Source organism: Sciurus carolinensis, chromosome 4 (assembly GCF_902686445.1).
Source record: "Sciurus carolinensis chromosome 4, mSciCar1.2, whole genome shotgun sequence".
Classification (NCBI taxonomy): Eukaryota; Metazoa; Chordata; class Mammalia; order Rodentia; family Sciuridae; genus Sciurus; species Sciurus carolinensis.
The window spans coordinates 17,112-142,965 of NC_062216.1; the positions used below are offsets into that span (position 1 = coordinate 17,112).

The following is a 125,854-nucleotide window of genomic DNA, read 5'->3' on the forward strand; positions in this document are numbered from 1 at the left end:
GGCATGGCCAACAGGGCACCCCTTTTAGCCTCCTCATCTGCCTTGTTCCCTGAAGAGATGAATGATTGGTCTGTCTGATGGGCCCGGCAATGTACAAGGCCTATGATTGCTGGGAGGCGAACAGACTCAAGGAGGTTTAGGATGTAGCTACAGTTGGTACTGGAGTTCCCTTTTGTAGTAAGAAGGCTCCTCTCTTTCCAAATAGTGGCATGGGAAAGGATAATGTGAAAAGCATATTTGGAGTCAGTGTAGATTGTGAGAGATTCTCCCTTTGCAAGGGCGAATGTGCAGGTGAGGGTGATTAGTTCAGGCTGTTGGTTGGTGGTGTTGTTAGATAGTTGTCCCAACTCTATGATCTTTTCCAGAGAGACAATGGCATATCCAGCCCTTCAGATCCCTTCATGGAAAAAAGAGCTCCCATCAGTGAACCATAAAAGTAGAGTTGTATAAGGCCCCCTCCTGAACACTGGAGGGGCAGGGAAGTAACTCTTCCAGAATCTTAAGGCAGCTATGTGTTGCTGAAGCATGTATGTCAGAAAGTGGGTGGATTTAAAAGAGGGTGGCTGGATTTAAAGGAGGGCATGTCTTAAAGGAAATGGAAGAGTCCTCAATAAGAGAAGTTTGCAAGGCTAACATCAGACAGGGTGGTAGAGTTTGCAGACCCTTATAAGTAATAAGCTCAGACAGATGATGAAGTGAGAGTACTTTGGTGGAAGTCTCAAAGGAAAGTATTTTTGATTCCTGGGTTAAGACAAATGATGCAGCCAATACCCTAAGACATGTTGCCCAGCTTCTGATGGTGGGGTCTAGCCTTTTTGATAGGTATGTCACTGGGCCAAGGGTGGGATCAAACATGTGCCCTAAGACCTCCAGAGCAAAACTACTTTTCTCAGAGACAAACAGGTAGAAGGGTGTGGTGATGGCAGGGAGGTGTAGGACTGGGGCTTGAAGAAGGGCTTTTGCTGAAGGGATTTCCACCAAGTTGAGGAAAGGTTCAACGGGAATACCCTTTGAAGCCTCATACAAGGGAGTTGCCAGGATGGAAAAATTTGGGATCCAGGATTGTAGATATCCTGCTAGTCCTAGAAATGAAAGGATTTCTTCCTTTGTAGATGGAGTGGGCATGTTCTGCAATAATGCTTTTCTCTCTACAGTGATGGCCTTAAATCCAGGTGAGAGGCTGGCTCCTAAGTAAATAACCTGAGGTTGGGAAAATAGTACCTTTGCTGGAGAGACCCTATATCCTCTGTCAGAAAACTTAGAAGCTTAAAAGTATCTCCTTGGGAGTCTTTGAAAGAGGGACTACATAAAAGAAGATCATTAACATACTGTTAGAGAGAGGAGGAAACAAAACTAAGAGAGGCAAGATCATGAGACAGTGTTTGGCCAAACAGGTGAGGGCTGTCTAAAAATCCCTGTGGGAAAACTGTCCAGGTCAACTGAGAAAAAATTTGAGTGAGAGGGTCAGTCCAGATGAAGGCAAAGAGATCCTGTGAGTCAGGCTGAAGAGGGACAGTGAAAAAGGCGTCCTTCAACTCCAACACAGAGAAGTCTGTGGTGGAGGAGGGGATGGAGGAAAGCAAGGTGTAGGGACCGAGCACAATGGGGAAGATGGGGACCACTGCTGAGTTGATGATGTGGAGGTCTTGCACCAAACGGTAAGATCCATTAGGCTTCCTAACAGCCAGGATGGGAGTGTTATAAGGTGAGTTGGTGGGGCGCAGGAAGCCTTTCTGCCTTAAATCCTGGATGACTTATTGAAGTCCTAAGAGGCTCTTTTTGGGGAAGGGGACATTGGGCCTGGGCTGGGTAGGATGTTGTGTCCTTCAGGCAAATGAGTACAGGTGAGCAGGTGCCTACAGAGGGTGTGGGGTGTCCCAGACCTTGGGGTCAACAAGGGAGGGAGAAAGGAGATATGAAGACTCAGGTTGAGCCGTATATTCCTGCAGAGTCTCAGTGTAGGCACATGTGGATGAGAAGGAAATAGAGACACCCAATTTGGTTAGGATGTCCCTTTCCAGGAGGGAAATGATACACAAAGGAATTATCAAAAAGGAAAGAGTGAAGCAGATTTGTTCAATACGGCAACTTATTGAAGGGGTTTGTAGGGGGTGGTATGGTTTTCCCTCTACCCTGACAATAGAGGATTTGGTAGAGAAAGTGGGTGCCTAAAACTCCTGCAGCACTGAGAAGGTGATTCCAGTGTCTATAAGGAAGGGACCTGCCTGCCTGCCACCGTAAGGGTCACCCAGGGCTCCTGAGCAATGATGGTCGTCGGGTGTAGAAGTCCTAGGTTCCTTCAGTCATCCATTGCCAATCCCAGTAAGTCATTGGGGGAAGGGGGTGGGGTGACCTGGCACTTCTCTGAGCACCAAGGCAATCCACTGCCCAATGTCCCAGTTGGCATTTTGGACAAGGACCTGGGGGATGCCAGTGGTTTGGGCAGGCTTGTGCGCAGTGGCCCTCTTTTCTGCATTTTAGGCATGGGCCTGGAGATCTTCTGGGAGCTAGGGTGCCCCTAGTGGTGGTTGGCTGGGCGGATCTAGGCTGGGCTGAAAGGCTTTGGCCAGCATTAGGTATTTTAGTTTTTGGTTTTTTTCTTCCCTTCCATTATACACCCTGAATGCCACCACTAGAACCTCTGGCTGCAGGGTAAGGGGTCTCCTGTCCAATCACCTCAATTTAGCCTTTATGTCTGGGTACTTTGGTAAAAATAATAAGTCATGAATAACTGTCATTCCTCCAGAGTTTCAGGGTCTTGATGAGTACACTTGAGCATGGCCTCTGTGAGGCAACTCAAAAAGGCAGGTGGGTTTTCAGTTTTGTCTCATATTACTTCCTGAAGTTTATTTTAATGGGTTTAATGGCAGCCTTTTGGAGCCCTGCAAGGATGCAGGTTTGGAATGCATCCCACCACAGATGCCCAGTCCCTGTGTTATAGTCCCATTGGGGTTCCCTATTTGGTACTGCTCAGCCCCAACCGGGTGGGTCAGAGTCTATTGGTGAACCTCATCTGCATAATTGTGCTCCTGTTCCCAGACTCTCCTGCACTCCTCAGGGGTCAAGGTGTTGGACATGATCATATAAATGTCATGCCAGGTAAGGTCATAAGACTGGGTAAGATACTGAAATTCCTTAATGAAGTTTGCAGAATTGGAGATGAAGGAGACTAGCAGCTTCTCTATCTGGGAAAGATCAGACAGTGAGAAAGGAACATGGACTCTGTTCACTCCCTCCACATTGGTCACCTCCTGTAAAGGGGCTAGAACATGTGCGCAGGACTGTGTGGCAGGAGGATTGGGTGGGCTGAGGGGGGCAGCAGAAGCAGAAAGGGGCAAAGGAGATGAAGGAGCAGGGGCTGGAGTGACCTCTGCCACAGGGGACCAGTATGAGGATGGTTCATCAGCCAGGTCAAAGTTGGACAAGGAGGAGGGATTAAGAGGGGGAGGAGAAGCCAAAAGGAGGTATTCAGGTTTGTAGGAAGAGCAAAGATCAAGTTTAGCATGCAAGAAAGAAAAGGCTTGAAGATAAAAAAAAAATCTCTTTCCACTTGCCTGCATGCTCACAATTGTATAAGTCCCATAAAATATTGGGGTCCAGGGTGCCATTAATTGGTCATTCTGATTAATTATCTAAAAGATACTCTGGTCAAATGTCATTACACAAGTAAATAAGTTTTGATGGCTCTATGTCAGGGATCAGGTGAAGGGATTTGAGATTTTCTAGTAAATGTACCAAGGGTGAATCTGGAAGACCTAGATCCCATGGTGGAGACTGAGAAGCAGTCAAGTCAGTGTCCAAGGTATCCCAAGGTCACAGACCAGTTGACTGGAGATGAGAAGGCAGCACAGTGATGGGGGTCATCGCCTGACCATCAGTGTGTGCCAGGTAAATGCTGAGAGAGTTGAAGAACTGACATCGGGATTTTTGAGAGAGAAAGTGAAGAGGTGCCTCAACCCTGGGAGAGAATCTCCACCATAAAGATCGGGGACCCACCCATCAGATAAGGTCAACTAAGGGGGCCAGCCATAACTGTAAAAGTCGTGGCTGGGGGAATCCGCACTTCCCAACTGCCTTGAGGGTGCTGGACAATCAACAGTTACATCTCAGGTCAGCAGAGGAGTGTTTAAGTCGACCTAAGGGAAAACTCACCAGTCTGAAGGCCAGTGGTGGATGTGGAACCGAACATCCAGGTGAATGGAAGGTGAGACCAGCGTCAGGGGCAGGGATCTGGGGCATCAGATGGGATTCCACTCACCTAAGTGGTGGTAGAAGAACCCACCCGAGTCACAGCACCAATGAAAAGTTAAAAGTGCCCACAAAAACCACCCCAGATGCAGGAACTCATGCAAGAGATTTTATTAGGCAGATGAACAGTGTCTGCCCGAGAGAGAGAGGGAGAGAGAGAGAGAGATGGCTAGGATTGCATACTGACAGCTGGGGGTGCTGTCATCCCCCCCTTGTCTTCCCCCGCAGGCATGTCCTGCACCCGACCACCCAGGAGGGAGCCCCACAAGGTTGTATGATGCACTGGTCAAAGGCAACCAGAGGCCCTACGGGAGGGCCAGACTGCAGAGCAAACCCAGCACCAGCCTGCTGCCTGCCATGGTGAGCCAACACCCGGCGAGTTCACGTGCATAAAGCACTGCACTGGCAGCTGCAGAATTGTCGCAAGTGTCCACCCACCAGGCAAACCACTGAGTATTATAAGGAGGCTCCTAGAATACAGGAAAGTGAGTGAGCAAATGTGGGGACTACATTATCCATAATTCTAAGGACAGGAAGTTCCCAGGGTCCTTTGCATGTAGATGCCCACTCATGAGACTACATTATCCACAATTCTAACAGGGAGGAAGCGCCCACAATTCCTCACAGCTAGGACCACATACCTACAATTCCACCAGAGCAAGTTCCCAGAATTTTCCAAAGTGAGTAGTAAGTCCATGACAACTTAACCCACCATGCTTAGGGGCAGATGCTCACAGAATACCCAGTAGCAAGCAGGCAAATATTGGGACTACATTACCAATAAGCCTAAGGGGGAGGAAGTTCCCAGGATCCTTTGCACACAGACCATAAATCACAGAACTACATTACCCACAATTCTAACAGGGAGGAATTGCCCTCCGTTATTACAAAATGTGGGACTACAGGACCCAAAATTCTGTGGGGGAGGAAGTTGCTGGAATCCCCAAAGTGAGGGTAAGCCCATGAGTACTTCACCCACAATACTTAGGGGAGAAGTTTCCAAGACTCCTCAGCACTGAGTGGGCAAATATTTGAACTACATTACCCATAATCCTAAGGGGGAAGAGGGAGGAAGTTCCCCTAACCCTTTGCATGGGGGAGAGCAAACAGTGGGACTACATTACCCATAATCCTTATGGAGGAACCGCTCAGAATACCCAGCAGTGAGCAGGCAAATGTTGGTACTACATTATCTTAAGGTGGGGACAAAGTGCCAAGGATCATTTGCATGAAGCGAACAAATCATGGCATTACATTATCCAAAATTCCAATAGAGAAGGAAGCTCCCACAAATCCCCACAGTTAGTGTAAAACGTGGGAATACATTACCCGTTATTCTATGGGGGACAAAGTTCCCCCAAGTCCCCAAAGTGAGCAGTAAGCCCAGGACTACTTCACCTACAATCCTTAGGCGAGGGGCTCCCAGAATACCAAGTGGCGAGTGGGATAGGTTGGGACTACATTACCCATAAAACTAAGGGGGAGGAAGTTCCCAGGATATCCAGGTGTCAGTGGTAAAAGTGGGACTATACTACCCATGGTCCTTAGTGGCAGAATTCAAGTATACCCTTGGTTTTGTCAATCTCACAAACCATAGACCTGCAGCTAATCTTTGCCTAATCTTATCCCTAATCCTAAAGTTATTCAGAATCCTCAGGGTATCAGAGTAAGAATGTGGCAGTTTCCTCAGATCTCTTGACAGAGGTGTGTGGGTAAAATCAAGTACTACATCACCCATAATCCCTAGGGTGAGGAAGCTCCCAGAATCCCCAAGGAGCAACAGCCAAACCCTAAACCTAACTAATCCTGAGAGTTGTAATATAGTTCACCATTTTGCTGGCTCTTCATGGAAATCCTGGGAGCTTCAACCCCCTTAGGATTGTAGGTCACTGAGTTAAGAATTTTGCCCACTAACCAGAAGTGGTGCAAGCTTCTGCCCCCTGAGGACTCTGGGTAATGTAGTCCAGCATTTTGCCAGTTTATGGCGGGGGAGTGCTTCTGTAAATTGCCCACCCACCCCACCCCCTATGGATTGTGTGTAATGTAGTCCAGTGTTTTGCTGGGTCTCTATGCAGAGCCCAGGGAACTTCTGCCCCAATAAGATTGTGGGTGTTTAAGTCCCATGTATTTTCTGGCTCAGAGGGGTTAATTCCGTGCACTTCCATCACCCCCTCCCAGGATTGTGGATAATGTAGTCCAGTATTTTTGCCCACTCAGTGGGAAAGAAAGGGACTCCTGAAAGCTTCTGCCCCTAAGGACTGAGGGTATTGTATTCCACTGTTTTGCTGGCTCTCTGTAAGGGAATCTGGGGGCTTTTGCCACCTCAGGATTGTGAATAATTTAGTCCCATGTTTTGCCAGCTCACAGGAGGCCCGGAACCCCTGTGATTTCCGTCCCCTCCCCCCAAGGATTGTGGGTAATGTAGTCCAGTGTTTTGCGGGTTTTCTGTGGGGGAGCTTCTTCCTCCTTGGGATTGAGGGTGATGTAGTATCACATTTTGCCAACTCACAGTGGGGAGTACTCAAGTGAGCTTCCACTGCACCTGAGGATTATTGGTGATGTAGTCAAGTGTTTTGCCCACATACACCTCTGCCACATGTTCATATAAGCTGCTTGGCTGCATGCTTGCCCAGGCACCCTGAAGATTCCTCGTACTATGGTCCAGTGACCTACTCATGCAGCTCTAGCCACAGAGGACTATTGGAGCTGCAATCTGCACATTTTCTCCCAGGCATCCCCAGGTATTCTGAGCAATTTCGTGACGTATTCTACCTATTCAACCCACAACATGGAGGGCCATGGGTGCTCCAGGCTGCACATTCCCATAGGGTAAGCTCAGTAACTCTAGGCAGTGAAGTCCAGTCCTCATTGCAGAGACCTCTTGGAGCTGTAGGCACCAAGGTTCATTGTTAGGGTAGTCTATTATTTTGCCCATTCATCCATCAGCCCAGAGGCTGGGAGCTGCATGTCACATAGATACCCAGGGACCCTGAGGATTGTGCTAGTGCAGTTGCATTCTGCTGCTCAGCCTTTGCCATGCATGCCTTGGAAGCTTCATGCCATGTTCTTGCCCTGGTATCCCAAGGATTCTGGGTAGTGTAACTCAGTGACTGCCTGTCCAACCCTCTCCACAAAGGACTGTGGGAGCTGTAGCAGTGTGTTTTCCCAGGCACCCCAAGGATTCTGGGCAGTGTATTCTGGCACAGTTATCACCACAGTGGCGTCTGGGAATTGTCAGTGACTTCTGGCACACTCCACTGCACAGATTTACCCAGAAATCCCTGATTTATTGTCTATAAAACTCATAGTCACATAGTAGAAAGATCTCTTCAATACAGCCACAATATTATTATCAGTTGATACATCAACTTCTCAATATTTTAAAAGTATTTTAACACTGAAAAATTCCACCATAAAAATAAATAAAAACAATGAGGTGGCATTAGCCCTTCCCCTCAGGCACTAGTGAGACTCCAGGTGCTTGGACCCCATGCCTCTCCTGCACTATCCTGAGTTTGTGTCTCAGTGTTTCTCCTTTCAGTGTCCTGGGATTTCTCCTCACAAAATGTACTTTAGCATACTGTGATAATGAGCATCCAAAGCCTCAACAATGGATATATTATAAAATTAAGTTCCACTAAAATATTACCTATAAAAGTAAGGAACATAGCTTCTTCCTCAGCACATGGGCTAGTGAACAAGAGGATTTTCCTCATGCTTCCCCACCTTTTCCTCAGATGGACTTCATTTATCCAAAAACCACAGTGGAATTTCCACACATAGATGCCAAGAGGAAAAAAATCTCATGTTATATATGACCCCTAGGTATAATGTTAGTCATGGCCTCAAGGTGTGTGCAGGCATGGTCTCTTCCTGGGTGGATCCCAAGATTAGGGTTAGAGTTACCTCACTGTGGACATGGCCCCCAGGTGTCCCCAGCCACAGCATCTACCTGTGTGGGTCTCAAGGAGAAGGAAGTTTTTGTCACCACAGTCATAGCCCCAAGGTGTCCACATCCATGGTCTCCCCTGGTGGACCACAAGGGTGAAGGTTAGGGCAGGGCTTGAAGTTTAGGGTTACCTCACTGTGGACGTAGACCCCAGGTGTCCCCCATCATGGCATTTCCCCAGGTGAGTCCTGAGAAGGAAGCTTGCTGTGGGCACAAGACATCCATCTCTTGCAGGCAGATAATTCAAGGGGATCAGAAAACCTCACTCAGAGCACACCCCCACCCCCCCCTCACCCCCCCACCCCCGCCTCTGTGGGCAGTTGAGGATGTTCAGCACTCACTGTTCAACAGTGGCCCTGCGCCCCCTTGTGGCATGTACAGCATCTAAAACTAATACAATAGCTGCCTGTGACCTTCATTACTAACATGATATCCAGACTATAGCATTTAAAACTAACAGAAGAGCTTCCATGTGTCCTTTAATACTAATATAATATCTATACTATAGTATCTAAAACTATTACAATGGCCAATTTCTGGACAGCATCTTAAACTGATACATTATTTTCCCTGTGGCCTTTAATACTAATATGATATACATACTACAACATGTAAAAATAATATAATAGCTGCACTGTGGACTGCAATACTAATATCCATCATATATAATCTAAAATTAATTAAATAGGTACATGTGGCCTTTATCACTAATATAATATCCATACAACAGTATCTAAAGTCAATACATTAGCTACCCTGTGGTCTTTGATATTAATGATATTCTATTATAGCTTCTATTATAACAGGTGTTCTTTGACCTTTAATACTAATATGATATTCATACTGTGGCATCTAAAACTAATTTAATAGCTACCATTTGTTCTTTTTTTGTTTTTATATACTTTCATTTCTCCAAATTTGTTATCAGGAGTGACTGAAATAAAAAATATAATTGAGTTCCATCATCATCATCATGAAAATGGTTTTAAGAGAAACTGGTCAGATGAATATTATTGCTTCCAATTTTCAACCAGTACATAGTTGCCATTGATAAACAGCCAAGGGCATCCAAAATGCCCAAAATTTGCCCGTTCACAAAAGGACAAAAGCCTAGGAAATAACTCATGTGAACTTCTTGATTTCATCACAGGAGACAAGTACAAAAGTAACACCCATGCCTCTGAGAACACTGGACCATGTGCCCTTGAAGAAAGCTTTCCCTCCTTCATCACAAGTACTCTTCCTCCAGCAGTCAGGCATGCCTGTGGACATGATGTCTGTTCCTTTGCACTCTGACTGCATCATCATGCAGTGGTGAACAGTATCAAATGGATAGCAGGTCAACCCAGCAATGGCAGTGATGGACTGTGATCACCCATCTGATAAAGATGTGAGTATTCTTGGGCTCTGGAAGCATTCCTTTTTTAGGGTCACAGGTACCAAAGTAGACAGCTCAGTAGATGATAGTGCCCTGCTTAGACACATCAAAGCCTTGGTACAGACCCTCCATCCAATCAGATTTGTAGATGTTAACCAGGCAATCACCCAGGTCTTTGAATTCCCTTTCAGCTCTGGCTTTCCCCACATCAGTTGCTAGATAGGTTTGGGCAAAATCAACAAGATACACAAAACACAAGAATGTGGCCCTTGTAGCACCACCTGATGCCAGGTTCCCTGCAAAGTATCACCAAACTGGATCCTCTTGTCCACACCACCCAGGGAGATCTGCTTTTGTTTATCTTTTAAGGAAATTTGAGAGCCTAGGTGGATAAGTATCTGATGACATTGGCCAGGTTACCATGCCAGAAGGACAGGACTCCCTGCCCCTTGGGGATATGAACCACACAGTCCATAATGGCCTTGTATTGCTTATCTTCAGTGATTTGCTTGACCAGCTTCATGAGCACTATCATGGCCTTGGAGATGGCTGTGGCCACTCCACCAGCCAGGAAGTCCTTGGTGAAGGACACAGTGGATCTGTCATATTGGAAGAAAAGGAGGTGGGCAACTCCCACTTGGTCTTTAATATTAACATAAGATACATACTGTGACCTACAACTAATAATAGTAGCTGCCCTGTGGCCTACAAAAGTAATGTGATTTCCATATCATAGCATCTAAAACCATTAAAAAAGCTCCACTATGGCATTTAATATTGTTACATCCATACTGTAACATCTTAAAGTAATATTTAGCTGCCCTTAAAACCAGTATTATATGCATTATTCTAGCATCTTAAACTAAAATAATATGTGCCTTGTAGCCTTTAATACTAATGTAATATCCATAGTATAGTATCTAAAACTACTATAATGGTTGCTGTGTAGACTTTAATATTAATGTGATATTCATAGTATAGCTTCTAAAACTAATAAAATAACTGCCCTATGACCTTTAATACAATTATGATATCCAAATTACAGCATCTAAAACTAACTTATTGACTGCCAATTGACCTTTAATTTTAATATAATATCCATGCTGTTCCCTCTAAAACTTATATTGTAGTTTCTTTGTGGTCTTTAATACAAATATGATATTATAATACAGTATCAAAATATATATAATAGCAGTCTTGTGACTTTTAATATTTTATGATATCTATATATATAGCATCTAAAACTAATATAATAGCTTCCCCAAAACCTTTATTATTAATATGATATTTATACTGCACCACCTAAAACTGACAAAGAGCTGCCCTGTGGTCTTTAGTACATCCATAATATGGTCTGCAAAACTCATATAATGTCCTCCCTGCTGCCCGAATACTAGCATGATATCCATATCATGTAAAACTCTGTGATGTCTGCCCTGTGGCATCTTACACTCATGTGAAGCCTGTACCAGAGCACAAAATATGTACCCTGTGATTTTTAATAGCATTGTAACTTCTATACTGTAGCACCTAAAGCTAATTTAATAGCTGCCCTGTGGTCTTTAGTAAAGCAGCCTAAAGTAGTATTATAGCTGCCTTGTGTCCTTCCATAATAGCATAATATCCAAACTATAGCACCCAAAACTAATGTAACAGCTGAACTGTGACATTTAATACTAACAGCACATCTATATTATAATTTCAAAAACTACTATAATAGCTGCCCTGTGGCCTTTGGTATTAATGTAACATCCTTATTATAGCTTCCCTGTGACCTTAACTTTAATACAAATACTATAGCATGTTACACTAACATAATACCTGCCCTGGGTCATTTAATACTACTATAATATCCATCGTATATCATCTAAAGCTAATACAAAAGCTGCCCCGTGGGCTTTAATAGTAATTTAACACCCATACTAGAGCATCTTAAACTAATATAATAGTTGTACTGTGGCACTTAATACTAATGTAATATTCATGTGATAGCTTATAGTCCTAATATAATAGCTGAACTTTGGCCTTTAGCACCAATGTGCTACCCATATTGTGGCATCTAAAATAGCATAAGAGCTGCTGTTGAACTTTGACATTTGATATTTGCACTATAGCATCTGAAATCATGTAAGAACTGTCTTATGGCCTTCAGTATTAATATGATATCCATTCTATAGCATCTAAAACTAATATAATACATGCCCTGTGACTTTCAATATTAATATAATTTCAGTACTTTTGCCTATAAAACTAATATAACACTGTCCTGATCTTTAATAGTAGTATGATATCCATAATGTAGCATATAAAACTGATGTAATGGGTGCCATGTGGCCTTTTATATTAATATATCTGTATTATAGATTATAAAACTAATATAATAGCTGACATTTAATATAAATATAATACTAATATCATAACTGCCATGTGGCCATTAATATTAATATGATATCCTACTATAGCATGTAAAACTCCTGTAAGAGCTTCCCTGTGACCTTTAATACTAATATGATATGCATAGTATAGCATCCAAAATAAATATAATACCTGCCTTGTGGCCTTTACTACTAATTTATACAGTATAGCACCTAAAAATAATATGATAGTTGCTCTGTGGTCTTTGATAATAATATCCATAATATAGTATCTGAAATATGTATAATAGCTGTGTTGTGGCCTTTATAGCTGCTCTGTGGGCTTTCAGGTTAATATGATAATCATAATATTGCATTGAAAACTGATATCAAAGTTGCTCTGTGGCCTTATTTTTAATATAAGATCCATACTGAAGCACCTAATACTAATATAATAGTGGTCCTGTTGCCTTAATACTAATATATTATCCATACTGTAGCATGTGAAACTAATAAAATAGCTACATTGTGGTGCTAAATACTAATTGAATATCCATAGCATAGAATGTGTTACATATATATTAGCTGCCCTGTAGCCTTTAACCTATAATATCCATGCTATACTTTCTAAAATGATATAATAGCTGCCCTGTCACTTTTCATGTTATTGTAATATACATAGTATTACATCTAAAATGAATAACTTCCCTTATTAGTATTATTTAATAATAATAATAATAATATTATATTAATAACTTCCCTTATTAGTATTATTTAATACTAATATCCACATTGTAGCATTCAATATTAATACAAAAGCTGTATTGTGGCCTTCAATATTAATATAAAATCCATTCCTTGACCTCAAAAACTAACATAATAACTGTCCTGGGGCCTTTATTATTAGCTTGATATCCAACTGTGGCCTATAAATTAATAAAATGACTGCCCTGAAGCCTTTAATACTAATGTGATGTCCATAATACAAAATAAAAAACAAATGTAATAGCTGTCAGGTGGCACTTAATACTAATAATATATAAAACTGTGGCATATAAACTAATATAATGAGTGCCCTGGGGTCTTTAATACTAATATGATATACATACTATAGCATCCAAAACTAATAAAATAGCTGCCCTGTGATTATAATTAGCACATTATCCATATTATAGATTCCAAAACTAATACAATTAACACTAATATGATCTCCATACTATAGTCTAATAATAAGTGCCTGTGGCATTTACTACTCACATATTTTATATATATTATATATATATATTTATATGTAAATACATATATACACACACACACACATATATTATATACATGATAGCATCTAAAACTAATAAGATAGTAGTCCTGTGGCCTTTGATACTAATATAATGTCCATAATATAGTATCTGAAGTAAACATAATAGCTGTGCTGAGACCTTTAATATTGATGTACTGTTTGTACTATAGCATCTAAAATTAATATAATAGCCACCCTGAGTATTTAATACTATCATGATATCCATAAGTAGCATCTAATACTGATATAATAGTTGCCCTGTAGCTGTTAATAGTAATGTAATAGCCATTATCCAAAAAATGCAATAATTGCCCTGCAGTCTTTTGTAGTAAAAGGATATCCATACTCTAGCATCTCAAGCTAATAAAATAGCTTCCCTGTGGTCATTAATAGTAATATAATAGCCATATTATAGCATTTAAAAATAATATAATAGATGATCTGGTTCTTTAATATTAATGTAATATCCATGCTTGTATCTAAAACTATACGAAATGTGACCTCTGGTATTTAACATAATACCCATATGAAAGCATCTTAAACTAATGTAATATATGTCCTAGGACCTTTATGATATTCACATTACAGTATCTAATACTAATATAATATCTGTCATTTGACCTTTAATATTAATAAATTCATATTATACCATCTAAAAGTCATATACTATCTGCCCTGTGACCTTTATTGTTAATGTAAATCTATACTATAACACCTTAATCTAATACAATAACTGCTCTGTGGCCTTAACAATAATGTAATATCTATGCTGTAGTATTGAGAACTAATAAAATAGATTCCTCGTGGTCTTTAAAAGTAATGTAATATCCATACTGTGGTCTCTAATACTAGCATAACAGGGGACCTTGGAATGCAGTATTAACATAATATTCATAGTATAGCATCTAAAACTAATATAATTGCTCCTTGTGGCCTTAGAAACATATGGTATTCATATAATCCCATCTAAAGCTAATATAATATCTCCCCTGTGGAGAGGCCATGCTTGTTACATTCTGGTTAAGTAACTGTCTACATTTTGTTTATGTTCTGAGACTTTCTGTGAGGCTGAATTTAAAGATGATGGAGTAATTAATCTAGCAGAAGAAAACTCAAGGCAGTATAGTCTCCCACACGTCCCAAGGGCTTCTTAGTCCACTTCTATGCTTCACTAGTGTGATTGTCAGCTCCCTGTGTTAGAGGGAGCATCTGATAAGTGTTTAGGACTTGAAGGTGGGTCTTCAGCTTGGCAGCCACACATCTATGCAGTGAAGTCCTCCCTAGAGAGGAGTGTCCCACTGCTGGCCACTTTCTCACCACCTGTGCACAAGGTCACACCTGTTAGCCTTCTGAGTGTGTGTGGGCTGGATTCCGAGATCTTTGTGTCCATAGGGCATCTTCCTTGAGTACTGAGAGGCAAACCTGGCTGGGAAGGTTGAGGGAGGGTAGACAAGGGCAGATTTCCCATCAAATTGTAATTCATTGTGTTTGAGAAGAGGGTTGTGGCCCTCCATCTGTTCTACCCTCACTCCCTTAAAGGGTCAGCTTGGTCCAGTGGACACAGCTGAGACACCTTGACCAGGTGGAGCATCCTCTTCTGTGCATTCCTGAGGCAACTTCCCTGCTGAGATTAAAAAGGACATTTTGGCTGTTCCAAACTGTGGATGGCCAGTGGGTACCTGGAGGAGGTGTGAAAGGTGGCTTGTCCAGCCCTAGGTTTTCTGGACTCCAGGACTTTGGGATTGAGTTTCTAACACGTGAAATGTGGAGGGCAAGCATTCAAACCATAGCACCATCTTTCAGATCAAAGCATGGGATGGTGGGCTCCATTTCAGCCTAAATGTGCAAACTCATGTTGTGGAGCAACCGGAACACTGAGTCCTGAGGTTTTACATCAGCACTAGGCAGTGGCATCGCTCTCTCTGCAGCACCAAACAGGTTGATTACAACAATCTAAGCTCAGAATGCAGTTGAGTTGCAACCTGTGGAAAGGGATGGAATTAAAAGTTGGGATGGAGGTTTGAAGCTGTACCATAAAGTACTCCATGATAATCAGAGTGGGCCACAGGGGCTCTCCATGGCAATTGTGGTCCTGTAGGGCTCCTGGAATTGCCCAATATCGGTCTGTGCTTCCCCAGGAGGTTTCTATGGGCAAAGATGCAGACTTGGGTTGTGCCTGCGTTTTCCTGAGATTAATGACTGCATCTACAACTGTAAAAAGTCTCTTTCCATAGGCAGCAACTGCATCCTCAGCCTGAGTTTATCAACTGCATCTACAGGTGTTTCCATACAGAACCCATGTTGCCCCAAGGTGGGGCACAAGGGAAAGGGCAGGTCATGTGAACCAGAGCAGAGGCCTGGGGACGCCCAGAGGTCCCAGGACCGCTGTGACACAAATGCACTGCAGGTCTGTCATTTGTTCACCCATTGAGGCACATCCTGGCTCCTTACTGCATTTGGCCACTCTGAAGAGAACTTCTGTGTGTCATTGCATGCTGTATTTAGACATGTTTACAAGGCATATTTTCTAGACAGATGCCTGAATTCTTAGGTTCATATTGGATCATATGGTGTGCTCATTGTAACTCTGGAAAAAACTTAAACCTTTAAAAAGTGATGAATTATTATGCATTCCACCAGCAATGAATGAGAGTTCCGGTTCTACTCTTCCGATCAGTGCTGTGTTGGAGAAGGTCGTAGCCACCTAATACACATGTGGGGCCATCACAGCAGTGTGGGTGAACATGTGGGGCCATCACAGCAGTGTGGGTGAACATGTGGGGCCATCACAGCAGTGTGGGTGAACATGTGGGGCCATCACAGCAGTGGGGTGAACATGTGGGGCCATCACAGCAGTGTGGGTGAACATGTGGGGCCATCACAGCAGTGGGGTGAACATGTGGGGCCATCACAGCAGTGTGGGTGAACATGTGGGGCCATCACAGCAGTGTGGGTGAACATGTGAGGCCATCACAGCAGTGTGGGTTATTTTCCCTCTTTGTCAGGTGATGCTGAGCAGCATGTCTGTGCTTTTCAATTTTTGTATCTTCTTTGGTGAGTTGTCTGTTCAATTTTTACCCATTTTTAATTGGGTTGTTTCTTACCATAGTTAGGATACAAGTTCACTTTAGATACACATTTTCCAAATATTTTCACCAGTCTGTGGCTTATCTTTTTGTTCCATTAATATGAATTTTTCAGAGTAGACATTTTCATTTAAAAAAAATTTGGAACTGAACATTGAACCCAGGGGCATTATAGCTCTGAGTTACACTTCCAGACCTTTTTAATTTTTATACTTTGATAAGTTGACTCAGGTTCCCTAGTAGCTGGGACTATAGGTGTGCACCACCATGCCCAGTGACAATTTCAATTTTAATAAAGCCCACGTTATCGATTATTTCTTTCATGCATTTGTTCTGGAGCTGTATTTTAAGCCTATCATGAAACATGGTCATAAGTATTCTACTACAAATTTTATAGTTTCACATTTTCAGTGTAAGCCATGGACTACTTAGAGTGAGTTTTGTGAACCTCGTAAAGGTTTTCTATGTCCATTCTCCCTTATGTTTTTCAAACACTCCATCACTAGCTGTGCAGCAGATGCTCCTTTCTTCATTGAAGGTCTTTTTTCACTTTGGCGAAATCAGCTGCCTGTACATAGTGGGTGTGTTCTGGGTTCTCCACTCATCTCCATTTACCTATCTGTGTATTCCTTCACTGCATCATGTTTTCCTCACTACTTCAGTTTTCTGACAGGTGTTGGGATACAGATGTATGTCCTTCTGTAGTCTCTGTCATCTATTCTAGGTTCAGAAACAGATTGCTGGAAACTTGAGTGTGATTGCAATGAATCTGCAGATCAAGTTTGAGAGAATTTCATCCTGACTATGTGGAGACCTCAATGAGGAATATCTCTGTATTTATTTATATATATTTTTTATTTCTTTCAATTGTATTTCAAGGTTTTCTGACAGTGGAATTGTAATTTAAAACACATTTTAAATTTTAAATTTTGTTGGTGCTATTGTAATTGGAATTGTTTAATTTTTTTCTTATTCCAGTTTTTAAATTCCCAATTTTTCATATACATTGCTAAATATAAGAAATCAATTGACTTCTGTCTATTGACCATGTACTTTGCTTTTTGCTCTCTTTATACTTTATGATCAAACATAGGATGATGGATTCTATTGGTATTTGATTTCCAAAATCATGGCCTGGAAAAATCAGAACCATGAGTCTCAGCGTTTCACTAGGACTGCCACGACTCTGGCCCTCACCTGACCTTGTAGGAATGAGACTTCATCTCAGTGATCTGATTCTCCCTCAGTGCATGAGTCCATGCCAGTCCTTCCGGGTTCCTGGACAGAGGAACCAGGCGTGTCCTCCACACTCAGTCAGTGACCTCTAGAGCTTATCTTGCTCAGTTCTTACCTATCTGCAGACCTTCCCTGGTTCCTCTCCAGGTCCTGTCCCCCACCCTCAGGCTATTGCACCCCAGAGCCTGTCCTGGCCAGTCATTTCCTGTCCTCAGGCCATCCCTGGATCCTCTCCATATCCTGTCCTCCACCCTCAGGCAGTGACCACCAGAGCCTGTCCTGCCCAGTCCTTTCCTGTCCTCAGATCCTCTCTTCCATCTCTGCAGCAGCCCACTCAGCACACTTCCCTCCCTACACCAGGGATGCTCCCATCCCTGCTTGGGCCGAAGTCCCTGTTGTTTTCCCTCCCTACAACTGGCTCCCTGTTGCTGTACCTTGGGTCACTGTGTCCATCCCTCACTTAGGTTCCCTATAGGCCCCACCCACCTAGGGGTGGCCACTGAACCTCTCTCAATTCAGGAGAGCGGCATACCGGTTGCCCTGAGAGAGAATTTAAAATGCTGCAGAGGTGCCGTCATGGAACTGCCTCGGAGAAGGGGATGAGGCAGGAGACCCCAGCTGCCTAGCTCAATCTGACCCACCATGGAGGATATCTGAAGACCCCTTGTTACTGAAGTTGGGCCAAGATCCAGACTTGTGTGAAATGAACCCTGGACTCAGGGCCTCTGCTAGAGTCGGAGGGAGCCATGCCCTGCAGAGGGAGTCAGGCTGACTCCACAGGCTCCGCTTGCTCCTGAAGTGGCAGGAACTCAGGCTCTGGATATTGCCACATGTAGAGGTGGCTCATGGCACTGAGCTCTCCCATGTCATGCTTCCTCAGCTCCACACAGCCCGTTCCATCTCAAGTCTCCAGCCTGGGAGATGTTTTACTAGGACAATGAAGTGAAGGTAACTGTGGGCTGCTTCAGGGATTGTTCTTTCTGGGCTGGGCCTTTGACCTACCTCATCACCTGGGAAGTCTCTGATATTTTCATTTTTAGGACAGCACAGACCCTGCTCCATCTGACTTTAGCTGTCAGTTCTGCTGACCACCTAATCCCAGAAGACTGTACCAACTTTCCCAGTCTCCCATCAGCTGGTGTATTGTCTCATCCTGTGGCCTGGAGGACTAACCCACCTTCCCACTCCTAGTTTTATGCTCTGTTCTTATCCCATAAGTCTGAGAGCTACCCTGGCTGTCATTCCCTTCTGAGCAATGTTTGTCCCTTAACCCTAAAGAGGGTCCTATTTCTCATGGAGTCCCTGACTCTCATTCCCCTCTGAGTTTTCATTCCCTCAATCTTCTGAGATGCTGAGAGCAAAGGTCCATCTTCTAGAGATGCTTCAGACTGGGAAGTGATGTAGGCTCTACCCCTGAAGGTAGTAGAAATCCCTGGGGACCTGATCTGGGGTCCCTTCCATCTCGCTCGAATGTCATGAAGATAGTAAGTAACCCAGTGAAAGCCTTTTCCTTCTTATCACAGTTCTCACCTGGCATCTGGCATGTGTTAGACATGCCAGGTGACCAGCACCAAACAGTGCACTATGTCACCCTTGTCAGAGAAAGCAATTGTCACCTCTGGTTTGCTGAAATGAAACCCAGGCCCCTGGACGTCATCTGGGCAACTGTAATTCCCATCTCTCCCTGGGTGGTCCTCTTCATCTGGGCTCCAATAAGTTCTTCATTCTCACATTCACTCGGATGCATCTCACCTTTTGGGGTGACACCCCTCCCCAGCATCAGTGCTCCCTTATCCTTATCTGCTTCCATTTGCCCTGTTTTTCTTCCCCCTTTTTTTCCTCATCCCACCCAACCCTCAAGCCAGGACAGGGAAACTGGAAAGAAATGGACCCCAAATTCGGCAGCTCATTCTACTTCTGAGGAACCACCAAGGGGGAAGGGCCCAGACACACCATGGAGCTTTGCACGTGGCAGACAGAAAGCAGCAGCCTAGATTGAAGTCCATAATGCAGAAATCAGAAGGTTGCCTAGAGCAGAGGGGAGATCTGAGGAAAGGGAAAAGAATCTCAGAACAGTTCACAGGGTTTCACTACCTTCCCACACCAAAACTAGCCGGGACTGTGTCCCAGGAAGGACAGAAGCTGGACGCTGGCAGCCAGGAAGACGTAGGGTTGGGGAGAGGCGCGCTGCTTAGAGTACTGTGAGACCTACCCCTCTCCAGGTTTCCTAGGCTTGCTCTGTGCTTCCTTCATTCATATACCAGGCTCACTGCTGGTCAGGATCTGGACTGCCTGGTGCCTCTGGGAACAGAAGGTGCTCTCCTCACCTAACCACACACCTGGACCTCAGGCGAAGGGCCAGAGCTGCAGAAGCTCTGGAACTGTTTGGAGGCCTTGCTTCACCCTCCTGTCATTTAAAAACCCTTCCTGTGGGGAATACACACGTATGTATACCTATACACAAATATGAAAGACATCTTTATTCACATTTGAAAGATGGAATTTACACTCCCGATAGATTGCTTTTATTTTAAATAACATGCAGAGCTTAAACAAAGAACACCTCACTGACTTTCTTGGTATGTTGAGCATGTGGTTCCAGCTCCAATGCACAGGAGGCTGGCTTCAGTCAGGAGCCACATCAAGTCCACTCTACCCTGCAATGGAAGCTCTGCTGTGTTGCTTTATAAATGATACCAAGACCATCTGAATGTTTGTCAGGAGATGTGGATGTGAAAGAGGTGATCCTCCTAGTGGGACCTCAGACCCAACCAAGAGCATTTTACTGTTCACCTGAAGATCCTCCAGCTGACATATTCCTGCTGCCCTTGTAAGGTCATGCCTCTCATACATGGGGAATATGTAAGCAATTCTTCATTTCCCAGCTCCAAATTCATGTCCTGCTTCCCTTTGCATTTCCTAAAACTGACCTGGTGAGGTCAACCCTGACGTTCCCCCTGGGGACCTGTGCAAACTAACATCAGGAGAGTGGTCACCACATCACTCCTGATCTTGGATCGCCCCATGGCAGATCCTCCCACTGGACCAGCATGACCACAGGACAGACACCTGTTGCTGAAGCCATGTTCCCTATCATTTTTGACATTCTAACGACACCCCTTCACAACAGGTGGTCACATCAGATGGCAAGGTGGTAGTCTATTGCCTGGTAGCTGCTTAGCATAAAACTACATGTCCTTGACCTATTTTCTTAGTGAGGATAAACTAAGAATATGGATGAATTTTGGACATGCCCAAAATAAAAGTCTTCATCTGTAGCAGAGCAGTGATTAGAGGCCAAGAAAACCTTCAACAAGGACTGGATCTCACTTGCCTTGGAGTACTCCTCTGCACCTCAGTCCTCAGCCTCCGTGGTCCATGGCAGGATGAGAAGACCCCAGAGAGGTGGGCAGGGTCCCAAGCCCAGCACCACGTGGGTCTGAAGGCAGACCTGCAAACACATTTTTCAGGATGCTCTGAGTGTATCAATGCAGAGTTCATTTTATCACAACCATCAATAGTAGATACTTTATTCTGATGAAACCAAAAATAATCAGGGTTGCAGGAGTATTTAAGGAGCCAGAAGTTGGATTCCATACTTTCTCTGCCAGGATGGACTTGGCTTTCCCTCCTGCCTGGTTTAGCTAGGGAGAGCCTACTCTTCAGCCAGTCAGTCTGGAATACAAAAAATTTTCTGTTACGGAAGAAAACTGACTTTCCATCTTGAATTGCCACCCATCCTACTTGACAAAGGAAATAAAGTCATTTAACAACTGGAAGAGACTGGTGTGAGAAAAATCAAGTCTGTGCCTGGTGCATCCACAGCTGCCTCTGAAATTGGAGGCATCACTGATTAAACACCCAGAAACAGTAGTGTAGAGATGTAGCCTTCTGTTTAGACCCTGGGGAAAGTGCCTAGGAGGACTTTCTCTGACCTATGCTGCCCAGAGGCCGGCTGCAGGGTAAGTCTAGGCCTGAAGAGGCAGGCACCCCTGCTGAGGGAACTCACCTGGCCTCCTCCCCACCTCAGAAGCCCCAGGCAGGTGTGGTTTCCATGGTGACAGCACTCTGTGTCCTGCAGTCCCCATACACACGTATGGTGATCAAGGAGGACAGCAGAGGTGCAGATAGAATGAACTTCAGCAGGAGGGTCACCCAGGGACTGGGCCCTGGGCCTGAAGTGGAGGGAATGGGTCTGGGAAGACTGAGGGTGGAGCACAGGTAGCCTCACACCGCCAAGCTGGGGCAGACTGAGGAATGGAGGGCTCCCAGTGATACCTTGACAGTTTCCTAGAAGGGGCAGGCAGTATCCAGGCATGCTCCCCACAGGAGACTCCAGTCCAGCCTGCTGCAAGGGGCCTGGGCATGGGGGCTCAGCCTGGTGACTGTACTGGGTACTGCTCACATTGAAATCTAACTACATGTTCCCATGTCACAAAGTGTGGCTCCCCAAGACAGCCCCACCTGGAGCTATAGCTTTCAGCTTGTCCACACAGAGATTCCTGCAGCTCATCAGCTGCATCTCAGGGATCCCCACCTCAGTCCTACATCAACAGCCCCCAGGCCTTGCCCAGCAAGTTGTGACTCTCTACCTGCCTGCTGCACCAATCTTGGGGACAGAAATTAAAATTGCCCAGAGACCTTTCTGCTCTGATAAGGCTAAGAAGAGTCCGACTTTTCAGTCTGTTCAGTCTTTTTCTTGTGAGTTACACCATCTTGTAAGCCTTTAGACATTGCTGCTTCACGTGTTTGAGAGTCTCCCAAGAGCTGGTCAGGGAAGAACCTCAGGGTCCTGGAGGAGCACTCCTAGGCTGCTCCTCCCACCCAACCCCCTCTGTACACACATGGGCTGGATGGGCTTGTTGAAGGGCCCTTCTCCCTCGATGGCTTGGAGGGCCACTCCTGCATCTCAGCAACACAGCATGTTCAGCGATCTGGCCGATCCCAGGTCTGCATGGTGCTGATACCACAATGTGCTGTGGGAAACTTTGTGGTGGTGTTCGTTCCTGCTTCTCATGAATAGAGACTGGTGCTTCGAGAAGACTGGTCAGGGCTGAAGAAGGTGTGTCTGAGTGGAAAGTCTTCGGGATAAGACAGGTGGCAAAGGTTGAATAATGCACTAGGGACACTGGGCTTGATCCCCAGAACATGTACTTTTTATGGGAAAAGGATTTTTTGCAGATGTGAGGAGATTAAGGATCTTGAGATGAAGAGGTGATCCTGGATTATCTGGGTGAACCCTAAATGAAGTCACAAGTGTCCTCATAAGAGGGAGGCAGAGGGAGAGTTGAAAGAGGAGGGGAGCTGGGAGGCACAGACTAAAGAGATATGACCACAGCCACGGGATGCCGGCAGTCACCAGAGGCTGCGAAGTTTAGGAAGGATGCTCCCTCAGAGCCCCAGGAGGGACTCTTGGTTTGGTTTCTGGCCTCCAGAGCTCTGAGGGCACAATTCTCTGCTGTTTATGTTGTGGGGATGTGTCACTGCAGCCATAGAAAGCAAATGCAACATAACCAAGTCCCAGATTCATCTCATCCTGTTGGGGACTGGCTCATCACTCATTCTCACCGAGTTTCAGCATTCCCATCTGCAAACTGGGAGGGATAATAGTGGCTTCACAGAGTTTTCTGAGAATTAATCAACTAAGCCAGAACAGTTCTGAGAACATGGGTACTGATGAGAGCTCAGGAAGGTAGCCAGTGCTCTAGAATGATCCTGAGGTTCCTGTGAGGGCCCAGGAAGGTAGCTAGTGTTCTGGAATGATCATGAGTTTTGTCAGCCAAGCGTCAGGGAAATGCTTTGTTCCACAGCAGGTCCAACGGAACACTTTTGCTAGTGAAACACCCAGAGCAGGTGGTGGGTAACTTACTACACTCTACCAGGCACAGTAATCACCATCCGTCCAGGTTGGGGTGCAAAGTCACCAAAGGACCCTGAGACCCAGCCACTCTCAGGAGAAGAAACAACTTTCCCCTCTTTGTCTTCTTGTGTTTCAGGGTGCCAGAGGTGAGGTGGGTAGATGGTGTAGACAAAGAAGACTCGATTAGATCTGGATACTCCACATGTGTGGAAATACACTGAACCCCCTCAACATGTGCAATGAAAACACGTTGATCAAAAACAACAGAATGGAAAACTAAAACAAGGCTCAGGAGGAACTTGCGGTTCCTTCTCCAGGCCACCAGGGGTCAGCGCGCAACCGTCAGCAGGGCTGTGGGGGTGGAGGGCCAGGAGCTGAGGAGGGGCGGGCGGGAGGGAGGAAGGACAGGGCTGTGCAGGGCAGGGAGGGATGCAGAGCCTCCTGATGTGCGCCCTGCCTGTGGAGGTGCAGAAGCTAGAGTCTGGGGCTGGACGGAGCCAGCGCGGCTGCCCAGGGACACAGGAGATTTTCTGAAGAGGTGGGAGTGGAGCTAGAGGGGAGTGGGAGGGAAACCTCACCTTCCATTTCATGCCCTTAGGAACTCTTTTTTTCTATGTGTGCTTCACCTTATAGGAAGATTTAGTTTTGAAACTGTGTAGTAAGAGAAGGCCCGAGTGACCAAATAATAATGCTGGAGTAAACCTCAGGTGCCTGAGGCAGGAGAGCCTCAGACTTGGATGGAAAGGAAAGGCTGATGCAAGAACAGGAGTGTTGGTTTCTAAGTCAAAACCTCTTGCTCTGGGCCAGGGTACTGTGGCGCAGGCCTGTAATCCCAGTGGCTCTGGAGGCTGAGGCAGAAAGATTGCAAGTATAAGGCCAGACTTGTCAACTTAGCAAGGCTCTAGGTAACAGTGACACACTGTTTCAAAATTAAAAAAAAAAAAAAAAAAGTAACAGGGCCTGGGGATCTGGGGATGAAACTCAGTGGTTAAGCACCCCTGGGTTCAATCCCTGGTACCAAAAAAAAAAAAAAAAAAAAAAAAAAAAAAAAATACACCTCATGATCTGGTGGGAGAGGTGTGTTACATCTGAAATCAAACCGAATGTCATCACGTGATGCACTTAGGCTTTGATAAACTGTCTACCAAAGGAGTCTTTTCAGGGAAAGAGGGTGAGAAATTAAGGCTAACAGTACAATTACAGAACCCCACTTAAGAAAAATACTTGAGAAAAGTCTAAGAATTCACTATTCTGGAAGTGCAGTCAAATCTTTATCCAGGCAAGTAACGCAGACATGTAGTGTACAGAGGGGCAGCAAACCTTAACCATCCTTCCAAGGACCCCCTCAAGAATAAGTGGCCCATTCAGCTATTTGTCCTTTTGCAATTTCTCAGAAACCTCGAGGCTAACATATAGGCCACCCTTCCTATAAACTGTTGCATCGACAAGTTGGAGCTTGCTGTTCAGGCCCCTCTGCTCAGGCAAGTGGAGTCCACTGATCTAAACAGCTTGGGGGAGTGCTTGTAGCAGGTGTAGAACCAGCTTGTCTTCTCCCACCTCTGCTGTCGTGTTCCCTCTGCTCTGGGCAGTTTTTCATTCTCACGTGTAGTTGGAAGGCTGTGTTTCTGAAGGAGCTAATGGGGAGAGCACTAAAGTTGTTCAAGGCACTGAATTACCTTCAAAGGCAAAACCAGAAACTTTTCACCTTCAGAAGCAAGCATCAGAATGTTTCATGGAGCAGTTTTTCCTTCCAGCCTTGCTGACATCCAGGGGGGTCTGTCTTTATTAATCTCAGCTGGCAGCAGACTCCACATGAACCTGAATCAGATGATTCTCCAGCTCATCTCCTTTAAATAGGTCAGAAACCAGATTCACAAGATGAGTGTTGTTTTCCACTTGCTTGGTTACAATCAGCATCATGCAGAGCCTGCTGCAGGTTCTAACCACAAGGTACATGGGCATAGGACTTGCTGGGCAGCAGCCAGCATTCTGGGTTTGTGGCAAGCATCCCATACTGACTCATTGATCAGGCAAGTGCAGGAACCATAGAGTGGGAGAAATTAATACAACAAGGAGGCTGGGAACCTGGTGATTTTCAGGCCTCATGAGGCCTAAAGAGTGTGAGAAAGAGCTGAAGTAAGAAGTGACATCCCTTCCTGGAAGCTCAGATTACCCACAACTATGACCGGAGGACAGCTGTGGACGTTCCTGAATGGACAGGGAGCCCTAGTGCAAGAGCAAATTTGTTAGGGACTTTGGCATCAGCAGCTTTGTGGGGCTGATTCCTGAGTTTGAGGCCGCCTGATGCTGGTGGGATCCCCACCTCCAGCTTGTGGGAGTTCTGGAGACACTTTCCTCGAGGCTTGCAGACAGACTCTCCTGTGAGGCTCGTCTCTCCTGTTCATCACCATGGTCAAGGACCATGCCCAGGAGAGGGGGTTGGGGAGGAGGGAGCCAGGCCTCATCTGACTTGGTCTTCTGCAAACCTCATGGCCTGGAGTGGGTGAGAGGAAGGAGCTACGGGTCAGGGGGGGATGTCCTCACCCTGGAGTCTCTCTTCTCAGGCCTGTAGTGGGGGTGCATAAGCAGTGGGATCTACAGACAGCTCCAGGGTTAGGATCACAGAGACGGTCTGGCCTGAAGATGTAGGCAACAGCCATCAGAGGTCTTCACAAGACTCACAGCTGAAGGCCAAAGCATCCCAAAAAACTGGTGCAGGAATTGTGAATTTCTTCATGAAAGCTGAAATTTGAGAGAAATGAAACTGACAATTACATAGCTTCACTAATGAGGCTATCTGCAGGTTTGGGGGAAAGGCCTCATTAAAAAACTGGTGGACAGAGTGTCTTGCTCAAGGTCACTGCTGGTGCATCTTTCCTGGGGAAACGCTGTTCACATGTGGAAGACCAGCCCACTCTACCCCTGTCAAATCAAAGGACAAGGTGTATCTCTTTTTCACATACAGAGTTACTTGGCAATAATTACCCACTTTTGGAAACTTCAGATGCCCTTGGCCACTTACAGGATCTTTCTGGGTAACTTACACCATCGCAGCACTGACTGGGGCTTTCCACACAAAATCCAAGGACACACACACACACACACACAGGCTGTGCTCCAAGACTTACATGAATGAACAAAAATCCTTGGATCACCTCAGTTTTACTATCAGCATGTAAACTGTACTGTAGCTGCTCATGGACCAATGTCAGAATAACAGAAAAACTGCCGTGTGACATTAGAAAGTGTTATGACTTATTGAACCATCTGTATCATGCTAGTGACATGAAAGAACCTAAGGCTGCTGGGGCTTATAATTCACTCCCATGATGCTGGCATATTACTTTCCTCCCCAGAACCCAAACTCGGTGCCCCAACTCACAAGACCTCATTTTCCTTGCTTAGCACTTTGGGTCCATTTGGTGAAGCTTTCTCCAGCAGCAGCTCCAAGGCGAGGCCCAGGTGAGGAAATGCTCTTGCTGCAGCTGCCACCAGAGCACATGCATATCAGTGGGAGAGCCAAGCCCAAGACCCCAGGAGTGCTTCTGAAACATGTGCTGTCTGGTCTCAGGAGCATTATGTGCTGTGTCTGACTGCAGCTCTGCAGGCAGCATCTGGACTCGCTGTCCAGCATCAGGCAGTTCAGGCCTAGCTCTACAGTGTCCCTGTGGTCACCACACTCTAGGGATCCTGATGAGCCAGAACAAGAACAGGGACCCTAGCAGCCCAGGAGATAACACTTTGGCTTCCATCCCAGATATTATAGCAGTGGGCTTGGCCAAGTGGCAGATTCTGCAGGATAGCAGCTGCCAAGGGCTCTGCCGCCCTCAGGGTGGCTCATACTATGCAGCCTCTCAGTCAGCTGCATCAACAGGAAAGCTGGTCTGCTCTCTGCTGTGCTTTTCCACACTGTTAGTGGAGGTTCTGTGCTAAAGGCAAAAATAAAAGACAAGCCATCTTGGTGATGGTGCTTTCTGATTCTCACCAGGCTCAGTGACAGCAGCAACATGTCTGCAGGCAATCTTAGACAGGAGTGAAACTGAACAGAGGTATGATTTCACTTTCTCTGCACCTGTGGTTCTAGGGCCTGTGTGTGAAGAAAGCTCCTCCCCAGAGCATCTCATGGTCTAAATTCTAAGCAGTTGCTCCTGATACTGTTGAATTTTAATGTGTGCATGCTCACATTCTATCTAGGGCTCCTTTCACAAACTCTGCATTCTCTGTGGATGTTAATTCAGAGAGTCTCTTTGCTCAGAGCCTCCTGATGCAGACTCACGACCTGGGAGCCTACGTGAGCAGTCGGGAGCATTTTCCCATAGTCCCTGTGCTGCACAGCCTGTGGCCACTCACACTCCAAATGAACCACATCTTATTGGATGGGACAATTTTGAAATGGAAGTGTATAATTTTATAAAGTGTTAACAGATGTAAATTTAAATAATGTCCCAAGAAATTTACAATTAATAATGACATTGCAGTAATTACCAAAAGCAGCTTGGGGTGTGGACAAGATGGCATGAGAGCTGAACCACTCACTAACCAGGTCAGTGTACAGCTCAGGACACTGGGACCACATGGGCATTTCACCAAGTTGCAAGGCCTCCAAGTCACTGAACCCAGACAGGAGCTCGAGTTTGCCACGTGGTGGGCAGAGGGGAAAGTCTCCTCCTTCCTCCAGGGGCTCACATCTATGGTACTCTCTCATTCTAGCCACTGGAGAGCCAACAGCTGTAGCATGAGCATGACTCCCCACCTCTGTGAGAAGCAGAGAAGGTGCAAAGTTGGAGACTGCTTTCTGTACCACCTGGGTCCACAAAGGACTTGAAATAGCTTCTGATGAGCAGTCATGGGTTGCTTAGCAATGCCACTGCATTCAAAGAAGCATGTTGCTAGGGGTTCTTGTCACTGTGGGAACATCAGAGTGTACTCACAAACTGAGATGACTGCGATGTCACTAGGCAACATCTCTCCTGGGACAAAAAGCCTGCATGCAGCCCACGGTGACAGAAATGTGTGTCACTGAGCATTCTGAATTGTCTCAACTGCTTGTCCTCAGACCCAGGGCTCTCCTCAGCCACCGGGTGACACTGACAGGGCTGAGGTGCAGATACCTTGCAGAAAGACAGACCATGTGAATTATAGCGCCTGGTTGAGGTGGGGAGACTGCACTGAGAAACCTGAAGATGTCTATCTGGGTTTTACTTGAATCTGAATAAAGAATTGCACTGAAGTGTCCATCAAGATCAAAGCTGTTTCCTTAGGAGACATCTAGGGTGTGTGAACATTTCCATTTTCAGATGCACAGAACTCTAGAGAAAGTACAACCATAAACAATCACTTTCAAAGGTGAAGTCAAGGTCCAGAGAAGGGAGTTAGTACCCAGTGCCCAGTGCCTGAACCAGTAGGACCCCTGACTCCTGGACTAGGCCAGCTCCTAGTGCTGCAGGGGCAAGCAGAAAGTAGGCTGCAAAGGCCTCCCCTGGTCTCCCCCTGAAGATGCAGAGACCAGAAGCACAGCACTCTGCTGCAGCCAGGGAGCTGGGTGAGCTCCTGAGATTTAGTCTACTGGGCAGGACTCACATTCTCACAGGAGAGGGGAAGAGCTCAAATGCAGCACATGCGTAAAAGCTGTGGACTTTCCAGAGCTGTGCTTGAAGAAAAGGCTTGAAGTGGACCAGACCTCCCATGGACTGGAGGGGTTAAATGGTGACTCAAGGTGGGAATGGCTACGAACCTGAGGAATTAATCAGAGGCTAGTTCACTTTAGGGCGACAGGGAAGCAAACCTGTAATTAAAAAGACTAAAGCCTGGGCTGGGGCTGGGGCTCAGTGGTAGAGGGCTTACCTAGCATGTGTGAGGCATTGGGTTTAATCCTCAGCACCACATAAATAAATAAAATAAAGGAAAAATTTTTTTAAAAAAGATGGAAGCCACTTGAGCTCAGCACTGAGAGGTAAATGGTGGTAAGATGGGGCAGCCCTCCAAAGCCATATCTTAAGGCAGGAGACAAACACTCTATAAGACACTCTCCACAGTGCACTAAATCCCACTCAGGGAATCAGCAAGGAACAAAGATCTGTGCAGACTGCTAAAAAGCAATCGCCCTGGGTGGCAGGAGGAGAGCTCCAAAGCACGAAGCATCCTCACTAAGCCCTGCTGGCCAGTGAGGGCCTGGTGGGCTGAGGGCCACGGTTCCCACACTTCTGCCAGCTCTCCTGGCCAGCCCTCAGCTGCCCGCTTGTCCTCCGTCCCTCAAGACACAAGTAATGCATTTCCACAGGGGAATTTCAGGCTTGTCCCTTCCCAAGTTCCAAAGGGAAGACTCCAGAATATCTAAAGATGAAATTACTTTCAAAATACCTTTTTGATGTCATTTGCCTTCTAGTGAAAATAATACCTGATCATTTTTAGACAACCATTTAAGAACATGGAAGGAGAAAACTATTATTAATCTTCTAGGGCACAATCTTTCTGATTTTTTTTTCTATTATTTTTTCCTCCTAAAATGGGAGCAGCACATTATTATTTTGTAAATAATTATCCCATTAAAATGTCTAATTAAAATCTGTCCATATAATAGAATATTCTTGCTAGTTTTACTACTTGGACACTTTCACTGACTGATACTTTTACTGTAAAAAAAATGGCATTTCATTACATCTCCTTGTAGTTGAGACTTTATTGAAAGGATGGTTATATCCTTTGGGTAAACTTCTAGAATAAAAGAGCATGTGAAATTATGGGGTCTTGAACTTGATAATGGGAACTTGCCACCTGGAAAATTTATAGTGCTGTCAAGCTCCAGATGGCCCATCCACCACCCTTCTTCATCAGGTCACTGTTGTTTATTTCAGTCTTTCCTAATTTGAGAGACAATAAATCCTGTTATTGTGCTACTTTAAGTTTGCAAGGTTAAAGTATTTCATATACTTCTTTGAAAGTTACATTTCATATTTGAATTCTCCATTTATTTTCTGTACTATTTTTCATAAGGATTGAAAGTCTTCTTTCAGTCTTTTTTTTTTTTTCCCCTATCTTCTAATTCTCTCCATGGGTTTTGGGGACCATGCAGACATTTCAGTTTCATGTGTTCTAATCTTCGCATGGAACCAATGTGTTTCTTCTCTTAAAGAGATACTGGCCCCTATTACATTTTAAGATGTCAATATATAAAAAGCCCAGATGCTGCTAGCAGTGTGAGGGTCCTCTCTCCCTGCACTGCCATGGGCAGACTGCACCGGTGAGGAGTGCTATAGTGGAGAGGTGTAGCCAGTATCCTTTTCCTTTGCAAAATTTTGGTCAGATTTTAGTATTGGATTATGCTATGAAATAAATTGGAAAACATTCCATTCTTTCCTCTATATTTTGAAATAGTTTAAACAAATTGGTAATTGTTAAAGGGTTAAAGGTTTGAAATGGTCATGGAGGTAAGGTTGGGAAGGTAGCAATTTTCAACCAGCTTTTAAAATGTATTCCATGGTTGGGAGTTCATTGTGTCTTTTAAACTTTTCTTGGATTGATGTAGATGACTTATGTCTTTCTATAATATCAATATTTTCCTACATTGAAGGACAGGATAACCCACAGTGTTCTTTTATAACTGCATAATCCGTCCCTTCTCTTGGTTGTATTTGTGGTTAATTTTTCTGTTGTTTTCCTTGATTATTCTTTCCTGTTTTGTTTATCAAGTATGTTTAGGATGTACAACTTGTTTTGATATACATATGCATAGTGAAATTATTACTGCCATTAACCAAATTAACATGTCCATCTCCTTCACAGCTGCCTCTGTGCATGTGCTAAAAGCATCCAAAATTTACTGTCAGCAAATGTTCAGTACACAATTCGATATTCTACACACTACACCATTCCTGTGTGCACATTGACTTTCACTGCTGCAGGCATGAACCCTTCAACCGTCTTCCTCCAGCCCCTGTGACCCTGCTGCTCTCTGTTCCATAATGTCGACTTTTTAGATTCCGCATGAAATCCTGACTTAGTTCACTTAATGATGTCCTCCAGGCTTACACATGTTGTCACAGATCACAGTGTGTTAGGGTTCTCTAGAGGAACAGAATCAACAGGAAGTGTGATTATAAAGAGGGGATTTATTAAATTGGCTTACACGACGAGAAACAGGACAGTCCACAATGACCATCTGCAGGCTGGAGAGCTGGAAGAACCAGTAGCTACACAGTTCAAGAGGTATAATCGGTGCTACCCTAGTCCAAGACCAAGGTTCCTGGAAACTCCCTGGAGAATTACTGGCAGAGTGCACTTTGGACAAGTGAAGAAGAGAAAGTCTGATATCCTCAGGTGATCACAGCAGCAATCAAGAACCCCATTCAAGAAGAGCCACCCATGCACCTGTATCTACTCCCTTGTTCTTCCAACTTTTATTCCATCCTATTGGGCAGTACTGCCCACACTTTTGGAGGGTCTCCACTTCAGTTCACTATCCCACATGCCAATCATCCCCAGACATACCCTCATGGACACACCCAGAAGCCTCTTAATCATTGGCATCTCTTAAGCCAATCAAGCTGACAATTCCAAATTAACCATTACACGCAGGATTTCTTTTTAAGGCTACGTAGACTTCCACCTTGTATATGTGCCACATCTTCTTTTTCTCTGTTCATCAACTGATGGACACTTATTTTTGGCTGTTGTGAACAGTGCTGCAAGGAACAAACTGCACCTGTCCTCTGCACATTAGTTTTAATTGGTGCATTATAATTATATGTAATAGTAGGATTTGTTATTACATATTCATACACGCATGTAACATAATCCAGTCAATTCCTTAACATTACTTTTTTTCACTAATGTCTGTGTAGGATGAAGGGAAATTTCCCCTCCACCTTCTGAAGGTTTGTTGAAATGAACTGAAAATCAGATTTAATGGGAGAAAATACATATAGATGTATTAAAATGGAAAGGAGGAAACCACAGCAGGGGAGAGATACCTGGAGTGTGGTAATTGGTCCGGAAACTCCTATGCCACCTTTTCACTAGGGGAGGAGGAGAACTGGATGTCAGGAATGGGCTTGGAGAACATGATGGCCTAGGACAGTCTGCCGGGCTGCAGAACAGTGGGTGTGGACAATTCTCTGTGGGGCTCCAATGGAGACTGATGATGTGCGAGGGTCTGTCCAGAAGGGTGAACAGGCTGCAGTGGGTCCTGCAGCGGCTCACGTTCAGATGGTGGAGCTTGCGCCTGAGGGCAGGACTGCTTCTTTGGTGGGTCCAGATTTGGGGCACCAAGGGGACTTAAGGAAAGCGCTTCCCGGAGGGGAAGGAGAAGCTCAGAGGTCCCAGGGACCTCCATTCTGAGGTCACCTCTCCTTGGACAGGACTGCTGAGCACGCTGAAGAGTGCGCATCTGGGGCATCGCCCCCTAAGCGCCGACATCTGCTCTTCATCCTGCCTTTCTCGAATGAAGGCAGTGTCTCTTCCACCTGAAGTTGAGTGTTTCTGTAGCTTACGAATTCAAATCCTTATCACCCTTCTTCACTTGCAGCCCACTTACGTGGTGGAGGACTGAGGAGAGCCTTCCCTATGCGCTCCTTTCTGCGCTTGCAGATGCGCCAGAGCGCCCCCTGCCGCTGAGCGTCCCGCGCAGCCTGGCTGCTGAGCGTTGCTTTCTTAACACATGCAGGGCGCTGGGGTTTTGTGTGGCCAACGTGAGGCTGTTATTTCTAGTTTCCAAAAAGGAATTGGTGCGTTAGGTTCCACGCCCCGCACTTCTTCTAAGTTTTCTTTTTTATATGTATCTTTGGTCTCCCCTTTCACTTCAGGTTTTTTTGAAATTGCCTTGCATTTTGTTGTTAAATTATTATTCAAATTCTTTTAACATCATGAAGCTTTTCTTTCCAAAGAATGTGCATTGCTTGCATTAACTTAGGTTCCACAACCACTTACAACTATTTCACTAACTCTACACGGTGCTAGTCTTAGTACCTGCCATTACTCATGCGCAGTGTTCCTCACAGGCACTTGCAGGCTCTGAGCAGGCCCAACCTGGGCACCCCCTCTCAGCCCAGCAGTGCTGGCTCCCTCCTGCCTGGTGCCAGGGTTCCCTCCTCGCACCCACACTGGCAACTTTTGCTGTATTTTTCAGTAAGTTCTCAAATTATCTGGTGAGTCAATACTTGTAAAATTCCTACCTCACCTAAAGATACTTTTCCACTTTGGGTCATTTTCTAGGGACTGTGGGAAGAAAAGGAAGTTGAATGCAGGGGTCCAGGACAGAGTCTGGACCTTAACCCTAGCATTTAATATATGAAGATGCTTGAGGGTCAAGAGACATTTACTCCACACGAATGGGAACAGGGCCTTGGAGTTCTCTGGTTGTAGATCCCATGTATAAAATATAGACTTTAATAAAGTACCAAGGGCATTTCCATGACTTAAAGTTACAAGGTTCGGTATTTTAATTTTCAAAAGAATATTATGCTTTCTAAATTGGTCCAATGGGTTAAGCACACCCAAATAGAGAGGAAAAGTAATACCTGTTTTACAGGCAATAATTATGTGAAATAGAAACTAGATTATGGAGTTACCTCTTTTTACCTGTCCTGATCTTCAATAAAAAACAGTGGTATCTTTGCATGTCTGTCATCCCAGCTGCTCAAGAGGTTAACATGGGAGGATCACTTGAGCCCACGAGTTCCAGACTAGCTTGGGCAGTATAGTGAGACCTCAAGTTACAAGGAAACAAGAAGACAAACACAAAAACAATAACAACAACAACAAAAACCAGTGGTATCTGAGATGTGAGAAGACACTTTAGTTGGAAAGTGCTGAATTGATACAGAGGTATTTTTTTTCTGTTCCATTTCTCAGTCGTCTTTTGTATTTTCTTTCATCACAGCTGTGGCATAACAGAACTATGGATCTGCAAAGCACCTTATGCATAGATGAGAAATAGGCCCACAATGATGAAGGATGGGAGTCACAGGCACTCGGCTGACTAGCGGCAGGACCAGAATGGCAGACACTCTGACAGATTCCAGAGTGGACCTCCATAGCAGCCCCTGGCTTGCAGGTGCAGAGACCTGAGGCTAACAGGTCTTTTTATAAAGAAGATCAGGACAGGTAAAAAGAGGTTAACTCCATGCCTGCAGCCTTCTTCATTCCAGCCCCTCTGCAGGAGCATGCCAGGATGGGGGAACAGTGTGAGCAGCCTGTTCAGTCGCTTTGCACATGTGGTGTGCATAGCTTCTGTGACCCAGAGGCTGAATTGCTACTGATACTGGGGGCGACTCTCAGAAGCACAAGCACCCTGGGCACTCCGGTGAGTCTTGGTCGGAGCTTTCCCACGTCCCAGCCACCAGCACCAGCAGCATTGCTGCCCCTGAAGCATAATTCAAAGTCCAAAGGCTCTGAACACTTTGTCAGATTGACATCTGTGTTATTGCCTGCAGGAGAATAAATGGCATGCCAAAATATCAATGTTAAGATTGGTACAGCAAGAACACACAGTCAATTTATGTCCTATAGTCTAGATAGAATATCAGATCTCTGCCTCAATCAATTACATCACTTAGAGCTAGGACAGAGGAAATGTCATCGTGATGTATGATATTCCTCTGAGCACAGGCTGCTCATTGCAAAGCAGTGACATGGGGCTGACTGTTGAATGCTGGCTGTTGAGTTACCAGGAAGAGACCTTGACTAACTCCCAGGTGGACCCAGAACCATGGAGTCCAGGACTTGGAGGCCATCTGAGATTTTAGAGGTCTCATGACCACAAGCCTCTGTGGAAACAAGGCTTTTCCTTCTTGTATCCTGTTCCCCTTATGGGATCTCTCACATCTCAGACATTATCTTTCTGCCTTGACCCCCCCATCACCCTTAGGGCAGGGTGTTTTCCTGTTCATTATTACTTTTTATTGTGGTAAAATATATATAACATACAATTTACCATCTTCACTATTTTCAAATGTGCAATTCAGATACTTATTTTCACTCATCACTAAGCATAGTGTCTACCTCATGGTAACATAGCAAGTACTGATTTGATTAGCACTTAACTAGTTCAATATATGAAAAACTGTCAAGGGCCCCCATGAGTGGTGACCAAGGCACAGTCTAGCAGAGGATGGACGAACTCTATTGAACCTCTTGAGTCTCCTTGGGTGACTCCTCTGACCATGGGCAACTGTGCTGCAGGATGGTGGCCAGCCCTGTGCCCTGGTCGATGGGGCTGGTGCACGTCTGTCCTCACCATGTCACTGTGCGTGCTTTTCCACATAGGGCAATGACCTCCATAGGACTTCCCAAGAGAAATCCCTTCCTGCCACCTTCAGTACCAGAAAGAGCAGCAAGTTCCCCAGCAATGGCTTGTTCTCTCTGGGATGCTGAAGGAAGGTGACTCCTGGAGATTCTCTTTTGCCAGCCACTTCCAGGAAGTTGGCAAAACTGGGCCCGAGTCTATAGCTCTCACAGGTCCATGCCTCCAGTCTCCATCTTGGGTCTCCTCCTTTGCATGCCTAAGTGCTGCTAACCTTTCTTCTTTCATCTCAGTTATAAATCGGGCAGCTTTAGTCTATCTTTGGGGCAGCAACCCAAGTCTCCTGTGGTAAGGAGGCAGTGAGGCAGTAGGATTCTCATGCACATGCTCGCTCCACAGCTTCTGTGGAGACATGAAAACTGAGAGTTCAAGTGTCTTGGGGGGTCAGTCCAGGTTAAGGAGTCCTTTGCCTCCTACCCACTACCTCTGGTGGCTTTACTCACCAGGGACTGCAACTTCAGCTACCCAGAAGCTTCAAACTCCCCAATCCTCAGGTCCCAAATCCCTGGTCCAGCAGGACTTTATGTGTGCCTTCTAGGTGCGGCTGGCTGCTGGGAAGCAGGCTTGGCTCCTTCCCTTTGCAGCTGCAATGGAGAAAGACAGCGCCTGTCCCTGAGCTCTGGTCGTCAGAGAGCAACCCAGCCCCATGTGTCACACTCCTTGGGGAGTCCTCAGGCCAGGCAAGGCCTCCGGCCCCGCCTGAGGTGCCCCTCAGGGAAGCATCAGCAACACGTTCTCTACACTCAGGACAGGCCAGGACAGACTGACCCCACAGCGTCACATGAGCAGCAAGGGCCCTTCCTTGCCCAGGTCACCAAGTCCTCACACTTGGGGCCCACAGGCAGCACCACCCAGGGGTGGAGGACATAAGTGCCTGCTTGAGTCCATGTTCTCCCAGAGCTGCTCTCAGCACTGCTGCATGTCCACATCAGAAGTCAAAGCAAGTTACCTGGAGACACCTGTGCACCCCAAGGGGCTCTGACCAGGTGAAGCCTGGGTTCAGATGTATGCAACCTCTGCTATACCTCCTCGGTCTTGGGATTCTAGGGTACAAGGAACATGGGGAACCTGATGGCAGGAAATTTTTGAGGCAGGTAGGGAGCAATCTCAGTCTGCACTAGCCAGAAAAGAGGACACCACACTGTCCAGACCAGCACTGTTCAGCAGGCAGAGAAGCCACTGAGCTGGAACTGGGGCCAGTCTGAACCAAAGGAAGTAAAACAGGCTAGATGTCAAACTCAAAGAAAAGTAAATATCTCATTAATATGTTGCATACATGCTGAAAGAATATGGGTTAAGTAAAATAGGTTAGGGAAAGTAACTCATCCGTTTCTTTCTGCTTTTACTGTAGCTGCTAGAGAGTTTGTAATTGCATCTGCCTCTAGTGCTGATTCTGATCTGGGTGTATCAGAACCTCTGCACTGTTGTCATTTGGGGCGACTTGTCCTCTATGGGGCATCTTGTGCGCAGAGGGACACTCAGCAGCTCCGCCACTAGATGCCAGCAGCGCACTCTACCTGTATCAACCATCTGGCACAGTCACCTGGGAGAAAGGGCATAGAGCAAGGGAGCCCAGGGGTGGGGCATGAAAGGGGCGCCAGGTGGGTGCACCTGGGTCCCTTGGAGGGGATGAAGATGAGGTTGCAGCAGGGAGCCGTGGGCTCCTGTCCCTGAGTGCATTCCCTGAGCCCTGCTACCACTCCCGCTGGGCTCCTGCTGCTCAGCCTGGAGTCAGGCTGAAACTGTTCCGGAAAGAATGCATTCCAAGGAGGAAAGCCACCTCAAAAGGATTATTGAGCTTAGTATGCAGAGGATTGGATTACCTCAGTGGCTGGAAAATCAGGATATGTTCTGCTGCTCTCCAATGCGAGGTTCTGATCTCTCAGGTGAGGACCTCAAGAGGAAGCTCACCTGGTTAAATATGGGTACAATGCACTTTCCACCAGACTCAAGGCTTCCTCCAACTTGTAACTTGTTCAAAGGCACCGAGATAACATCTGTGCTTCCTGGCAGGAAGATGGCTTTGAAAAGAGACCCTCAGGGCAGACAGAGATGCTCATTCACACGGCAAATTACATTTTCAAATGGCATCACAATAGATTAAGCCTGAAAAGACTGTTCCTTTGGTCCAGTGAATGTCCTATAGGCCTATTCTGTACATGAGGATCCTGGCCATCCTGCTCTCAAGGTCAGGAGACCAAAGACCCACCAGCGCCTCCACATCCTGACCTGAGCTCAACACACAGGCAGTGCTGCCCATGGCCGCACTTTCACAGCAAGGCAGATATCATGCACTTGGACCAATGAACCCTCCTAAAGATCAACTTGGGGTGACTGCAGGGTGATGGGAGACCTTCTGAGGCCCAGTTTTTCTGCAGAATCCTGATGCCTCCACTGCTGAGGCCGGGGCAAATGTATTCTTATCAGCAAAAGATAAACCCATTCCCAGGAAGCGCTTGTGGGTTCCAGTTGCCCAGGGACCTGGGGGGCTGGCTCCCTGGCAAGCAAGCTACTTCATGGACCATGGAAACTGGGCGCTTGCTTCCCAGTCGCAGGGCACCCCCTGTCTCCACTGCATCATGGCATCAGGCATCACAGCCCCACACCTGCCCCTCTCTCTTTTGGACTCTAGCGAGGGTAGACAGCAGTGCTTTGTGTGGCTCAGGAGCTTGGGAGGCTGCCTGGCTGCACAGGCTTAAGCCCACTGCGAAGGAGTCAACCGTCCATTCAGGGAGGCCCTGCGGCCGCTCCTCCCTTCAGTTCAGAATCAGGCCCGAGGCACATGCGCACTCACTGACAGAGGTCTGTTGGACACTCCCAGGGTCAGGGACCCGGAGGACAGAAGTGGACAAAACAGGGAGGACTCTGTCTTCAGAGTTCAATGTGCTGAGCAGGAGGAATCCAAAGTCTCTCACATAAAGGGTGTGGTGCTCACTTACCTTTCTGCATTTCAAGTCACCCTCAGCCAACCACAGTCTGGAAATAAACGAAGAATCCCAGAAATAAACAATGATAAGTTCTAAGTTGCTTACAGTTCTGAGTACTGTGATGAAAGTTGGCAGCCCCTCACTCTGTCCCACCCAGGACATGCACTGCCCCTTGTCCAGGCTGCAGAACTGCACTGGTCAGCCTCTGCAGCCAGGCTCCCTCGCAAAGACAGTGATGTCAGAGTACGGGTTCAGAAGTCATCTCCTTCTCCCACCTGTCTGCAGGTGACTGCAGAACACAGGCGAGGAGGCCCAGCTCCTGCCACAAGCTCTGCTCGCGGCTTTGTTGCTGGACAGAGTGCGGCTAGGACAGCATACTGAAACACACACGCATGGTGCAAAGCCCTGCTTACTCCACAGTGGCCACCTGCTGTTCTTATGCTGGGGGCCCCACTAGCAACAGAAAATAATCAAATTAAAGACAAAGGGGTGGAAATCCAAGGTGGAACACAGGCGCAACCGAAATCCACCCAGAGCCAAGAAGGACACACATGGCACCCCAGCAAGGTAAGCACTGGGCTCTCTGAGAGCGGAGCGCTGGCTGCAGCCTGCTGCCTGACACCACTCTACGCCTGGCCTCGGCCCTCCAGGCCTGGTGCCCAGTCCAGGCACATGCGGTGTGGGCTTTGGGGGTCATTTCTTTCTTGGGACATAAGATGGCATGAGACCCTCGGTGCTCTTTCACCTTGATTTTCTCCTCAAGAATGGCACACTTGACTCCACCGAAGTCATGTGTGCTGTACCCCTTTGGGCAACCAGCGTGGTGAGACCTCTGCGTTCCCAGCATGCAGCTTCTGCAGCTTCACTGGCTTGGACCTCAGAGTCTCCTCTCCAGTTTCCTGGCTGCCTGCAGCTCACCCCAGGCTCCAGTCTGCAGTCTGCATCCTGGGCCTCACGTCCCTCGGCTCTGTCTGCTCACACAGCTTGACTGGTCTTTTTCAGGGAGTTTGTTTCTTTGGATGATCTTTTTCTTTTTCCTTTTCAGTTTTGAAAAGTTGAAAAGACAGAAAAAGTATGAGGAATTGTATAAAACATACTTCCATTCCCACAGCCTGAATTAGCAAAGGTATTCTGTCCTGTTTGTTCCCAGTCCTTTGAAAAGAAGGAAGACAGGAAAGAGGGGGTTGCGGGTATTTGAACACACACAGCTCCTCACCCACCAGCAGTTAGCAGTTTGGTTGTATTTTTATATTTCTTTTTAAACTTTCACATAATTCAATATTTACATTTATCCTTTTTTATTAAAATCTTTTTTATTTTTACAGACTGCATTTTGATTCATTGTACACAAATGGGGTACAACTTTTCATTTCTATGGTTGTACAAAATGTTCATTCTACTATCTTTCTGTCCTCTACCCCCTTCCACCCCATTTTCCTCTACAACTTCCAAACTTCCTTTATTCTTCTCTTCCCCCCGCCACTCCCCCTCATTATATATTGTCATGCACTTAACAGAGAAAACATTAGGTCTTTGGTTTTTTGGGCTTGGCCTATTTCACTTAGCATGATATTTTCCAACTTCATCCATTTACCAACAAATGCCATAATTTTACTCTTCTTTATGGCTGAGTAATATTCCATTATGTATATATACCACGTTTCTTTGTCCATTCGTCAATTGAAGGGTATTTAGGTTGTTTCCACAATCTAGCTATTGTGAATTGAGCTGCTATGAACATTGATGTGACTGCATCACTGTAGTATGCTGATTTTAAGTCCTTTGGGTATAAACTGAAGAGTGGGATAGCTGGGTCAAATGGTGGGTCCATTCCAAGTTTTCTGAGGAATCTCCATACTGCTTTCCAGAGTGGCTACAAAATTTGCAACTCCACCAGCAATGTATGAGTTTGCCTTTTTCCCACATCCATGCCAACACTTATTATTGCTTGTGTTCTTGATAAATAGCCATTCTCATTGAAGTTAGATGAAATCTCAGGGTGGTTTTAATTTGCACTTCTCTAATTACCAGGGATGATGAGCACTTTTTCATATATTTGTTGATCACCTGTATATCTTCTTCTGTGAAGTGTCTTCCCAGTTCCTTAGCCCATTTATTGATTGGGTTCTTTGTATTTTGGGTGTAAAGTTTTTTAAGTTCTTCATAAACTTTGGAGATGAGTACTCTCTCTGAAGTGTGTGTGGAAAAGATTTTCTCCCACTCTGTAGGTTCTCTTTTCACATTATTGTTTCCTGTGCTGAGAAAAAACTTTTTAGTTTGAATTTATCCCATTTATTGATTCTGCTTTTATTTCTTGTGCTATGGGGGTCTTGTTAAGGACGCCTAGTTGTAAGCCATCATGATGGAAATTCGGGCCTACTTTTTCTTCTATTTGGTGAAGGGTCTCAGGTCTAATTCCTAGATCCTTGATCCATTTTGAGTTGATTTTTGTGCAGGGTAAGAGATAAGGGTTTAATTTCATTTAACTGCATATGGATTTCCAGTTTTCCCAGCACCATTTGTTGAAGAGGCTATCTTTTCTCCATTGTAAGTTTTTGGTGCCTTTGTCTAGTATGAGATAACTGTACTTATGTGGGTTTGTCTCCATGTCTTCTATCCTTACCATTGGTCTACCTGTCGATTTTGGTGCCAGTATCATGCCATTTTTGTTACTATTACTCTACAGTAGTGTTTAAGGTCTGGTATTGTGATACCTCCTGCATCACTCTTCCTGCCCAGGATTGCTTTGGCTATTCTGGGTCTTTTGTTCTTCCAGATGAATTTCATGATTGCTTTTTCTGTTTCTATGAGAAATGTCATAGGAATTTTAATTGGAATTGCATTAAATCTGTATAGCACGTTTGGAAGTATGGCCATTTTGATAATATTAATTCTGCCTATCCAAGAACATAGGAGATCTTTCCATCTTCTAAGGTCTTCTTCAATTTCTTTCTTTAATGATTTTTAGTTTTCATTGTAGAGATCTTTCACCTCTTTGGTTAGATTGATTGCCAAGTATTTTATTTTATTTTTTTGAGGTTATTGCAAGTGGAGTTGTTTTCCTTATTTCTCTTTCAGATGTTTCATTGCTTATGTATAAAAATGCTTTAGATTTATGTGTGTTGATTTTATATCCTACTATTTTGCTGAATTCATTTATGAGGTCTAGAAGTTTTCTGGAGGAGTTTTTTGGATCCTCTAAATAGAGAATCATGTCATCAGCAAATAGTGACAGCTTGAGTTCTTCTTTTCCTATTCGTATCCCTTTAATTATTTAGTCTGTCTAATTGCTCTGGCTAGTATTTCAAGGATGATGTTGAATAGAAGTGATGAAAGAGGGCATCCCTGTCTTGTTTCAGTTTTTTTTTTTTTAGTCATTAAGATTTTATTTTAGATTCCACTTGTTCTACCAAGTCCAAGGAGAATTCCATAAACACTACATTAAATTTACCCCCTGATTCTCAACAAGTCTTTATTCTCTCTGACTTGCCTGCAATGAACATCAGACAAAATGGATTTTTCTTGTCCATAAAATGAGTATAATATAAATGGCCTTTGCCCAACACAGCAAGCCACCTCATTATTCATTAATGTATAAAACACTCTCAGGAAATGCTCAAAGTTCTTTTTTTTTTTTTTTTTTTTTTTTTTTTTTTTTTTTTTTTTAGTTTCTAACCCTTTGTCTTTTTTTGTTTTGTTGGGGGTTTTTTTTTATTGTAAACAAGGGATACATGTTGTTCTCTGTTTGTACATGGAGTAAAGGCATACCATTTGTGTGATCATACATGTACATAGGGTAATGTGCTTGATTCATTCTGTTATTTTTTCCCTTCCCCCACCCCTCTTTTACCTCTATACAGTCTTCCCTTCCTCCATTCTTGCCCCCCTCCCTAACCCTAACTCTAACCCGAACACTAACCCCTCCCACCCCCCTTATGTGTCATCATCCACTTATCAGCGAGATCATTCATCTTTTGGTTTTTTGAGATTGGCTTATCCACTTAGCATGATATTCTCCAATTTCCATCCATTTGCCTGCAAATGCCATAATTTTATCATTCTTTATGGCTGAGTAATATTCCATTGTATATATATACCACGGTTTCTTTATCCATTCATCAATTGAAGGACATCTAGGTTGGTTCCACAATCTGGCTATAGTGAACTGAGCAGCTATGAACATTGATGTGGCTGTATCTCTGTAATATGCTGATTTAAGTCCTTTGGGTATAGGCCAAGAAGTGGGATAGCTGGGTCAAATGGTGGTTCCATTCCAAGTGTTCTAAGGAGTCTCCACACTGCTTTCCAGAGTGGCTGCACTAATATGCGACCCACCAGCAATGTATGAGTGTTCCTTTCTCCCCACAGCCTCGCCAACACCTGTTGTTGCTTATATTCTTGATAATCGCCATTCTAATTGGGGTGAGATGGAATCTTAGGGTAGTTTTGATTTGCATTCTCTTATTACTAGAGATGTTGAACATTTTTCATATGTTTGTTGATTGCTTGTAGATCTTCTTCTGTAAAGTGTCTGTTCATTTCCTTAGCCCATTTGTCGATTGGATTATTTGCCTTCTTGGTGTAGAGTTTTTTGAGTTCTTTATAGATTCTGGAGATTAGCGCTCTATCTGAAGTATGATTGACGAAGATTTTCTCCCACTCTGTAGGCTCTTTCTTCGCATTGCTGATAGTTTCCTTTGCTAAGAGAAAGCTTTTAGTTTGAATCTATCCCAGTTATTGATTCTTGCTTTTATTTCTTGTGCTATGGGAGTCCTGTTGAGGAAGTCTGGTCCTAAGCCGACATGTTGAAGCTCTGGACCTACTTTTCTTCTATAAGATGCAGGGTCTCTGGTCTGATTTCGAGGTCCCTTAATCCATTTTGAGTTTAGTTTGTGCATGGTGAGAGATATGGGTTTAGTTTCATTCTGTTGCATATGGATTTCCAATTCTCCCAGCACCATTTGTTGAAGAGGCTATCTTTTCTCCATTGCATATTTTTGGCCCCTTTGTCTAGTATGAGAAAATTGTATTCATTTGGGTTTGTGTCCGTGTCCTCTATTCTGTACCATTGATCTACCTTTCTATTTTGGTACCAATACCATGCCATTTTTGTTACTATTGCTTTGTAGTAGAGTTGAAGATCTGGATTGTGATACCCCTGCTTCGCTCTTTCTGCTAGGATTGCTTTAGCTATTCTGGGTTTTTTATTCTTCCAGATGAATTTCATAATTGCTTGCTCTATTTCTGTAAGGTACGTCATTGGGATTTTAATTGGAATTGCATTGAATCTGTATAGCACTTTTGATAGGATGGCCATTTTGACAATATTAATTCTTCCTATCCAAGAACATGGGAGATCTTTCCATCTTTGAAGGTTTTCTTTAATTTCTTTCTTTAGTGTTCTGTAGTTCTCACTGTAGAGGTCTTTCACCTCTTTTGTGAGATTGATTCCCTAGTATTTTATTTTTTTCGATGCTATTGTGAATGGGGTAGTTTTCCTAATTATTCCTTCCAAAGATTCATCACTTATATATAAAAATGCATTAGATTTATGTGCATTGATCTTATATCCCACTACTTTCCTGAATTCACTTATGAGATCTAAAAGTTTTCTGGTGGAATTTCCTGGTTCCTCTAAGTATATAATCATATCATCAGCAAATAGGGATAGTTTGAGTTCTTCTTTTCCTATTCGTATCCCTTTAATTTCTTTGGTCTGTCTAATTGCTCTGGCTAGAGTCTCAAGGATGATGTTGAATAGAAGTGGTGAAAGAGGGCATCCCTGCCTTGTTCCAGTTTTAAGAGGGAATGCTTTCAGTTTTTCACCATTTAGAATGATATTAGCCATGGGCTTAGCATAGATGGCCTTTACAATGTTAAGGAATGTTCCCACTATCCCTATTTTTTCTAGTGTTTTGAGCATGAAGGGGTGCTGTATTTTATCAAATGCTTTTTCTGCATCTATTGAAATAATCATGTGATTCTTGACTTAAGTCTATTGATATGGTGAATTACATTTGTTGATTTCCTGATGTTGAACCAACCTTGCATCCCTGGGATGAAACCCACTTGATCATGGTGCACTATCTTTTAATATGTTTTTGTATGAGATTTGCTAAAATTTTGTTGAGAATTTTTGCGTCGATGTTCATTAAGGATATTGGTCTGAAATTTTCTTTCCTCGATGTGTCTCTGTCTGGTTTAGGTATCAGGGTGATATTGGTTTCATAGAATGAGTTTGGAGGGTTCCCTCCTCTTCTATTTCATGGAATACTTTGAGAAGTATTGGAATGAGCTCTTCTTTAAAGGTTTTGTAGAACTAGGCTGAGAACCCATCAGGTCTGGACATTTCTTTGTTGGTAGGCTTTGATGACTTCTTCTATTTCATTACTTGAAATTTGTCTATTTAAGTTGGTATGTCCTCCTCGTTCAGTTTAGGCAATTCATATGTCTCTAGAAACCTGTTGATGTCTTCAAAATTTTCTATTTTGTTGGAGTATAGATTTTCAAAGTAACTTCTAATTATGTTTTGTATTTCAGTCGTGTCTGTTGTGATATTTCCTTGTTCATTCCGAATTTTTGTGATTTGGGTTTTCTCTCATCTTCTCTTTGTTAGTGTGGCTAAAGGTTTATCAATTTTGTTTATTTTTTCGAAGAACCAACTATTATTTTGTCAATTTTTTGTATTGTTTCTTTTGTTTCAATTTCGTTGATTTCAGCTCTGAGTTTAACTATTTCCTGTCTTCTACTACTTTTGGTGTTGGTCTGTTCTTCTTTTTCTAGGGCTTTGAGCTGTAGTGTTAGGTCGTTTATTTGTTGAGTTTTATTCTTTTATTGAATGCGCTCCATGAAATAAATTTTCCTCTAAGTACTGCTTTCATAGTGTCCCAGAGATTTTGATATGATGTTTCTTTGTTCTCATTTACCTCTAAGAATTTTTAATTTCCTTCCTAATATCTTCTGTTATCCTTTCATCATATAATAGCATATTGTTTAATCTCCAGGTGTTGGAGTAGTTTCTGTTTTTTACTCTTTCATTTATTTCTAACTTCAATCCATTATGATCTGATAGAATACAAGGTAGTGTCTCTATCTTCTTGTATTTGCTAACATTAGCTTTGTGGCAGAATATATGGTCTATTTTAGAGAAGGATACATGTGCTGCTGAGAAGAAAGTGTATTCGCTCTTGGTGGATGGTATATTCTATAAATGTCTGTTAAGTCTAAATTATTGATTGGTTATTGAGATCTATGGTTTCTTTGTTCAATTTTTGTTGGAAGATCTGTCCAGTGGTGAGAGAGGCATGTTAAAATCACCTAGTATTATTGTGTTATGGTCTATTTGGTTTCTGAAATTGAGAGGATTTGTTGACATACATGGATGAGCCACTGTTTGGGGTATGAAGTTTATGATTGTTATATCTTGCTGATTTATGCTTCCCTTAAGCAGTATGAAATGTCCTTCTTTATCCCTTCTGACTAACATTGGCTTGAAGTCCACATATCTGAAATGAGGATGGATACTCCAGTTTTTTTGCTGAGTCCATGTGCCTGGTATGTTTTTCCCCATCCTTTAACCTTTAGTCTATGGGTATCTCTTTCTATGAGGTGAGTCTCTTGCAGGCAACATATTGTTGGATCTTCTTTTTAATCCAATCTGCGAGTCTATGTCTTTTGATTGATGAGTTCAGGCCATTAACATTCAGGGTTATTATTGAGATATGATTTGTATTCCCGGTCATTTGGTTCATTTTAAAATTTTATTTATTTATTTATTTTTTTACACGACTTGGTTCCTCCTTTATTTGACAGTTCCTTTAGGATAATTCCTCCCTTTGGTGATTTGCTTCTTTGTTTTTATCTCTTTCCTCATGGAATATTTTGCTGAGAATGTTCTGTAATGCTGGTTTTCTTTTTGTAAATTCTTTTACTTTTGTTTATCATGGAATGATTTTATTTCATCATCAATTTGAAGGTAAGTTTTGCTGGGTATAAGATTCTTGGTTGGCATCCATCTTCTTTCAGAGCTTGAAAATGTTGTTCCGGCCCTTCTAGCTTTTAGGGTCTGGATTGAAAATCTGCTGATGTCCGTATTGGATTCCCCTGAATGTAATTTGGTTCTTTCTCTCACAGCCTTTAAAATTCTGTCTTTATTTTGTATGTTCGGTATTTTCATTATAATGTGTCTTGGTGTGGGTCTGTTGTAATTTTGTGTATTTGGAGTCCTATAAGCCTCTTGAATTTGATTTTCCATTTCATTCTCAGATTTGGGAAATTTTCTGATATTATTTCATTGAATAGATTGTTCATTCCTTTGGTTTGTTTCTCTAAGCCTTCCTCAATCCCAATAATTCTCAAATTTGGTCTTTTCATGATGTCCCATAGTTCTTGGAGATTCTGTTCATGATTTCTAACCATCTTCTCTGTTTGTTCAACTTTGTTTCAAGGTTAAATATTTTGTTTTCAATATCTGAGGTTCTGTCTTCCAGGTGTTCTATCCTATTGGTTGTGCTTTCTATGGAGTTCTTAATTGGTTATTGTTTCCTTCATTTCAAGGATTTCTGTTTGGTTTTTTTTCAATATCTCTAACTCTTTATTGAAATGATCTTTGCTTCCTGTATTTGCTCTTTTAACTGTCGATTGGTGGTATCATTCAATGCCTGCATTTGCTCTTTCATCTCATCATTCAATGCTTGCACTTGCTCTTTCATCTCATCATTCAATGCCTGCATTTGCTCCTTCATCTCATCGTTTGTTTCCCTGATCATTTTAATTATGTACATTCTGAACTCCCTTTCTGTCATTTCTTCTGCCATGCTGTCGTGGATTTTATTGATGTAACATCTAGATTTTTGGGGGGCATTTTCTTCCCTTGTGTTCTCATATTGTTCAGGAATCAGTGGGTCATCAAGATATTGCAGATTTCCTCTATTGACTTATAATGTCCCTGAAGATTGCTAGTATATCCCCTCTTATCCTTCAGTAGCCTGCAGTCTTGGAGGCCGGTTTATAATGCATTGCTCCACAAGGAAGTTGCCTCTCTAGGGTGGTGACCCTCAGGTGGGGTATATTCCCTGCTAGTGGGCAGAGGTGCTCCATTTGTTGACCAATGGTCATCCAAAGGGGAACTAGGCTGCGGCGCTGAGGCATGGCCTATTTGTTCCTGTGTCTCTGGTTTTACCAACCTTGTGGGAAAAACCTCACCCGGCGGGGAAGACTCAACCGTGGGGAGGTCTCGCTGGTCAGTTGCCCCTCCTAGAGGTTCCCCTCAATCTACAACTACCGCCTGGGCTGCGCTGTCTTCCTCTGCAACGTTCCCAGGGGCCCGGACCTACCTCCTGGGCCTGGGAGCCTCACCCTTCGCAAACGAATCTCCTTAGGCTGCCTCTCCTCAGACAATCTGCCTCAGTCTTGGAAACTTCGCTCCGCCCCTAGGTGTGTCTCTGTGCTGCTCTCCAGCAAGAAGCCGCCTAGGTCCTGGACCTGCTCTGCACCTAATCGCCTGGCTATGTGGCCCCTCCTCTGAGCAGCCACCTGGAGCCCCGTAAAATAGCTCCAAGACCCAGAGACCCACTACACACCTCTTCCTCCGGAGAGCCGCCCGGTGTTCCGACGCAGTCACTAGGAGTCCAAGCAACTCACTTCGCGTCTACCTCCGCCGCCAACCGCCCGTAGCCCTATGCAAGTCCACTCTGAGTCCAAGTGACCCACCCTGTTTCCTCCTCCTCCTCGGGTAGCCCCCCGGGTGTTCAGGAGCGGTCATTCGGAGACCAAGGGACACACCGCGCTCCTCCTCCAGGCAGGCCACCGGTGTTCAGGAGCGGTCACTTTGAGTCCAAACAGCTCACCGCGCAGCTCCTCCTAAGGCAGCCGCCCGGAGCCCCAGTGGTTGCTCCGAGTCCAAGCGCTGTGCTGAGCCGCCTCCTCTACGATGATCCCAGTTGTCCATGTTTACCGCTCCAGCGGGGGGGAGGGGTGTCTCGCCGAGCAACTCTACTTCACAAAGTTCCCTGCGTTCCGGGGCTACCGCCCCATCTCGGACACCTCCCCAACGGGAGAGACTCACCCGGCGGCTTTGAGTTGGTCCCAAGTCTCTCACTATCTCCTCTTTTGAATCCTGCGTCCTGGAGCAACATGAAATGCAGCCGCCCTCTAGTCCGCCATCTTGAAACCCCTCTATGGAGTTCTTAATTTGGTTTATTGTTTCCTTCATTTCAAGGATTTCTGTTTGGTTTTTTTCAATATCTCTAACTCTTTATTGAAATGATCTTTTGCTTCCTGTATTTGCTCTTTTAACTGTTGATTGGTGTGATCATTCAATGCTTGCCTTTGCTCTTTCATCTCATCATTTGCTTCCCTGATCATTTTAATTATGTACATTCTGAACTCCCTTTCTGTCATTTCTTCTGCCATGCTGTCATTGGATTTTATTGATGTAACATCTAGATTTGTTTGGGGCATTTTCTTCCCTTGTTTTCTCATATTGTTCAAGTATCAGTGGACCGCTGAGATATTGCAGATTTCCTCTATTGACTTATAATGTCCCTGAAGATTGCTAGTATATCCCCTCTTATCCTTCAGTAGCCTGAAGTCTTGGAGGAAGTTGATAATGCGGTGCTCCCCAAGGAAGCTGCCTCTCTAAGGGTGGTGACCCTCAGGTGGGGTATATTCCTTGCTAGTGGGCAGAGGTGCCTCCACTTGTTGACCAATGGTCATCCAAAGGGGAACTAGGCTGTGGGCTGAGGCAAGGCCTGTTTGGGCCTGTGTCTCTGGTTTTACCATCCTTGTGGGAAAACCTCACCCGGCAGGGAAGACTCACCCGGTGGGGAGGTCTCGCTGGTCAGTTCCCCTCCTAGAGGTTCCCCTCAATCTACAACTACCGCCTGGGCTGCGCTGTCTTCCTCTGCAACGTTCCCAGGGGCCCAGACCTACCTCCTGGGACTGGGAGCCTCACCCTTTGCAAACGAATCTCCTTAGGCTGCCTCTCCTCAGAGAATCTGCCCACAGTCCTGGAACCTTTGCTCTGCCCCTCAGCTTGTCTCTGTGTGGCTCTTCCACCAAGAAGCCGCCTAGGTCCTGGACCCTGCTCTGCACCTAATCACCTGGCTATGTGGCCCCTCCTCTGAGCAGTCACCTGGAGCCCCGTAGTCCCAGCTCCGAGTCCCAGTGACCTGCCACACACCTCTTCCTCCAGGCAGCTGCCTGGTGTCCCAGTGTGATCGCTAGGAGTCCAAGCAACTCACTGCGCACCTTCTCCTCCCAACAGCCGCCCATAGCCCTGGTGCAGTCACTCTGAGTCCAAGCGACCCACCGCACTCCTTCTCCTCCAGGCAGCCCCCCGGTGTTCAGGAGCGGTCACTCTGAGTCCAAACAGCTTACTGTGCACCTCCTCCTCTGGGCAGCCGCCCGGAGCCCTGGTGGGTCGCTCCGAGTCCCAGCATTGTGCTAAGCGGCCTCCTCTACAATGCTCCCAGTTGTCCGAGTTCACTGCTCCAGCGGGGGGAGGGGTGTCTCGTTGAGCAACTGTATACTTCACAAAGTTCCCTGTGTTCCAGGACTACCGCCCCATCCGGGATGCCTCCCCAATGGGAGAGACTCACCCGGGTGGCTTTGAGTTGGTCCAAAGTCTCTCAATATCTCCTCTTCTTGAATCCTGAGTCCTGGAGCAACATGAAATGCAGCCACCCTCTAGTCTGCCATCTTGAAAAACCCCTTGCTCAAAGTTCTTTACAAGCATTAAGCCATGAATCTTTCTGACGTGCACTATTAATTATGTGTCATTATGCTTTGTGTAATAGGTGGAAAACCTGGCTGGAGCGCTTCTGCTGTGCCAAGCCAGGGAGAGTGTCTTGTTCCAGTTTTTAAAGAGAGTGCTTTCAGTTTTTCTCCATTAAGAATGATGTTGGACATGGGTTTAGCATAAATAGCCTTTACAATTTTTTCTAGTATTTTGAGCATGAAGGGGTGTTGCATTTTTTCTGCATCAATTGAAATAACCATATGATTCTTATCCTTAAGTCTATTGATATGATGGATTACATTTATTGATTTACGAATGTTGAACCAACTTTGCATTCCTGGGATGAACCCCACTTGATCATGGTGAACTATCATCTTAATATGTTTTTGAATATGGTTTGCCAGAATTTTGTTAAGACTTTTTGCGTCTATATTCATCAACGATATTGGTCTAAAATTTTCTTTCCTTGATGTGTCTTTGCCTGGTTTGGGTATGAGGGTGATATTAGCTTCATAGAATGAGTTTGGTAGGGTTCCCTCTTTTTCTATTTCCTGGAATACTTTGAGAAGTATTGGAATGAATTCTTCTTTGAAGGTCTTGTAGATCTCAGCTGAGAATTCATCTGGTCCTGGGTTTTTCTTGGTTGGCTGGCTTTTGTTGACTTCTTCTGTTTCATTGCTTGATATTGATCTGTTTAAATTGTGTACATCCTCCTGGTTCAGTTTGGGAGGATCATATGTCTCATTTGTCGATGTCTTCGGTATTTTCTATTTTGTTGGAATATAAAATTTCAAAGTAGTTTCTCATTATGTTATGTATTTCAGTGGGTCATAATATTTCCTTTTTCATCACAAATTCTAGTAATTTGAGTTTTCTCTCTCCTTCTCTTTGTTAGGGTTTGTCTATTTTGTTTACTTTTTCAAAGAACCAACTTTTCATTTTGTCAATTTTTGAATTGTTTCTTTTGTTTCAATTTCATTGATTTCAGCTCTGATTTTAATTATTTCCTGTCTTCTACTACTTTTCATGTTGTTCTGTTCTTTTTGTAGGACTTTGAGATGTAATGTTAGGTTATTTAATTGTTGACTTTTTATTCTTTTCTTGAATGCTCTCCATGCAATGAATTTTCCTTTTAGTACTGCTTTCATAGTGTCCCAGATATTTTGGTATGTTGTACCATCATTCTCATTTACCTCTAAGAATTTTGTCTCCTCCCTGGTGTTTTCTGTTATCCATGCTTCATTCAATAGTATATTATTTAGTCTCCAGGTGTTGGAGTAATTTCTGTTTTTTATTTTGTCATTGACTTCTAATTTCATTCCATTATGATCTGATACAACACAAGACAGTATCTCTATTTTTTTGCATTTACTAAGGACTGCTTTGTGGTATAACATATGGTCTATTTTCGAGAAGGTTCCATGTGCTGCTGAGAAGAAAGCAAATTCACTCGTTGATGGATGGGATATTCTATATATGTCTGTTAAGTCTAATTTATTGATTGTGTTATTGAGTACTATGATATCTTTGTTTAGTTTTTGCTTGGTGACAGTGGTGTGTTAAAGTCACCCAGAATTATTGTGTTGGGGTCTATTTGATTCCTGGAATTGAGAAGGATTTGTTTTATGTACATGGATGCACCATTGTTTGGGGCATAAATATTTATGATCATTATATCTTCCTGATTTATGGTTCCCTTAAGCAGTATGAAATGTCCTTCTTTATCCCTCTGACTAACTTTGGCTTGAAGTTCACTTTATCTGAAATAAGGATGGAAACCCCCATTTTTTTTACTGAGTCTGTGTGCATGGTAGGTTTTTTCCCATCCTTTCACCTTTGGTCTGTGGGTGTCTTTTTCTATGAGATGAATCTCTTGAAGGCAGCATATTGTTGGGTCTTTCTTTTTAATCCAATCTGCCATTCTATGTCTTTTGATTGATGAGTTTAGGCCATTAACATTCAGGGTTATTATTGAGAAATGATTTGTATTCCCAGTCATTTGGCTTATTTTTGGTTTTTAAGTTGGCTTGGTTTCTCCTTTGAGTGGTTTTTCTCTAAGGTAGTTCCTCCCTTTGCTGACCTACATTGTTGTTTTTCATTTCCTCCTCATGGAATATTTTGTTGAGAATATTCTGTAGCACAGGCTTTCTATTTGTAAATTCTTATAACTTTTGTTTATCATGCAAGGCTTTTATTTCATCTTCAAATCTGAAGGTTAGTTTTGCTGGGTATAGGATTCTTGGTTGGCAATCATGTTCTTTCAGAGCTTGAAATATGTTGTTCCAGGCCCTTCTAGCTTTTAGAGTCTGGGTTGAGAAGTCGGCTGCTATCCATATTGGTCTCCCCCTATATGTAATCTGATGCTTTTCTCTTGCAGTCTTCAAAATCCTATCTTTATTTTGTATGTTAGGCATTTTCATTATAATGTGCCTTGGTGTAGGTCTGTTGTGATTTTGTGCATTTGGTGTTCTGTAAGCCTCTTGTATTTGACTTTCCATTTCATTCTTCAGGTTTGGGAAATTTTCTGATATTATTTCATTGAATAGGTTGTTCATTCCTTTGGTTTGTATCTCTGTGACTTCCTCAATCCCAATAATTCTTAAATTTGGTCTTTTCATGATGTCCCATAGTTCTTGGAGGTTCTATTCATGATTTCTTACCATCTTCTCTGTTTGGGCAACTTTATTTTCAAGATTAAATATTGTGTCTTCATTGTCTGAGGTTCTGTGTTCCAAGTGGTCTAGTCTATTGGTGATGCTTTGCATTGAGTTTTTTATTTGGTTTATTGTTTTCTTCATTTCAAGGATTTCCTTTTTTTTTTTTTTTTTTTTTGAGAATCTCTATCTCTTTGTTGAAATGATCTTTTGCTTCCTGCAGTTGCTCTTTCAACTGCTCATTGGAGTGATCATTCATAGCCTGCATTTGCTCTCTTTTCTCATCCTTTGCTTCATGAATCATTTTAATTATGCATATTCTGAACTTCTTTTCTGACATTTCTTCTACCATACTGAAACTGGATTCTATTAATATAGAATCTATGTTTGTTTGGATCATTTTCTTTCCTTGTTTTTTCATGTTGTTCATGTATCTTCCCCTCTAGCAGTGCAGATCTGGGGTATTGCAGTTTCCCCCCATAGGCTTATAGTGACCCTATAGGTTTCCAAAACCTTTTCTTTAAGGGGGAGATCAATATTAGCAGTGCCCAGTACAGACAATACCCAACCCTAAACCAAATAGCCCCTATGAGGATGTTAACAATATTGTCATAATAAACAGAATGAGTTCAATTATTATCTACAGTATAATAAATAGATTTGCAATAAGGTCTTCAGTTTCTAATGGAGGACAAAGAGGATGGGGAGGGGTGTAGGATGTAGCTGTTAGTGGGATATGAAAACAGTATACAGAAGTTCTAGATTGTAGAAAGAGTATAATCAAAAGAAGTTGGTTGTTAGCATGTGAAAAGGGAGAAAAACTCTGAGGGAACAGGTAAACAAAAGGAAAATAGAGCAAGAAAACTAAGGAAATAAAAACTTAAAATTTTTCAATAAGGAGGAAAAAAATCTACACTATAACAGTCATATAGTATTCAAACCTCCCAGTCTTCAGTAGCCTGATGCATGAGAGGTACCTGACAATGAGCTTCAAGTCTCCAGCAGGTGTCTCAGGATGGGATTTGCCCCACCTAAAGATGGGAGATACGGTTTCCAGGATTATCCAAGATGGTGCTCTGGCTTCCAAATGTGTTGGCAAATGGGGAGCTGCAGCTCGGGGTGTGGACGTGGTTGGCTGGAGGTCCTGGAGGTGGGGTGCAGTCAGTTGGTCTGGGGGTCCTGGTGGCAGGGAGCAGTCATTCGGTCTGAGGGCCCCAGAGGCAGGGAGTGGTTGGTCGGACTAAGGGGTCCTGGAGACGGGGCTCAGTCAGTCCGGCCAGGGGTCCTACAGGTCCTGGCTATTGTCTCAAAATGGCGGCAGCCACATGGAACCAAACCTGCAGGTACTGTGACAGTGAACTTCCAGGCAACAGCAGGCAGTTGGAGCTCCACTGGTGACCTGAGGTCAGTCTGACTGCTGTCAGGTGATCAGGAGGTGAACCTCGGGCGGTGGGTGATGGGTAGGTGAAAGGAAGGTGATGGACAGGCAAGAGGCAGGCAAATGGTAGATGGTAGGTACCAGACAGTGAGCAATCTGCACTCAAAAAGTAGTCGATATGCTGGCAGACTGCAAGTGATCGCAGTAAACAAATGGGGTAAAAGCAGGGGATCAATAAGCAGCAAAAACTGCCTCACCAAGAAAGATATCTTCTGCTTGAAACCCGAGTTATGGAGTGACAAGGAATGCAGCCTCCCTCTAGTTCACCATCTTGGATCCTCTTTACATTTATCCTTTTTTAAAAATATTCTTTTAGTTGTCAATGGATCTTTATTTTGTGGTGCTGAGGATTGAACCCAGTGCCTCACACATGCTAGGCAAGTGCTCTGCCACTGAGCCACAACACCAACCCTACATTTATCCTTTATATAAATTTTTACAAAAGTGGCACCAGCTATATCTAGTATTCTGCGTCTTCTTTTCACAGTGTGTGAAACTAGCACTAAACCCTGTCATCTATATTTTATCCTACCAGCTTGGTTGTTCACATGTAGGCTTTTATTACCTAAAGTCCCCTCTGAGCTGGAGGGCAGTGGGCCCCACGTGGACCTTGGCCCCTGGGTGTGCATCCCAGCCTCCTGCATGCAGTGTTGTTCCAAGCTCCCCATTTGGCCCCACTGTTCTGTTCTCTTTCCCTGCATTGATGTCACATCACTGCCATTGCTATGTGACACGAGCATGCCATGTTATTAACAGGGACCAAGCATGTGTATCTTTCCACAGTGCCAAAATCCATGGAACAACAGTAAATCTACAGGCCACAGCAGTCATCAGTGGCATTTCACTGAATACAAGTGGGTCACTTGGTAGTCATAAGCCGGACAACCAAAGGTTCTTTTATTACAAGTTAATTTCTAGATTCTGTAACATTTGAGTCACACATTTATGTGTGTGTGTGTGTGTGTGTGTGTGTGTGTGAGAGAGAGAGAGAGAGAGAGCGAGAGAGAGAGAGATACAGAAAGGCTAGGGTTAAGGCAGGTGGTCAGATAAGATTAGGAACCAGTCAAAGGACCTGTTCAGGGCACACAGCTATCAGAGTGCAGGAACTTAATCTAGGCCAAGATGTGGACAGACAGCACACAGTTTCAAGCACGCAGTTTCACAGTGTCAGCTTGAGATGTCAGCTTGGAGTGGGCTGTGTATGACATCACAGGCAGAGAAACTGCACTTTGCAAAAGCCAAAGAACAGAGATTTGCAAGTTTATTGCGATGTGATGTTCCTGGGCAAGGGTCATGATGAGTGACCAGGTGACAGGGTGCCATGTGCAGTCTGGCAGTGCCCCTCCTTTTATGGGTCTTGAGAGAGGGGGCATCCTTTGGAGATCTAGTGTGGTCTATAAGCTCAGGGGTCTGGTTTTTCCTGACATGAGTTTGACACAACCATGCATTCCTCTGCTTCTGATTAATTTCATGATTTATAAGTGATCATTCTTATCAGTTCACTTAACTTATTAGTTGGTACCTCATGATCATGCCAGGCAAATAGTGGTTGTTTACTTGTATAAAAAGGGCATAGAAGTATTCTACCTCCGCACTAACATTCAAAATGCAGTAGCTCATGGCAAACTACTGCTTTATAAGACAGAGTAAAACAGATTTGGGCACAGCCTGAGAGCCACTATTCTACACCATGGAGTCACTAGGGCAGGCTCAGCCTGAGAGCTGCTGTTCTGCACACCATGGAGTCACTCCACTGAGAACTGCTGTTTACACACCATGGAGTAGAGAACAATGTACCTTTGCAAAAAGTTGGTTTCTCATACATTCTCCCAATCTGACTCCCACAGCCCCCTAGTAAAGTTTTGACTGTTTTCCATCTCAAACCTTCTTAACCTTTATTAAGAAAGAAAATGCTAAACAGAGGAGCAAATAGACTCAGCAGCATCGTTTTTCTCCCGATCGTCATCTGCCTGGTGCCTTTTTCCTGTCTGACTGCTGCTTTCCACCCCCGCGTGGCCTGTGTCAACTCCAACCGGCTCCCTACCCAGCCACTGTTCACCCTCACAAGAGGCAGCTCTGTGGAGCCAGTGACGCCATTGGCCTGGCAGGAGGAGGGCTGGAGAGGGAGCCCAGAGGGCAGCATGCTCCAGGCCTCAGTCCTGGTCAGCCTCAGAAATAGCTCCCAGGCTTCCATACCCTGAGCTTCCTGAGCTCTGGGTGATGGCCGTCCTCCTCCCCAGCCCCTCACGCCAGGCTGCTCTTAGTTCAGAGCTGAACTACAGATGGTGAAAGTGACCTCACCCCAGGCTCAGGGCAGTAACGAGTCCTCCACTGAGTGGGTCACTTGGCACAGGCAGAGTTATGGATGGGTTTCCTCCAACCCTCAGCCCTGTGCTGAACCTCCAGAGGACAGCAGATTCTACCCTCTGCCTCCCCTCTTCTCTGACTCCTGCCCAGCTCTTGCCCTCAGGTGGGGGAGGGGCGGGGTGATGGGGAGTGGCTGCAGGAGGCTGGGGCTGCTGGAAACCTGCTGGGCTGCAACCCCACCTTCTCCTGAGCCTGGCACCTGAGACCCCAGGGACACAAACTTCAGGTTCTTCTTCCAGCTTGCGTTCCTTGAGAAACCCCACCTGGGGACAATTAATGCCTCAGCCTCAGGGAAACAGACCGCAGTACATTCCCAGTTAGAAGACAAGCAGGCAGGGAGCATGTGATTCAGAAAAGTGAATGAGAGGGCAAGTGAGTTTCCATCTTTCACCTGACAGAGGAGAGCTGTAACAGAGGGGGCTAATATTCTCAGAGAGGAAGACAGGAGTAGATCTCTCTCATACTGTTTTCTGCAGGTGTTTCCCTGAGCTCTGCTTCCAAAGGGTAGCTCTCCAGGCACAGCCAGAGATTATTATCATGGAGTTGGCATTCACTGTCTATGGCACTCACAGTTGATTCATTCTGTAAGGCACCAAGTAGCAACACTTGCAGTATCTTACCCATTTGACTTTCAATGTTGAGCTCTTTGGAAATTAAAAGTGTTTTTCCATGTCTTTCCAACAAAATGAAGATGCTGTTCCAGGTTGCCTGGCCCCTCCCCACACAGTTCCCCAGGATCTGCTGCCAGGTGAGGAAATATCAGCAGCCACTCTCTGGCTCTCTGGCCAGTTCATTCCTTCTGGAGTAGGGGGCAACTGAATGACTTCAGTTCCACTCAGCATATTTACCAATGCTTCTCTTAAAATAATGGAGAGTTCTCTCTGGACACCTTGCTACATCATTGAAGTAGGCCTTAAATTAGGGTCAAGAATGTCTAACTTGAAATCCCTTGGTCACTGGTGAGCAGAGCAGGGATGTGAATGGAACGTTGCTCCTGACTCATCTGTACACCTGGCCTGGGTAGTAGTGAGAGGCTCACAGATCACAGCTTCCACCATCCATTCCACTTCTCTTTACTCACTTTGTACATATGTTCATTTTTAGAAGATTAAATGGCATCCCACAAACCACATTGACATACTTTTTCAAACTCAAAATCCTCCCTCTCCAAGTGAGTTTCAGCCAGCTAGAGAATGACAGGTGGCATTTGTGCCACGAAGTGGGGCCAATTCACCAGATAACAGGTGACAGGAAGGGGTGTGTGATCACCACACCAGGCCTAGGAGGAATGCTGGTGCCCTTTGGTCACCTAAGCATCACTGTGTAGGAAGTGCCACTTCATCCCTGTTTCAGCAGAGGGAACTGCAGCCCAGGGTCCCAGGCTGGCTGCATAGAGCTGGGCTTTGCTGGGCAGCCTGATGCTGGGCCTGCTGCCTTTACTACTGGGAGCAGTCAGAGCTGTCTTGTAGTGGGCTTCTCCAGAGACCCTCACCATAATTTTTCTTATCAACAATATATCAGCAAAAATTTCTGCAATGAACTTAAGGTGGTTTGAAACTTCTGTTTCTATAAGGGTTAAGTCGCTCTTTCTTGCAAAAGCTAAATTTGCCCACAAACTTGATGAAGTACAAAATGAATTAGTACTTCTGCTTTCTGTGGTAAAAACTTGTGAAACCTCTATCTAGCCTAAAAATAAGGGACAAAGAGTAACATTTATGTACCCAGCCACTGACAAGAACCACCCCACTAAGTATAAAGTTTAAAGAATTTCCAAACTTGGGATCCAGAGATTCTTAGACGACAGCCACTCTGGACCACTGCAGCTAATAAACCTGCTTCCTGCTAGTTCCTCAGGTGTCCAGTCCTGATGCCAGACTGTCAGGCTTGGTCTTGCTCCACCACGGAATCTGGGCCAGTGGCCACATCAGGTCTGCCACCTAGGAACTGCAGCTTGTCATCATTTGGTACTGTCCCACAGAAGACAGCCTGGTTTCCAGGGAGTCTCACATCAGTGCCGTGGGGAGGATTCGCGGTTGCTCATACCTTGACCCTTTGGAGCCATCATCGGCCTTGCGGCAGCTGTGCACTAAGATGGTGAGAAAAAGCAAGTAGGACAAACCCTTCCAGGGAGATTATCGCAAGCCACGTAGCCAAGACAGCCTCCACTGGCTTTTTGTTCAAGCCCAGCTCAGAACAATAATTTCTCTATCTGTATTTTTGCATGATGCTATCAGTAGACCTTGGCAGATGCTGTAAAAACATACATACCAGCTACCACTGCATTCCTGAAGGATACCTGTGAGGATGTTGCCTATTACATTCCTCAGTATTGCCTATTTTATATATATATATATATATATATATATTACCAGGAATGTCTTTGGTTTTCTCAAGAATGTTGTACATTTAGGCAATGGACAAAGCAAATCATGAACTCATGGTTCAGTATTTTCTGTTTTACTTTAATTCAAATTTGACTTAACTTCAGTAATAATGTAAACGTATGCACATATGTGTGTCTGTGTGTTAAGTATGCATGTGTGTGCATGTGTTAGTGTGTGCATGTGTTGGGTCTCCATGCGTATGTGCATGTGTTGTGTATGTGCATGTATGTGTTTTGAATGCTGTGTATGCATTTGTGTTGAATGTGTATGTGTATGCATGTGTGAATCTGTGCATGTACATGCATGTGCATGTATGTGCTGCTTATATCTGTGTATGCATGTACATGTCTGTGTATGTGTTTCAGTGTATATGCATGTTGCATGTGTGCACATGTGTCTGAATCTGTGTGTGCATGTACATTTGTGTTGAGTGTATTTATGTGTGTCTGTGTGTACGTGCATGTGTGTTGTCTGAGAATGTGTGTACCTGTATGTGTATGTCCAGCTCTTCCTGACTCTTCTAGCCCATCAGCTCTCAATTCTAACTCCTATGTGCTCATGTATCTTTTCATTTCATTAGTTTTTCTGTGTGACCTCAGTGATTTGGCATTTGATAAAACATTAATAAATACTTCATTTCCTGTTTTTGCTCCAGGCTGAAATCTATTTCCTCACTCTCTCCCTCCTCATAGAACTCACAGGCTAATGCAAACACAATGATACCAACTCCAGCTCATTCTAGCCCTCCTGTCTCACCTGGGGGTGAAACTGAGCCATGCCTGGAGAGCACAGCCTGGGATATATTCTGACCCTTTGCAGAACTGTGGATGTCCATCCCACACCCACTGTCCTCAACAATGCCAGATCTGGGACTCTGGGGAGCCACTTTTCCCATCTTAAAAGTACAGAGATCTCCCTCTAATACTAGATTAAATTGTTAGTTACACATTTAATATATCACCTCTATAAGAGCTCTAAAAGTAACCAAACTCCACATGAAAAGAAACTGCAAACAAACTTATTCCATTCTACTCAGGACCAACAGGGACATGTACCACCATCCACAGTATCCCAGGATTATCAAAGTCCCCCCATTACAGAAGCCTCCCAAAACTTGCTGTGGAGGGCAACCCAGACTCAGTTCCTGCTGGGCCCTGCCTTTGTCCTCAGTCCCTTGATTTGACCTCTCTAAATTATCTTTATTTGAGGGTCTCCTTGATTTCCTGCTGGGATACTACTACACCTGAAAAAGTAGAATCAAGTATGTAAAGTAGACTTCTTTCCATTCCCTTTGGCAAAATAAATACCCTGTACAGAGTCATTTGATGCTCTGTCTTCATCTGATAAGACTGAAAAATATGTAAAATCTCTTGGGAGGAGGCAAGAGACAGAGGATGTCAAAGCCAGAGGGCCCTCCACTGGCAGGTGTGCAAGTTGAAGCTAATCTGTTGCCTTCTTATAAAAGCCCTTTTAAAAGTCTAATGGATCTCAAGTGAGCAGATGGCTTGTCCTGTAGAGCACTCATGTAGCGTGCAGCATGGCCCAGGGTTCAAGCCCCTGGCCCCTGGGGGTTGGGTGGAACAAAAAGATACAAAATTTTAATAGCTCTCACAAGAATTGTGGAGAGCATAACTACCTTTCATTCTGAAAATCAGCTGCAGAAAGTATGTTATTTTTTCTTCAAGGTTTTTAAGAATACATGCCATTTCCTGTGGACCTCCAAGTTTGTTGGAGTGGTCATGCTAGCAGAGTATTTTCTATCCCTGCAGTTTTCTCCTCGTAGGGCAAGATAGGATCTTGAGACACTAATCTTGCTTTTCTTCTCTCTGCTTTCTTCCATGTGATTTTGCGCCTGGTCAGTTCCAGCATCCACACTGCCTTGTACTTGAGTACAAGTACACCCTGAGTACTTGTGACTGGCGGTGTTTCATGTGTCGCCTGAAAACTCAACACTGAAGATCCCCATGCACCCTGAGTACTTGTGACTGGCGGTGTTTCATGTGTCTCCTGAAAACTCAACACTGAAGATCCCCATGTGATACATGAGTAGGGACTAGGTTGTCTTTGAGAAGATTTTAGGCTAGGATAAAAAGCAGAATCAAGAGCAAATGCTTTATTCCTTCTGCCTCTCAACAGCAATAAGTTAACAGGAGGCAGAGGGAACAATGCCCAAACACTTAGCCAGTGTCTGCAGACTTCGCCCTGTTGCCGGAGCACATGAGCTGGGTCCTTTTTGCCACCTAGCCCATTATTTATTCTCTCCTGTCCTTGAGATTCGGACTTTCCATCATCAAGCCTCCTCCCAGAAGAGAGGCTTCAGCATTTGATAACCTGGCAATTCAAAAGGGAAATCTCCCAGTGCTTGGGTGAGATATAGACACCCACTCCTGGCACCAGTGAATGCCCATCTGGAGTCTAATTGAAGAAAAAACTTATGGTCCCTCCATTTCTTTGTCTTTTAACATCGTCACAAGTATACATCATTATTCACTGATAAGTCGAAGATTTTTAGTTGCTATCAATCCATTTTAAGGTGGCCTTTAGGAGACCCCCAAGTTATGTTATTATTGCTCTCTCTCTGCATGGCTCTCTGCTAGAAGGTTGGAGAATAAACTTATGCAAAGTGGATTGAACATCTACACCCTGGGCAGAGCCAATTTTTTTTTGCTTCCTTTCTTTAAGTAGGCCCTAAACATGAGTTAAATGGTGTGATTTGCCAAAAATGGAGAGGTGTAAAAGAAAAAGTTTAGCTATAGCTAAACTGCCAACAGCTGGACTGACAAACCTGCTTCCACATGGCCAGAGGAATCTAGTCACTAACAGTGCCCGTGAACAACTCCAGCAGCCTGAGCACACAGTGGTCACCCAGCAGATGCAACCACCACTTTATTACTACTATTCTCCTTTTTCCCAAAGAGCCTACCTCATCGTGTGTCTGGGAAGTCTCTCTTGTCTTCTGATAACTGGACAAGAGAGTCATACCCACCAAGTACCCTCATACTGCCTTTTATATTTACCTATATGGTCAACTGCATTGTATGCTCATTTTCCATGTGTCTCTGAGCCAAGTCTGGTGTCCTCTCAAGACAGCCCTAAGGCCTCCCTAGTATTCTTTTAGGAGAGATTTACTAGCAATGAATTCTCTAATTTTCTGTTTATGTGGGAGTGTCTCATCTCTTCACGTTTGAAGATTAATTCTGCTGGAAATACAACTTCACTGACTTCTGCCATGGGCAGTGTGGATGCATCTCTCAGTGTCTCTGGCCTGCATGGTTTTTGGTAAGAAACCCGCTGCCAAGCCTGCTGAGCTCCCTCCTACAGCCTCACCCTTGCAGCCATTCTCATTGTTTCCAAGATTGTGTTTTGGCTTTCAACAGTTTAGTTATGATGTGTCTAGGTGTGAATCTCTTGAGTTCATCCCACTGGGGGATAAAATGTGGTTGTGTTGAGCTTCTTGGATGAGTAGATTAGTTTTCCTTCACATTTTAGAAGTTTAGACCACTGTTTCTTCAAACACTTGTTCTGCCCTTTCCTCTCTCCGCTCCTCCTTGGACTTACTGTGCATCTGTTGGCATACATCACTCCCTTTTTGCAGCTGGGTATAAGCACAATTGAGATCTAAATGGTGGTGTAACACTTTCAGAAACTCTATTTAAGAGTGAGGAAAGATGCCCTTCTCCCCTTCCTCCTCCCTCTTTTGCCTGGAATGTGGATATAATGTCTGGAGCTCCAACAATGGTCTTGGGGCCGAGCTGACCTTAAGGATGGAGACCACATATGTCAGAGATCTGGGAGCCTGATGAGTATCTGGACCCATCATGCTTTAGGCCTACCAATATTCAGACTACATTTTCTGAATTTCTTTTATGTGAAAGAGAAATAAACATCTGGATTAGCTATTATTATTTTAGATTTTCCTAAGACATGTATCATGTAAGCAATGGAATTCTCTAGTGTAAATTTGCCATGAAACACAAGATACCATCAGTTACGAAGAGTCAGAGTCCTTTTCCAGGGACTCTAATAATGGTAACATTTTAGGCTGCTTCCAGTGGGTCTCAAAGACACTGAATAGCTATTTATACAGTGTGGAAATGACCACCCAGATGGCAATGGAGCTTTGGGACCGCCCATCAGGAAACCATGATTTGCCTTGCTCTTCAAGGCACACACACACATTTGTGGTAATTTCAGGTCATTCCTCAAATTGTTTCTCCTACAAAAGTTCCTCATACTTGTTGGTTGACTTCTTATACCCCCTTTCTATCTTGCTACCACAGCCTTTGACAGAGCTGAGGCCATCTGAATGTGGAAGCGAAGCTTCTGTATTCTGATTTCTTTTCCACGTGTACCTTAAGCACCTGCATCTCCAGGAGACAGCGTCTGCACCAGGGAGCACAGCACTCTGCATGGAGCTGCTGCTGGCAATACTGTCTCCTTAGTGGCTACTCAACTGAGTTGTCCAGTTAACCTCTCTGATCTCAGGGATGAGTCAACCTCCTCAGTTTCTTCCTTGGGTTGGTTTGCCTCAGAGTTCTTCCAGGGTATCTATAAAACATGCAGCTGGCTTTGGTTTCCTAACTTGATGATGTTCCTTGCTCTGACTTTTGACATTTTTCACTCCATCTCACTGGGAAACAGTACAGAAGTTCTTCCAGGAAGAATGCTTTCAACAGAGCAGCCAAATGGGAGACCTTCAGCAACGCCCTGCTCACTGCTAACTTGGTTCACTCATATTGCCTGGGGTTCTATGTTGGAGTAAAGACAAGACAATTTGGAGAAACAAGAGGCAACCTTGCTGACTTTGTGCCATTCTGACTTCACTCACACACGGAGGTGGACCACAACACCTAAGAGTGGGCTGAAGAAAGGGAAAGGAAGAGGCAGTTACTAGGTTGGGTCCTTTATACAATGAAATAAGTTCTCATATAGACTCATTCTCCAGGACACTGTGGGCTTCAGCCAACTTGGTTCTGAAGATAGGGTCAGGACCCTGGCTTAAATTCTCTCTTTCTGTCATGCTACCATAGCCTTAGATGCAGCTGAAGCTTCATCCAAGCGTAGAAGCTAAGTTTCTGTGTTCTGACTGTATCTTTTCCATGTGTGCCTTACACATCGTTACTCCCAAGAGCCATGACTCATTTGTGTTGACAACTTCTCCCATTCAGTTTCTAATGTCATAAGGACCTCTGCTAATTGACTCTACCTTAACTCCTTTTTCTCCCAAAAGTTATTGGAAGACTGTTTAGTGTGGCCATTAAACATGTTATCATTTTATTACTCAAAACCAAACCAGAAGTAAATTTTCCAAAGTCATGTAGCAGATTATCATAATGTTTATTACTACAACCCAGATACAGTAAAAATGCTGCCTTCCTGTTGAGTCTGGTTTTTAAAATTCCATCAAAAATAAACTTCTGCTGACAAAACTGACTGGGAAGTCCCATATGGCTTGACCTACTGTCCTGCCACCTATGATTTATTAGGCTCGCAGGTGAAGCCCTTGGGACAGGCTCTGTGGCAGGTGGTCATCATTTATACAGCTGTGTCCCTGACCAGTAGCTTGGAAAATCCCACTACTGGACACTCTTGCACTTGGGAACACTCCTGCCAAAATGGCTAGGGTGAAGGCTTATGAAAAAATGGAAACACCAACAGTTGTCAGTTTGTTGCAGGAGGCCTATGGTGTACGCTGCTCAAAGTGGTTCTGGATCCTCAGCTGGGTCACTAGAAATTGCTCATGGCTGGAGAATACACAACATGCAAGTTAGAAACACTACAAATATGGACTGTGCACACCCTGACCCTCTTCTAAAGGGCTGGCTCACCAGCACACCACTGGACACAACCCAGTCGGGTACCTGGCCATCCCCATGGACTGAATGTTGTGTCCCCAAGACTCATTCATTGAACCTTCACCATGTGAGGACACAGCAAAAAGGTGCCATCTGGGAACCAGGAAATAGACTTTAGCAGATACCCAGTCCACTGTGGACTTTCACCGTGGAGAGTGAGCAATGTACCTCTGTGGCTGATAAGCCACCCAGTCTGTGGTGCTTGCTACTGCAGCCTGAATGAACTGAGATAGCCCTGCTTTTCCAGAACTCCACAGTGCCTCATGGCCTTTGCTCTCCATGAAGACAACCCCAACTCGCCTCTGCCACATCTCTGCAGTTCATCTATAGATGGGTGGCCAGATTCTGTGTTTGATTTTTTTCTCCTAGCTCCCTGCACCACACAGCTCCCAGGTCTAACTGATGGTGTGGCCTCCTCACCTACTCTCTGTCTACATGGTCAGCAACTCATGGCCCCTTCCTGCAGGTGGCTGGTCTCCTACCAGAGCCCCTCTGCTACCTGCGCCCTCCCCTGCCACACACACCCAAGTTCCCTTCAATGTGTTTGCTCATTTGCCCCCAGATCCTGGAGCTTCATGATCCTCTCAGTAGGAGGAGGTTGGTCAACCCCATGAAGCAGCAGACCAGGGAGCCAGAGGCAGTCCCAGGGCCAACCCAGCCTCTGGAGGTCCTGCTGTGTCAGATGACTGAGGAGGACACCTACACCAAAAGTGGCCAAGCATCTGAGGGTCCAGGGAGAGGGTTCTAGGATTTCAGGCTCCATGGCCACAGGGTCAGATGCCATCCGCCTATTGGGAAGAAAGTCAGGTGTGAAGTCAGGACCTGGCTCAGGGTGGGGCCCTGCTGGCCCCATGCTCACTGCCTGGCACTGTGAATGTGCAAGCTTTGTCTGCCAGGAGCCTTAGGCTCCATGGAAAAGGTCCCTTTCAGTCCTAACCTACTGCTCATTTATTTCATCACCTGGATCTCATGTAAAGCAATATTAAAGCAAGAGAAGCATGTCACCCTGGAAATAATATAAATTCAATGAACTAACATTGATGCCACATTTGATGTGACTTCAAAGTCTGGACTTGATCCAGCATGTCAGGAGCACTTGAGTTGTGTGGATCCAGCATTTACATCTGGGATTAGCAGCCTGTCTACTGCATCTCTCTCCTGCCTTTCCCACAGTTAGAGACAGGCTTTCATGGCTCCTGAAAGACTTTCGCCTTCCTTCAAAAAGCTTTCAGTTTTTTGAAGAAAAAACTCAGTTTTTTGGGAAACTGAGATTTTTTTTTTAAGTAAAGGGCATGGGTGAGCTAAGATTTAAATAACTGAAGGAAATCATAGATGCCATAATGGTCTAGTGAGCAATAAGGACAATACTCCCCAGAAGGGTGGGAGCAAGAGGTGCACTTGTCACAGCTGGTCAGTGAGGTGCTTTGCAGGAAGGACAGGCCAACAGGCCTGAAGCACAAAGCCTGGTCCCACCTGTACCCTCTTTCTGGCTGCTGTGTGTGCCTCTCACACCTGCAGGTGGGAAACGTGCTCAGAAGGTGCAACCTATGAAATGCAGATATTGGTTCCACCTGTTTTCCTTGCTCATGCTGTGCATGGGGACAGGGAGCTGAAAGTGGAGTCACACTAAGGTCTGGACATCAGAGTAGGAGTGAACTGCAGTGGGTGGCCATGGGGTTTTCATATCAGACTTTCTGTTCCAATCAGACACACTCCATGTGGGACAATTACCAGGCACCTAGGTGTACAGACCTGAAATCCAATTCTAACCAAGAGAACTGAAAAATATAAGCAATGGCATGCTTACCCCAGCCGTCTCCTGTCTTTGGCCTCAGCCTGGCTGCCCACTGGTGTCTGAGCCCATAGACTATACCACTTCCAGCCCTTCCAGAGAGCAGCTGTGGCTGCATGGCCCCCTGCACATCTGTGCACTCATGGTGCTCACTGCCTGCTTTCTCACCAAGTATTGCCACCCATGTTGCATAGGGTAGAGCTACCAAAGATCAAGGATTCTTGCTTTGTACTGGCACAGGTGATGATTTAGTTCTTTTTCCTTTCCTTCCTTTTTTTTTTTCTTTCTTTTTGGTGGGGGTGGGGGTGCTGGGAATTGAACACTGAATTCAGTAACTCACACATACTATTCAGTATTATTGCTGCATGGAATGAAGTGGTCTTTACACATTGCACAAAGACCCCACCACACATACTATGCTCTGTGTTCCAAAGAGTGATTCCAATGAGTGATTTCCTGAACCTGTAGGGGATGAAGTCCAGGTAGTTCCATGGGCTGGGGTGCACAGACTGTGTGCACAAGAAAGGCCAGCACACCGAGCTCAGGGAGGCATGGACCACTAGGTGCCTGTACCCAGAGACCACCTGCTCACTGCCAAGAGACATTGTGGTGGCAAGCGCAGCACACAAAGTTTAAATTTCTCCAACTCCTTGTATACCATTAGGATTAGATTGCTTAAAGAAAAAAGAAGTATTTTCCCCAAGTATGTAAATGTATTAAATGAGTCAAATGCCCAAAAACATGTGGTAAGAGGGCATCTCCTTTCTGCTCACCATGTCCCCATGCAGAGGCCTTTTACCTGGGCCACTTCTCCAAGACCCCAGTGGCACCACAAGTTTAGAGAACTTTTTCTTGCTTCTATGAGTACTTTCGCTCTATCCTTTGGTGACATTCCGGGGGGGGGGACCAAACACATTAATCTTCACAGGGCAGACAAGTATTGTAGCAAAGTACTCAATGGATGTAGTCCATTTGAACCTGTCTGAACCACTTCTGGGGGTTCCCAGGGTTATTCTATAGGTATCTGCTGTTGCTCTGTGGGCTCTTGATATTACTGTGTTCCTGCTATTACTCTGGCAGGCTACTGTTGCTTTGTGGGTTCTGTTGTTATAGTGTGGGTTCTTGTACTTCTGGTGTTATTTTATAGACTATAATTATTTTGTGAGCTCCTCAAATTATTTGGCTCCTCAATACAGCCAGCAGAATTCCTTCATATGGAATTGTGTGGATGCTAGCAAATTAGGTTAACATATACACGGATGGTCCCTGACTTACAAGATCGTACTTACATGACATTTGACTTCAGTGTGGTGTGAAAGTGCAACCATTTGATTCTTCTGTTCCTCATTTCCATACACTAGTTGATAAATCACATGAGACAGTCAACCCTTTATTATACAGTAAGGTTTGGGATAGCTGTGCCTGACTGAGCTGTTGTAAATGTTCTGAGCATATCTAAGGTGGGCTGCACTGTCATGACATTTGGTGGGTTAAGTGTATTAAATGCATTTCTGGGTTACAACATTTTAAATTTACATGGGTTTATCAGGATGAGCTGTGGCAAGCTAAGGATCATCTCTGTTGAAACCGCCCCATTGTAGTAGCAGATCTGGCTTGCTATCTACCAGCAGTTAACCTTGACCCAACAGTCCCAACTATAGAGATTTACTTGCAAATACACTTACACTAGTTGAACAAACAAGAAAAAATACAGTCGATGGGCACTGTTTAGAAGCAAGGGACAAAGGAGAAGGGCAGCACTACTGCCTAGTTCGGCCCATGATCAGGTCTACATTGCTTTTAAAGTAACCAAAATCACTATTAGAATAAGCACATCAGAAATGACTATTTTCAAATAGAATACTTACCTGCCGGTAATGTGTTCCATATACAAAAACTCATTCTGAAAGGGAAGACACTAAAATTGAACGTGCACGTTTGCTTGTAACGCACGAGGCACTTTCAGGTATTTTGCTCGCCGCTCGCACACGCACACACACCCGCGTACGCCGAGCGTCGGGGCGCTGAAGCTCGCTCGCTTCCTGGCAGTGGCTGCCGGCCGGCACCGGTGCTCACCTGGGAAGGTCGAGACACGGTACCGCACCCTGCGGTGAGGGCCCCGCAGACGCCTACGGCCCCGCCCCATGCCCCGCCCCGTGCCCCGCCCCGTCTGCCGGATCAAAGGGCAGCTTCTGCGGCGCCCCCGCACGCGCGGGCCAGGCGGCGCTCACTGCGCACGCGCGCGCGGGCCAGAAGCCATAGCAACACGGCTCCGAGCCGCGACAGCCAATCAGCGCGGCCGGGGGCGGGGCTTCCCGTGGAGGCGGTGGCGGCCGGCGACTTCCGGCAATATTCTCGGACGCGACGCTGTGGGTGCGTAGAGAGGCTGTAGCGTCGGTGGGTCCGCCAGGTGGGAGGGGACCGCCGTTGGCAGGGGTTGCGGGGGCCCGCAGAGGGGAGAGGACTGCCAGGTGGGCATGGGACGGCCAGTGCGGAGGGGTCAGCCAGGTGGGGAGGGCACCACCAGGTGGGCAGGCGTCGTGGGGCCCTCCAGGTGTGGAGGGGACCGCCAGGTGGGCAGGGGTTGTGGGGGCCCGCCAGAAGGGAAGGGACTTCCAGGTGGTCAGGGGACCGCCACGGGAAGGGGACTGCCAGGTTGACAGGGGCCATGGGGCCCGCCCGGTGGGGAGGGGACCGCCAGGTGAGCAGGGGTCGTGGGGAGCAAGAGGGGACCATCAGGTGGGTAGGGGTCGTGGGGGTTGCCAGTGGACAGGGGAAAGGCAGGTGGAGAGGGGTTGTGGGGCCCTCCAGAGGGGAGAGGACCGCTAGATGGGAGGGGTTGTGGGGCCTGCCAGTGGGGAGGGGACCACCAGGTGATCCAGGAACCTTGTCCCGCTGCTGGGGCGGTGCTCTGCAGAGCCTGCCTGTAACTGCCCTGCCACAGATGCTCACTTAGCTCGAAGTCGTTCTCTGCCAGGTCCTTGCTTGGTCTGCTTTCTTCAGCACCCAGAGGCTGCTCTCCAGACCTAGGCTCTCCTTGTTCTCTGTGAGTTCCTGTGCACCTTCCCTGTGACATCTGTCTGGGAATGACCCCGTTCTCTTCTAGGCCACTGTGTACCTGCCTGCTTTTATTCTTGCAGGTGATACTTGAGAATTGTGTATTCCCCTCACAGCTCATTTTGATCTTTCTTCAACTAGATTCCATCTTTTTGCCTGTTCCCAGTCTTTACTATCTAATCAGAAAAGACCTGTTTTCCCTTCTTTTTCATACAGTTTTCTCCCTCTTCTTTGCATGTTTTCCTTTTCTATGAAGTATCTGTGATTATCTGTCAGACCTTCTTGGAATAAGTCCCACTTTTGACTCAGCTTCTAATTTGCAATTTTTTGATGTACTCTCTGGATCAAATTTGCTCACACTTACAAACCAACGTTTGACCCCAAAGTGTTTGATCTTAAGTTATTTGGAAATATTGTAAGAAAAAACAATAAAGAAAAAATCAAATACGTATCAAATTGAAGACCAGTTATTCTTTCTTATTTCAGAACAATGAAAAATAAGAAGGGGGAAATAGATTTCTATACTAACTTCTTTTTCTGAATTTGAATAGCAACTACCTTGCTATTTTGTGTTTCTTGTGTATACTATGTAGAGCTCTTGCTTAACAGCTTTTATTGTTTTTCAAGCTCAACTTAATAGCTGCATTAAGTACTAATTATTCCATTTTCCATCTAACTTAAATAGCAAAACACATGTGACCTGATAAAATGTATTAGGTTTTTGTTTTTCCTTGTCTTAGTGCAGTTTTATTTAAATCAATCATTACTTAGATCATGTTGGTGACATGTCACATAAAGTAAAAAAAAATCTTGTAAATATATGGCATCTCTTACTAGGGTTTTCAGGGACTGCTTTATAAATATAGTAGCTGAGAGCATGCATTCTGGAGCTAGAGCCCCTAATTTTGGATCCTGTTTTCTACCAAACTCTCTGCTTCAATGTTCTCATCTACAAAAGAGAATTACACCTGTAAAGTGAGAATATTTCCTACCTTGTTGGGTAGTATGATGACAAAATGAGGTAATGCCTGTAATTGTTTAGATTAATGTCTACCCCATACTAATCTCTGGTACATGTTATCATCATTAGTCTTACCAGTTAGGAAAATGTATGCTGATAGAGGAAAAAACATTTCTTGATAAGTCATATTTTTTCATGCAAAGAATTTCCATTAGGATATGAACTTTATAAAAGTCCTGTTTTGCTATACTCCATCCTCTTATCTTGCCATATAAAACAGAAAGTAAGGTGGAGGTTTAAAATTTCCCAGCCACATATGCTCTCTGACATAGTTAGCATAGGATGTGCTTAAAGATTGTATGCTTTACAAGCGGTGTCACAACTGAGTAGACTGAGTAGTTGCTCTCACATGTGTATTAATTTTCAGAAATAATTTCTAGTTTTAATTTTTGAATTTGTAAGTTCTCAAAGATAATTTTAATTACATAAACTTATAATGCTCTAGCAATTCACATGTTTTAGCTGTACAAAGTTGTAGGGTGTCATTCTAAAAATTAAGCAGCACTGTTTTCTAATTTGCAAAAATCGAATGCTCAGTTTGGGAGTATATTGAGATATGGGCCTTTTAATTTGCAACTTCTCTTTTTTGCATTTACCCAGTTACTTACTTACTTTTTGTTACTGTTTTTTAATCTGCTTAGTCCATAAACTATAAATTTAAAATAAAACTCAGGGTAATCCAAAGATTTTACCATTACAAGTCCTATGAAATACACCCATCTACTGAAGAGCAAATCTCTTCCTCTGTTGAAAATCTGGGGCATGGGCTGGTTATTTCCATGGTCCATTAGCTGCATCGCACTATTGACCAATCCAAATAAATAAATAAATAAATAATAAAGAGAAATCACTTAGCTGCTGAAAAATTCAGACTGAATCATATTAATTACCAAGTTGTTATAGTCAAAATGAATTGTAATATGTGTAGATTTGTTTTTAAAAAAGTGTTATTTTATTGGAAACAGCACATTGGCTCTTTGTGTGTTTTGCTGGAGATAGAACCCAGGGCCTCACACATGCCAGTCAAGGTTCTTAACACTGTGCCACATCTCCAGCCAACATTGGCTATTTACATAAGTGTTATGATCGTTTTTGAAGCCAGAAAATAAGCATACTCAATGGGGAGTAAGCATAGCCTACACATTAAATTCATTAACTTGAGGACACAGGTCTGCACAGGACTCAAGAATCTATGGCCTGTGGAGCTCTTTTACCTGTTTGCCTTCTCCCTTTATATCTATCCTACAACCCTAGAAAGTTATCATTCTCTAAACAATACTGCTCACCTTAACACATTGCTCAAAAACATAGTTACCTAGAGAACAGCCTTTGGACCCTTAGAATTCTCTTAGATGTGTTACATGTAATCTGGTCTTACACTTCTCCTCACCATTCCTGTGACACACTTTTTTCCTTGCCTCTCCATTCATGTGAAATCAACCAGGCTTGAAGGCTGAGCCCTTGTCCTCCCTGGATCCTCGCTGGCTCACCTGTCTTGTCTCTAGTCACTACTGTTTTCCATAGTTAAATTTGTTTTAGTTATTTGATTATTCCCTCTTTTTCCCTCTTTACCATTCCTGTTTTTCATGTTATAAGATCACATGTGTATATACAGGTAAGCATATACTTTATATTACATGTGTGTGCGTGTGTGTATGTTTTTGTTTTTTTAGTTCCTCAGTTGAATGGTATACCTTAAGGGCATGAACACCCATTACTATAGCATTTAGTCAGTGGCAAGTGTTTGTCATGAAGTGACCCTTTCTATGGTCACTAGTAATATTTTTCAGGGTCACCACTGGATTTTCTTCTGAATCCACAGTTCCATTGTGATATTGAGAAGTACTTTGGCATTTATCAGAGATGGTCAAACAGGGTTGCTTCTGTAGAGTGTATTTGATGACACTGAAGTTGTCACGTAAAGTAGGCATTGCTTCTTCAGAGTCCTTCTGTCTCTTTTGGGGGTGTTCTCTGGCCTATATCTTGATGTTATGGATCACTAGCAAACTCTAGATTGACTGGACAAATGTTTGCTTTTGAGCATCTATCACATTTGGCTTCTTTACAATGTTTTCTTCTCTGTTAATTGTGTCTTTCTTAAAAATACATCTTCTGTTGACTTCCTGCCCTTCCCATACCCTCTGACTCTTTCTTGAGTTTACCTCTTGACTCCTCTCAGCCTCTTATCCCTCACCTGTTGGTGTTTCTTGGGTCCTCTCTTGGTGGTCTTGATGTCTACACTGCCTGCTCTACAATGTTATTTCCATAACTTCAGTTGCTCTGAATGCTGGAGATTTTCTTGTATTTCTCTCTAACCTAACTTTTTTATGAATGAATGATCTATTCATTCATTCAATAAATAGCTATTTACTGAGCTCTTGCCTTGTGCCTGGCATTATTCAGGGTAATTGGGATACAGAGCTAAACAAGACCTCATTCTATTTTAGGAAAATATAGTGAATACATGAGTAATTTTAGACAACACTTGTTGGGATATAGACACTAGGTGATGCAGAGACTGGTGGGATGGGGAGAGGCAGTCAAAGGGAGCAGTGTTCCCAAATGGTTAGGGAAGACTTTGTGGGGAGGTGGTGTTTCAGATCCCCAGCGCAAATGTCTAAAGTAGTTCCTAGCCCTATATCTGGCAGAGAATCACCCCTGGACCTTTAAAAGCTACTTACTCCTAGCCATCACCCCCAGGTACTCATAGTGAACTGGTCTGAGAGAGGGCCAAGCACTTCCCAGACTGATGTTAATGCATAGCAGTATTTGAAATCCACTGATCAACAGAAAGGGAATTTGAGTCAGTGGCAGAGCTGGTATTTCAGGTCTCACTCTCATCAAATTGTAAGCTTCACAGAGGGGATAATATCTATTGTGTCATTTTTTAAGACATAATTTTTATTCCTATATTCTAGTTAACAGCATGTCTGGAACTGAGATCAGTGTCTTAGCTCCATTCCTCCACTTCCCAGCCCGCTGCTCTCTGTGACCTTATCTCAGAGCCACATTCAGCTCTGAATCTGGACGTCATCTTTGGCTCCTTCCCCACACAGCCACCCATCCTCAGGTGCTTATGACTATGACCCCTCAGCGTTGCTGCAGTCTCTTTCTTCTATCCCTCTGAAGGCCAGCACTTGGAGGCCTCCTGTCTGTCCCCTCCCCACATCCCACTGTTCTCCACAGCATACACCTGAGCCCTCTGAGGCTCAGATTCCATCTTATCACTTGTTCCTCATTGCCCTCAGTGAAGCCCGGCTTCTTTGCCTCATCGGTCCATTGTAACTTCTTATTCCACTCTGGCCACTCTCCACTCCCACCTATGCCAAACTCACCCAGACTGATCCACCTTGAGGTGGTAGACATGAAGAGTTTCAGGCTGTGTTGCCTCTGACTGCAGCCAGTGCATGGTTTGGAATGATATTCCTGACTTGCTGCTGCTGTGGGTGTAAGCCTGTGTCACCTCTGAGCTGGAAAATCCATCTATCGTGCCCCATTGCGTCATTGTAGAGCCTTCAAGGTACTATGCTATCCTCACTAGTTTATCCCACATGACCTGGCAACATTTAGGTGTTGAGTGTTTTGTTCTTCAGATTCAGTGAACAAATGTTCTAAATGAAATTTTGGTTACTTATTAACATATATTTATACTTTAATTTACACTGATTTTTTTTATAGGCGAACCATGCCATTTCTGGGTCAGGACTGGAGATCTCCTGGGTGGAGTTGGATTAAAACTGAAGATGGCTGGAAAAGATGCGAGTCCTGCAGTCCAGAGCTGGGAAGAGACAGCAGCCAGTGCACCCTCAGCCATGACGTGTGAGTCTCGGCAGCAGGGCCCCACTTCTGCCTCTTGGCCTTGTGGTTGGACTTGCTTTTCAGGTCACTGCAGAGCTTGGTAACTTGTACTCTTGCTGGGAAGTGTCCACACAGGCGACTGATGTGAGGAAATGGCTTATTTAGTTGAAGAATGAGCCTGGCAGATAGCCCGATTTCTACACCTGGATGCTCTTTTTTCTTACTATTTTAAACACTAAATACTCACAATAATCTGAGAAGAAAATTTATTATTAACCTCACAGTATAACTGAGGTCTGAGGAAAGTAAAAGATACAGATTGGCAGCAAGTGTAAAGGACATAGTAATAGTGACTTGTACGAGAAAAAAGTCTGTTTTTCTCTCTGGCAACTTGAGTTGATGCAGTGACTTTGCTCATGATATCACCAGGGGCCGAGTGGCGTTCTCTGCCATTGCTCTGCTATCCTGGAGTTCAACCCGTCTGCACCAGCCCAGAGGGTGTGTTACCCACTGTGTCTGATCTGCTCAGTCCCACAGGGAGTGCTCCCTGCCACATCTGCATTCCAGCTGGTGGTAGATGAGACGCACCCCTGCACTTCATTAAGTGGCCCTGGGTCATGTGGACTGCGGCTGCCTGTGCCTCACTGACTAGAGCATGAGGTGCGGGGATGCTGGGCTTGTGGCTGGTCTGTGAGGCCCTGTGCCCCGGTGAAGGTGTGAGATGATCTGGACACGGGAGCAGGTAGATGACCTGGGGTCGTCCCTCACCATCTCTGATCTGGGCTGGTTGAGAATATGGAGGCTTGGAAGGTCATGAACCCTTGTCCTCTGGAGCATCTGGGTCTAGGCTTCAATTTTATTGTGTGTTCTCATTTGGCATTTGTAGTTTATCAACTATGTGTGTGATGGTCCCTCTGTTTAAGTTTAGTACTTTTAGACCAGAGATTGGTTTTTGCATATTTGAAGCAGGAATTAATTTTATACTTCAGTTATACTGAAGGTAATACATAAAACTTGTTTTGAGTTTATGTTGTGGCATTTCTCTGCCAGTCGGTGTTTTATTTAATATTGATGTTGGAAAATCTATTGAGGTTGACAGTTATCTATGCTGTTGGTGTTGGATAATTAATGTTAGACAGTTGTGAATTTCCTGGTGATTTTTATATTGTCTTATAGTTTTTATAGCAAGTTATTTAAAAGGTGTCTTGTGTTTCCCCCAGATGGCCATTGTTAAGCATAGAGATTCCTTAAGTCACAATTTTAGGATAGGGAAACAGGTCACAAAATGCAGTTTAAAAAAAACCGTCACTGAAACACCATGTTCTGCCAGTTCTGTATCAAAGGATTTATTTTCTTCTTATGTTTTCGTCTTATGTGTTCTTTTCCCCATCATCCCAAACATGTTTTTAGTGTCTGAGAATTAACTTTTCTCATGTACGCATAGAATTGGAGAATTCAACCCAGACGTGTTGGTAGTTCTCTGGGACCCTTCCTCTCCCTGCTTCCCAGCACACTTACCACTCTTCCACCCCTTTCAAACTCATTTGCAGATGTGTTTAACTCCTTGGCACACTGAAGATGTGTCCCTGCTTGGGGCAAAGGGACTGTGTGTTTGCAGCAGAAGAGAGATGCTCCACAGCAGCCTGACTGCCTGCTCTGGGCAGCGTGGAGGGGCTCATGCTCTCTCTCCCACACCCCTCCAGTTGCCTCAGGAGCCTCAGGACCCTTCCCTCCCACTTTGCCTTTCTTCCCTGTCTTCCTACCAGAACAGGATCCAGACTTCTGCAGGGCCAGGTGTGACCCTGGATTGCAGAAGGGGTCCAGTTCTTCCTGCTTCCCCAGAAGGACAAAGCTGCTACCTTTCAACCTCAATTGTAAAGATCATGGAGCTCTAAATAACCCCAGTGTGAGTGGCTTCATAAAACACCCCCTCTTCCTCCACCTGTGTTTGGGAAACAGCCCTTTTAATTCTTTGAGGTGGGGTGAGCATTCTAAAGCTAAAACTGTCACCATAGTAAAAAATGGCGTAAGTAATTGAGACTCTAACTTTGTTAATGTTCTTTTTCATAAATGGGCATGAAAAATAGACCTTTCCCTGTCCCCTGCTTATTCTTACCTCATTTTAAGATTGAAAGTTCTGAGAAAATAGGTAAGAAATAATGCATTCATTCAGCTCCTACTCCAAACCTAAAGGTGCTCTTTCAGGTGACATTTGTAATACTGCCAGGGTCATGATGGTGGGGCAGAGTTAAGCCCTGTTCTGAATACTTGGTTCCTCATTGAGTAGATGTTGTCCATTAGAACTTAGGAAGTGTGTTTCTGCAGCGCACAGCTTGATGCACAGGGGCTCACCTCATACCCTCTTGCCACAGATGCAGGATTAGGCAGCCCGGTGGTGTACAGGTGGGGGAGGAGACAGCCAGCCTGGTCCAGTGGCCCAGTCCTGTTGGAAGTGGTGGGCTCTCACCAGACTGTACATGCTGCTGACAGAGTCAGCAAAGCTGGAAGGTGGCAAGCCGACCAGGTGAGCACACCAAGGTTTTGGCTCCTGTTCTCCATTGCACAGGTGACCTTGTTGGTGGGGATGGCACCATCTGTGTAGAGGAAGCACTGCAGGAGCATGTCTCAGAACTCTTCCCCGCCCAGCAGATCTCCAGGGTCTCCTCCCTGCGGGCACTGCTGGGGACGTGTACAGGCCTCTCTGCCCTGCAGACTGATGCATTCCACCCAGGTGCCACCTGGTGCTCTGGGTCTTGCCCTTTACCTCATCGTGTTAACTCTTAGCACATTTTCTTTTTAAACCTCGTTAGATATTCTATTTCCTATCCAAACACAAATGTTCAAGGTTTATCATGGTTACGCTTGGTTCTCTGTAGGAATAGCCATGGGGGTTATTGTGAATTTAGAGCTCCACACATTACCTTCAGTCATAGTTCCCAAGATAGCTGAGTACTGTAAACACAGTTGTGGGAATTCATAGGGTGGGAATGCATGGGCAGTAGGAACTGGACCCCCAGGCCATCCTGTGTCTGCTTGCGTCTTTAGTAAATGCCTCTGCTGTCAAGCACCGTCCTCCAGGGGTCTTTGCACTATTGCTACTGGTTTGATAAAGCCCACCTGACCTTGCTTACCTGTTTCCTTTGGTGACTAGAAAGCAAAATGTAAGTAAATGATGTAAAAAGTTTGTATGTCACACTCAGCAAATAGCATTCCAGGCAGTATTTGCTGATGTGTGTGTGTGTGTGTGTGTGTGTGTAGTGAGTGTGCATGGTCATTGCTTTTTTTAGTTATTGATTTTCTTTGGATTGCACACTCTTGTCCCCAGCTTCATTTTACTATTTTCTCCCCCAGATTTGTGGGTTTTGTCAATTATAAAGCAATATCTGCTTATTGTAAATGAACAACAGAAAAGTCATGTAATCCCAAAAGCATAGAAGAGGAGGCACAGAGTCCTCCACATCCTCCCTCAGCTCCTGCTCTACCTGCTCACAGGTAGTCAGGGTCTGCAGGGAGCAGGTGTTTTCTTCACCATAGCCCTGCCACTGCTCCTGGTCTCAGTGTCCACTCCTGGGACTCATGGCCACTGGCCTTGTGCTGACATCTTGGTTCCCACAGCTTCCTTTCTTCTCTTGGCTGTCCTGGCCACCTACTCCAGGTCCAAAGCCATGAGTTTGGACATGCATCTTAGTCCAGTTTTCCTGATGGTCACCTTAGTTGCTGACCTCCCCTTCTACCCTGTCAACCTCTCTTTCATGTCATTTGTTTCAATATCTTTATTTTATTTATTTATTTTTATGTGGTGCTGAGTGAGGATCAAACCCAGTGCTTCTTACGCGCTAGGCAAATGCTCTGTTACTGAGTTACATCCCAGCCCTCATGTCGTTTTTTTTGTCTAACTTTTATCCTGTGATCTGTTGTTTCAAGGCACTCTTGTCAATGTGTTATACCTCATCCCAGTCTGTTTCCTAGTCCACCCAACGGCGGATTCCTACCCTAGATCAGTAAGAGCATGAAAAGACAAGAAATGCAAGACAAAAAGCCCAAAGCACAGTGCACCCTGGGCCTGTGAGCTCCTGCTCCCCTGACCACCTCTTCACTGGACAGCACAGTAGATCCTGGGCCTGTGAGCTCCCTGCTCTCCTGATCACCCCATTTACACAGATTCGTTAGCTCTTTGCACTTCTTTGGTGAATGGGTACTCAGATACTCATCAGATGTGCTGTGGCCAGATGCTGTCCAACATCTCCATTGGCCTACTTGGCCTTCTGCTCTGCTATTCATGAACACTGCTTCCTTCTTCAGTCTTCTCTGAGTTTTGGCTCCATGCACTTTTCTCTAGGAAATCCTATACTGGCATGCTCGGTCTTAGAACCACAGTGAGTTTTTAGATTTTCATCTCTCATGACTACCCTGAATCTTTATACATTTTGTCAAAACAGATAGGTGAGATGTTGTGGGTCAGAGGTTCTTTATTAAAACACTTGCAGTAACCAATGACTCTTGCCCCAACCCAGGGTCTACCACAGGAGAAGAACCTGTGGGGATCTTTCCTGCCAGGGTGCCAAGTGCCAGTGCCTTCTCTGCTGGTGGTTGGGCAGGATCCTGTCCCTGTCTCATTGAAAGCAGATGGGCCTGAGTCCTGCCTCCACTTCCGGGTGTGTGGATGCATGTTTCAGGGTCCAGCCTAGGGATGGCTCTGGTTTTTTCATTAGGTATGATGCTGTTCCCAGTCTGTCTGTAGTAGCTAGGAAGCATTCACTCTTCACCATAGGTGCCAGGATAGACATAGACAGGACAGACAAAAACCCATGCCTGAGGAAGCTGGTATTTCAGTGGCACAGATGGACAGGGGACAAAGCTGTCTCTGTACTTTGGTTCTGTGCAGTGTCTATCTGTGGGAGGTAAGACTGCTGAGGGCGAGCTATGGTGTGTGGAGAACTGGAGCCTGGCCTCTCAAGAAGTGAAAGGGTGGCCCCTCTGTAGCAGCCTCCAGACAGGGAAGAGGGTCTCACAGACGCTCCAAGGCTGCCTCCTGGAGCTCAGCAGGGACTCCAGTGTGGTGCAGTAGAGGTAGCAAGAGACAGGCCAGTCTAAGCCAGGCCAGTGTGAAGAGCTTATTGTCCTGGTAAGGACTGGGCTTCTCTCAGGATGAGGAGTGGTCAGGGTTTGAGCAGGAGTGGTTGTTGAGGTCTGTATTTAATGGGCTGTTTTGTCTGTTGGGTTAAAGCAGACTGCTGGAAGGAAGACAGAACAGGCAGGCCACTTCCTGGAGGCTGTTGGCAGGATCCACGTGAGAAATGATGGTGACTTGGAGAGGAAGAGGTGAGCTCATGAAGGGTTCAGACTCTGGGATTTTTCAGGACTCATGGGCAACTAGGATGTGTGAGCGTAATCCAAAGGAGTAAGGAGGATGGCCTTTGACTGCACAGTTGGAAGGATGAGTCCCACTGACTTGAGGAACTCCTGGTACAGGCCCAGGGTCTGCCTGAGCAGCTAGGCTGGTCCGCACATCACACACCCTTCACTTCACCACATGTCTCCGTGAGCCTTGCCTGCACATCCTTTGCCCCCACTTTGTGCTTCGTGGAAGTATTTCACATCAGCACGTTGGTTTGCTTCATTCTTTATAATGACCTCATTTCATTGTTTGCATATCGCATGAATTTTTTACCCAAGCTTCCACTAATAACATTTTAGTTATTTCTATTTCTAATTATTTCTGACTGGTAGCATTGGTCACCTGTTTGTATCACTTTGCATTCTTGTATGGTATTTATGAAGTCTAAATTCCTAATAGAATTGTACCAGTTTATACTTTCAATAGTATGTACAAAATTTGAATGCTAATGTGGCAATACTAGAACTTTAAATACTCATGGCACTGAGGGTGCATGCACAGTTAGGTCAGAGCTTGAACACCTGGCAGATGACCTAGGTTCTCACCTTTGAGTAAGAGAAACCAAATCCAAACTGGGGTACACAAAAGGGGAATCTACTGACAGCAAGATTCTGTGTGGGTTAGAGCAGTTGCCCCTCTGCAGGAGGGGTGGGTTGTGGAGGCGTGATTGAAACCCATCCTGCCGTCAACCTGCTGCAGTTGGACTGCAGAAGTGCTCCTTTTCCTTCACCTGCAGGCCAAGCAACCTTTGCGCCTTTGCTCCTGGGGCTGCTGCTTCTCTAATGCGCACAGGGTGTCCACTTTGCTGGCTCCCTTTTCTTTACCTGAAGGACCAAGCATCATTCTGTTGGTTCTTGAAATAGTCTGAGCATGCTTTGATTGTTTCTTTATCTGATCACGATGATCCCACCAAACAAGAACCCTTCCTGACTGGTCCGAGAGCCTCTGTGCCCCTGTATCACAACTTGAGCTGCAGGATCTCAGGGTTCTGGAGTCTGGGTAAGTGTAGAGACATGTTCATAGGGTGGGAGTCCAGCAGACCCCAAGACTAGCCATCAAAATTGGTTTTGTTTTGGTTGCTGACTGATTTATCTTCCAAAAGCAGGGGCCTGAGTTACTTTTTTTTTTTTTTTATGTTGAATTGAATTAGCACTGATGTCCTACTGGCCACAGGCTGTTGCTAGTCATGTAAGGCCTGAGAGCAAGCATCCTTCTCCAGTGCAGGTCACCGGGCTGTGTATTGAGGCCTGATTTGTGTCTGTAGGGTAATATCTGCAGATGGAAGCTGACCACTTGCTTTATGCAGGTTGTTTAGTGTGAGCAACGGGCAGACCCTGATCATGGAGACAACCCTGGCTTAGCCCCCTGATCTGAAGTTGAGTTGCCCAGATGGGCTCAGACCTCGGTTCATTCTTAAAGCTAGGCACATTTGGCAGCTGCCATGATTTTATCAGCATCTATTCTAAGGCATTCTTTCTCATTTTGTTTTCCATTTCAGGTATCTGTATTTTAGTTCAAAACTCTCTTATTTGAGGTATGACATTAAAAAGGCCTTAAAATTTCCAATACCCCAAATTTCTAGATTCTTCTCCCTCCCCTTTTCTCATTCTTTTTGTTTTAGTGAAATGTAGCAAAAATATAGAGAAAGTGCACAAAGCAAGAGTTCTAATTCAGTGATGTGTCACAGAAGATGTGCCAGAGTAACCAGCATCATCAGGGACGTGCCCACTGTCCCAAAAACCCACCCCATTCTTGCTGTTTTACAGTTGAGCAGCTAGTGATGTATGTCTAAACACTATAGTGTGGTTTCGTCTGATGGATTCCACAGTGTCTGGCCTCTGTTGGACGGTGGCTGTTGGCAAGATTCATCCTGTAGCTGAGGGAACTTGCTGCCATGCTCATTCTGCTATGAATGGGCACCTGCAGAATAAGGTGCTTTTGACCCAGGTGTCCAAGTTTATCAGCAAGGGAAGCGGTGTTTTTGGCCAGTGCAGTCCTGTTGGGAAAGGCAGACTCTCAGGTAGCCCCCACTGCTGACCCCACTTTAGTCACAGCATTGATGTAGGTGGCTCACAGAATACTCTGTAAAAGTTGAAAAGTTTCAAGGGGGAAAACATGGAAGATGTTGTCATAACCTGGGGAAAGCAGTTTTCTCACTATACTAGAAAACCATGATTCAGTATTAAACACTTATTCTCTAAAGTCATCACTACAAAGAAGGGGAACTGGAATACCAGAACAGTTCTGAAAAGTGGGGCCATGCAGATACAGTCAAACAGAGGCACAAAGGCAATTCAATGGAGAAAATATGCCAATAAATGGTGCTGGAATACTGGACATCCATGTGCAAAAAAGATGACATTGACCTACAGCTCACACTTTATATAAGAATTCATGCAAAATGGATTATAGGGCCAATTGTAAATTGTAAAGCAATAAAACTGCAAGAAGCATGGTCGTTTAGATATGATATCAGAAACACAGCTTTCAGATAGGACACCAAAAGCACAACCCATAAAAGAAAAAACATCAGTAACTTACATTTTATCAAAAATGTTTTTTCTGAGAGAGTACATTTGTAAACTGCATATCTGACAAAGGACCATTATCCAGAACATACAAAAAGCCCTTAGAACTCAACAGTAAGAGAACAAGCAAAACCCAGGAGAAAATGGGACAAAAGAACTGAACCTGTGCCTCACCAAAGAAGATTCACGAATTGTAAAGAAGCCAGGAAAACAAGCAGAGAAGGATCACCTGCTCAACTCCCTTGTCCTCGTGGAGTGCGAGTAGTCTAGAGGCAGTGTGGCACTCAGCTGTGGTTGCAGGTGACAGCTGGAGGTCTAGCAGGAAACGTGGGGAGTGGCACAACTGTTCCTGGTGGTGTGCAAGGGCTGGCAAGGGTGGACTCCTGTGAGCACAGCAGACTGAGTGGCACGGCCACATTGAAGGACAGCTTGGAGGTTTCCCATTAAGTTAAACGGCAACCTCAGTCCTCTGCATTTACCCAAGGTGAGTGAAAACTGTTTACACCAATATGCATGTGAACATTATGACTGTTTTATTTGGTAACTGCCAGAGCTTGGACAGAACCCTCTGTCCTTCACAAGGTGGATGGATGGCAAACAGGAAACATCTCTGCAGTGCAAACTACCCAGAAGTAGTCAGGAGCACCTGTGAGCCACAGTGTGGATGAATCTTAGGAAACTAAACCCAGAGGCCTGCACACGTTTTAGTCAGCTGTTTTGATTTTGTGACCAAAAGACCTGCCAAGAATGATTTTAAGGAGGAAAAGTTTATTTGGGACTTGTGGTTTCAGAGGTCTCAGTCCATAGATGGCCAGCTCCATTCCTCAGGGACTGAGGTGAGGCAGAACATCATGGTGAAAGGGTGTGGAGGAAGAAAGCTTGGAATGGAACCACCATTTGACCCACCTATCCCACTCCTTGGCCTATACCCAAAGGACTTAAGTCATATTTAATCAGCATACTACAGAGATACAGCCACATCAATGTTCATAGCTGCTCAATTCACAATAGCCAGATTGTGGAACCAACCTAGATGTCCTTCAATTGATGAATGGATAAAGAAACTGTGGTATATATATATATACAATGGAATATTACTCAACTATAAAGAATAGTAAAATTATGGCATTTGCAGGCAAATGGATGAAATTGGAGAATATCATGCTAAGTGAGATAAGCCAATCTCAAAAAACCAAAGGACAAATGATCTTGCTGATAAGTGGATGATGACACATAATGGGGGGTGGGAGGGGGGCAAGAATGGAGGAAGGAGGGACTGTACGGAGGGAAGGGAGGGTTGGGAGGGGTGGGGTGAGTGAAGGAAAAAATAACAGAATGAATCAAACACCATTACCCTATGTAAATGTATGATCACACAAATGGTATGCCTCTACTTCATGTACAGACAGAAACAACATGCATTCCATTTGTTTACAATAAAAATGAATTTAAAAAAAAGAAAGAAAGAAAGGGTGTGGAGGAGGACAGTGACTGGGAACATGGCACCAGGAAGCACCATGGGCAAAACATAAACTCCCAAGTCACGCCCCCAACACCTCCCTCCTCTGCCACTCCCTGCCTGCCTGCAGTCACCACCCGGTTAACCCCTGTCAGAGGTCAGCTGCCTGAGTGAGTGAAGGCTCTCACAACCCAAGCACTTCACCTCCAGACCTCCTTGCATCTCCTCACAGTGAGCTTTGGGGGACACCTCACCTCTGAACCGTGACAACATGATGGGGTCTGGGGCTGATTACCAAGAGCAGGAGACTGCTCTGGTGTGCAAGAACTGAAGTTACATTTGTTACTGTTAACCTGTAGATCTTACCAGAATCAGCAGGGTGTGGGGGCGCAGAGAGGACCCCACACAGTGCAGGCTGTGATGATGGGTCTCATCTGGCAGAGTCTGCGTGGCCACACTAGAGGTAGACATGAAGGAGCTGGCCGGTGATGGACTGGGCCCTGTGACAGGATGCCATGCAGCTGGAGACAGGCTTCTTGGCACATTGCTTCTTACAGGTGTGGGTTGAGCACCTGGAATCTCTTTAAAGGTGCACTGGAGCAAACAGCCATGAACGAGCATGGAGGATGAGAGCCTCTGAACTTTCTGACTATAGAGGAAGAGTAGGAAGCCAGGAAATGCTGTGGCAGAACCTGTGGTTCTGGACAGGGTTGGGGTCTCAGCAGGAACCCAGCTTGCTGGTGTTTCAGAGAGAGAGGAATCTGTGGGCATAGTGAGTGGAGTGCATCCCTTCCGCAGCTGTGTCCACGAAGGCCTCATGGCACCCAGCAGCCCTGGTGAGCAACCAGGCTTCCTCTGAGAAGACACTGACTCCAGGGCTGGAGTGGGGAAGAGACAGGCCTGGAGCAGCCCACACTGCCAAGTATAGAGGGCTGATAATGGGGGTTCTCACTTAGCAGAGCAGACACCACCCCAGAATACCCTGGTTGCCACAGCTGGAGCAGTGTGAACAAAATAAACAATGATACTGAATCCTAGCCAAAAGGGAAGTGAATATCCGTGAGTTCACGTAGATAAAGGAAGGATGAGGGAGCATTCTCTTACAGAAGACTTCAGAGGAAGAGGGAAGTGACAGTCCCCATGAGGCTGTTCACACCCAGCCTTCCCAGGTGCCCAGCAGTAGTGAAAGGCTAGAGCAGCCTGTCTGCTGGTACCTGCCAGGCAACTTTCATCCCAAGGGGCAGTGGACAGTTTACAGTGGAGCCTGGCGACACCACCTCACCAGCTTCCAGGGCTGGCAGCACGCATCTGGCATTCTTCCCAGAAGTGGAAGCCCTCAACTTCCCCAGAAGAGAACTCCAGCAAACCCAGGCTGATAAACTGCAAAGTAACTGATCGCACTGACACTCTCACAGGCACAGGGCCCGTCAGCCAGAGGCAGCGTGGTTCCTGGGGACTCCAGCCCGGGACTGGTGGGAGACCAGCAGTTGACATGGACACAGCTGCGGCTGAGTTGGTGGCATTTCCTGGCTTTGGTCCTGCTGCGTGGATGTGTCACAGTATGGGAGGACCACTGGTGCTAGAAATCTGAACGACTTGTCGTCCTCACCAAGGGAAGGAACAGGCAGGACAGGCCTAGGAAGCAGTGTCACGGGCATGCCGACTGTACTGCCAGGAGCCCTGGGGTGTGGCAGGAGAGGGGCTGTTGAGGAGTAGGAGGCGGAAACATGAGGTTCATGATTGGGTCACACTCTCTGAGCCCTCCTGCAAACCTCCTCGTCCCACTATGTGTGAGTTGTGTATCAGCTCAACTAATCCTTTGGGCTTCGTCCTGAGTGTGAGGAGGAGAGAGCCTGCCAGGTCCTGACACACAGTCATCCAGTTCTTGCACCCACTGGCTCCAGTCTCTTCTCTGCCAAATTTCCCTGTCAGCTGGTACTGCCTGGTCTCTATTCTGACTGCTGCTCCCTCACTTCCCTGCACTGCAGGTGCCCTGGAGAAGCTCCCAGCAGTTTAGATCTGAGGTGGCCAGAGTGCTCCGTGAACGAGTTCCACGGTCAATTTGTCTAGTGCCAGGAAAAATTAACCATGTTATTGGAATAGTATTAAATTTATATACATATATGTTTTTAAAATAATGTTTCGTCTATTTCTAGCTTTTTTACTTACTAAGTTTATCAGTTAGCATTTGTGATTTTCTTCTCATCATTGATGGTTTCATGAATCTGTACTTTATTTTTTCCCAACATATCTAGTTTTTTTTCTTCTTGTTTTCTGCAGAGAAATAGTTTTTAGATTACTTTTTAGTTCTACTATTACTTTAAATCTCCTTTTATCTTCAATAATTCCTTCCCTTCTTGTAGTTCATATATTCCTGAGTTTTCAAGTTATATATTTAAATAATTTATTCTCATTATTTAAATTTTATATAGACATTTAATGCTGTAAAGTTTTCTGTGGTCATTGTTTTCCTTAGGTTCATATGCACTTCCTCACACTCTTATAGCTGAATTTTACATTCACTTGTGATGTTGAGTTTTCTTTGTGAGTCAATCTAAAGCTGTTTTCCTTATGTCAGGCAAGATGAGCTGTTGAACTCACTGCTCTGTTTGGCCTCTGGTCTCTCAGGTTAATGCTTTTTGTGTGTAACACATGCCCACGTCTGCATGTCTCTCTCTGCACATAATGTGTGCCTATGTCTGCATCTCTCTGCATGAACTTGCCTACATCTGCATCTGTGGGTTTATCTGTCTGCATCTTTCTACCTGTAACATGTATGTATGTTGCATCTCTTTGCATAATGTGTGTACATCTGTGTAGCTGTGTGTAACATGTATGTGTCTGCATCTCAGTATGCAGCATGCGTTTATGGCTGCATCTCTCTGTGTGTATATTTTTTACCATCACAAGTAACAGGGAGCCTGCCTATTGCCCTGTGTTCTGAGTGTTTGCTTTTACTCTTTTGGCAGTTAGGGTGGCTCTCCCCCTGCTAACATCACCTTGTGCTGATGCCTGTATGTTGTGCCCTTAGTTCCTTGGTTTTGGAACCTCCTCTTGGCTTCTGATAGAGCATGGTATATTGCAGTCGGCTGGTGGCCCCCTCTGCCCACATCTTCCCTGAAGCGGCCTTGTCCCCTTTGTGCCTTGTTGTCCTCTAACACATCCCCTACGCCATTTGGCTGTCCACCTGTCTGCTTGCTGTAGCAGAGCCACCACCTGTGGCACCTTTGTCACCACCAGGATCTGTTGTCTGCAGCTAAGCCACAGCCCTTGCCTGTCGGCTTGGCCTCCAAGCGTGTTCTCAGTGGTCTTGCTTGACTCCTGTCACAATACCGCCTGTTTGCATGCTCAGGAGAGCCTGACCTGTACCCTGGGCAGTTTTTTATTCAGATGTTAAATCCTTGGCTCCCATTTTTTCTTTAGATATCTTAACTACATCACCTGAGCCTACTCTGTCCAGGGCCTGTGAACCTTCAAAACTGCCGACAAGTTCAGTTTGCTCATTCCCAGTTCTGTGGACATACATTCTTGAGTGGGGAAGAGTTTATAGACCCCACAGCAATGTGACACACTGACTGTGAGCTGGGGCGCTTCTGTTCATGTGGGTGCGATGGTGCTCCAGAGAGCAAGGTCAGTCGCCTCCTGCCCTGTTTGGGATGCCTTAATGGGCTTCCTCCCCTGGTGTGGATTCAGAGAGCCCCTTGGAAACTCTGTGTTGCTCTCTGCTGATGGTCTGGTGTGCCGCTCGGTGAGTGTGCCGGCACCTGAATCTGCTCCTGGCCCCTCACCTCTGTGTTCCGTGCACCTTGGCTGTTTCTCCCTCCTGCCACATAACAAGTATGGTTAGATTTCTAAGCCTGGCATGTGAGGGAAGACATATTAATCCTAAAAATAGGTTTCACATCTCTCCTTTCTTTGAACTTTCAGAAAATTGACTGGATTTTTTCTTTTGGAATATCTTTTTACAATTACAATGACGTGAAAACAGCTTATGTTAGGAAAATGAATAACGTGAGCCTTTGCCTTCAAAGAAAGTGTCATATGACCTTCACTCTTTGTTGGAAGATGAGCCAACAGGCAGCTGCCTATTGCCTGGTCTCCCTCCATAGGTGGCATCGTGCCTGGCACAGGTACTTCAAGATCAGAGTCCCCCTGAGGGGTAACTTTTTCAGTTTTCCAGGGCCCATGACCTCAACTCAGTGACTTGAAACAACAGAGATTCGGTGCCCCCAGGTTTGGGGCCAGAAGTCCAAAATCGGGGGACAGGCAGAGCTGGTTCCTCTTAGGCTCTGGGGAGCACTGCCCATGCCTCCTATATTTTAGCTGGTGGACGTGCCACCCCATTCTCCACTTTGTCTGTCATGTACCTCCCCCTGTGCAGTCCTCCTCTGCTCAAGAATGCACCAGTGCTTGGTCAGTCCAGGATGATCCCATCTCCAGATCCTTCACTGTAAAGGTCCATTTCTAAATAGAGTCACACAGGTTAGGACTTAGACATCTTTGGAGGTGCCACCATCCAACCTGTTACAATCAATTTATTCAGTTTATAAGACTCTGACTTCAAGAAGTCCCCCCGCCTGTGTCAAACCCTAGGAAGGATAAAAAGATGACCTTCTTGTGCACTGTGGACAGAACCATGTTCCCCATGTCACAGCCCACCCCATCATGGGCTATATTTAGGGGCCTTTTAGGAGGTGCTTAAGACTTCATGAGGTCATGAGCATGCATCCTGATCCTATAGGACTGTCCTTGTAGGAAGAGGCAGAGAGACTGGAAGCATGCAGAGTAAGGCCCTGTAGGACACAGGAGAACCTGGAGAGAGGACACAGGAGGAGCAGCCCTCTGACACCTTGATTCTGGACCTCTAGGCTCTGGTTCTGGGAGGAAGTATCTACTGTTCTTGAGAAGTGGGGGCTACTCTCCCTGGAAGAGTCTGAGACATAGGAAGCAGTAGGCCCCATGGCCATGGCCAGCCCGGCACCAGGAGCTGGGATGTCCAGAGTATAGGCACAAGGTGCTGGTTCAGCAGCATCTGTACCCAGTAGTGGTCACAACAGGACTGTCAGTGCCACCAGACTCACCCAGATCCTGTCCTGTCTAGGACACACTGGGGTGTTCAGAGCAGGTGTGGGCAAAGAGCTCATCTCTGTGGAGAGTGAACTGCCCACCCACGTCAAACTACCTTTTATTTAATTTTATTTTCAGACAGGACCTCCCTAAATTGCCAAGACTGACCTCAAACTTATAATCCTTCTGCCTCAGCCTCCCGAGTCACTGGTGAGCCACTTCACCCAGCTCCCAGTGTTCCACTAAGTATCTCTCTCTTCTCTTCTCTCTCTCCCGGCTCCCATTTATCTATCTATCTATCTATCTATCTATCTATCTATCTATCTATCTTTCTATCTATCTATCTATTTATTTATTTATCTGTGCATGCTGTGCTGGGGATTGAACCCAGGGCCTTGTGCTTGAAAGGCAAAGCACTCTATAAACTGAGCTATATCCCCTCAAGCTATCTTTTATAGACAGCTCAAGAAAACAGTAGAAATGATGAAAGTTCAGCTAATTTAGAGGTGGGTTTGATGAGGGATTCTTTTCATTTCATACTCTTGCATTATTTGCAAGTATGCTAATTTTGATAATGTATTTTAGTAGCAGCAAAACTTCTATCACACACACACGTATTAATTTGATACTGAAGATTGAACCTAGAGGCGTACACTGAGCCACATCCTCAGCCCTTTTTATTTTTTATTTTGAGACAGGGTCTTGCTAAGTGGCTTAGGGCCTTGCCTGGTTGCTGAAGTTGGGCTCAAACTTGCAATCCTGTTGCTTCAACCTCCTGAGTTGCTGAGACCACAGGTGTTTGTTAACATATCTTACAGTTCTGAGTTGAGAACTGCTATGCTCGATTAACTGCTCACTTTAAAACTGGAGGCTTCCCCTCCAGTCGTCTTCTACTCAGATAGAGTGAAGGCAGTTTGGAGAGGTGGCCCAAGTCATGAGTCACTGAATGGCCGTGAAGCCAAAGACCCTGTTACCAGCTCTCCAGGAAATGTCATCTGAGAAAATGCACACTTCCTGAAAGGTCACCGCTGGAACACTGTAGCTGAGGGAAGCATTAGGTCACGTGGGTGGTGGCAGTGAAGCAGTGCTCACTCTTGGAACTTGGCCACAGCAGTGAGCTCCTGAGTGCTGGGCTCTGTGCTTCCTGTTGGGAACCATCTGCTGCTGCTTCTCTGCACTCCTCCTGTTCTTGCTTGCAGACAAACTGGGGAGGTTGTGTGCCTGTGGTGTACAGAGCCGAAGGAAGGACAGGAGTTGGTGTTCAGTGAGCACACAGTATCAGTTTGGGGAGATGAAGTCTTGTTACTTCTGAGGTCTGTTCTGGAGGAGAGGGTGAGGCCTGGGTGTGCAGTGACCCCTGTGGTGCAGGAAGGGAAGCTGCCAGCTTGGGGACACAGCTGACCATGCAGCTGTCCTGTGATTCTTGCAAGCATGTGAACCCTGCGTTGTCCGCCTGCTGTACCATGTGTTGTCCCATGGGTTGGCACTTCCTCCCCTCTGCTCAGCATACACCCTGGACCATCTGGCAGGAGAAGTCAACCATGCTGCCCCCTCCAGTGTAGCAAACACCACCGCAAGTTCATCTCAGCCCGTCTAGGCATACGGTTCAGGGGCATGGCACAAGAACAGCACACTGCTATGCTCTCATCATACCTCTACCTCCAGAGCCCTTCATCTCCCCAAACTGATACTGTGTGCTCACTGAACACCAGCTCCTGTCCTTCCTTCAGCTCCCAGCACCCCTCCTACCCTCTGTCCCTGATTTAATGACTCTAAGCACCTCATGTAAGTGAGGTGAGATGGAATCTTAGGGTAGTTTTGATTTGCATTTCTCTTATTACTAAAGATGGTGAACATTTTTTCATATATCTGTTGATTGCTTGTAGATCTTCTTCTGTGAAGTGTCTGTTCATATCCTTAGCCCCATTTGTTGATTGGGTTATTTGTATTCTTGGTGTAGAGTTTTTTGAGTTCTTTATATATTCTGGAAATTAGTGCTCTATCTGAAGTAAGAGTGGCAAAGATTTTCTCCCACTCTGTAGGTTCTCTCTTCACATTGCTGATGGTTTCCTTTGCTGAGAGAAAGCTTTTTAGTTTGAATCTATCCCAGTTATTGATTCCTGCTTTTATTTCTTGTGCTGTTGAGTCCTGTTAAGGAAGTCTGGTCCTAAGACATGGCACTGTTTCTGGAGAGCAGTGAATTTCTACTTTTCCTCTGGTGTGTTTATGATTTTAGCTGGAAAAGCTTTTCTGGTTCGAAAGTGTCTGTGTTCTGTGTTTGAATCAGTGACACACGCTTGTGTAGCTGAGACCCAGGGAGGGCGGCGTGTGCCCAGGTACACTGTCTTGGTGGCTGCAGCCCTGCCAGGCTGCTCCGCCTGTGCTGACAGTGGTGACTGTTGCCAGCGGCAGAGAGGCGAGTGACTGGAATTTGATTCCAAACAAATTGGCTTTGTTTGATACACTTGGGATGACACAAACTTAATTTTTCTAATATCACACATCAACCAAATCGAATGGCAAATAACACACCTCAATCAAATAGTCCAAAGTCCTCTCTGCCTTGTTGGTTCTGACGACCCCGAATGCGACGTTATCTTAGTTGGAGAGAAGACTACAACTGGTCTCCGAACTCCCTCCAGCCGATGGTCGGAATCGAGGACGGCGGGCTCCCTCCGCAGGTTGTAAAGCCGTCAGAGCAGCGGAGTCTCGTGGTCTTGACGGATGGATGATCGATGGGGCTCGCGAACCTGGCTGACGTGGATTCGTCAGGAGATCTGGGCTGAGCTGAGGTTTGGCGGTACTGGGGGTCGAACTCAGGGCCTTGTGCTTGCAAGGCAAGCACTCTACCAGCTGAGCTGTCTCCCCAGCCCGAGAGGAGAGTTTATATGCTCTTTTTCTTGGCTTGTTTCCTATTTTGGTCCAGATGGTGTCTTATCTCCTGGGTGCAGCGCTCTTGTTACACTTATGTCTTTTTGGCTTGCCATCCACTAGAGGCTTATCATTTATTTGTTAGACATCCAAGTCTGCTCCTTTCAGTGACAGATTAGTGTGACCAGCTCAGCTGCTGCATCACAGCCAGCACTGGTGAGCGAAAGGGGCTTGTTCGCAGTTCTCCAGTCAGGGAACACTGAGGGCAAGTAGGCAACGCTGGGTCCTTGGTCCCGAATATGTCCCAGGTCTCTGCCAACCAGTTCATCCCCACAGTGCTTCCTCCCACACTTGGAGGCCAAGAGCAGCCTTGGTGCTTAGTGTGTCAAAAATAAAAGTCTCAGGCATCTTCAGTGTTGGCGATGTGGATTGCAGTTTGTGGTTTTTCTCATCACAGGGAAGAAACTCTGTAAAGAAAAGGTATTCACAATGCTTGATTATTGCCTTATGGTTTTATTTCCTTATTTCATAAAAAAGAAATATTCGAAAATTTCAGTGTACTTAAGTGGTTAAAATGTCAGTTTCTTCTGGTTTGGTTGATGCTTATCAAAAACACATCCCACAGGCGATTAGTCTTAGTTAAGTCTTTAAGACAAGGGACACCAGGGATGTTGAGTACTCACCAGACGTGTCAGGGTGTGTAAGTCAAAGACCAGGCGTCACGCGGCCACGGCATTCATGATTGTGTGTCTGGTCTCTGTTTTAATAGAGCAATTCGATGTCTGAAACTGCCTTGGCTGAGTATCTCAAAACCCTTGGGAGCTTCTAACAGATATAACTTTCTTGAAAGAACCAGGGCACAGCCCCAATTTTTCAAAGTGAAAATGGTGTGGTAGAACTTACCCTTGTACTTTGAAGCTCATGATCCATCTCTGATTTAATGTGATTTTTATTTTGGTCTCTGAATTGCAAACCAGATATTTATTATATGCTCTTAAAAGGAAAAGCCAAATAAAGGTCTCCCTGGAAAAATATTTTAATAAAATCTGTCTTTATTTCAGTATCTTAAATAGTGAAGATGAAGAAATATTCAATAATGAAGAGTGTGAATATGCATCCAAAAAAAGGAAAAAGGAACATTTCAGAAATGACACAAATACCCAAAGTAAGGTCATTTTCCTCAATATTATGATGTTTTACTTGTTGAGATTGTTGATATGCCCAAGTGCTTTGGCTGTGCTACCTTTTAAAATAAGCAGTGCTGTGGGTATGTCAGCAAACCCTGTGTCCAGTGTTGCCCACTGAGTCAGTGATCAGACATTGTACATTTCAATCGTTTGAGTTTTAAGATTCGCACAAACAAAAGATGGCAAAACCCATAGCACTGCCCCAGGTCCGAAGGGTGGTTACTCCTCAGTTCACTCCTTAGCAGCGAAGCAGGACAGGACTGGATGTGGGAGGAGCTGGAGTTTGGGACACGGGATGCTGTGCAGGTAGATGGGCACAGGATGGTGGTGGGGCAGGAACTCTCCTGACAGGGCGCAGAGTAGCTCAAGTCTCTGACACCTTCAAGGTGTGAGGAAGGCAGGTCCGGAAGCACCAGAGGCTCTCGGTGCAGAAGGATGTTTGAGGGTTCAGTTGCACTTCTAGTCACTTGCGTCTTGATGTCGTTACTGTAGTCATTACTAGCACCAGTTTTTCTTTCAGCCGCTAAGACAAGCAGTCCTCTTAAGCCATTTTCCCATGTAGTATCTCAGAATTCTCAGCAGATCAGGATACAAGGCATTTCAGTTTACCTTGACGTAAAGCACCTTTTGTCCATACCATGCATCCAGTAATTTTGTTGGCATGACCAGTTGTTGAAGTTCCTTTAAGATCTTCATATTGAAATGACTTGCCACATTTTTAAAACAAAGTTAATTTTTATTCCAGGTTTTTATCGTGAAAAATGGATCTATGTCCATAAAGAAAGCACAAAAGAAGTAAGTATTTTATTATAAATAGGATCCTGTCCTATAGAGCCTTTGTTGAATATGTAATGTCACCTTAAAGAAGTTATTGTTTTTGAATATCAAATCTGTGATTCACATTCTGACAGATGTGTATATGTGAGTAGTGTTTGAAGCGATGATTCACAGTTGTGTGCATGAGTGTGGGCTGTGTATGTGTGCGTGTGCACATGTGTGGATGTGTTTGTGGTGCATATTCTACCCAAATGTGTATTGTGTGTGTATATATGCATTGTGTGTTGTGTATGTTTTGTCATGTGTCTGGTGTGTGTGGATGTGTGGTGTGTATATATGTGTGATGTATGTATATATGTGTGGTGTGTGTATATGTCTGGCATTTGTGGTGTATGCTGTGCATATTTGTGTGTGCATGTGTGAAGGATGTGTGTGTGTACACATATGCCCTGCATGATCCCTATACATCTCTGAACCCGCAGTGGTTTTTTCAGGTGTGGTTTTGAGGTGTGATCTTTTGGTGGGAGCTGTGGCTTCAGGTGGGGATGCTCCTTGCTCTGCTGTGTATTGAGGTGAGGGTGACCTCTGAGCCCCTCATTTTGTGTGGATACTGACTCGTATAGAACTGCTCTCAAGGTTGGAGCAGTAGAGCAGTTTGAATGCTTGCCTGCCTTTGATTGCCAGGTCAGTGAAAGCTTTATTATCAGCCTCAAGCCCATGTTGCTTCCAGCTCTGTTTCCTGTCTCTCTCCTTAGTGCCAACGAAGCTTAGCCCTTATGAACCCCTGCAAAACTTTGCATTTACTTTCTTTCCCAGCAATTGGGGAAAGTAATTCAAGGAGCAATTATTATTACATAGTAAGTTAGGGTAAGTTAAGTGTTCTGGAAGTGTTAATAATGGATGTCTTTAAACTAGCCCAGCATCCTAGAAACTTAGGATTAGATTCTGAGAAAGAAAACTAATGACCTATGTGGTGATGGTTAGTATTGTTAAATAGGCATAACAAGACTCTAGTCTTAATAGTTAACATATACTCTGAGATGCTGTGGGAAGATTTACAGAATCTAACCTCGTGGCGCTTGTAAAATACTATTCAGTATGTCGTCTGCTCTGTTTTACTACATGAATTGCAACTGGAATTTGTCTTGAGGCAGCAGGGATGTCTGGAGATCTTTGGTTAGGATCTGATGGACTTGGGATTGCCCAGGACTGGCACTGCACACCCACATTGCCTGCAAAGCAAGGACACTTGTGTGGTCTACTCTGAACCAGACCCATTCCTGTTGTGAGATGGCAGCTGCCTGCAAGAGCTGTCTGCACCAGCATTTAGAATTTCATTCATTCAGAAAAGAAGAAATTGACTGTAAGCTGGGATGTGTTTCAGATTGCAATCTGTACCTGTTTATACTTCACTTCCCCACAAAGTAGAAACGCTCTAGGAAAGCATTCTGCACAAGAGATGCTCAGTGAACATGTGTATTAGCTGTTTCAGATAAGCATGTGGTTGGTTCCTGTACACACTAGGACTGTCCTTGGACTGGGGCACAAAACCAGGAATGCCTGAAAGGCCAAATCTGAGGCCAGCAGACATTCTGCTACTCCAGCTGCCCCCGTTCCAGCCCCACTTGCATGTTTGGAATCTGAGGAGTCATCTGTCACTTCTTGTGATTCCTGTCATTGTCTTCCAGTTTACCTGTCTCCACAACTCTAAATTAAAACCCTGCATATAGACAGCAGGTATTTGAAACCCTGAAGGTGGAGTTTAAAATGACTGCTGAGCCTTAGGTGCAGATCTGCAGACTGGGGGAGTACAGGGTGCTCCATTAAGGGAGGCCTTCAGGGTAGGGTAGCACTCTTTACACAAGTGAGGGAAATGACTTGTGCTTCAGCTTCAGCAGGACCTGTGTTCTCATTACTAGCTTTTTTGTATTGGGTGCTGGGCACCCATGCCCCCCAGCTTGGAAACTTGCCATTGTCAGGTCCACCACATGCCTTCAGACCTCTCCCCACAGCCAGGAGGCCCTCTAAGGCTTGCACCTTGATAGTTGAGCACACTCCCAGCCCTGGGCAGTACAGACCTCCCTGCAGGGAAGTCCTTCTCTAGCATGTGCCATGCCAGCATCCTTGGGCCTAGTTGTGTCTACCCCACCTGTCCACAGCAAAAGAAGCCAGTGAGGAATTCTGTAAATACCTTGTCATTACATGAGCAGTGGTATAAAAATGCAAGTTAATGCAAAATCTTTCGATTATGCATAAATGGCTAAACTCTATCATTGTTACAAATTTTACTCTCATGTACATCTGGAATAATCTTCAGTATGAAAGCAAACTTCATTTGCATCAACTTTAAAACATGTCCAGGTAGCCTAGTTGCCAAGGTTTGTTGACTCTGCTGACCACCAGCTGACCTCACTTCACTGCTTTTCAGAGGCATGGCTACTGCACCCTGGGGGAGGCGTTCAACCGCCTGGACTTCTCCAGCGCCATCCAGGATATCCGGAGGTTCACATATGTGGTCAAAGTAAGTTTTTTATTCCAAAAATGGCTTTGATAAGACTGAGATGCGGCTCAGTGGTAGAGCACTTGCCTAGCATGCACTAGGCCCTGGGTTCAATCTCAGTACCATAGGAAGAGGAAAAAAACTGCTTTGATAACTCTTTCATTACCTGTTTTGAAGATGGTGAATATGAAGCTTTCAAGATGCTTCTAGCAAGGTCTGCCCATTGGCTGTAGGAAGAAAGGGGCATGTCCAAGAAGGAACATAGGAGTGGGGACCTCCCTTCCACAGGCTAGCCCTGCCACCCTGGGCTCTGAACTCCCCAGGGGCCACACCTTAGCTTTAGTTACTGGGAAAGTAGGCTTCCTTGAGCAGGTCCTGTCTTGCCTGCAGATGGGTCGCGAGGCAGGACATGTGTCGAGCACTTCAGAGAGGGTGTGTTTTGATGGAGCCTCTAACCCTTTGCTATGCATGCTTGTATTTTGCCCTTTGGTCTTACTGTAGGTAGAGTTGGTCACTCTTATCTTCATTCACACTTTTATAACCCTGGGAATCACTCCTACCTGTCTCCCAGTATCTCAGCTCTATTCAAACCTAGAAAGACACTGTGGACCAGAACCTCTGGTTATATGAGATTTGTGTTTTTTTGGTGGATTTTTTTGTTTGTTTGTTAGTTGTCAATGGATCTTTTATTTTATTTATTTATATGTGCTGCTGAGAATCAAACCCAGGGCCTCCCACATGCCAGGCAAGCGCTCTACCACTGAGCCACAACCCCAGCCCTGTATGAGAGGTTTTAAAGACATTTTCACATCTCTACTGATGATGGCTTGGTAGCCACAGGCTTCCTGGGTGTGCATGGTGAGGATGCAGAGGCCAGGCACCTGTGGTAGACTGCTCAGGGAAGCAGCTGCCCTCATCCACCAGGGGACCTCAGGAAGCGACTGAGCCTCCTTGCGCATGGTGTGTGGGAGTTTGGGAACCATCTCAAGGGCTGCTGCTGTTCCCCTAGCCTTCCATGACCTCTTGAGGTGGCTGTGGGCAAGGGCCAATAACTGCACACAGGTCCTTCACCACCAGGATGCAGGGTGAGAAAACAAGGACAGAGACCAAATCACAGCTTTCCTGGCGACTGGGAGGCTTTGTTCTGACTTAATTTCCTCTGATTCTGTGAACTCCAGTAGAAGGCAAGTGGTTTCTTAGTCATCAACGTGAGTCCTTGAAAGATGCCGTCTTTAATACCTGTGTGGACCATTGCTCAGCAGGCTGCTGCAGGGACAGGTCAAGTGCTGATGTGTCGTTGTTATGTGCATTCAGAGCCCTACTGTGTTATAGGTCCTCGCACTCAGTAGGTGTTTCTTATTTCCAAGTCAGAGATGAGCCGACCAGCCACTGTTCACATGGCTTTTTGTAAGGTATTCCACTGATTTTTGTCACTGTTAAGTATTCTCCTTAAGTTTGGCTGAAGGTATGAACTGTCTAGCAGGACATTCTAAAATTATCAGTTTTTTGCCAGGTGCAGGAACCTTCTCTTTTCAAGAATACTTGTATCTTAGAAATAGAGCATATTATGTCTACTTTTTTTTTCCTTAATTACTTTTTTTTAAATTTATTTTTATTGTAAACAAATGGGATACATGTTGATTCTCTGTTTGTACATGGAGTAAAGGCATACCATTTGTGTAATCATACATTTACATAGGGTAATGGTGTTTGATTCATTCTGTTATTTTCTCCCTTCCCCCACATCCCTCCCACCCCACTTTTCCCTCTATACAGTCCCTCCTTCCTCCATTCTTGCCCCCTCCCCCCCCATTATGTGTCATCATCCACTTATCAGCGAGATCATTTGTCCTTTGGTTTTTTGAGATTGGCTTATCTCACTTAGCATGATATTCTCCAATTTCATCCATTTGCCTGCAAATGCCATAATTTTATTATTCTTTATGGCTGAGTAATATTCCATTGTATAAATGTACCACAGTCTACTTTTTAAGAAAATTCTTCACAAAAGGATGTCCTCCAATCTTCCAAGTTAGCAGAATTATACAGAAAAGATATCCTATGTGTATATATATATATATATATATATATATATATATATATAAATCTTATTTATTGTGTGTTGATTCATGAATTGAATGTGGGCTATTTAATCAATTCCAGGTATTTCTATAATTTTTCCCCTTAAGAAAACATGCTAAATGAAAGTACATGAGCAAAATGTGTTAATGCTCCTAAGGACAGGTCTGTTAAAAGAGGAAGGACAGGGAGGAACCAGCCTTGGGGCCTCCTAGGAAAGTCAGCTTCTCTTTAAGGGAGCATCTTTCTTCTGATTTGGGCGTTTGACCTCAACTGAAGTAAAGTCTGATCATTCAGCTCTGGTGCTTTTAAGAAACTCTGGGCATAACTGACAACGATGGGGGTGGGTGGAGGGGACAGAAGCTCAGGGAGAGCAGAATGGCCGTGAGGTAGTCTTCAAGTGCCTCTTCCACAGGGAGAGCAGAATGGCCGTGAGGTAGTCTGCAAGTGCCTGAGCCCTCTTGCTTTTGTTTACCTCAGCACCTTTGTCTTCTCAACAAGACAACTGTGGAGCATGCTGAATGCAGCAACTAAGGGTGCTGCTACCAGAATTAGAATTTTCAGTTAGAAAGTAGTTCTGTTGGGAGGAAGTAGCACACTGTCTTTCTGCCAGTGCCATAAGCCTGTGGCCAGGACGAGAGTCTGATCTGGATTCTAAGTGGAGGAATAGAGAGCAGGGCAGGAGGGAGAGGTCTTTTCACAGCCCCTCTGCTGGAGCACCTGAGGGCCCTGTGGAGGTCTGCGGGGAGCTGCCGGGACTCTGGCTGGCAACCCTGGAGACCACACACTGCACACGGGCTCAGGGACTCAGCGGTCCTGAGGAGCACAGGTTCTGTTCACGTTGAGTTAAGTGGAATGACCTTTAGACCAGATGATCAAACTTCATGCCCTGGGAGGTTATGGAGCACTACGGGCAACCAGCCAAGAGGTGGGGGTCCCTGGAGCCGACCTGCTGCACTGGCTCCACCTGTCGCAGATTTCGTCTCATCTGTGCAGCAGGGATGATGGTGACCCTGCCTCACAGGCATCATGAGAGTCAGAGGGCATCAGGGATTTCAAGTGGTGCCTCTGTGATTGCAACTTAGTTCATGCTCACCTGAAACCGGTGGATCCAGAAGTCGTTGGAGCACAGCTGCTTTGCTCTGCCCCGTGCATGTTGTGCTTTGAGAACAACTTAAAAGTAAGGCTGGCTACCCTCCTCTGCCCTCTCATGCCCATGGGATCAGAAGCCATGATTTTGTTTGACCTTACTGAATGTGAGCTGCATGATCAACAGAGACTGTGGCCTCTTTGATACAATCACATTTTCCTCTGTGGTCATTTTCATAGATGTTTCTCGTAAATATTCTGACACATGAAGTAGTGCAAATTCTCTATTTTAAGGATGGAACTTTTCCTATTTAAAATACAATTTTCGGTGATTATATTACTTAGTTTTACTTTACTGTGTCCTTACTTGTTTAGAATTGTCAAATTTGAAGAGAGAAATAAAAATTTTCCACAATATTTTTGTTTTAAACAGATTTTCAAACTCCCAATTTTGCTTTAGAGCTATATAGCAGCTTAGTGTTGTTTATATTTTATTCATAAATTGTGTCTTTTGCCCTTTTATCTTAATTATCATTTTGCAGATACTGGTGTTGGGCCCAGGTGGGTCCAGGAATGAGTTCTCCATGGTGATCAGTCTAAGCCTTGTGCTAGAGATTTGGCATCTTTCTAAAGGAGATTTCAGGCCTGATACTGGAAAGTGTTACCTACGTTGGATGGGGGGGTTGTCATCTTCTAGGACACTTGGCTGCTGTCCCTGCAGGTCCCTCCCCTGGAGCTCAGCTGTAACTCACACTGTACCTGGGAACTGAGGACCCCAAAGGGGTGGTTCATGGAGTTGCATCTGCTAACGTTTGCCATGCTTAGGCATTAAGGAGGTTTGAGTGTGTGTCTCTGTCTGCATATGTCACGCGTGCTGCCCTGCACACCCTCTGCTATCTGCGGTAACAGGAGAGTCCTCCTCCAATGCCACAAGCCAGGTGGCCTGGAGCTGGCTGGAAAGGAGGTGGGCATCTGAGGCATAGGTGGGAATGATCTTGACCTCAGGGGCCTCACATACTGCAGGACCTCCCTCCCAGGGTCTCATTGTTCTTGTTGGTGAGAAACAGGGTGGGATGGCTTTCCTTTGAGGAACAGGAGCTGTTTGTGTTCTGGTCTTTTTTCCTTCATGTCCTCAGGGTTCAATCTGTGTGGGATGCCTTTGGGTGTTGGAGGCTCCACTTCAGTCCGGGATTCGGATGAGGAATTCCATTGTTGTGCGGATCTAAGTCCCTTCTGCCAACCCTGCTTAATTAGCAACAAAGCTAATAACCTATAGGCCTGAATCCTGTCTTTGAATTGACTCTAAACCGAGGCCAGGCTTACCAGGCTTACGGTGCTGACCTGCCAAAGGACCAACAAGGACGTAGTTTGCAGTTCTATTCTGAACTAAGAGAGGAGGGCTGGGGTGTGGCTCAGTGGTACAGCACTTACCTAGTATGTGTAGGCCCTGGGCTCCATCCCCAGCACCATGTGCAAGTGTGCTCACCCATATACACATACGTGCATACACGCACGCACATGCATGCAAAGATCAGGCAGAGGACTGAATTTCAGCAGGGGGTTCTCAGCTTTACTGGGCTTATACTGACCTGCCTTCTGGTCAAAGCCCTGACCCTGCTTCTGTGTCACTTCAGCACAGGATTCTCCCATGGAAACACATGGAAGCTGCAGAATGTTTGTTCAGAAGACAGTTTGGGACTGTCATATTTATATTATTTGTGGGCTGTGTGAGTTAGCATTTTCTTTTCTCTCTCTGGAAATCAAATCTCCCAAGAAGAAAGAAGGGATGAAAAACTCCTTTTTCCAAGAAATAGGCAGGTGTAATTCATGGTCTGTGAGATGTGTAAGCCCTACCCCCCACATCACCAGCACTGCTAGAAATACCGTAGGCAGATTGAGCAAACAGGCTCTGGTGGCAGACTCACCACCCCCTGATTGAGGTATCCTTGGTACTGGACCCTGCCACGGTAAGAACAGAGGCCAGCATGAAGCTAGCTGCAAAGGGCTTCTCCAACCCAGTTGTATCAGAGCTGGGCTGTGGGGTTGTCCACTTGTGCAGCCATGCAGGAGAGAGCCTGGGACAGAAGGACCCTGGTTCTCCGCCTAGAGTCTCCTACAGAAGAGGCCCAGGGAATTCTGCCTACCCAGAAGCAGCTATGAAAGAGAAGACAGCTTTTACCACATGAATAGTCTCTGAAGAAAATACAGAAAGAGCAGTTAGGTGAACAGGAAAAATGTGTCTGTGAAGCAGGGTGGACACTGACCATATTTCAACATGACGGAAGAGCAGAAACCAAGCCAATGAGGCAGTTCTGCAGAGGCAGACTCAGGACAGAAGCTGAAGAGAGATGTTAGTGCAACCAGGGAGGCGAGGGGAGAGGCAGGTGAGCCTGCAGAACAGGTCAGAGGCGCTGGTGAACTGGAGAAGCCCAGGCCACATGAGGGTGATGGAGGCGAAAGGTTCACAGATGATAAGAACAGAGCAGCACTATGGTATCAGGACTGAGGCCTGGCACAGCTGCAGAGGACTTGACAGGTGGTCGGCATCCTCACCCCATCCTCACAGAGCACACGGGGAAGGCTCGGCAGTCTTCCCCGTGGCGGAGCAGACCCGGGAGGGTGGCCTGTGTGTGAGAAGGCCACTGCTCGCACCCAGCGCTGGGCCCCCACACAGAGGGAAGAATCAGCCCTCAGACTGTTCCTCCTTCGTTAGGCAATGAAGAAATCCTCTCTGGATCCTCGTGGACTGTGGTCCAAACAGCATTTTTTTTTTTTTCCGGAGGCTGCAGAGAGGCAGCACTGATCACCCAGGAACACAGACTATTGTTCTCATGTGCATTCAGAAAATTTGTCACTTAATAATTGAACAAACTTGTGAGGTACGGTGTTCCAGCCACATATAGTTTGTGACTAGCTTGTCCATCTCCTCACACATTCATTATTTTTTTGTGGCAAGTACATTCAAGATCACTCTCCTTGTTTTGAGATCCGTGGTGGTGGTGTTAACGACATTCACCCTACTGTGCAGGTCAACACCAAGACTCCTCCCGTTCAGCTGTAGTGTGGCACATGTCAGTCAAGCCTCTGCTAACCCTCCCCAGCCCTGGCTAATACTGTTGTACTCTCTTTCTGTGAGAACATCTGTGTGAGATTCCACATGAGAGAGGCTGTGTGGGACTGATCTTTCTGTGCCTGGCTATGTCACATAACACAGTGATCTCCATTTCCATCTGGGTTGTCACCAAAGGCTGCTTTTGTACACTGTTTTTTTATTCTGCACCTTCCCAAATTTGATTATTAGTTCTAGTAGGGTTTTTTTTTTAATTTTTAAATTTGTTCTGATTAGTTATACATGACAGTAAAATGTACTTTGATATATCTTACATAATGGGGTATAATTTCTCATTTTTCTGATTGTACATGTTATAGAATCACATTGGTCATGCAGTCGTATATGTACATGAGGTAATAATGTCTGTTTCATTCTACTATCCTTCCTATCCCCATAAGCCCTCCCCTCCCTTCACTCCCCGCTACCTAATCTAAAGTAAATCTATTCTTCCCTGTGCCCCTGCCCTTATTGTGAATTAGCATCCACATATCAGAGAAAACATTTGGCCTTTGGTTTTTGGGGATTGACTTATTTTGCTTAGCATGATATTCTCCAACTCCATCCATTTACCAGCAAATGCCATCATTTCATTTTTCTTTAAAGCTGAGTAATAGTCCATCATACACACACACACACACACAAACACACTGCATTTTCTTTATCCATTTATCTATTAAAGGACACCTAAGTTGGTTCCATAGTATAGCTATTGTGAATGGAGCTGCTATAAACATTGATGTGGCTGGGTGACTGTAGCATACTGAATTTAAAGTCTTTGGGTATAAACCGAGGAGTGGGATAGGTGGGTCAAAATGGTGGTTCTATTCCAAGTTTTCTGAGGAATCTCCGTACTGCTTTCCAGAGTGTCTGCACCAATCTGCAGTCCCACCAGCAATGTATGAGTGTACCTATTTCCCCACATACTTGCCAACATTTATTGTTACTTGTGTTCTTGATAATTGCCATTCTGACTGGAGTGAGATGGAATATTGATTTGCATTTCTCTAATTACTAGAGATGATGAACATTTTTTCATATATTTGTTGATCAGTTGTATTTCTTCTTCTGTGAAGTGTCTGTTCAGTTCCTTAGCCTCTAGTAGTATTTGGGAAGTGAGATCTTGTCATCTGACAACAGTGACAGTTCGACTTCCTCTGGTCCATTTGGGATTCCCTGGCTATGTGATTTACAGGACGGTGTTAACTGACAGTGCACAGTGGGCATCTGGTCCCATCTAGGCTCAAGAGCTCTCAGCTTCCCCTCCAGGATGCTGGTAGCTGTGGGTGTATGCTATGTTCTTCCGTCCCTCATGTGTCGAGGGCGTTTATCTTGAAAGGTGCTGACTTCATTGGATGCTCTGTCTTCTGTGTGGATTTTGTCTTTGGTGAGTGTGCATGCTTACTGACTGCCTTCCTGACCTTGGGGCAAGCCATCTTGATGTGCTCTGGCCCTAGTTGCTAGGGTTCTGTGGGCCTTTATCCCCAGGTTGCTGGCTGGTGGTGGTCTGTTGTGTCCTAGTCTGGTTTTGGCACCAGCGTCGTACTGGCCTCATAGAATGCGTTTAGAATAATTCCTCTCCTCCTTGGGGTAATCTGAGAAGAAGTGGAAATAGTTTTTCAAATGCTTGGCAGAAGTCAGCAGTGGAGCCATGTAGTCCTGAACTTTTCTGTGACAGGGATTTTATTCCTTGCTCAGGCTTGTTGCTGTTGGTCTGTGCAGGTTTTCTGTTTCTTGGTGATTCAGTCTTCATAAGTTGTGTGCCTCAGGAATTTCCTCTAGAAGACTGTAGAATGATCTGTCTGAAATTGTCACGGCTCCTTTTTTAGCCCAGACCTTGGCAACCATGAGCATTTTTGAGGAAACTAACTTCAGCCAATCAAGAGGTGGCTCAGGAAGCAGTGGCAACAGAAATGGATGTCAGCAGTGGCCCAGTGCACAAACTGTGGTGGGAAGGAGAACACATGGACTAGGGTGTGGGACTAGAGTCCTAGACCCTGGCAGTGAAGAGGTGGTGCAGCTTGCAGCACGCGGCAGGGAGAGGGCAGGAGGACAAGGGGGAGGGACAAGAGAATGGCAGCTTTACCCTGGGACTGAGATGTGCTGTCGAGGTTCAGGATGGTGGGAGAAGCATGCTGGGTTAAACTACAAAAGAAAACTCTGGGATGGATATGCAAACTTCCTTAAGTTCTAAAGGAAAACAGGGACTTTCTTTAAAAGGTCCCAAACAAAAACGTGTCATACAATTAAGGCCAAACCCATGTTGCTTCAGTAAAGATAGGCTGATGTGGCCAGAGGTTTCCAGATAGGATCAGAAAGCACAGCAACTCCAGGCTGCGCAGAAGCAGCACACCAGAACGCAGAAACTCTTGGGGCAGGGCAGTGGGCTCATACCAACAGACAGGAAGTGGAGGAGACGTGCAGAGGGAAGCTCAGCCCGTGATGCCAGTGTCGGGGAGGGTGCTGTGAGGCCAGGAGCAGGCAGGGTGGACCTGTGCATTCTCCATGCCTCAGAATGAGGACTGGGCCTAGCAGATCCCACGTGGTCCCTTACCCTGGGGCCCTTCATGTTCTGCCAGTGCTGCTGAAAGAGCTGGAACGTGGTGTAGCTTATGCCTTTCAGTTTCCAGAGGGGGGTGCTGTTGACTTTCTGACCGTGTGGTCAGCAGACAGCAGCGTCTGGGTGTGAAATAGCACCAGAGAGGGTCTGATGAGGGCAGGCACACACACTGCACCACTAGCCTTGTTGAGAGCCTGCACAGGCCTGGAGAGCAGGGGGCGCTCTGCACAGCAGTCTGCTGGAGTGCTCCTGGGGTTGGGCAGGCAGTAGCTGTTTCCTCCTTGGACGCAGACTGCCCCGGGCCCGGCCCGGAGCTTAGTCCCGGTGTCTCCCTTCTGCACTGTGCCACGTCACCATGTTTGTGTTCCATGTCGCATGGATCAGAATGCTTAGCTTCTTTTCCCTCTCTTCTTTAGCTGTTGCAGCTGATTGCAAAATCCCAGTTAACTTCATTAAGTGGTGTCGCACAGAAGAATTACTTCAACATTCTGGATAAAATTGTTCAAAAGGGTAAGACCATCACTGGGGTTTCCAGTAATTTGTATCCTAATTAGAAATTTAGGGCAAGAGGGGATTTTTCTCTTATCTTTTCCCCATATTTATGTAGTGAAAAACAATAATATAGACACCATGACAACGTCGACAGGAAGGTGGACTGTCCCCGTAGTCCCAGAGCTCCGTGGGCTGCTGGTTCCCTTACTGAAGTCTGTTTTGACACAGGAGAGCACCAGCCCCCAGGTCTAGAGCCGCCGTGCCTTCTTGTGGTCAGCCAGCCACCATTCACTTGGCTGAGTGGCTCCTCGAGCAGCAGGACTTGGGCATCACACAAGCCAATAATTCTGTAATAATTTTCTTTTTAATTTAATGAGCTTGCCTTTTTTAATTAGCAGCAGTCAGTAGAGGGAACTTTAAATTTCACTCTATTAGCTTAGTGCACATATCGACTTTATGACAATATATACAAGCCATTTTAAAATATCCCCTTTATGATAAGTACAAAGAAAGTGTATACTGACCATTTGAAAGGCAAAATTGTAGTTCCAGCCGAAGATTTGCTGATGAAATGTCAAAGGTCTTAAAAATCTCATTGTACTTGTGATATTTCAACAATGAAGCCACTTTGGGTTGTAATAGTAAAATTACACATGTTTTTATTTATCATGGTAAAATACACCTGACATTTACCACGGTAACATGTGAAGTGTACTGTTCAGCAGCATTGTGTGCATCACTACCGTCCATCTCGAGACCATCTTCACTGCCCAGTTGAACTCTGATCACATGGAACACTAATTCCTCTTCCTCCTCCCCAGCCCCTGACACCCACACCCTGTATTCTATCTGTGATTCCGATTGCTGGTACTTCCTGGAAGTGGAAGTGCACCATCTTTGTCCTTGTGAGACTGGCATTTACTCCACACAGGGTCTTCAGGGTTCATGCGTATGCAGCACCTCGGTCTTCCATCAGGCGAATGGGTCAGCGGACAGCTGGGCGTGAGGCTAGACCAGTGTAAAGTGGTGGTTCATTGCATTAGCCAGTAGCTTTGTTTTCCTGTTCCAGTGCTGTGTGACCACCAGAACCCTCGCCTAATCAAGAACCTCCTGCAGGATCTGAGCTCTACCCTCTGCACCCTTATTAGAGGGGTAGGGAAGTCAGTGTTGGTGGGCAACATCAACATTTGGATTTGCCGCTTAGAAACTGTCCTTAACTGGCAACAACAACTACAGAATCTTCAGATGACTAAGGTATGAATGTCTTTCTTCTTTTAAATATTTTTTAATTGACATGTAGTAACTATGTACTTATCTGTACAGTGTGGTGCTTCAATGTGTACAGTGCAACCATGTCAGGGTAAACAATGCCATTTCTTTGGGTTGGAAACACTCAGAATCCTCTCTGCTATCTGCTTTGAAATATTCAATTAAGTATTGTCAATCATCATTAACCTCCAGTGCCACAGAGCATGAGCAGTTACCCTCCTGTCCAGCAGCATCAGGACCTGTGACCTTCCTTCTCCATCCTCCTCCCCACCTATCCTGCTTGCTGGCAACCACTGTTCCTCTCTTCTGTGGATCAGCGTTCGCTTCCACAAATGAAAATATGTGGTACTTGTCCTTCTAATTTCACTTAATTATGTTCTAGTTCTGTCCATTTTGCTGCAAATGGCAGGATGCCATTCTCTTTGGGGCTGAACAGTATCCCACTGTGTATGCACCACATTTTCTTTATTCATTCATCAGTGGGCACCAACGTTGATGCGTATCATGGCTTTTGCAGTGGACATTCCCCCTCGTGGGCTTGCGTTCCTTTGGCTGTGTAGCCAGTGGTGGAGTGGCTGCATCTGTGGTAAATCTGTCTGAGGTTTGAGGGACCTACACACCATTCTCCGTGTGCAGCACGGTCTGTCAGCGTGGTTCATTGAAGAGGATCCCTTGTTCAGTGTGTACTCATGCTGCCTTTGTCAGAGCTCGCTGGCTGTGGACTCCAACGCTGGCTTCTGGGTTCTCTGTTCTGATTGTGTGTTGGGTCCTCCACTGACGATGTTTGGTTGCTGCTGTTTTGCATGGTCTCGAGACCAGGTGGAACAATGCCTCAGCCTCATGCTCTCTGCTCAGGATCACTGCTATTCAGGACTTTTAAGGTTTCGAGTGACTTTAGGAGTGGTTCTTCCCATTTGGAACTGTGTCGAGTCAGTAGGTGGTTTGGATGGTGCGAATATTTTAACATTTCGATTCTCCCAGCCCATGACCATGTGATAACTTTTCATTTTTTTCATGCCACTTCCATTTCTCTCATCATCAGATGAGAGAAACTTCTTAAGTTTCCTCATGAAGGTCGTCCTCCCCTTGGTTAAATTTGCTGGTAGGTGTTTTATTATTCATTTATTTTAGCTACTGTCAATAGGTTTGCTTTCTTGACTTTTTAGATATGAATTTCTTAGCCTAAGAATTATTACTGTTTTCATACTACAAAAGCCATTACCTCTTCCAAACATAAATGAGGCTTTTGAAACTTATCCTTGTGCAAACATTAATGGAATTGTTTTAAAACAGGATAGGACCAAAAGACCGTTCAGTGGCATATAGTGAATGGAATAATGACTATTATTATTATTGGAATGATAATCATTGAACAGGGCTGATCCTATGGAGTCCTGGATGGTAAATTATTTTATTTTTAAAGGACTGGTCCAGTCTAAAATAGCATTCAGTAAATTAAGGCTTAATTGTATTGCAAGTAATCTGGTTACTGCTTCTTGCTGTCCTTTTTCTCTGTGTGTGTGTGTGTGTGTGTGTGTGTGTACATGTGTGCATGTCATGTGTGAGGCAAATCTAGTCGTTTTTGATACTTTTTATTCTAATAACAAGGAAAAGATCTACTTATCTCTAGTGATACCATGAGCAGGAATTTACTGGATGTCCACCCTCAGGGTGTAAGTTGTGGCCTTGGTGGCACAAATGTGGTACTCCATATTTTCCTTTGTCAGGGTGATGATCATCTGCTACCACTGCATCTGTGTCCCTGGGAAGGGCCTTATTTTCAGGTGATCTGGAAAGCCTTGACTTGTGGTCATTTGCTTGCATTCGGGGTTTAGAGAAACCACAGTGAGTGTCGGGGGTGAGCCTGATGTTGCCGTCAGGGACCTGACGGCCACGGTGGTAAGAGCTCAGGCACGCTGATCACAGACACTGCACTGTGCTCCCTTTCTTGTACGTGGGACAGCCAGTGTTGAAAGCTCTGCACCATCTCCATCCCTGTGCACAGGTGAGTTGTGTCTGAGGCTTGCACCTGACATGTGGTTCTCCACACGCTCGGTCCCTGAGCCCTGTGTTCTAGCCCAGTTCTAGCTCCTCTGTGTGCTGTGAACCAGGGTTTTTAGTCAGGAACTCGGCAAAAGCCAGGAAGCAGCCTTTCTGTGCCTGCTGGCAAATGCAGGCAGGGCCTAGCTGCTGTGCAGACCTTGGAATGTGGATCAGTGGGAACAGAAGGCAGCTCCAGTGACAGGGCTGCGTTCAGCAGACAGCAAGGAGAGCAGGGAGTGTGGCGAGCGAGAGGGAGACAACCCTGCCGTGGGCTTCCTCACCTTGTTGTATTGGCACGGTGGGAGGAGGGGCAGTGGCAGCTGGGCCACTGTGCTGCCACGTGGCCAAGGACGAGGCCCTGAGGAGTGGGAGCAGTGACACAGGGCAGGCGCTGATGACTGTCCCCTCAGCTCTTGCTCTGGCATAGCTTCCCGTTCCCAGCACGCTCCCCAAGTGCTCCTCCTATGCCCCCAACACTTCCAGAGCGGAGGATGCATGTGGTGTGCACACCCTGCACCCATCCTGTCTCATGGTGAGTGATGTCTATTGTCAGAAGGGATGGAGGATTTTCACCTTTCTGGAAATGGCATTTGAGACCAGGGAAAGCTCTCCCTGTGTCAGAAACTTGCTGCAGGTGCAGACACCACACCATGTGAGCTGAACAGGGCTGAAACTGCTTAGTTCAAGGAGCTGCAGAGGAGGGCGGCTGGCTGCCTCCTGCTTGTCTGTTTCAGTTTTAAGGGGGAGGGTGGGACGAACAGCCAAGAGCCACAGAGGCCCGAGAGCCAGGGCACCTCTCCTCTCCATGCCCTGACGATGTCCCCACAAGTCTGGTGCTGGACCTCCAAAAGCAAGGGTGGCCTTGTGTGTGGTGCTGAAAGGCTCCTGAGAACTAGAGAAACCCCTTGTCCTTTCCGGGAGTCACAGGTGTGCAGCCCTGGGGAGAACCTGGGTTAGTTTTATGTGTGCATGTGGGGATCAACACCTGTCCCTTGTCATCAGAAGGTCCTCCACTGTGAGACATCATCACCCATGGAACTGAGTGATGTCTCACCCCAGGACAGATGCTTGCCTGTGTCCTTGTACCGCTGAGCCACTGTGCTCTGCTTGCCTCGCTTCCCCCTCAGGGGAGCGTGCCACTGCACAGCGTCCAGACAGCTGCTCGTCATCCCTCAGACCCAACCTGACACACCACCTGGTGGTGCCGAGAGAGCTGGGCCACCAGGACTAGAATTAAAGCCAATCATTCTGTGTTTGTATCGCCAAGGATCTCAGTATCGTCTACCTTTGTAAATGAATAGCTTCATTTTTATGACTTATCCCTAGAAAAAAGCAAACAGAGAACCAAAAATGACCGTAATCCTCCAAGTGCTTCCCTGGACCCAGCAGGGTGACACCGTGGGGTGGGTGGTCACCGTCCCTGCAGTGATGCAGTGATGCTGCCATAGCCAGATGGTACCAGAAGCTCCCCCTGGAATGTGTATGGCCACCAGCCGGGCAAGACGTGGGCTGGAACAGTGGTGTGCACAGGAGACCAGACCTCTCTGCTCTTCTCACACCAGCACACTGCCTCTCCAGCCACGTCTGAGGCAGCACCTTCCACGCTGTCTCCTTTTATCTCCAGGGCCCTGGCCACGTGGCACACACACGTATGGCATGTCCCTCACTGGGTCACACCCGCAGGAGCTGCTGTGCGCCTGCTCCAGGTGGGTGCTCCCAGCCAGCCTGGCATCACAACAGCGATGCAGTCGAGGGTGGCAGCAAGCGCAGCATCTCAGGAGCAAGGTGGTGTGTGGAGCATGGCCGTGACAGAAGCCACCAGGCGGTGTGCGCTGGCTGGGGCTCACGGGCAGTCTCAGGGCGGCACTGACCTGGAGCATTAGACAGCTTATCACTATGCCGCTCTCTTCAGGCCACCCGGAGGTCAGCCGGTTCACACAGCTCCTCAGTGTTGCAGAACTGGCTCCCGGGAGCTCGTCTGGACCCCAGCCTTTCCCAGCAAGGTCTCCAAGCCCAGAGGCCTGGGCAGCACCTACACGAGGGCTGATGCAAGACCTGGTGTGCAGGTTCCTGGGGTGCTGGGGAACAGGCCTGTGGGCTCTGAGGCAGGCAAGAGGGGAGAAAACAGTAAGCTGGTACCCTGGCCTTCCTGTGTGTGGGGCAGGATCTCTCAGGACCCTGAGGCAGCAAGCTCCATCCAGGCCACTGTTGTGCGTGCCAGTCCTCCGCTGCATATAGGGAACTGTGACTGTAGGGTTTCCAGAGGTGGGTTGTTGGCATTCACTGCAGCATGAAACCGTCCCACAACCAAAAGGGCCTTGCTCCTCAGTCAGCCAGGTCTGGCCAGCAAAGGGCTCTGTCTGCCACAGCAGTGTCCAGGAGGCCTTCCTACCTCACCTGCAAATGGCCCACATGTTTGTAGGCACAGTGGGGTCCTCACGCTGGACCCCCAGAAATGGATGCTATGCTGCCCCTCACCTCTGAACTTCACTGGTCCAGGACTGTCCATTGCTTTGTGCCTTAACCTTGATGGCATGGCCAGAAGGACAAACTCAAGAAGTACCCCTACTCGGGTCAGCTTATGCATGCTGCCTCCTGTGGGACTCTGCCCATGCTGGACAGGAGGGATGGGACTGGCTGCCACTTGAGCCACAAGCACTTGGCTCACCAGTAGCAAGTGTGGCTCACCCATTCTTGTGTCCAAAGAATGTTTGCTGGGAGCCTGCAGGCACCATGCGGGGGGACCACAGCCAGGGTGGAGCTTCTGCCGTGGACACCTCCTGGTCCCGTCAGCAGAGAAGGCAGAAACAAACCTCATGGTCCTGTCCAGAACCTCAGGTCATGGTGTCCCCTGCAAGAACAGGATGACGATGGCAAGAATGGTGTGTTGGCACCTGCCCTTCACTGCACTCCCAGAGATCCAGTGACTTCCTGAACCAAGCCTGAAGCTAATTCATTCTGTAAAACCAGATGCTCAGAGTCCACGTATGCAGGACTGTGGGAAGAGTGCCAGCTGTCTTCACAGTAGAGGGCTGTGACCAGTGGGGGGAGAAGCAGGAAGCACAACCAGCGTACCACGGACCCAGGCACCACCTCAGGCAGGACAGCAGCTGGGACCTGGCGTTAGGAAGAGGTGCTTCTGGGGAGGGGGTGGGAACAACTGGACCGAGGCCCAAAGAGCCCACGACAGCTGAGCCCAAACCCCACTAGGCGCCTGCTCAGCCTCAGGGGAGCTGAGCCAGCCCAGCACACAGGCCTCACACTGTCCCTGCCTCTGCCTTCCTGCATCCCCTTAAGCACAGGCGTGACATGCTTATGCTCAAGCTGCTTGAAGGGAGGATGTGGCTTTGCAGGTGTGTGTGGAGGGGGGAGCTCACACAGGCTGGCAGCCAGAAGGGGGCACCTTGGGTTTGCAGGGTGAGCATAGAAGTGGAGCATATGGCAGGCGGCTGTGGCTAACTGCAGCATCCAGTGGAGACCCACTGCTGTGTGATGTGACACGGCCTCACCACCACACACCTGTGCCTCAGACATCAGGCTGCACCCCCACACACGGGTTAGTGTTGCTTGTCAGTTACACCTTAATGAGGAGAAGTAAAACTTTAAACAATAGGTAAAATAAAGCTGGGGGGGCTGTGAAGACACTGCCCCTGAAGCACATGCTGATGGCATCAGCACTTGCCCTGCTTGGAGCCTCCATCTCCCAGGCATGCCCTGAAAGGACAGTGAAACTCAGCTGAGTGTGGACACAGCTGATGTGCAGCCTCCCAGCAGAGCGATTCCCTGAGGTGCCAGCCCTGCCCCAGGTCGCCATGCGGGCTCTGCTCACCACACAGGTGCGGCCCACCATCCGAGGAGGGCCGGTGCCTCCACCTTCTTGGGTGTCTCCCAGGCACAGCTGTGCTTTGTGAGCACAGCTGTGCTTTGTGAGCACAGCTGCTGCTCCTCCACAAGGTGCTGTCCGTGTTTCCTTCCAGCAGGTGAACGACGGCCTCACCCTCAGCGACCTGCCGTTGCACACACTGAGCAACATCCTCCATCGCTTCTCAGATGGGTGGGACGTTGTCACCCTGGGCCAGGTGACACCCACCCTGTACGTGCTTAGCGAAGACAGGCAGCTATGGAAGAAGCTGTGTCAGTACCATTTTGCTGAAAAGCAGGTGAGCATGTGCATGGCGCATTGGCTGCAGAAGCCGGTGCGCCCCCTCCCCACCCTGGTCTGCCCTGGACCCCTGGAGAGGAGGGCCAAGGCTCCACTTCTGAGCACCAGGATGATCAAGCTGGTATTCTCCGTATTCAAAAAGAACCATTATCTGAAAATCACCCACAAACAAGCATCACAGCCAGAGCCATTCTCTGTCCCACCTGCTGGTGACAAGAGGGCCCCTCTCATTTGACTAGATGATCTCCAGCTCTGCCTTTCACCAAGCTGTGTGTCCTGGAAAAGCCTCACGGCTCTGGGAGGCCTAGCTTCCTGCCCCGATTTGTGGCTCTCACTGGAGAGTCCCAGGCGCGTACTTGTGGTTCAGGATGGCCAGCAGAGGGCCTTCCTGTGGGTGGACAGGCCTCACCAGTACTGCTTCTGAGCCTCTGCAGAGCCTCAGCCTCCCTCACCCTGCACCCGGGAGGGCAGATGACACCAGAGTCCGATTAAGTAGAGTGAGCACTAGGTGTGTGCAGGTGTGGGACAGAACATGCACTTTCACAGGCACGCACAGGGCAGGGCCAGGTGTGGCTTAGTCACAGTGAGACCCTGAAAAACACACAGGCATATTAGAAATGTGTGAAGAGGGCACAGGTGGGAAGCAAGGTGGGAACCGAGAGACATGAACTTGGACCAATCATCTCAAGTGACCAACGGGCTTGACTTGACCTCCCGAGGTGAGTGCAGGATTCAGGTCAGAAAGCTGGTGAGTTGGCTGCTCCCGTGGGCATGGCTAGGCCCCACGCTGGCAGGAGAGGAGGCGACCAAGCTTGCATTTATTCCGAGAACTGATGTTTACAGCCAGACCTCTAAGGACTTCCCTTTACTTTTCAAGCTGCCCTGGTGTGACAAGAAGCAGATTTCCTCACTGACTCCATCATAATTTGCAAAGTCCCCAGGAGCAGGTCCCAGCACCAGTATGCAGTGAAGCATTGCTCTCATGTGTAAGAGCGCACAGAGGGCACTGTGGTGCGCACAGAGGGCAGGCCCGACGAGCCGCGGCCCCGGGCTCACCCCGGGTTTCTGCAGGCACAGAGCTGCCTCTCTTCCCACAACCCAGATCTCTCGGTAGTGTCCCTGCCACCTTTGAAATGCTGTTGCTTTGTGTGGCTGTCCCTGCCACCAGTGTGGGGGCAGCATCGTCACCCCCACATCTGCTTTCTGTCCCTAGACGTCCCTGTCCTGGACGTCTGGCTTCTTGCCCTCAGCTCATTGGCTTTATGAACTGGAGCTTCCTTCCCTCCAGGCTGAATGACAGTCCGCTCTGTGGATACCTGGGGTGTTGTTCATCCACTCCTCAGTGGGGGATGCTGGCTTTGTGTCCACCCTGTGCTATTGTAATTGCTTACCTCCAGGTCTGTGGTCATGCTCTCCTTTTTCTGGGGCATGTCCCTAGGACTGGGGCTGCTGGCCAGGCATGCTGTGTTTGACCTTCGGGGAAACCGCCTGGCGGCTTTCCATGGTGGCCACACTTGACCACTTGACTGCCAGCAGCAGTGTGTGAGGTTCCCGCAATTGCTGCCATCCTGGGCTGTGTGTGAGTGGGGTTGCACCCAAGGTCCCTGGCTGGTCGGGCACCTCTTCAAGAGGACACAGGCACTATGTATCTTCTGAGAAAAACATCTTTTCATCCTGTTGCCCATTCTTCCATGGGGCTGTCTTTGTACTGAGTGTGAGTATTCTCCATGTACTCTGCATACAAGTCTCTTATCAGGCAGATGACAGGAGTTGCTTATTTTATGCATCGTGGACATCATGCCAGTGCTGGGTTTTCAAACCCGTCACACAGCTGCATGGTATCAGTATACAGGTATCTCACCATTGACTTGTCCCTTATTGGTATAATCCCAGTAAGTTTAAATTCAAATAATTGTTGCATGAACAATTATTTGCCTTTTAAAAATAGTTTCATCCTTCATATTCTGTTTTGGAAGTTATCTGCCAATTCTGAACTGAATTTTATTTGTTTAGTTTTGTAGACATTTGATCCTTTCAGAAAAAGGACACGTGGAATGGAAGTTGATGTATTTCACGCTTCAGAAGCATTACCCGACCAAGGAGCAGTATGGAGACACACTGCAGTTTTGCCGGCACTGCAGCATCCTCTTCTGGAAGGTAATCATTTAAGAATCCCCTGGAGTGTGAGGGCTGGAATTCAGCAGAACAAATTTTAAGTGCAAAGGTAAGAATAAAATGGAAAATGCTGTCTGGGTGTGTTTCACCAGCACTGGGAGGGGCACAGGTGTGGGTGAGAATGCACACCTTGTGTCCAGTCAGCCTGCTGAAGACTGAGGTGCCACGTCCTCTCCCCATGGACATCAGTGACAGGAGTGGGACAGAGCAGGGGCGGTGCCTCAGCATCCAGCCTAGAGAGAGCCAAGTGTGAGAGGAAGCGTGGGCTCCAGAATACACCTTTGCTTTCCTCTCTAGCTTGTCAGAACATAACAGGAAGGTCGTTACTTATCAGCAAGGCTTTGGTGAAAGACTCAGCAGCATCATCTACTCATCTACAGCATCTTCTGCGTCCAGAGAGCAAAGCTGGACCCCGTGGCCTGTTGCCTCCTGTTGTTTTAGACACAGTTCCCACTTTCCAGTGACACGCTTTCTGTACGCAGGGACCAGCCCTGGGGGCCCCTGCTTTGGCATGATTTGTTTTCTTAATGCGTTAATGTTTCACCCTGGGATGCATTTCTGTGGTGTACCTGGCTTTTGATGGTGTTTGATCTTGAGGCCTCAGTGGGGAAAAGGCGTTCACACTGTGGAAGCTGATGGCTGAGGTGCAGCCAGCCCCGACCCACTGCCCACCCACTGCCCAGGGGCCCCTCCCAGCTGCTCCCCGGACTGGATGAGAATTGGCCTCTCCCCGGAACAGGGGTCTGGCTTCTGACCTCTCTGAGTTGAGGGCAGCTGCAGATCCTGCTCTGACTGGCCTTTTGTTTTACATTTATCTAAACATTATCATATGGGTCACAGGCAAGCTCTAGATTGTTGGGAAAGAGACAGCTGCTTTCATTTCAAAGTCTACGGATGACACTCTGTCCTGTTAGGATGATCCACAGCTGAGTGGAGAATGTAAGTGGGCTTTTCTCTCATGTTGTTTAACAGGGCTTTACTTACTTCGTCAGAGATAAGCCGGCCATCTGCAGTTGCCGAGGCTCAGCAAGGACAGTGTAGGAGGTTCTGTTAGTTCAGGTTTACTGTCTGGTGTTGGAGTGTGCCTTCCCTTGTCCTCAAAATCGAAAGCAGTACAATTTTACTCCAGAATGCTCTCGAGAGCAGGGAACATATTGTGTCCAGATTCATCCTCCGTCTTGGGTGGTCTCAGGGACCAGGAGAGAGTGTTTCTCTGTTCCCGCTCCCTGTTCGTGGGCATGAAGGAACATGCCAGTGTCTTGGGCTGAAAGGAGAGGACACGCGGAGCAGCTCTCATCCCGCTGTGAGCCGGGCAGTGCTCGGGGGCTTCTGTAAATCGCTCACACCCTTGAGAACATGAGGACACAGCCTGAGCCTATTACTTGATTTCATAGAAATGCTGGAAGTAATGGTACTTTTATGGGGAATACTATTTATGGGCTAGAAGGCTTTCAGCTCAGTATAAAACAGTCAACACTCTTATGAGAATCTGTGAGAATATTGGAGCTCTCCCTGTCTGCTAAGTAATTAACGAAGAAACACACACTTTCTCCTTAGCTCTGTGGTTAGGCAGTGAGAGAGGTGCTGCTTAAGTTTCCTGAGACAGGACACTAGGCAAGATGCCTGTGGGCTCCAGGAGCAGAGCTGTGGTCAAAGCCTAAGGCAAGACAGGCCCAACTGTCTAGCACCCAGAGTCTGGGGAACATCTCCTGAGCAGACTGACCAGCCACCCCTACTCATGGACAGGGAGAATGTGGGAACTCTCCAGCTGGGCCAGGAGCACAGTGCTCGCAGCCTGTGGGCAGCAGCAGGCTTGCCGATCCTCCCTGCAGAGGCTGAATGCACAGCTGCAGGACACATTATTTAGCATGGAGTAGACCCTCAGGGAAACAGAGGGATAAAGGACTTTCTCCCAAAGACCCTTGCATATTGAAATACTAGCCTTGCTTTATGCTTCTTTGTGAACAGTTTTGAAGATCATCACAGAGGCCTCATGAGTTTTCAATTTGAGAGACTGAAAGGAAATGGAAGTGTCTCTCTTTGTCCCAAGACTGTCTTCACTTGTATGGGATTTGGGGTGTCTGGTGGTGCCAGTCTTCCTATACTTCATGTTGACCTGATGTTTTCATTTTCATGAATAAGCTGCACAGACCTGAACGGCCACACAACTCTATCTAACCAGTCTTTCCTTCTCCCCTCCACTGCCTCCCGCGGTCCTTTCTGCGTGCTAAGGACTACCATCTCGCTTGGCTCCTGAAGGTACTGCCCTATCTCCACTGTGCTGCTCATGCCCTCTCCTCGCCCTGCCTGGCAATGGCCTTGCTCAGGTTCCTGCTGTCAGGAAAACTGTGGACTCATCCATAAAAACATGCCTCAGGGTCCTGGGGGCTGGAGAGCCCAGTGCTGGCCCCATGTGACCTTACAGAGAGGACATCAGCTTCTCCACAGGCTTGCTTTTCTTTTTTCACTTCTGAACCACAGTTCTGTCTCCTTGGCTGTGGGCAGCATTGGGCAGCACTCCCTGGGGTCTCTCCATCCCTGCTGAATAGAAGGTCCAGGTTTGCAGAGTCCAGCTACTCCCCTGGCCTGTGCCCAGTGGAGGGATCCCAACAGCAAGGTCTGCAAGGACCAGGAGGACAGGGGCGGGAGGGGGCAGAGAGACCAGCAGCCTCTGCACCAGCAGCTCCTCACACTTGGAGTAGCCCTGGTGTCCTGCTCCACCTGAAGGTCTCGGGAATCCACCAACCAGGTGCTGTGGCAGTTCTCAGCACCGCTGGGTGAGGTCAGGGTCCCCTTTGCCAAGTGCTGATGGCTTCTCTGCAGCTGTGACTAATGGTGGTGGTGGCAGGTATCCTAACCCAGCTCCCCTCCCTGCAGGACTCGGGTCACCCCTGCACGGCAGCTGACCCGGACAGCTGCTTCACGCCCGTGTCCCCACAGCACTTCATCGATCTCTTCAAATTCTAAAGGCAGCCCCACCCTGCTGTCCCCGTCAGATGTGCACACGATGCGTTCTGTGCTCAGCTGGTGGTAAGTGTTCTCCGTGACCAAAAGCCGTACCAGGTCTACGACTGGCAGGCCTGTGAGGCCTATGCTTCAGAAAGAACTGGAAAGAATGTGAAAAACTGCCGCTCTGGGGCTGTGCAGCAGGAACACATCATCGTTCCTTTCTGTCTCTGAAGGAGTCAGGGACCCAAGAAAATCATTTCTGTCCTTCCTTTTAAACTTCTTCTAAGCCTCTTAAAATTTGCAATTTTGTATATTTATAAATTGAATCAAAAATGATTTTTGGTTTTCAACTCTATATTCTGTGCTAAACTGATACACATGACCAAGAATATACTTCTGGGGTGTACAGTGACAGTTTCCCATCTTCCATCCATAGGGGAGGAGGACAGAACACTGATCCTTGTGAATATGTTATAAAAATAAATAAATAAATATCACGTGCAACGTACTTTCACAACTGCGTTGGCCGTGCCAGGAGAGTCCTCCAGGACCAGATGAACCTAGGGAAGCACTCGGCACATTCCGTTGGGGTGGCATCAGCCAGGCTGTGGACCGTGTCTACTGTCCCTAGCCAACTACGGCTGCCTCTGTGCCCTGGGCGCCCTTGCTGAGGGACCCAAGCCCAGGAGGAAGCCTCTGCAAAGAAGGGTGGTGAGCAGCCAGCACTGGTGGGAAGACGGCTGCCACAGGCAAAGCGATGCACTCATGGTCCTGAGGTGGCTTCGCTAGGTGTGCATCCTACTGAAGAAGGTCGGTAGTGTTGATATCCTTATTTCCATCTAAGGAGTTTTATTTTTAAAGTAAAGCATGCCCATTTTAGAAAATATTGAAAACAAAAGTATGTAAAAAAAAATTATAAAACCACCCGTGTTTCCACCATGCAAAGATGACTGTGCTTGCTAAAAATACAGATAACTGTCCTTCAGCAGCTGCCTTGTGGAACTGCACCACTGTGCATCATCTCTGCATGATTGGGAGACATTGACAGATGGCTTTTTAAAAACTTCTTTCCCCTGAGCACAGTGGCACACTCCTGCAATCCCAGCTACTTGGGAGGCTGAGCAGGAGGATCACAAGTTCGAGGGCAGCCTGGGCAACCTAGCAAGAGCCCACATCAAAATGTTAAGAAATCTAGGGATATAGCTCGGTGGTAGAGTGCTTGCATGAGGCCTCAGGTTTGATCCCCAGCACTGCAAAAACAAACAAAAAAACAAAAACAACAAAAAAACTAAGCATGTTAAAATTTGTGAATAGGCGTAACAGATTTTGGATCTTCAGCCCTTCATTCTGTGCTGAGCTGACTCAAAAGCTCAAGAACAGTTCCTTAAGTCAGTTTGAGGGTTCCCTTCAGACCCCTAGGCCTCTGGGTATAGGCCTGGAATGGAGCTTTTCTTGAAATCATTAGCACCCTATCTACCGTAACCAGAAGCATCTACCTGTGTCTTGAAGCCCTGGCTCCCTTGGCTACCCAACCCAAGGGTGGAGCAGCTTTGGCTCTCAGCATGCAAGCATGACCTTCTGTAAAGGTCGGCAGTGGGCAGCACCTGGCCCTGCACTGGGCTCTGTGTGGGGCAACCCAGCAGCAGGACCAAGGCGACCAGCAGGTCTCCAGTTGCCCTTGTTCTGAGATGTGCTGTGCCATGCCATGAGGGGCATTATGTTCTCTGTGTGTTTTCTCTTTGGTGTGGTCTTGCACATATTGATTTTTTTCTTGAAAGGATATTAACCTGAAGTTGCAGTCCTTTCCCCCAGCTGGTCATACCTGTTATTTGTTACAGTGCTTTTCAGCTGTGCCAGGAACCACATGTACCTGCATTAAAACGTGCATGAGGGGCCGCGGTTGTAGCTCAGTGGTGGAACGCTTGCCTAGCAGGTACAACGCACTGGGTTCAATTCTCAGCACCACATATAAATAAGTAAAAATAAAGGTCCATTGACAACTTAAAAATTAAAAAAAAAAAAAGTGCATGAATTGAGCAATTTCTCTCAGAAAAAAATCACACTCCCCTGTAGGGACCCACTGGGGCGGCCCTCCTGTGCCTAGAGCCATGTGGCCAGCTTGTGTCCTCAAGGCCCATCTGTTACATGTCAGCTTCCCTTTTTTTTTTGGTACCAGGGATTGAACCTGGGGGCGCTTAACCACTGAGGCACATCCCAGCCCTTTTTATTTTATATTTTATTTAGAGCCAGGTCTCACTAAGTTGCTTATGACCTCACTAAGTTGCTGAGGCTGGCTTTGAACTCTCAATTCTTTTGCCTCAGCCTCCCAAGCTGCTGGGATTACAGGCGTGAGATACCACACTGCTTTCCTTTTTTTTTTTTAATTTACTTTAATGTGGTGCTGAGAATCGAACCCAGTGCCTCACACATGTGAGGCAAGCACTGTACCACTGAGCCACAACCCCAGCCCAACTTACCTTCATTTTTAAGGCTGAGTTAAATTCCCCTGTGTGGCCATCCCATGTCCTGTCTATTCCTTCATTCATAGTGGACACTTGGGTATATCCATCTGATGGCTGCTGGAAACACAATGTGTGGATCTCCCTTTAAGACCCTGCTCTGGCTTCTTGTGGGCACATACCCTAAGTGGGATTGCTGGCTCATGTGCTATTCTAGTCAGCTTGCACGTCACTGAGACCAGAATACCTGATAAGAACACCTTAGAGGAGGAAAGACTGGGGCTCACAGTTTTGGAGGGTCAGTTCATAGATGATGACCCATTGCTCTGGGCCCGAGGAGAGGAGCACATCCAGTGCAGGAGAGCTGCTCAGCTCATGGCAGCCTGAAGTGGACCCACCTCGTCCAGCCATGCCCTCCAGATTCAACTAGGATGAAGGGACCAGGTTACACTCTCCCCTCTGCATCATTTCTCAATCTCCCACCTCACATCCAAACCAGAACACAAGGTAGTTGTGATTTTTTTCCCAGTAGTGGGGATTGATCCCAGCAACACTCTACCGCTGGGCTACACCCCTTGCCCTTCTTGAAATTTTCAAAACAGATCTCAGTAAGTTTCCTGGACTGGCCTCAAATTTCCATCTTCCTGCCTGGGCCTCCTGAATAGCTGGAATCACAGGTGTGCACCACTGTGCCAGTTGTAAATGTATTTTTAATGTTCTGAGTAATGGTCAACTGTATTCCACAGTGACTGCACCATTTGACACCCACCAACAGTGTTCATACAAGGGTTCCACGTGTTTTTGACGGTCACCATCTGAGTGAGTGTGAGGTGGTATCTTGTTATGGTTTTGATCTGAATTCCTAATGACTAGGGATACTGAACATCTTGCTGTGAATTTGGTGGCCACTTGTGTCTTCCTTGGAGAAACGTCTGCTCAGGCACCCTGCCCATCTCTTGATCAGGCTTTGTGTGAGTCCCTCACCTATTATGGATGTTAATCCTCCACATGTAAACAGCAGCTCCTCCCTCCTGTGTTGATAGTGTCCTCTGCACGGACATGTTTAAATGTGATGTCGTCCAGACCTCTGGGTTTTTTTCTTTCTTTTTTTTTTTTTCCTGTGCTTTTGGTGTCATATCCAAGAAATCACTGCCAACTCCAGTGTCATTAGGATTTTGCTCTGTGTTTTCTGTTAGGAGTTTTACAGTTTCAGGTCTTAAATTTTGCACATGGTGTAAGGAAGGCCCAACTTGGACCACCTTCTCCTCATGCATGCCTTGGAACCCATTGTTGAAAAATGTTTGACCACAAACAAGGGTTTGTTTTGGCTCTCTCTGCCATCCCATTATGTCAGCACCAGTGTTTTGATGACTGAAGCTTTGTAGTAAGTTTTAAAATGAAGTGAGAAACCTCCAATTTTGTTCTTTTTCAGGATGGTTTGGTGATTTGGGGTCTCAGAGTTCCACATGAATTTCAGTGTGGACTTTGTTTCTGCAGGTCACTTGGATAGCGTGGCCTTCCTAACAGTGTGCTTGCAGTCCATGAACAGTCATTTCCATTTTGTATGTCATAGGTAATGCCTTTCATCAGTGTTTTTGAAGTTTGACAAATCTAAATCTTTCACTTCCTTGGTTTAAGTCTATTTCATTCTTTTTGTTACTATTATAAATGGAATTTTCTTAATTTCCTTTTGGATTTCTTATTGAATTTTTGCATGTTGTTGTCTTTTATCCTGAAACTTTACCAAGTTCATTTATTCATCTTTTGTTCATGGAATCTTTGAGTTTTCTACCTGAGATCGTTATCTGCAGACAGATAATTTTGCTTCTTCCTTTGCAACTTGGATACCTCTCGTTGCCTTTCACTGCTCTGGCCAGAGCTTCGGTGCTGCGTGGAGTAGAGATGGTGAGAGTGGCACCTGCCTTCTCCTTACCGTCAAGTGTGATGTGTGCTCTGCCTTCACTGTGACCCTACGGTGTGTGGTCATTCTGTTCTGCTCCTAGTCTGTGGAGTCTTTTGTGGAAGGATGTGGGTGCTCTTACTGCCTCACTGAGATGGTACTGATGCTTTTCTGCAGATGTGGAGTAGATACTGACAATTGGGGGGCAGGTCGACTGTCCTTGCACCCAGTGGCTCCCCCTGGCTGTGGTGTGCCATCCTTTCCGTGTGCTGTGGAATTCTGTTGGCTGGTATTTCAACAGATATTGATAGGACGGCTGTCATCAGGAACAGTACTATTGATTTTCTGGCAGGGTCTTCATCTGACACGGGTATCAGGACAACGCCAGCCTCAGGACGCTTTTGCAAGCGTTCTCTGCAGTGTCTGGACGTCTGAGGAAGACTGGCAGATTCTCCAGGGGAGCCACCTGGCCCGAGGCACTTCTTTCTGGGCAGCTGCCTTGCACTGACTGTGGGTCACTGGGGCTCCTGAGTGCTTGAGGTTCAGCCAGGTGGGCGATGACGAGGCAGCACGGGATGGCCCAGCAATCAGAGGGCCTTCGACCCCTGCTTCTCTTACCACGTCTTCGCACTGCCTCCAGACCACCGCTGTTCTCCTCGCTCTGCATTGCGGGCTCTGCCTGCACCTCCCTGTCCCCTGCATTCTGGGCTTTGGGCCAGGGGTGTCTTCCTGCTTCTTTAGGTTGTTGCTTTGAGAGCTTCTGTTTACGTGTTTCCAGCCGTCACCTTCCCTCTTGCCACTGCTTTCACTGCATACACAAGTTTTTGTATATTACGTGTTTTCATTTGTTTTCTAATCTCCATTGTGATTTCCTCTTTGGTTGCTTGATTAAGAGCATGTCGTCTAATTGCTACATATTTGAAGACTTTTCACTTTTCTTTTTGCTGTTGATTTCTAGCGTCATCCCACTCTGACCAGAAAATTTATTATTTCAGTCTTTTGAAATGTATAGAGACTAGTTTTGTGGCCTCACATGTTGTGTGTCCTGGAGACAGTCCCGTGTGCCCACCACAGGCCCCATGGCATGGTGGCCACCTGCTGCTTGCTGCCTCTCGTCTGTCCTTTGAGGGAGCTGGGGTCTCCCTCAGCCTGGAGTTTCCTTTTCTTCCTCTGGTTTTGGTGTGTTTGGAGTTCTGGTGTTTGGTGCATTTGTTTATGTCTTGGGTGAGCTTTCAACACAACATGAAGACAAAACTATCCTAAGATGTCTGGGTGTTAACTGCAACATAATTCATGACTGTCAGAAGCTGCCACCAGGGCCCATGGGTGGGCACTCAGTTCACACCGGGGGTCAGAACACCTTCTGCAGAGAGGCAGACAGTAGATACTGCCAGCCACGTGGTCCCTCCACAGCTGCGGGACTGCCTGGGCCCCAGCCAGCCACACGCTGCACAGACACTGACGCGACTGTCGCTCGCTTTCCTCGCTATTAACAATGCAACTTCTCTCATGGGCTGTGCACAACCAAGTCTGGCCAACGGGCTGCGGTTTGCCAGCCTCGACCTTGTACTGGGCTCCTCTTTGTGTATGTTTGTATTTTTCACTTAAAAAGTTATCTGGCATTACTTTTTGTACTTGTTAATCTGTTTTTTGATGGCAAAAATATGTTCATTGTAGAAATTTTTTTTCAAAAGTTAAAACACAAAAGTATTTAAGATGTTACCCATAATTCTACTTTAGTGTAATCTTTAACAGTTTGATATAGCTTTCCAATATTTTCTCTGATGTTGCTTTGAAGATTCATGACATGTTCCCAAGTGAAAAGTGAGAGAAACAGGTACATGTTAGTCTGCACCCCCTCCCTCCTGCTCAGACCCAAATGCCTGCCGTGCAGCAAGCTCCCTGGAGAACTGGCTCTGCGCAGATCCAGGCTGGACTCCCCAGGAAATGGGTGCTGAGCTCTGAAGACCCCTTACAGAATGCCCGCTGCTGCCATGCCCTAACTTAGGACACCAGCTGTAAAGTCTCCAGGGAGAAGAGACTTCTGAAACACTGATCTCTAAAGAAGAAAGAAAAGACAAGACTGCTTCTCAAAGAGAAAACTCAAATAAAGCAAATATATTTCACATTCACCTCTACCCACCCCGATTTATTGTTTTCTTGACAGTAGTTTATATAAACTTTGTAATTTCATAATCATAAAAATATTTCCGTGAAACTCCCAACACTAATTTTGACTTAATGAGTAATCCCAAAGGAATCACTATCATCACTCTTTTTGAAAGCTAAAGCTCTCTCCAGCTTTCATTGCTAAATTGCAGACATATCATTCACAACTCTGAAAAGCCATGCTGAGACCTTAGTTTCTAAATACATAAATCTATCCTCCAAGTTGATGGTCTCTTGGACAAGAGGCCACTGTCATGAACTGGGAGAGATGCACCTGAAAGAGACAAGACCAACCAGACACCGAGACACCGGAAACAACACCATGGCGTGGGCTGAGTCAGAATGTGGGCACAGGGTGGGACGGCACGGAGACCTGTGGGAGGAGCCCACACACCCTCAACCCCAGCTCTCCACATGTGACATGCACTGGGTCCTCCCTGCACCCCTCAGTCGGGCCAGGCAGGCCCTTTGTGCACCGTCTCAGTTACCCTCCTCCAAAGCCCATCCCACCGAGGGCCCAGGAGCTGCTCCCCAGACAGCCACGTTCCCACTACCCAGTGGCTTCTTTCCTGTGCTTGACCAGACAGGCGCGCCCCTGGAGTCTCCACATCCACGGCTCACACTGACACCCGCCTGAGCCACTGGTAACTTCCCAAAGCCATTCTGTGCCAGGACCTATTTGTGTAGTGACCACACGTGACCTTTCCCCTCTCCCATGACCTCTCGGTGGTGGGGAAGGGCAGGGTAGGGCTCAGTGGCCTTGTGGCTGCTCTCAGCCAGTGGTAGACGCTCCTCCTTCCTGGGCTCTCCCTGCCTCCCTCCTCTGTGCACAGGAGTGGTGGAGAGGTGCTGGAGTCTAGGAGCCAGTGGCAC

General features: G+C 46.0%; 1 protein-coding gene, 1 long non-coding RNA gene and 1 pseudogene across 10 annotated transcripts; 1 reads left to right on the forward strand and 2 right to left on the reverse strand.

The window, feature by feature from the left end:
- Positions 1-9,319: 9,319 nt before the first annotated feature.
- Positions 9,320-62,144, reverse strand: LOC124982207 (ADP/ATP translocase 2-like; annotated as a pseudogene).
- Positions 62,145-64,589: 2,445 nt separating this feature from the next.
- On the reverse strand, positions 64,590-68,945 carry LOC124983719 (uncharacterized). The gene is made up of 4 exons (XR_007108488.1): positions 68,732-68,945; positions 68,153-68,220; positions 65,775-65,859; positions 64,590-64,960 (listed from the first exon to the last, which is right to left on the reverse strand). It is a non-coding gene; the product is annotated as an uncharacterized LOC124983719 (long non-coding RNA).
- A 235-nt stretch (positions 68,946-69,180) lies between these two features.
- Fbxo25 (F-box protein 25) lies at positions 69,181-118,789 on the forward strand. 9 transcript variants are annotated; one of them, XM_047550313.1, is made up of 11 exons: positions 69,181-69,236; positions 74,620-74,760; positions 93,124-93,227; positions 93,995-94,044; positions 96,455-96,547; positions 105,780-105,873; positions 106,925-107,109; positions 113,145-113,327; positions 115,343-115,486; positions 117,737-117,763; positions 118,382-118,789. In XM_047550313.1, exons 2-11 carry the CDS (start codon positions 74,627-74,629, stop codon positions 118,469-118,471), a joined length of 1,104 nt encoding a protein of 367 aa, XP_047406269.1. In that variant the 5' UTR covers positions 69,181-69,236; positions 74,620-74,626; the 3' UTR covers positions 118,472-118,789. The 9 variants fall into 9 exon arrangements, 8 of the variants coding, with proteins under 8 accessions (XP_047406269.1, XP_047406268.1, XP_047406272.1 ...); XR_007108380.1 differs by having other exon boundaries at positions 69,211-69,273; positions 115,802-117,763; XM_047550312.1 differs by having other exon boundaries at positions 69,211-69,273.
- Positions 118,790-125,854: the final 7,065 nt, after the last annotated feature.

Coding starts and splice junctions, on each gene's coding strand:
- Fbxo25 (XM_047550313.1), top strand. CDS start 74,627: ATGCCATTTCTGGGTCAGGACTGGAGATCTCCTGGGTGGAGTTGGATT. Junction 94,045..96,454: donor ATAAAGAAAGCACAAAAGAA/GTAAGTATTTTA, acceptor ACTGCTTTTCAG/AGGCATGGCTACTGCACCCT. Junction 113,328..115,342: donor ACCATTTTGCTGAAAAGCAG/GTGAGCATGTGC, acceptor TTATTTGTTTAG/TTTTGTAGACATTTGATCCT.